The sequence below is a fragment of the Schistocerca americana genome, chromosome 2 (assembly GCF_021461395.2).
Source record: "Schistocerca americana isolate TAMUIC-IGC-003095 chromosome 2, iqSchAmer2.1, whole genome shotgun sequence".
Taxonomy (NCBI): Eukaryota; Metazoa; Arthropoda; class Insecta; order Orthoptera; family Acrididae; genus Schistocerca; species Schistocerca americana.
The window spans coordinates 570,341,223-570,485,401 of NC_060120.1; the positions used below are offsets into that span (position 1 = coordinate 570,341,223).

The window sequence follows — 144,179 nt, forward strand, 5'->3', positions numbered from 1 at the left end:
TAAGGAGCTCACTTCAACCCAGCAATGAATTTGCCACACATTTATTTATATAGAATACTAAATTTTCCTCTCATGTGGGAATCATTATTCGTTTTTAATTTTTTTCATAGTTCTTTCTGTTCTGAGATAATTTACTTTTATTCCTCTCTAGATTGCAAGCCTTGTCCAGCCAAATGACACTCATAAGTAACATCAACGTCAAACATCGTGGCGCGCTCTTCGCCAGTGGCAAAGTTGTGTTGTGTTAGTGCGGGTTGTCGCAGGTCCAGGGACAGCAGAGGCGGGAGGGACAAGTCGTAGAATTTTTTAATTAAAAATGAAGTACATTCTGGTCACTGGTGGTGTAATTAGCGGTGTTGGCAAAGGTGTAATAGCTAGTTCATTTGGTACAATTCTGAAATGTTGCAACATTCCAGTTACTTCGATTAAAATTGATCCATATATTAATATCGATGCGGGTACATTTTCTCCATACGAACACGGTAAGAAATAATTTACGTAGTATTTCTTTTCCGTAAAATAACGATTGAAACATGCACAAAGCCTGAACCGCAAAACAGAATTTTTAGTTATATGTTATCAGTAAATCATATTTGGAAGCTACTCGTACAGTAAATTGACAAAGCGCCATAATCCACGTGGTTTTTTTAACGACGATAGGAATATAGTTTGTGATGACTATGATTAAGTACATTTGCGTTACACAAATGCAGCTGATTCGTGATATAACTTGAGCGACGCCATCCGCAGAATTTCTTTCCGCCAAAATTTTATTTCATCATTGAAAGTTCACATCCTTCAAACGCCGGAAGGAGGACTAATTTGTATGCGAAAATCGCGGAGGAAATCGTGTAAAATAAAATTTCGTGTTGCATTTTCGCAGTCTTACATGATGTCCTTGACAGTCTTTCCCCCCGGATTAATATCCAGTTTTCACAATGACTTACCAATCGAGCCTCATAGATTGTAACTATCATACTTGTTATATAGGTCCATTTTTCTTATAAGAAGAATCCTCAGTTGGAATATAAAATTTTAATTGGGAGGGATTCTAGTTAAGCGTTGTCTGTAGTGGATATTTATTTTATCACTAGGAATTGCCTGTATTTGAAGTAGATGTCAAGGTAGATACTTTATATGATAATATCCAACTGTGATACTGGCGTTTGTTGCCTAAAATTGTCTTTTTCTTAGTCAGGCTTCCATATGAAGTGCAGGTGTAAAATTTAGTTCCATGATTCTGTTTATCAGAGTGATTCAGTGAGATCATAAATTTGGAATAGATGTTAAGTATTTATTACTAAACCAAGAAAGATATGGTTAGTATGCTAGAAATGCTTCAGCTTTGCAACACTGTGATTCTCTTCTCTTCAGGTGAAGTTTATGTTTTGGACGACGGTGGAGAAGTTGACCTAGACTTGGGAAACTACGAGAGGTTTCTGGATGTTACACTTCACAGAGACAATAACATTACCACAGGAAAAATATATCAGCATGTGATTAACAAGGAGCGGCGGGGAGATTATCTAGGGAAAACTGTACAAGGTATTTAAAATAGTGAAACTATAGATGACATTTAGTACTTTATCTTGTTCTGTAATGTAATCTTTTTGTTCTTGGATATGTGTGATGTGGGTATTTTTATATTCTGATTTGTTTTCATATATTTCTCACTAGCACATGGAAATTTCACAAGTAAAACTTCATGATTGAATAAACAAATTAAAAATTTTCAATTGTTAAGTATTCCATTTTGATTATGACAGAACAGAAAATTGAAAGCGTATGTGAAGAGATAGTAAAGGGAAGGAAAACTGGGTCAAGTGAAGTTCCCTGTACTAGATGCTGACTTTGAACACGAAATGTAATTATAATGCAATGTGTGCTGTCATATATGTGCAAGCGGAAGAATAGGACACTGGAAATATTTCTTTTGCATCTGTTTAGGTTTTTGGAATGTAGGTTTTCGTGGCAGACTGATCTGTAGTGTAGCCTGGTTTCTTAGTAAGACAGGAAGGTGACAGTTTGGTTGTTAGTGAAGCCAACAAATGTGAATACAATATGTTAGGTGCAGTGATGTACTTACCTATAGCATAGCCAGATGTCTTAGTAGGTGGAAAGGTGACAGTTTGGTTGGGAGATGATGATGTGATATCGAATGCTTCTACTAATCTGAAAAATTTATTCTAAGTCATATATCAGAAAATTAAATACAGGTACTGATTTTGACACATCTAGTCTATTGGTACTTCTAAATCATATCCCGTACCTACCTGTCTGTATTGCTCCAGGGCTTTGTGTAATTATTTTCTTCCCTTCATCACACATACTGTTCGTAAACTTTTCCTCGAGCCTTGAACTCCCTGAGTCTGAATTGTTTTGGAAACATTGTAAGCCACTAGTTTTTTCCAACTTTAGTTATCAAACTGTCCATTCATTTTTACAAGTATCTCTTTTTAATTTATGTTATTGAGAGCTGAATTCATACAGTAAATATTGTTGTTAGACAAGTTAGTCAAGTACTTTAAATTTGAAAATTTTGAAACCTTAAAAATGTGTTTAGGCCTACTTCTACATCTGTAGAAGTAAAAAAAAAAAAAAACAATGAACAGTACGATGAAGAGGGGAAGTTAGAGCCTGGCCCATCTACATCTGTCACAGCTGCATTCTGTTTACTTAGTGGCTCATATTTATTGTGATGAAGGAATTTTGAAAAAGTGTGAAAAATATATCATACATTGTTATTAGGTTTGTTTTGTCTTGGTGCTTCAGTAGTTGTGAATCCTTGAGTAGGCCTAGTTGATAAGAATCACTTGATGAGCCACAGCTAACTTTCATAGGATCTCAATTTTATTATAGCCATTCTTCTGGTCCTTCCAACTTTTTACCATTTGTCTGTCTGTTTGGTGTATTTTTATAAAAGAAAGTACTTAGGTAAGCTCCCGGAGTCAGTGGCTCTTTCTTCTATGAGAAAGACTGAAGTGGAAGGAAGAGGGCTAAAGGGAAAGGACTGGAGAGGTTTAGGGGAAGGGGTAGGTTTTAGGAAAGTTGCCCAGAATTGCAGGTCAGGGGAGACTTCCTGGGTGGGATGAGAAGGAAAGACTGATTGTTGGGGATTGCACTGATTGAGATTGGAAACCTGAGGCCTTAAAGGTGGAAGACACGGTAATATGCACAACGGATATTACTGCAAAAACATTGTGTGCAAGTTAATAAGAGTGAAAAAGCTAAGTGTGTTGTATGTAACAGAGGTGGTAGGAGACAGTGAAAAATAGACAGATCAGAAAAGGAAAGATGTATAAAACTAAAACACAGGGAAGAAAGGAGTAGTACGTGTGAAGAAGTGGTGCCCACCTGCGGAGTTCAGAGAAACTGGTGTCTGGAGGAAGAATCCAGACGGTGCTTCTAGTGAAACAGGCTCTGCGGTCACAACTGTCATGTTGTAGAGCATGCTCTGCAACAGTTACGGGGCTGACAAGTGATGTACTCCAAATTTGTTTTTTGGAGGTATCAGCAGTACCAGGATTGGATGTGATAGCCTGGGAAACCTGTGTTTGAAAGAGGCTGGTGGGGTAATTAAGTCCAGAGAAGGAGGAGGTGAGAATGCGGGTGTATTGCTATAAGGAGTCTGTATCTGACTAAATGTGTTTGCCTTGAATGCCAAGGTTGTATGGGAGGGAATATCTCGCATAGAAAGGATGGAAACTGTCAAAATGTAAGTACTGGTGTTAGTAGGTTTAATGTGGACAGAATTGTATAGCTGGCCTTAGGTGAGGACGAGGTCAGTATCAAGGAAAATGACATGGGACTCATAATAGGACCATGTGAAATTTAATTGTGAGAAGGTATTTAAAGATTCTAGGAATTTAACAGACCAGCATCACCATTAGTCCATTTGGCAAAGATGTCATCAGTGTGAGTGTTCCCGCTGCAGGACTTGCCCTACACGTTGTCCTACCACCACCTATACCAGCCCTGTAACTGGCAAAACATAGACTATCAAAGGGAAAGCCACGTTTGAAATTTCACATCATATACCAGCGGTTATGCAAACACTGTTTGGCCTTTTACATTGGCATGACTACCGACAAGTTATCATTTAGGGTGAATGGGCATAGGCAGAGGGTGTATACTAGCAACACGCACAATTCTGTTGCAGAACTTGCTCTGCAACATGACAGTAATGACCTCGGTGCCTGTTTTACCATATGCGCCATCTAGATTCTTCCCCCAGATAATAGTTTCTCTGAACCCTACAGGTGGGAACTAGCACTACAACATGTCATTGGTTCTCTCCAGCCACCTGACCTTAATGTATGTTAATTTCTTCTGTCTCAGCATTTCTTCACAGTAACTACTCCTTTCTTCACTCGGTTTTAGTTTCCTACATCTTTCATTACCTGTCTATCGTGCATGATGTGTTTGCAGTAATATCTGTTTTGCACATTACCCTGTCTTCCACTTTTAAGCTCTCAGATTTTCAAATCAGGTCCAATGGAGTCCCCAACAGTCAGTCATTCCATTTCACACTGTCTGGTAAGCCTCCCTGACTTATTGTTCCAGGCGACTTTTTCGAAATATACCTCTTTTCCTACACTTCTTCAGCATATTCTAAGATAAGCTGATAACTGTCTGGGTTGTAGATGCTTGGTTCATGTGGTCGCGACACGGCGGTGGTGGTATGCTGAAACTTGTTACATAAGTAACATCAAACAAGTTGTAAGTGTGATTTAGCAGGAATTTGTAATGAAGAAAACTTCCACGTGTAAGTCTGGGATTTTTTTGTGATTTTTCCTTATTGCTCAGTTAGTTTTTAAACACGTCTTAACAGCTTTTGCTCTTGCAGTCCCATCTATCTAAGATAATTTAGATAGAAAGTTCTAGTGGCACTACTCGCATATTTGGATAACCATGCTTCCCACAACAGATTCTTCGTCCATGTGTTGCAAGCCTATATAGGGTATGAAGTTTTTGATATTGGATGGAGAGCTATTGTAAAAATGGAGATGATAGTATATGCAGCACTGGGCTCCTGCATATTTGGCCACCACACTCGTGGCAATGATTCGTGGACCAGGTATGACCTCACTGTACCTCAGGAGATCGTTTATCAGCGGAAGAGTCTCTGAGCTGTTTACTGCTAAGTGTCCTGCAACCACCACAGCACGTTGGAGGTGCAAGCCATGCCAGTAAATGGTGTTCAGATTGCTGTAAACAGTGCTGCAGTTGCAGCCACTTATTCACATCTGTGAGGTTGCATGTCCATGTGATATTGTGCCTGTATACCTCCGTTGATGGGTACTTACGTCGTTGCTCTGCCACTTGATGAAAAATTCAGCCTACCAGCTGCCCTCGAGCCCAACAGTCTACCAGCTGCTGCCAAGCCTAATGGCCTACCAGCTGCCTCAGATCTAAGTTTAGGACTAAAACTTCTGCCACTGCCGCTACCGCTACTCATCATACAGTGCCATCTCAGGCCTTTGCCAGGATGACGTCCACTGAACACGTCAGTTGCTCCGGTAGGCCCCACCTTTCCTTCACCTGGAGTGCAGACACTGTACTCCCAACAGCTGGTCTGGAAGGCCCCTCACCACTGGACCTGCTCTTTAGACTGCACAAGATCTCGCAACTTCATGGGATCATGTTGCCATGCATCCACAGCAGCTCCATACTCATCACCACTACAGTTGTGATTCCAGTTGGAATCCAGTGCACGAGATTCCAGGAGAGAACACTTGATTTCTTTGTCACTGAGCCAGATTGTGGTAGAAAGGTGCTGTGCATCTACTTGTGGAAGTTTCACGAATTTGCTGTAGATTTTGCATTAAAATGGATGAGAATGTAGTTAGTCAAGCAGATTTGGGCGGAGGTGGTGGATCTGGTGCTAGGGTAGCCATGGGAACAGTTGTGCTCCAAGACAGCTTTCAGTTTGAGTCAGGAATGTTGTGGATTGTCACTGCTCATATAAGATGGATCTGTGATGGGGTCCCATCAGATGCGCCTCTGTTTCATCTTGTGGTGTAAGTGCTGCAGGATCACAAAGTATATCTTGCAGGTGATTCTAAACAAGTTCATGTACATTAAAGCACATCTATATTTCAGCTTCATAAGCATTTCTGGTAAAACTTTACAAAGGGCTGTCGGTGCTCTTACCTAGAAGTGTATGGTGGTAATGGCTGCTGCGACTGGTGATACACCTTAAAATGGCGGGAAAGCTGATTTGTATAGCCAATAAGAACGAGGTTTTGGTTTCAGTCTTGGACGAAACAAATATTGCATTTTAACATAGTATCCTTCAGTGTAAAATATATCTTGGTATGATGGAACAAAAATGTATCAGAAAAACATGGACGTACAGGAACACCTAATAAACATTTTAACGCAAATGTTAGCGTCAGTATATTCTTGCAGATGTGGTCTGTTTATGCAACAAAATAAGACTTTATTTTTGTGGTACACAGGTTGTGGTTCTTTGTATTTATGGGATACTATGGATTACAAGACACTAATGATGCTTTGTAAATAAAAGGAAGCAAAACATGGGTGACGTAAAAAGAAATGCCCTTTTATTTATTTTCATAGGAGACTACCTTCAAGAAAATAATGATGTAGAAATAGTTAATAAATTCCAGAAGACATAAAAATGACACCAGGATTTTATTGGAATGAAAATCACACTATGGCTTTACGCTGTTGCTGTGGTGATTATGAAGTGCTTTAAATCCTCCTTTTCATGATGTGCACCACACATATTCAAACAGATAACTATCAAGTAGTTTTTTGGACTGTATTGTCATATTAAGAGATCTCATTATGGTTGATCAGGTGCGTTCAGTTCTATTTGTGTCCATCTGTTTCAGGTTCCTTAAATGTCACTTTACGGTTAAGGAGGGGTAGGACATCAAACAGGCAGACTTCGAGCAGGAGAGGCACTACAGAACATTTTAATTTCCACTGTCTGTACTTTTACAAATCTAGATTTATTTAATTTATAAAAAATGAATGAGCTGTTACATTTTAAAATTCACGTTTAGGAAAAACTTAAATTTTATAGTTAGTTATCTCAATTTTTACCACAGTTTTTAATAGATTTGGAAAATTCTAAAGTTTCATATACCTGTAAGTATGTTTTTTATGCTGTACAAAATTCATCAAAGAATCTCTTTTACTTATGAAGAAAAGTGTACGTAAAGAAACTAATGCAGCCAATAGTAAGTGAAAAAATGATGAAATTTCACATTTAAAAAAATTTATTTTGTTATATTTTTGAACTTCTACTGCTATCAGTGTAAATCCTGAATCCTTCCTGGTCATGCTGACAGTTTTATGAATTTATTAGTAAAAGTATAGACAGTGGAAATTAAAATGTCCTATGGTGCCTCTACTGCGCCAAGTTGGCACGTTTGATGTCCTACCCCCCTTAACTGTAAAGTACTTGAACCTTTCATAATTCAAACATTTGTATGGCCTAAAGCAGTCAGAAATTATGGTTGTTCTTGAAAAAGTGTACTGTTTGATGATACTGTGCAGCACCTTCTTTGTATAACAACTTTGAAAAAAAAGCAGTTTTTGGCTCTTTTTGGATTCCTCCAAAAACCAACATTCCTGTTGTTTTGTTCCCACTGCCAAATTTTCTTCTTCTGAACATAGCCATATTGATTTCCCGTGACTCCATCGCAACCAAGTTTCTCACATTCTTTGTAATGCATTTCAGTACACACTTTTCTGTAGGAACTTTTCCAATCTGCTACTTCTCGGGTGACTGCAGTTCGTTGGTAATGAAAAAAAATTTTCACTTTCCCACCCAGAGACAAGTTAGATGTAGAATTTTTGCAGTACTTAACTTGCTTCCCTCAAATCAAGATTATTTTGAATGCTGCAACTAACTCAGTGATTGCTCTTTTTGCTGCTCCACTGCACCCCATCTGTATCTTTTGAACAAGAAATAAGGCCCATATCTCCACCACACTTAGGACACTTTCTGCAACTGGCTATGAAACAGTGTGACACACATCAGTTAACTACATTGCCTTTGTGTTCCATAAAGACAAGGTCCCTGTAGCATTGAAATACCATACCTTTATATGTGTGCTCTCCTGGTGCCACTTGAGAAGATTTTTTTTATCTAACCAATTACATTTTATTTTCAGTAAAATTTTTGTTTGGCTTGGGGTGATGTAACACCCATTACACAGCCCCACTCCTTTTTGATATGGCCTAATCAGGAAAATCTGTGCAGCATATAAGAAGGATGTTACTAAAACTTGTGTTACAACCTATTTATCACTGCCAATATCTCTTTCATAGACCTCGGGCTATGCTCCCAGTCAGTTTTGTCACCACAAACTTTTTCGCTTTCATAGTCATTGGCTACCCAAACTCTCAACCAAACTGTTGCCTTCTGAACTAACCAAGGCTTTGAGCTACCCTAGAGATCAGGGTGTCTTCGCAACTAGGTTCTTTGCTTTCACATTCATTACCTTGGCCTTCTTGCAACTCAAGTGTCGCCTTTCCCCTTAATCTAGACATTACTAGGCCACATCCATAATAGAAATAATAGGATGTGGTAACAGCAGAAAGTAAAGATAACGCTGCCTACACAATGCGTGTAATTTCTCTCTTATTGGGACAAAAAATCACCATTGTTTACAAGTTACTTCTGATCAGACTATCACAAAACAAAAGTTTCCATAATTATACAGATCCCATAATAACTGTTCCAATATTTAAAAAATGCCAAATTGCCTATAGCAATTGATAACAGAAATACTGAGTTGCAGCAAAAGTAGAAAATTAATAAAGGGCCGTTCTTAAAACAAGAATAATTCATAGCTGTCTGTTGCCAACACAACATTCCAAATTTCAGAATAAATTGTTAATAATATTTCACCATCATAGAGCAGACATTAACAAATACAAAATGCAAAGTGAAATTCATGGGAAAACTTTCAAAATCATTTGAGATAAAAACTGGGGTTAGACAAGGTGATGGATTATCACCTCTGTTATTTAACTTAGTTCTGGATAGAGTCATGGCAGAATGGGAAAAAGAACTCAAAAAAGAAAAGTACTGGAAACCAATATCACTGGGAACCAAAAAAGATGACCTACAAATCCCCTACTTAGCCTACGCAGACGATCTTGCAATAATGGCAGATTCTAGTGAAATGGCAGTCAAACAGATAGAAACCTTAAAAGAGTGTGCAGGAAAAGTTGGCCTACAAATATCTTTTGAGAAAACGGTGTTTACAACAACAAATCTAGAAATTTCTAAGTTACAAACCAAATATGGAGAAATTAAGAGGGTACCATACTTTAAATATTTAGGAGAGAGAATTTCTGAAAAATACTCACAACAAGAAAGAATATTAAAAGCTCGTAGGGGTCTAGGGCTGGTCCAAAACATTTACAATAAAAAAATGTCTATCTATAAATACAAAAATTAAACATTATAAGTCGGTAATTAAACCAATAATGCTATATGCCAGCGAAACCTTGACACTTAAAAGGAAAACAGATATGGAAAACCTGAAGAAAGAGGAAAGGAAAATCATTAGGAAAATTCTGGGACCAAGAGGACCAAAGAGGGGTATAGATTACAGAAAAATTCTAAAATTGAAGAATATTCTAACATAGAGATAGACATGAGGAAGAGGCATCTAAAATTCTATGGCCACATGATGAGACTTCCCTATCACAGACTTACAAAAAAAAAATAGTAAGATACGTAGCATCCCTTGTTAATGGAGGAGAATGGATCAAAAATGTAAAGAAAGATCTGGAATTAGCCAACATTACTACTGAAGACATGAACAAAAGAAACAATTTCAAACTTAAAGTTGACAAATGGGAGGTCAAACCAGAGATAAAAGCGCCGAGAACTGGAACAAAATGGAGCGAAGAAAGAAAAGCTGAATTCTCGCAAAGAATGAAGACCTGGTGGGCAAACAAGAAGAATAAGAAGCCCCAGAAGTGAACCATCTTTACTTAGCGTCTTCCGTGTTGGGAGCTTTACGACTAATAATAATAATAATAATAATAATAATAATATTTCACCATACAAATTGCCAGAGATATCAACAATAGCAACGGGAATGTACTGCAATAGTAAAATCTGAAGGAAGGGCCATCTACCCAACATGAGTAATTTGTGTGAGCCCATCACTGCAAGTAAAATCATGTATTTTGATCCTTATTTACATTGTAAATGTCAATATCTGACCAAAAATATATTTGCAGAAATAATGTGAGTAATTCGTATTTTCTCATTTCCCAGCTAACAGCTTGTCATTTTATCTACGAATGCACCACCAATTGGTTGCCACCAGCCATACAAGTGCAAGCGTTGCCAACATTTGTGCTGTACTGTGAAAAAAACCAGAATGTGGATAGCCCATAGCAAAGTTTAGCAGCTTTTTCTCTTGAAACTTCCTGGCAGATTAAAACTGTGTGCCCGACCGAGACTCGAACTCGGGACCTTTGCCTTTCGCGGGCAAGTGCTCTACCAACTGAGCTACCGAAGCACGACTCATGCCCGGTACTCACAGCTTTACTTCTGCCAGTACCTCGTCACCTACCTTCCAAACTTTACAGAAGCTCTCCTGCGAAACTTGCAGAACTAGCACTCCTGAAAGAAAGGATATTGCGGAGACATGGCTTAGCCACAGCCTGGGGGATGTTTCCAGAATGAGATTTTCACTCTGCAGCGGAGTGTGCGCTGATATGAAACTTCCTGGCAGATTAAAACTGTGTGCCCGACCGAGACTCGAACTCGGGACCTTTGCCTTTCGCGGGCAAGTGCTCTACCAACTGAGCTACCGAAGCACGACTCACGCCCGGTACTCACAGCTTTACTTCTGCCAGTACCTCGTCTCCTACCTTCCAAACTTTACAGAAGCTCTCCTGCGAAACTTGCAGAACTAGCACTCCTGAAAGAAAGGATATTGCGGAGACATGGCTTAGCCACAGCCTGGGGGATGTTTCTCAGTTGGTAGAGCACTTGCCCGCGAAAGGCAAAGGTCGCGAGTTCGAGTCTCGGTCTGCCAGGAAGTTTCATATCAGCGCACACTCCGCTGCAGAGTGAAAATCTCATTCTGGAAACATCCCCCAGGCTGTGGCTAAGCCATGTCTCCGCAATATCCTTTCTTTCAGGAGTGCTAGTTCTGCAAGTTTCGCAGGAGAGCTTCTGTAAAGTTTGGAAGGTAGGAGACGAGGTACTGGCAGAAGTAAAGCTGTGAGTACCGGGCGTGAGTCGTGCTTCGGTAGCTCAGTTGGTAGAGCACTTGCCCGCGAAAGGCAAAGGTCCCGAGTTCGAGTCTCGGTCGGGCACACAGTTTTAATCTGCCAGGAAGTTTCATATCAGCGCACACTCCGCTGCAGAGTGAAAATCTCATTCTGGAAACATCCCCCAGGCTGTGGCTAAGCCATGTCTCCGCAATATCCTTTCTTTCAGGAGTGCTAGTTCTGCAAGTTTCGCAGGAGAGCTTCTGTAAAGTTTGGAAGGTAGGAGACGAGGTACTGGCAGAAGTAAAGCTGTGAGTACCGGGCGTGAGTCGTGCTTCGGTAGCTCAGTTGGTAGAGCACTTGCCCGCGAAAGGCAAAGGTCCCGAGTTCGAGTCTCGGTCGGGCACACAGTTTTAATCTGCCAGGAAGTTTCATATCAGCGCACACTCCGCTGCAGAGTGAAAATCTCATTCTAGCTTTTTCTCTTGCTTTCTTAGCCATCCATGACTCAGCTGCCCTCTTGTGGCAATGGGCAATGTTGAAGCATGATCTAAGTCTCAACACAGTTTGCACTTCTGTTACTGTCTTTAAAAATTCATATAGAAGGAAACCAGAGCATTTGAGATGGTTTGCTGTAGAAGGCTGTTGAGAATTATGAGGACTGATGATGAAAGATGTGAGATTCTCTGCAGAATTTTGCTGCGTGCGAGACAAATTAAGTTTCCTCAGTAGACTCACTGAGACGTCTTAGTGTTATGTTCTGACTTTTAAGAGTAATTGATTAACTAGAACATCTCATAAACTAGCAGCTGATGGTAATTTCCTGGGGACAGTAGATATGTGACATCAGGCATCTGCTGGTGGTAATTGAGAAATGTCTATAATTTATGTCAGGTGTACCAACTACTGTTGGGACAAGATGTAGTTACTGTGACGGTGCACTCTCTTGCAGTTCAGAAATAGTTTTTACCTTGTGACACTGCGTTTGATAAAAATTTTGAAGCTTTCCGTGTGGCAGTGACAGTAAATTACAGGACAATGAACATTGTGTTATGTTGCCTTGTTGAAACTGAAACTTAATCTTTATGGTGCATGTGTACAATTAATTGTTTCCCTCTTTTTGTGAGTCTAGGTGTTGCATATCAACTGCTAATGAACTGAGGAGTGTGTATTTACATTTGCAACTCTGTTTGAATACTAATGTCCTTTCTTCTAGTTGTGCCACACATCACAGATGCAATTCAAGAATGGGTTGAAAGAGTTGCACACCAGTCAGTCAGTGATGATGGAACTGTACCACAGGCAAGTGAAACTCTTTAGAGACTAGAAAATGGAAATTTACATCCATGGAAATGCCAGAAATAATATAATATTTATAGCCTATAATGCTAGATCACATATGGACTTGTTCAAAATTTAAGCAGTTTACTGTTGTTTCTAAGTGTCGCAGATACATCAGATGTACTCAAATACTTAAAAAAAAAAGCCTACATAATAAATGTTCCAATGTAAATGAACTCATCATAACTTACCATCTGTTGTTGTGCAAACATACACTTTACATCTTTTTCATAGTTCTGGATAACCACGTAAATCATCTTGGTCATAGTCTGTTCTTTTGCGATGAATTGGTGTTAAGGGAGATGTGTTGTCAGGACAAAAAACCACCATTATTACTTACCTCTTTCATTTTTGTCCGTGTTGATTATAAATTTTAATTTTTAAAAATATTTAATATGTTCCTGCCATGCTTTTTATTTTTATAAGTGTTCTGTAGGGGCATTTTCATTCAAAGTCACAGTGGTTTCCAGAAAGTTATCTCCCAATGCGGTGAGATTTCTTGTCATTGAAATCACCGTGTTCTACTTTGAAGTAAATATTTTCATCTCAAAGTGTAAACAAATTCAGTAATGTCGTAGCAACATGCAGAATGTTGTGTTTAGTTGTGTGTGATACTCACTTGCAGTGCAATGTCATTTCCCATTATGTCAGCTTGATTGTTTGATGAATGCACTTATTTTCAATGTTGGAGTCACATTTCCCATAGGGGTTTTCTTGAGTGATTGTGTGTCCTTCGTGAAGCAGTTCCTGCAACTGAGATACTTGAAGATTTTCAACTGTTTATTGCCTTTTGTCAACATCTTTTTGGACTCGGGCAACAGTATCTCTAACCATTTAAGTGTTTCTAAAAACAAAGATGATGTGACTTACCAAACGAAAGTGCTGGCAGGTCGATAGACACACAAACAAACACAAACATACACACAAAATTCAAGCTTTCACAACCAACGGTTGCTTCGTCAGGAAAGAGGGAAGGAGAGGGAAAGACGAAAGGATGTGGGTTTTAAGGGAGAGGGTAAGGAGTCATTCCAATCCCGGGAGCGGAAAGACTTACCTTAGGGGGGAAAAAAGGACAGGTATACACGCGCGCGCGCATGTATCCATCTGCACATACACAGACACAAGCAGACATTTGTAAAGGCAAAGAGTTTGGGCAGAGATGTCAGTCGAGGCGGAAGTACAGAGGCAATGATGATGATGAATGACAGGTGAGGTATGAGCGGTGGCAACTTGAAATTAGAAATTAGCGGAGGTTGAGGCCTGGTGGGTAACGAGAAGAGGGGATATACTGAAGGGCAAGTTCCCATCCACCAACCTGTCAGAACTCCGGAGATGGGAACTTGCCCTTCAGTATATCCTCTCTTCTCATTACCCACCAGGCCTCAACCTCCGCTAATTTCTAATTTCAAGTTGCCGCCGCTCATACCTTACCTGTCATTCAACATTATCATTGCCTCTGTACTTCCGCCTCGACTGACATCTCTGCCCGAACTCTTTGCCTTTACAAATGTCTGCTTGTGTCTGTGTATATGCGGATGGATATATGTGTGTGTGTGTGCGCGCGCGCGCGAGTGTATACCTGTCCTTTTTTCCCCCTAAGGTAAGTCTTTCCGCTCCCGGGATTGGAATGACTCCTTACCCTCTCCCTTAAAACCCACATCCTTTCGTCTTTCCCACTCCTTCTCTCTTTCTTGACGTAGCAACCCTTGGTTGCGAAAGCTTGAATTTTGTGTGTGTGTTTGTGTGTGTTTGTGTTTGTTTGTGTGTCTATCGACCTGCCAGCATTTTCGTTTGGTAAGTCACATCATCTTTGTTTTTAGATATATTTTTCCTACGTGGAATGTTTCTCTCTATTATATTCATTTAAGTGTTTCCGCGCAGTTCAGTCGGTAACAGTTTGAAATTTGAACATGAGCAGTCACACAGGCATCTTTAAAAGACTACCAAACACGTAAGCTTTTGACCAGAAGGCCTTCTTCCGAAATATACACACGCACGCACGCACACAGTCTGTGGCTGCTGGGGTCAGGCTCAGTGTGGCTGCGGCAGCGAGTGACAGTGGTTGTGTGTGTGTGTGTGTGTGTGTGTGTGTGTGTGTGTGTGTGTGTGTGTGTGTGTGTGAGCTGATTTTGTGTGTGCGTGTGGCGTTTATTTTGGAAGAAGCCCTTCTGGCCGAAAGCGTGTGTTAAGTAGTGTTGTTGTGCCTGCCTGTGACTCAACGTCTCTGCGACATGGAAGTAGTAATATCCTTTTAATAATACTGTCATCACTCCACAAGGTTTTTAAGTGGTTCCATTTTGATTATGGGTGCATATTTATGGGTCAGCAAGGTCTTCAGGCTTCAGCATGGACATTGTTTAGCATGAGGAGACCAAGCTGGCAACTGGGGTGTTTCTGACCACTTGTGTGCCTAGCTTTAGGTGAGCCACCACTTCACCATTTGACAGCAGCTCCTGGTAGCGTGAAAAAAAAATGTAATACTGTCCCGTGCCTTACTGTGGGATACATCTGCTCATAAGCAATGAGATCATGTGTCATCCATGTGAAGCATTACTTTGTGCTGTCCAAAATTTCTCTCTCCAAACTCATTGTGAAGAAAACAATTGCTTGTCTACACAAAAAAAAAAACAGTTAATTTTTAGCACTAAGAGTAGCCTGAGCACTTCTTATTCTAACAGAAATTTCTTGAGTTTCTTGCAGGTATGTTTTCAGAAAAAGGTTAATACTTTAGCCAGTTGTCAAAGATTTTGTCTTTAGCCTTCTACTGTTGGTACAGATAAAAAATGAAGTGCATGCTCCAGGGTCAAAAAAGTTACTTCTGTTGGAAAGAAAGTATTGATCAGTCTCTACTGTGGCCATTCACAATGTTGGTGCTGTTTCGTGTGTGTGTGTGTGTGTGTGTGTGTGTGTGTGTGTGTGTGTGTGTGTGTTTTGTGGAGGTGTTCGTAGCGACAAGCAATTCGCTGTGGAAACGGCTTACGAAGTCACCGCCACACTTTTAATAGCGGGCTGACCGGTCTGCTGGAACAGTGAACAGAAAGATGAAAACCCAAACACTCTGATTAATAAAAGTCGGTACTTATCTTTATTAACGAAGATACAGTAACACAGTAGGGAACTCCGTGTCTACAGAAATCTGTCTAGTTCGAGTCGGAGCGGCTAGGTCAGTGTCGGCTGATGACAAACAACAACTCTGCTGCGATGAACACACAACTGACTAGCAAGTACACAATTCGGTGGCGAGTATACAACTGAGCGGCGAATACAGAACTGTCCTAGCGCTCGCGACTCCAGCGCTTAAGAAGCCAGAAGCCAGCGGTGGCGCGCGCAGACTTGCGGCGATTTCCTGTATCGCTGGTGCTGCTTATGCGGACGGCGTCCGGACTTTGATGCTGCCAACCTTTTGGCAGTGGGCTCGGGTGGCATTACTGGCTAGGATATAACACTGTGTGTGTGTGTGTGTGTGTGTGTGTGTGTGTGTGTGTGTTAGATGCACTCAGGACATTTTGTAGCGAGTATGAGATTTCATGCAGAACTCTAGTATCATGGCTGCCAATAATTTTGATTCTGATGCTGTATCTATCACACTACTCTGGAAACTTCTGAGTGCAGTATGCTTGTCATCTTACAAGTGAGCAAATACCCTTCAGTTGTATTATGCAATAAATAATTTCCAGAGTGAATTTTTGACTCTGGAATGGAGTATGTGCTGATGAGAAACTTCCTGGCAGATTAAAACTCTGCCAGGCCGGGATTTGAACTTTTGCAGGAGCAAGCTATGTCTCCGCAACAGCCTTTTTTCCAGGAGTGTTGGTCCTGCAAGTTATGCAAGAGATCTATGTGAAGTCTGCAAGGCAGGAGATGAGGTACTGGCAGAGAGAAAGCAGTGATGACAGACTGAGTTGTGTTTGGGCAGCTCAGTGGTGAGTCCGATTCGAGTCCCTGTCTGTCAGGAAGTTTCAGTTTAAGTGGTTTGTCCTTGTACAGAAGATAAGACTCCCTGTTGTTCACCCATTGTATTGAAGCCCGCTCTCTCATTGAATGCTATGAACAGCAGGTACACTTTTCTGCAGCATCCTTTGTTTAGAATTGATGCGAACTTGAAACAGTCCCTTTGGGCTTAGAAATTGTAAATTTAAGTGTACAAATAATAGTTTGGAGTGCACTGTTTGCTTATATCAGTTTGTATTTTCTCTGCTGATTTTTGTTTCCATGGTTGGGATTGACATATTCTTTCTAAAATTTTGTGTTGTTGGTTTCTATTGGGTGCATGGTGCCGAGACAATAACCATGTGAGAGTTTCTGTGCAGGGAATATTTCAGTTTACTGGTCTTTGTTCAGTAGAAGAGGACTTGATGAAAGACATGCATTGCTCATCTGCAACCTCCAAATCATTCTGAGAACAATGGGAAAACAGCACTGTCGAACATTCAGAATGTTTTGGTTGTATGTAACATTATGAATCCAAATATGACAGAAGCCGACGAAATCATCTTACATGATGAAAGATGTTGCAGAATGTGGCAGAAAAGGATTGGACGAAATTAGTATGATCAATTCCAGAATGTGGTCCCTATGGCACTTGTCGAAGACCACCATTACCTTGCCCCTGTGATATGCCAGATAGTGAAAGGAACTGTCAAAGTAAGCAAGAAATGGCATCCACAGATGTTGATTCCATACATCAGGACTTAATAGGGAATGTTGAAGGAGAGGTGTATCGATATTTAGCACCAATCTGCCACACCAAACATGCCATGAAGAATGGATTTGACCAACTTGGAGTTAAACTACAGTTGTCAAATGACAACCCAGCACCTGATCAACGTGGATACAACCAACTCCTCTACCATGTGTAATGCACCACAGAACAACAGACATTTGAAGAACAGAGGGCAACACACTGGTGTGTTTCCAGTGTGGATTCACTGAACACGTACTTAGCTGTCCTCCTCTACTTTTCATCAAGAAGAGAAAAGTGCAGAGACAATGTCCATGTCCTCCATCTGAAGCTTTACTACAGTCAGAGGCACAAATCAATGTCGGGACTTTCCGTTCAAGGAAACTGAAGACCTGCTTGACAATCACAGAACTTCAGCGGGAGATGTCGCCTCCAATCTGTATCATGGTGAAAAGGAAGTAACAACTTGATCAGAATGAGAGAACCTGCAAGTGCAGCCATGCAGAGGATGTTTGATAAGGCCAGGGTCCAGGTACTGTAGTAGGCTCCAGTGGAACTTCCGAATCATCTGGTTGCTGTCTTGGATAGGGGGCAATGCAGTGAGCTGTGGTGCACGCAGTGTGGTTTAGTGGTTAGCATGCTATGGATCACCAGCTCAAATCTCACCACCAGCCATTATTGGTATTTGCTATCAATCATTCTTGGAAGGTTCTTGAAATTTCTTGTGTTTGTAATATTTGTACGTTGGTATCTTCGATGTTTGTATAAATGGCAGCACTCTCTGTCCAGGAATTCAGTTCTGTTCTGTCTGTATACTGGTGTTAGTAACAAATGTACTTTCAGTGCTAAGTGTTGTATTTTTTTTAAGACTGTGCTTTCGGATGTAGACTTAGATGTGGTTACAATTTGGCAATAACACCTACAAAATATTTAATATGTCCGGGTGGAGTGTTGAGTACATGTTTATCCACGTGTCTTCCACCTTCTCTGAGAGTACTGTTTGTTTGTTTAGAGTGCCAGTGTCTACAAGTCCTGTTTTGATTTGACTGTGGTATAAACCCTTCACCCTTGTCACCTTCCAATACATACATTACTTCTATTTTTTGTGTGGGTATATCCATATCAGTTACTGTGATGTATGTGTGACACACCTCTTGTAATGTTATAGGTGTGTATTGTTGAGCTTGGTGGCACAATTGGTGATATTGAGGGTATGCCGTTTGTTGAAGCTTTCCGCCAGTTCCAATTCAGAGTCAAAAAAGAGAACTTCTGCTGTGCACACGTGTCCCTGGTGCCTCAAGTAAGTATAGCATTCCCACTTTGTGAAATGGCATGATTTAGACAGATTTTTTTTCATCAAGTCATAAAATATTGTAAGAGTACAATGAGAGAGATCTTTAGATAACTAAAATGTGTCATGAATCTATCAGCCCCGCTCAACTGGAGAACCGAAGACAAAGCCAACGCAGTCAAGTGTCAGAGAACTTAGAGGACTTGGGTTGTCGCCTGACCTGATTGTCTGCCGCAGTGAGAATCCCATAGGGCAGGCTGTCAAAGAGAAGATATCAAACTTCTGCCATGTGGCACCTGAACAGGTATTCTTCGTTTCGTTTTTTGTTTTGAAAGTTGTCATGTATTTTGTGTGGTGTGTACTGTTATATGTAGAAAAAGTCTCTTTCTCACCATTAGAATTCTTCTTAAAAGTCTGCTATCATGAAGAGGTAGCCAGTACTGAGTAGCAGTTGTTGGAAGATAAGGTTACCTTTAATGCTTGACCTACCTTCATCGCAGCCCACTCGCCTCAGTGACCACCTTTAGTATTCTTGCTCTCATCTTGATAACCATTCCACATTCCAGACCGTTGCTAATCAAATTCACATTTTTGGGGGAAGAGGTGTGTGAAGTGCCTTTCAGCAAACTTAGAAAAATAAAATTCTTTGAATTACCTGCTACAGTCAAGCCGCTGAAAGGTGGTCTGTGACAGCTGGTGGCTACCTTGCCAATGCTACTGCAACATTCATTGTTATGCTGTGTCACCCATCTGCAAATGTCACAATTGAAAATTTTGTGGCTGCTGCTGCTGTACTACTGAAGTGTTAGAAAACACTGATAATGCTGGGGGATTGAAAACACACTCTTCATAATTAAAGAGAAAATGTTTGGAAATAAAAGTCAAAATAATATAAAGATTATGATGTTTCAGTATTTTATTGGATAGAAGCATTTCTTACCTGCATTTTAAGGAAGAGGTAGGCTTCACGGCTGTCATCCCCTGATCTTATTATTAACTCTTCCACCCTCTTGTCCAGTTCACCTTCTCGCTTCCACGCCTCTTCCAAGGTGTGCCATGTGTATTGGTCAGTATTTTTCTGCTTTGTGGGAGTAATACTGCTCAGTGCATCCTGCACTCATAATTCAACATCTTTTAATTTAAAACTTTTATTTCTGTTTGAGCCCACACAAGCTCCATTGCATTAAAATGGCAATAATATGGTGGAAGGCACAACACTATATGACCATTTCCCTTATAAATTTTATCAGTGTCGTAAATGATCTTATGTTATTTGTGCTCTTTTGTGATATCCAGCAGTTCTACCTTTTTTATTTCCCTATCAAATGTATCTATGCTGTTCTTTTCTAGCCAGTTCACTATGCCAGTCTTCCTGCTGCTGCTTGTAGGGATTTTCTTCAAGTGAACAGAGTAACATGTTCCATTATCCAATGTTATAGTGGAGTTCTTTTCTCTCTTTGGACGCAAAGAGGGTACAAACAATAATTTAAATTTCAATGCTATCACTTCCTTGTGATAGTCACCAGAATTATTTGATGTAAACAGCAACAGAGCTTTTGGTACAACCATACAGATTGTTCCAACATGCAACAGAATAATGGAAAGACTGGTTTTCACTGGAAAATAACTTGCAGTGAGAGAAGCACCTTCTTCTGGGTTGGATATTCGTTCCATCCGTTAAGTCATGTATATGCCGCTGAATTGCGTCCTCTTGAAAATTATCCAGTTCTGTCATTTTAGCACAACACTATCTGATATTCCCTGGAGTTGGAAGAGCAGCAGTTGACTCTTGTGAGTCTTCAGCACATTTCTCCCTGTTTTGTAGCAGTTGTTAGAATTTTCAGAACAGCAGTTACTTGTTAAACGACTTTTGAAAATGGTATAAGACGCCACCTGCTATCCCTTTGTTCCTCAAAATAGTGTCATACATTATATACAAGCTCATGAGATTGACTCATTAAGGTAATGTCCCTGCCTACTTTTCTGTGATAGAGGAAAAGGTCATATCATGTACATTTGAAATTGTCACTTTGCACCGCACTGTTAACATGAATGGACTTGGTCACTCACAATCTGTGACAAACAATGAACACACAACTGATGCTTTGCAGCCACTAAGAAAGCATGGCACCACATGTGACGTGGGGTGGTGAGTGGTAGGGGCGCAACCCAGCACCATCACCGTGGCAACATCTGCGGATTCCAAAACTCGGATTGGCACTAGATTATCTCCTCCATACGATGTGGTCCACATGCGTGAAGTGTCAGGGACTTTCTTTTAGCAGCCTAACTAGCCATTACATTGATATTCTAACATGTGCTGCTCCCTCTCTGGAGGAAAGAGAAAGAAAGAGAGAGTTTATATCGATACTAGTGATGCAGAATCGGAACATTAACAGAAGATGTCAAGAATTTTTGCACATTATGTGAGTCGTGAGAATGACTTTCATGACAGTACTTAACTGAGTTTCATAAACATTGATGAAGCTTAGTAAATGAAAACATGGTTGTTAAAGATCCTTATTTTGAATTATTGTGTGGAAATTTGTGGCATAAGTAACTTGAAGGTTTGTCTTATTGCTGGCACCACTACTTTCATGGTGTCGGCAAACAATATATTTAGATATTCTATGCAGTGATATTTGCCAACTTATCTTCTTCAGGTGAAGCAATGCCTGCTATTTGTGACCTTTGTGGAGGCTTATGTACACAGATTGCTTATCTTTTAATGAGACTTTCTTTACTCCATTCATAAATCTAGCCTAAGAACAACTGGGAGTCAGTATTAAATACCATATTTCATATGCCAAAAGTGATATTGTTGGTCACCTCCTATCTAATGAAAGTATGCCTCGCTGTAACAAAACGGAAGTACTGGTGCAGATGTTTGATTTCAGGTGTCTTCTGCTCAGTTTACTTCAACACATCTGGTGATGTGTTGGTAACAAACCTGTGAGAATCCAATTAGTGTGTCTCATTTCTTTGAAAGTCTGTTCAAAATTTGTCACTTCAAATTATTAGGATATTTGCAAATTACTGTACCAATAGGATAGGTAAGTTTTGCTTTGGTCTAAGTTGCCTGTTCATGAACTTAACGACTTCCCCTCCATGTATATCTCACCTAACAGGTGTCTTTACGTAAGACTGTTTTCTTCACAATATAGTAATTCAGGCACATTTTTACATCTACATCCATACTCCACAAGCCGCCTGACGTTGACATTGACCTGTCCACAAAAGTTATCACTCATATCTTAGCTGGACATAAGGAACAGAAAAATATCCTTTATGATCAAAGAGATTGAGCCATGTTACATAGCATTCACTTCAGTGCTGTGAACTACTATTGTCATGTTTTACTTAGCCATTCTGTAGCTGGTTTGAAAACAATAGTGTTCATATTTAAGTTTTGTAAACAACATTTTGATGAATGTTACATAATTTGTTTTTGAAATTGTGGCTGCTGTGTACTCACCATGTAATGACATGCACATAGGAGCAATGAATATTGATCGTTGCACCCCACAGATTTTTTGGGGTATTTCTGTGCTGGTGAGTTCGACAGTCTTTAAATGACTGTATAACCACTGTGAACTTGGTGGCAATTGGAAACATCTAATTATTAATGTAGGTCCACCAAGTCCATTTACTCTTGCCCATATTAATTTACAGTCAGATATATTTTTGACCTTGATAGACTAAAAGGTTCTTCTGCATGTTGCTTTAAGCACACCTGATAAATCTAATTTATATGTATTCTACATGTTGCCAAAAAGTTTCCCTACCTTCATGTGTAGGCTTAAAATGAGAATGTTCTGGTTGGCAAAAAGCTGAAAATGTTGATATAGATTTAAATATTGATACAATATTTAATGATTGTTCTTCAATTAATACTCTTGAAATAACTTTCGAAATGGTTCTTATAACCATGAACATTTATTGAATAACCGTGTACAGATATGCTTTATGAGTTGAGATATCACTCGCACTGAATTGATCTGCGGATTCATTACAAAATTGTTTACATGTCCATTATTGTATAACTTATTCATTGGCAACTGTTAATATCTACTCGGAGGCACCCATTAAGCAGTCTGTGTGGTATTGGGAGCTCCATAGCACACTTGCTATGATGAAAGGTATCTGCTGGCAAAGTCCAACCACTGTACAAGGCACAAGGAGTACTTCAAACGACCCAATACAAAACAAGTATTTGCACTGATACGGAATATCCTGTATATTAAATTGATGCTCCAGTTCATTATCTATGTGATGTCAAGGACACAGGAAACTTCGCACTTCTAATGCTTATAGGAATAGTCTCCAATTTAATTTTGCAGAAATTCTGTAGCCTCACAAAACCAACTCTTCATGTCTAATTTGATTATGAGAGTCACATGAATTGTGGGGCAAGTTCACAGTTAATATTTCAAGATTTTCGTTCTCCACCATTTCCTAACACTCAAGTGCTTAAACCTAACAGACTATTCTTTCTCCTGTGTGGCTGCCCAGACATTGACGGAAGCAAAACCTGTTAGCCCTGTCTCATTATTGGTGCAAGGCAATGTCTAAATCAATTTTGCTGGAAGTATGGGCCAAGTTTTTGTCAATTTGTCTCATAAAACCTTCCTTGTGAAACAGCTCCGTATGTGGGCAAGTCTCATCAGCCACCTTCAGGTGCTAATGTGATATTAGTGAACCATGTTGGCAACAGGAGTAGCATTTACAAAAAGGACATTCCACAACAGGCACAATTCACAGTGACCCTACAAACTCAGTTGACAGCTGCCAGTGCAGCTTCCATCTGTTTATGAACAGCAACCAATTCCTCCTTCATGATCCTGGAATGGTCCCAGTCCTTAGCTGTATCTGATGGTGAATGTAACTTTTACAGGAACAAAAAGAAGTAGAGATCTTTAGTAAAAAGCAAAGATAGTGCTTTATTCCCAAGCAGAAACATGAAAAAAAATTGACTAACTACAATGTAGTATGACAAAGTTTGCCAAAACTGTTATCATTATATGAAGAGCAAACTTCCTCCATCATTTCATGGTTGGATACTGCAGCACTGCATGAGACAACTATTGATCATATTGTTGTGATCCACAAACAGGCAGGCTTTTATTTCACCACAAACAGGCTGGTCTTTATTTCACTGTTTCTCCTGCAAGTAAAGGTGACCATCTCATTATCGTGCTGTGCGCCTGTCATATGTATGTTCACTTGTTCTTCAAACAGCGGTAAGACATTATCTATGCACAGCAAAAGTACACTCTATTGAAGTTCGGTATCTTTTATTGCATAAGGTAATCCCAGTTAAGATTTGCCTACAGTGTTCGCAATAGCAGTTTTTGCTGCTTTATAGTCTGTAGCCGGAGTCAGAATCACGTAAAATCTATCTGTGAAACAGTGTAACCCTTTATAGATAGATCTCTGAGCAGTCACTGTGCCATTCCTCTCACCTGTGTAAGAAGTGAAATTCCATACATGACCTTTGACTCTGATGAAACAGTTTTATGCCATACTTATTTGTCTTTTATGGCAAACAACCACGAAATTTACGCATGCCTTTAATTCATGAAATAATGTATATTCACACTTGAAATATGCGTACACCATTACAAAGAATATTCTTACCTTCTGCAGTTGGTCATGATCAGTTTCACATTTGTTCTTGATTAGTGAAATGTCATTTACTTGAACACTTATTAGAAGGGACTGAAGTCTGTCAAACCTCACAACATTTGAACGGAAATTGCATTGTACAACAGGATTCTGGCACCAAAAGGTCATGCAAATCAGTTTTCTGTCCCCTCTTTCATCATAGAATCTGTAATAAAATAATTTTGTGTGTGTGTGTGTGTGTGGGGGGGGGGGGGGGGGGCGGCGTGTGGCCGTGTGGAAGAGAGGGAGCGAGGGGGTCTAGAGATGTGCGGTTCTCATCTAAACAGAGCATATTTCCCAGAAAGTACATCAGTTTCTGGCATGTGATCAAACTTCACTCTGTGTGAAGATCTTGCCCTTAGCCTCAAACTTCTGCACTCTTTGTGCATAATTTCTGAAGGAATAACAATACTGTTAGCCTCTGAAGTGAAGTGAAGTGGCTGGATGCCTACTCCCACTGTCTGCTTCAAGCACCAAAGGTTGTAGATTCAGTTTAAATCATTTAAGGATTTTCTACTCACAGGATTTTAAATTGGAAACTGAATAAAATTTGAGACTATTTATTTCAAATGTTCTTCATTATAATTCCAAAATTTCTTCTTGAACTTAATATATGTCATCCCCACATTCATCCACTACATAATCTCCCATAAAAAGTCTTTATTTCCTCCAAATATCAAGTGAACCTGTGAGTAAATTTACTATCAGTTGAATATTGATTGATTAAAAAATTTATCAGTCATTAAAATGTGAGAGGTTTTTCTGCCGCAGGGTCATTCTTTATTTAATCAACCTTATTTTAGTCAAATTCTGGATCTTGATTTTTCTGGATACCTATTACCATGCTGTTTATAAACACTGCAATTTGTAACAGTTTTCGACTGTATTTTTTGTTTATGGACTTTAAAATATAAGAGCTTCAGATTTTCCAAACCTTTTGAGGAATGAATTTGAGTATAATTCCAAAATTATTGAAGCCATAGAGTTGGCTCTATAGTCATTTTATAGAACTTCACATTTGCGTTAATGTGGTATGCAATACAGCGTTATTGTAAAAATACTTTAATCTTGTAAAATTCTACAAATTTTGGTTTTCCAAAATCTCAAACCCCCTTCTATTTATTATCATAAAATGTATTTCTTTCAAATTTCTGTTTGCATTTTATATAATTTTAAGGTGGGAAAAGGGTGAGATGGAGGGGAAATTTATTTTAAAATACAGTACTGCAATTCACTGACTTTTCTTAGCACTTCATATCACAAAGAATGGTGGCTTTAAATTTACTCTTGAATGACAGTTTTTACAGTGTAGTGTTTACAGGGAATAGTGCATATGCCAAGTTTGAAAAAGACTGTTAACCTCTTAAGTGTGTGTTGGTTTTGGTACTGGGTGATATTAACATCACTGAAGCTGATTTTGAAGATAATTACACTCGTTTCTGTTGTTAGTTCATATTTGGTATAGTGATGCAACCCAGTCTTCCAGCTAAACTAAACAATTCTCATAACCTATGATTTTTCAGAAAATAACATATTAATGCCTCAAGATGAAGTTCATTCCTAATGCTGGACCATAACCCACACTGCATCTTTTGTTGTTTACTATCAAGAGGATAGTACTGATCTCTCAAACATCTGATTTATATCTTCATTTGTGACTGCTTACTGCATGACGCAGTGTTTTCTATCAAAGCTAATGAAAAAAGGATGCCCTATGGGCTGCCCTTTTTCTTCATGCTTTTAGTATTTGGTCTGCGAGGGGACATAAACTTCCTAAAGCGGTACACCACACTGAATAAAAAAGTTCATTATTTTAAATTACTAATTGCATGAAAATGCAGGTATGTATGATTAATTAAAATTTGGCACAAAAATGAGAAACACCAAATAGAAAATAAAGTGTTTTTTGTTTCTAGAAATTGAGAGTGTGATAAAATTTTATAGTTTAATGAGGTATTTTCACATTTCTTTATGTGCAGGCACAGGCATTCTAATTCTATAAGTATGAAGAAAATCAAAGAGGGCCAGTTCACACAGTTTCCTTGCTAGTAACAAAGGAAAAAAATTGCCTAATATTAGAAAAATATTTTATTTTTCCGGTGGCAGTGCTGCATAATGTAAAAACATTCTCAACACGTCTTCACAAGGCATAACAATATTGATAAAGACTGGACTGTTTTTACCACAGCACATAGTAAAGAAGGGCTTATGAACAGTCTCAAAAGAATTGCTCCTGAAACAAATTTGCAAAAGGCATTTGAAAATAAAGCCATGACACTTGAGCAACTGTAGAAGTATAAAAGCCATAACAGATAAGACGTTATAATTGTCTAACAACTTTTAGCATTGTACTTGATAATAACATAAAAGCTGAAATCTAGATAATACAGAATATAAATGTAATAATACACAGTGAAATGACAGTTTACTGTTTTAAACAGTATTGGATGACTGTAGTTAAAAAAAACCATCAAAAACTTTTTATCTATAGAAGTTTTACTCAAGAAACCATTCCTGGCACAGGTTTTGAATTATGTACAACAGAGGAATACTAGCAGAATGAAATAAAGTTGTCGTCCTGATCAAGTAAGTCAGAAATAGTCAAAGGAATTTGTACACTACATTCTCTTATTCAGAGTGCCTGAATATCAGGTTGCAATTAAGTCATACTACTTGAATAGTAAATCAATCGTACACATTCATAAGATGTGCATGCATTGAAATTCTGCTACTTAAAATTGCCTTAACCAGTATTACCAGTGCTCAAAGTGGGTGAAATTGGCCATTAGTCTAATAAGTTTGAAGTTATTGGGTTTTGTGCTTGGATGGAATTCAAGGGGCTTGTTGCTTTATTTTTTTAATTATTCTGATAGGTATTATGTAAGTAAATAATGCGTTGTTTGGCCAGCTTTTTCACTATTATCCTTTGTGCCAAAAAAGAAGTTGAGAACTCTTCTAACATAAAGAAAGCAGATGGACTGTTTCATGTAAATTTTACAATTTAAATGTCATGTCAGGTGTGCTATAGGATTAATAAAAATGTTATTTAGGTCTTATGAATATAATAGAGGGAAACATTCCACGTGGGAAAAATATATCTAAAAACACAGATGATGTGACTTACCAAACGAAAGTGCTGGCAGGTCGACAGACACACAAACAAACACATACACACGAAATTCAAGCTTTCGCAACAAACTGTTGCCTCATCAGGAAAGAGGGAAGGAGAGGGAAAGACGAAAGGATGTGGGTTTTAAGGGAGAGGGTAAGGAGTCATTCCAATCCCGGAAGCGGAAAGACTTACCTTAGGGGGAAAAAAGGACAGGTATACACTCGCTCGCACACACACGCATATCCATCCGCACATACACAGACACAAGCAGACATTTGTAAAGGCAAAGAGTTTGGGTAGAGATGTCTGTCGAGGCGGAAGTACAGAGGCAAAGATGTTGTTGAAAGCCAGGTGAGGTATGAGCGGCGGCAAATTGAAATTAGCGTAGGTTGAGGCCTGGCGGGTAACGAGAAGATAGGATATACTGAAAGGCAAGTTCCCATCTCCGGAGTTCTGACAGGTTGGTGTTAGTGGCAAGTATCCAGATAACCCGGACTGTGTAACACTGTGCCAAGATGTGCTGGCCGTGCACCAAGGCATGTTTAGCCACAGGGTGACCCTCATTACCAACAAAAACTGTCTGCCTGTGTCCATTCATGCGAATGGACAGTTTGTTGCTGGTTTTGAACACATTGGTATATAGAGCAAAAACTGTTTCTGACAAGGACCACTTAAGGTCCGAGATTAACCATCTGAAGTACGTGTTCTGAGAGAATGGCTATGGTGCACACGATATAAAGGCAGCCTTATCAAAAAAAAAAGGAAACGTAAAAATGCTGCACACTCACAGGTTGAAACACCGATTGCGGTTCTTCCTTTTTGTGGCATGATTTTCAGCAAATAGGAAGAGTCCTGCGTAGACAAGTTATAAGACCGATTTTTCGTCCTCCTAAGAAAATTAAGGAGATTATGTGCCCTGTTAAGGACAATCTCGGCCTCAGGATCCCTGGAGTATATATAATATACCCTGTGAGTGTGGAAGTAATTATATAGGTCAGACGATTCGTACCATTTCCGACCGCTGCGCAGAGCACCAACGCCATATTAAAAATAGAGAACTGGAGAAATCGGCAATTGCGGAGCACAGCCTCACGAACAAACATAAAATTTTGTTCGATGAAACAAAAATTCTGTCTCATGCCTCCATGTACTGGGATTAGGTTATTAAGGAGGCTGTTGAAATAAGAATGAGTCAAAACAACTTTAACCGCGATAGCGGATACCATCTGAGCTGTGCATGGAAACAATCGCTCGATGCAGAGAAGCAGCAGAGATGTCCCTTCCAAGGTTTACGTTCCAACAGAAGCGATTGCGCCACCGGCGCCCACAGTGACATTGTCTGCGACCGCAGTACGTAATCGCCGACCAATCAGAAGCCTTCCATGGGCTATAAATAAGGCTACCACAGCAGCAGTGAAGACAGTCAGCTCCTGACTATGATGATAGAGGTAATCGTTGAAAGCTCGAGATTTTATCCAGAACTGATGCGGCAAGAATACCTAGAATGTTTTACATATAAGTGCCGTCGCGAAAACTTCGTTCCCATCACATCTCTTTACTGCTGTCTCTTTCTGTGCATTTAGTTTTCTTAAAAGTTCAGTCTTGTCCCTCAGTTCCTTAATTTCTAAATCCTTACACTGCACTGAGTTCATAAACAGAATCATTAGCTGTGGTCTGGTTGACTTACTTTCTTTTCGGTGACATAGTTTTTAAAGTCACCAAAGCTCGTTTTTGCAAACTTCTTGCTTCACAGCATTCTGCGTGACTTCCAGATCTCTGAGAAACGAGTTAACTTTTATTATTCTTGGAATTATTTACTTACTACTATACAACTACACTAATTTCTCATTATTAATCAATTAAATGCTAGGTAGAAGTGATATTTTATCATTGACATTGGTGCCACAATAGCATACTTCAGCAAAATTTAAAGATAAAAATTCACTAACTCACAACCTTCAACCTGTCGGAGACCTTATCAGTTTAGTTATGCAGACATTGCAACTTATATTGTTGCTATTAAGTCCTTAGATCAGCATGCAAAAAGCAAGTATGCGAGTTCAGTTGCAAGTTGTACTGTATTCTTACATTGAATTAGTTAACAAATCTTGTACAAAAAAGACGATTTTCCTAAGAAATAAAACTTTAGTATCCACGAGCAAAACTAATAAATCTGAGCAATACAACTTATTTATTTCCTACACAATATACTGAATCATTCACTGTCATAGAGTAGGCCAGTACCACATGAAAAAGCATTAAATTTATGTGAATTAATTTATTTTAAGGCAATTTTCTAGTTAGAACTATTTTCAGTGTTATTTATGTACTGACTTCTTATCTTTCCACTCACATACTTGAATTCTGTAATTTATTTCCCATTCCAGTTTGGAATGTTTACGCTGGGTATTACTGTGGGTAGTAGTTTCTTTATTGAAGGTAACACTAAAGTTTGTTTCTCAAATCTCATTGAAACTCTTTCGACCGAAAATCAGTTGAACACACATGCAGTTTTCATATTCACTTTGTCTGTACATTTGTATTGAACTATCCATTCACGTTGCAAGTGCTAGTCTTTTGGAAAACCATAACAACTAATGTTTGTGGTTTTTTGAGCAATATTAATGAATTGTAAAGAAAAAAAAAGGTTCAAATGGCTCTGAGCACTATGGGACTCAACTTCTAAGGTCATCAGTCCCCTAGAATTTTGAACTACTTAAACCTAACTAACCTAAGGATATCACACCCATCCATGCCTGAGGCAGCATTCGAACCTGCGACCGTACCGGTCGCGCGGTTCCAGACTGTAGCGCCTAGAACTGCGCGGCACACTGGCCGGCCAGTGAATTGTACCACAGTGTCATTATAGTGGCTTTATTCATGATTGACACACAGTAAGTTACTTGCTTTGGATGCCCACCATGGCTTCAAAGTGAAGTCAAGCCACGCAACCACATCTGGGAATTTTTTACTCACCAAGAGCCAATTGGTCTTTCATTTATGATAGAAACATTGAGTTAAATATTCTCAGTATTCAATTTATAAAGACTTTGCCTGTAGTTCGAATTAAAGTAATACACAAAAGTGGAGATGAAATTCTGAAAGTGTAAAATTAAAGGTGATTCTTCAGCAGCTGGAAGTCCTGAAAGTGGGAGATTGTGGTTCAGAGTTAAGTGACTGTTCTTGTAGTGTACTGTAGATAAATGGAGTTTAAGATATGGTAAAGACTCACACTTCATTTGTTTGAAGCTCTTGTCTTTTGCATTTCCTTTTCGGGTGTTTTTTATTTAGGCGAGTTACTTCATGTTACCATTACTTATATGAACATTGAAGATCATATTGCTTCTACTGAAACATTAGTAGGTTGTTTTTACTGGCATATCAGTTTTTGTCTTCTTGTTCCTCTGTTTCCATTCTTGACCTAGACAGTATGTAATTGTTCCCCAAATTACTCTCCATACTGAATGTTTGTGGTCAGCCCAATTCTTAAGAGCCAGGTAAAATATTCAAAGGACCAGTATTAGATCCTTGTTGATTGAAGAAGTTTTTCTGTCACTTCACGCTACTTTCACCTCTGGCAATGTTTGTTGTTGTGAAAAATGACAATTTGTACCACAATTTGAAGTCCATTTTAAACTGTGGTTTTTATGCAACTCTCTGGGTATGTTAACTTTAAAGGTGGGCGTAAGGTAAGGGCATACCAACGTTACTATGATGATCAAACCAACCCTTCAGGTTGATCGTATCTGTAGCTTTTTTTTACTTAAAGTTTAAGTATTGTAACAGAATCCAACAATGGAAAATCCAGGAAGGAATTTAACAGTATTATGAAAAGGATAGTTGCTACTCACCTTATAGCAAAGATGCTGAGTCGCAGTTAGGCACAACAAAAAGACTGTCAGAAAGTGAGCTTTCTTCCAGCAAGACCTTCATCGAAAATCCCCCCCCCCCCCCCCCCCCACACACACACACACACACACACACAATGACCGCAGTCTCTGGCTGCTGTGGCCTGGGTTGGGCCTCAGCAGCCAGAGACTGTGGTCATGTGTCAGAGTTAGTTAGTTAGTTTTTGTGTGTGTGTGTGTGTGTGTGTGTGTGTGTGTGTGTGTGTGTGTGTGTGTGTGTGTGTGTGTGTGTGTGTCTTCAACGAAGACCTTGTTAGAAGAGGTTCACTTTCTGACAGTGCTGCTTGTAATATATTTCTCTTCATTTTTATTAGTTTATTTATTTATTTATAACATTTTCTGTGAACTATCTCTTTACAGACAGAAGAATGAAAAATAAACAAAATATGCTGTAAAATTAATTAAAAATTGTGGAAAGTAGGATATGTAACATTGGCTTTACCCAAGAATTATTACAAAACAGTAGTCTTCCATGAAAATATGGGATGCATTCTGCTACTCTTTAGTGGATCGTTCTGTGAACATGTGCAGTAAATATTCTGTGCCATATCTTGACCATTAAGTTTCCTTAAACCCTTTTAACTGTGTCAATGGCTATGATGTTAGATCAATTTGGCGAGCTGCTCAGCCAAAATTTCCAAATTGCTAAAGTGACTGGGTAATAAACTCTTGCATCCAGAGTACACTTGCAAAACAATTGTGCTGTGGAAATGGATGACTGCATAAAACAATGGGGCCAGTGGAATACTCTGCAGTTGCACATAGGGTGCCTCAGGCAGGCAACATTCTGCTATAACTATGCATTTAAATTGTTAAATTCATCATAAGTCAATGTGAGTACACTTCCATTTGCTATCAAACTGATTTTTATTCCTTGTTTCTTTTAGGTTATATGCATCCATGATTTGAGTTCCATCTATCGTGTACCGTTGTTAATGGAATCACAGGGCATTGTAGAATTCTTCAGCGACAGGCTTCAGTTGAATATACCAGTACCAAGGCCCCGACGCTTTATGCAGAAGTGGAAGAATCTTGCCGAAAGGTATTGTGCCATACATTTATAAATACAACATGTAAATAATGTAGGATTAAAGAAGACCACTCACCGAAAAGCAGAAGCATTGAATTGTCGATAAACACAAACAAATGAAAGAAATGTACTATCTTTCGAAGTTGTCCTTGAATGAACTGCAAGTGCGCGTGCACGTATGCCACTACGTGACGCAGGCTAGATTAACTGTCTTTCCTTCGAAAACAAGAGTGAAAATTGGTTGAAAGCTGTTACTTTGTTTACACACTTTGCACTCTTTGTTGAGCATCATGAGGGGGAGGGGAGATGGAGACCACTTCCATGTTGCCAAGCCTAGAGCCTGCTGCATACAACAGGCGTATCTGTTCAGGTATGCAGTGTCAGTTTCATGCAAGGTGCCAAAATGTAACTGCTTCAATTTTGGTTTAATAGAATGTGCATTGGGATTTCAGTTTTTGGAACAGTTAATTTGTGTAGCAGTTAGTTATGCTTATGGGTTCAGTTAATTCATTGAGCTGCATGCCAGTCTGGTTACTTAAAGCCAATTAAAACACGCAACAACGTGAATAAACACCTGAAAGAGTGTGTAGAGTTGTGTGAAACATAAATTTCATTTTGTCTCATCTTTGGAGCATCTGTGGTCTCTCACAAAGTCCCATTCGTGACCTGTGCACTCTTAGCGGTATGTAGTGCACAATAAAAATTGTGCGTCATATTGCTTGGCAGATTACTCTTGTTGGTGGACCAGAGTTAATCACCTGCACTGTTAAACTACTAAATCAATCTAAGAAAGATTTACCAGGCTCACTTACGCATAGGGACACAAGTTAAAAATTGTAACTTCTTAGATACCACTAAGAAATATAACTGCTTTCAGAAAGACTCCCAGATCAGTCCCCTAGGTTGTAAATATACATCACAAACAGTCTCTATTCCACTTCTAGCCAGTTTCTAGTAGCTCTTGCTGACAATCTCCTTCAAAACAAAACAACATAACATTTAAAAGTCAAAAAGGGAAAACAACTCTCACAAACACCACACTTCAAATTTCTGTGGCAACAAATGAAATTTATTGGCTTCAATTAGATATTGCCCAACCTATGCTACTGTCCTGCTAACTGATGGCCCTGTACACTGCTATGAGACATCTGCTTACTGAGCATGTGTACAGTCACTCAGCTACTGAAGTGCCACACTGCAGGGTTTGAGGCCTCCCAACCCTTTCTGCCAGCTGTCTTTTAATGAAAAGTTTCCTCTTGACCTAGCGATATGCCATCCTTCCCTATTAACTGCTGTTGCTGAACTGAGTTGTATGGAATGCTTGCACTGTTGGTTGGTATCAAATCACATGCAAATTGAATCGCCCACATGTTATATCACTTCACTCCAATGATTGGTGCTACAAAAGCAAGCACCACAGAATAGCTATATGTACAGGGTGAACATTAATAAAACAGACAAATTGTGGGGACAGATTCTTGACTGGAAATGGAGGAAAAAAGCTCTTATGATCATATGTCAGAAATTGACAGTGTATGTTAAATGACAACAAATCACCCCAGAGCACAGTACAGAGCTGCATCACATCCATGTCACAACAGATGTTCAAAGTGGCCTCCATGGGATGCAGTGTGCACAAAGTACATGTAATTGTACTTTGGCTTTCACAATGATGGCAGGTCACTTGCCTGGAGCTTGCTTTAGGATTTGTATCAATATCCTGTAAAATCTGGTTTTCCAAATGTGGTGTACACACAGTCCGCCACCTCCATGTCCACACCCAAAAAGGGCTTGAAATGTTGTGTGTCGTGGTTGGTGTCTGTGAGGATACTTGTTTTGGTATAGCCGTGCTGCCTCTCAACCATTTCCATCTGCTTGGCTGTACACAATTATCATCACGTCTTGTTCCTGACGTGAATACCGGACAATTCTTCTACTTGCAGTACAGTGCATCAACCACACAGCCTGTAACACAAAAGGTACACGTGGCACATGGTCAGAGGAACTTTCATTTGTCAGTGCCATCAACCATAGCAAAGATATATTTCGGGACAGATGTTCATGGTACTTTTTTCCCTCCATTTTCAGCCAGGAATCAGTCCCTGGTTTTCATCAGTTTATCATCAATCATCTGCTTAAGAAAAATCACATTTAACATCTTCACAATGCTTTGTCAGTTGCTTCTTGGCTATAGAGACAGACTGCGACTGACAATAAATGCAGCACACTTGGTGCAATGTCGTGAAGCTATGAAATATGGTCTTTCTTTCTTAGATGGTTGCCTGATGATTTGGTTGTTGAAAAAGGATACAAAATTTGTCACTTTAGCGATTCAGATTGTATTGTAAGTAAAATAGTAATACGCAAGTGCTGTTCCTTCGTGAACAATGTGCCCAAAATTACTGAAATGTCACTCGTAATAAGTATATTTTTACGAACTTCTTAGGGTACAGATTCCTTCTATAAAGGCTAACAAGTTTTCATGTACCATTTATGCAGATCATGTTTTGACAAACTGCAACATAAAATGTTTGATTTAAGAAATTTTAAGAACCATGAACTACTATCATCTTAGTTTGTACTTCAGTTTATATCATAATTCCATCATGATATTTGAGTCTGTCTCAACCACGTGCCTACAAATTTATGATTTTTTTTTGTTAACACTTTGTGTTCTGAGCTGTAACGCTTAAGCATAGTCTAAGTAAAAAGACTGTTTTACCCCTATTTACATCTATAGTAATTATCAGAAAGTTAGTATAACAACAAAAAACATTAGCGTGAATGAAAAATTTATAAATTTTCATTTTAAGTGGTGCATAATACCTTTTTCTCACGTTAACATGTATTTCCATAAAGCAATGTTTATAACATTGTTTTGAAAAGAGGAAAACTTGAGCAAGTACACATGCAAAGAATTTTTCAAAGTAGTGTTTAGCAATAGAGCATAAAGCATTTTTATGCACAGTAAATACAATTGAGAACCTTTCATTAAACAATACTCTTCCTTTTATGACAAAATTTGAAGTACAGTAATTTATAAAGCATGACTCTGCAGTCATTATACTGTTAGCATGTATCTTAGCATCACACTTTTTCCATCTGTTTCTTACCTCTCTGAGAGCATAGTACTCATTTCTGTGAACAAAACTATCTTCCATTTTGATAGTGTGCAGGCGAAAGATGATAATTTGTGCTCTGTAACTTCCTCACACTGTTGGGGTTACACATTAGTTTAATAATAAATTTTTTTAGGAAGAAAGAAGCCTCCGCAGATGTGCTGCTCTCATCTAAACTTGTATTGCGCTGTTAAGATTGTCCTGAAAATACAGCATTGTGTAAAATACCAATTTTGCTCATAATAAGCCCTCACCCTTGGTTTTACGGGCTCTTAAAGAGTTTTAGGCAGGGGAATAATGCCAGTACTTACCTTTGGGTAACTTAGTCAGCCATACACTTCTAATTCACTGCAGAAAGTTATTTAAAAATAAAACCATGTTGGATTAATGAGTGGAAGAAAATTCAAAGTATTTTGTTTCGAATATTCTCTACCTGAACTCTCTGAAATGTATTGTAGAAAAAAAAAGGGGGTATAACATTTGGCATTTCCATCACTGATAAAACTGCGCCTTGTCATTTTGGCACAAGTAAAAGTGTGCACTGGCCATAAGAAAGACACTTCTTCAGAATGACCCCACACCATCTAAAGAACAATAATCTAGTTAAGGTTTCTATTGAGGTTCCCGGTTGCTTGGAAAGCATAATGATGTGCACAGGACTGAAAGATAACATTGAGGAAATGTGCCTTCCAAACTGTGTGTGGCACACTTTCAGGCAGGCCCAATCAGTTTTGTTCTGGTTGACCAAAGTTACATCGAGGTAATAAATTGTTGAAGTGCCTTTGTGTGTAATTTGTGAATCTTCCTCTGGAATCTGGATCTTGCTACAGCTATATCTATCTCTTTGTTCCATTACAGATTTTCTTCCATCATTACTTTTAAAGTATTTACGATCAGTGTCTTTTAAAATTCTTTGCATTGGTAAAGCACTTTCTTTGATGCCAATTTTCTCATGATTACATGATGTCGGATACTCATCATTTGTATACATTTCAAATAGGATATGCATTAAAAGTAGGTTGTTCCAGCTCGTGTGCGCACACGTGTTCAGTCAGGTGCTCCCAGGCACAGGTGTGCAAACAGCTGACTGTGGGCTGTCAGGCGGCTGGGCTGCAGTGCACATGATGTTACTGGTCTGCTCTGGAAGTTGTGAGCTGGGGTAGCCAGGTGGCTAGCATATACACAGAATACATGCATTAGAGCTGCATGGTGGTTAGCCTACCCAGCCTGCAACTGCCTTCGTGTGAGTTGATGGGTGCCCCGCAGTGCCCAGGCCTATGCATCGGTGTTGAAACAGCCTTCCTTAAACCCTCTTTGCTTTCAATCATCCAGTAGTGTTAAAGTTTTTCTTGTGATTCGAGCTACTCATGCAAAATGAAAGTGAAGTACAGATTACAACTCAACACGCAGAGAAATCGTTGAGACGCAGATAGGCTAAACTTTGAAGCTATCAGATAAAAAAAAGGCCTTCTTCCGAAACAGTTTATCTTATTGACACTACATGTGTCTGCTGTCAGTTATTGTGCTTTCAAAATATCAACTGATTCATGTTTAAAAAAGTTATAAGCTTTTGACCTCCTCAGTTGCTTGATAAGTGCTTCACTTTGTCTCATATTCACCTGTATCATGTCACCTACAAAGCAGTGTTACCATGATTTACGGTACAGCCTTTGTTAATAATACATTATGTTTTTGGACACATGACATTTTCATTGAGGCTTACAGGGTGTCCAGAGGCCTAAATCGCATTAAATCTTTAGCATCCTGTTGCATACTCTTATGTCTGCTTTAATTTGTGCCAGGTATTGACTAACAGAAGAGGAGAAATAAAACTATTAAAGCACTTCTGGATACAGCACAGAGCCATGTCTGCTTAGTCTCCCAAAAGAGAATACTCAGGGTCTCAATTCTTCTGGAAAATGTGGAATTCTTGGAAATTAAGTTTTACCTGGAAAAATCAGGGAAATCACAAGGAACTTAAGGAATTTCAAAAAATCTCAGGGAATTGCGCATTTTAACCTAGTATTGAAATTTAATTTTATGTTGAGTTTTATAAATCACAAACTTTAAAATACTTAATATTTTAAAGTGTGTTAATTATATGAATAATTTGCAGTGTAAGTTATTGGTTGAAGTAAATTGGTTAATCCCTTAATTACCATATCTCTCTCTCTCTCTCTCTCTCTCTCTCTCTCTCTCTCTCTCTCTCTCTCTCTCTCTCTCTTCAAATTGTGTTCCAAAAATAAAGAAATAATACTTTTTTATTATTGGAAAATCCTATAATGAACGACAACATAACATATAAACATATAAAACTGCTTATAAAGCTCAAAATAATGAGCTACAACAATTCTGAAAATCACTAATAATAAAATCCCGAGTGTACTTGACTAAAATATCGTGAAACTTGAAGTCATTTTTTAGTTTGTGTGTAGCTGTGAAGTCTAACAATCCATTTCACAAGTTTCCTGTGAACATAAATCTTGAAGGAGCTGGCTGAAGCACAATGGATGTATTTATCTCGTGCCATTGGTGATAATTTGTCACTCATCTGACAGTCAGTCATCACTTTCTCTCTAATGAAGTAACATCACACTCTTCTTCATTTTCTGAGCTGCTAATTTCAGTGTCAAACTCAGGATCATTATAATAATCCTCTTTACAAAGCACTGCCTAAACAGCAATACAGGAGAGAGTCAGAAAGTGTGTGTTTTTTGTTTAGTTACAAAGATGCACACAGTAAATATGATATCTGTTGGGAACCACCTCAACCAAAACACGACAGCCAAACCACAAATCTCGTACCAGATATTATCTAGTGGTCGAACAGGTAACTATCAGTGATGAAATGGATATAAGTGGGATACTGTTTTTTAAGTTTCCCGAGTATACTAAGGATTTTAAACTTGAGTCAAAATAATAAAAACAGGATAACACAGGGTATTATATTAAATGTTGAAACTACTGCTTGTGGCTAGTGTGAGTCAACTGAGAGGAAAGAAAAGTCAATATTGCTGTATACCGCCCACACCTGCTCACCATTAATTTGTCAGTATCTTCTGACACCATCTTCCTCCCCCACACCTGGAATTCTTAGGGATTTTTCTTTTTTTTCTGGTTTGAGTAGCCACACTGATACTTGTTAACACAGACTTTCAGTTCATGGCAACTAATTTAAGTTGCAAGGGAGGTGATCAATACTAGAATGATAAAGAACACCTTGAAAGATCAAAGCTGTTGGTAGCCTTATCAGGATATATACAAAAAATAATACATTTTGTGGGCAGAAAATTTCGTGTATAAAATCTTTAGCTTTTGATAGGTATCTTATCCCAGGATGATACAGTATCTTCTTAAAGACTTATAATCAGACAATAAATCTTATTAACTTACAGGGTAGACACACTCCGTAAAGATGTAACTATTGCTCTTGTTGGCAAATACACGAAGTTGGAGGACTCTTATGCATCAGTAACTAAGGCCCTACAGCATGCAGCTGTTTGTGCTGGATATCATCTCAGAGTGAAAGTAAGTAAATTTTTGAAAATGAAATTTGTATGTAAGACTGATGTGAGAAAGCAACATTAAAATTTTGAATTCGATGGGAGAAAAATTAATATTCCACAGTTGCCTGAGTGAAGTTAGTCTGTAAGGGCAAATGAATCTGCTGAGAAAGGAATGAGTTAAAACCGTATTTATCTTGAAGATTTTGCCCTTTGGAAGCTAAATTTACTGGGGAAACAAAGAAACTTGTTAGAAAATTTATGGAATCAAACGCTAAATGCTTAGTCATGTATAGAATATGTAATATATAGTTACAGTAAAAAGTCGAATTACAGAGATGTTATTTAAACACTTACGGGAGAGTGGTGACTTGTTATTTTGTAATATCCTGAAGTGAGGGGTCAAAAATATTTTTGAGGCTGGGCTTAAAAAAAAAGGGGGTTGGGTGGTGTAACAAGAAGATAAATGAAATGTATGTGCTAGTAATAGATGAGTTTGAAGAAACCAGTTAGAACAAGACAGTGGCAGCAAGAAAATTGGCAGAAAGCATAGAATTAACTAAGAACGATCAGTAATTAGCATAGGAAATAAATGAACCGCTGTGGAAAGAGAATGACCTGAGGACAGAGAATCATTGCCGAGTACATTGCCTATATCTAAGGAGAAATTAAAAAAAAAAAAAATTTCTCTGATACTATTTATGTACTGTTAAAAAGTAAACACACAGTTTAGTTCCATTACATAATGCATTTAATTGAGGATATAGTTTCACAATAGTTATTCTGTTGTTACTCATGTGTAATAGTTTCTAAGCTTCATCAAATTCCTGTCAAACATTGTTATTTTAAGGAGATGGGGATGTACATCTTTTACATGTGTTTGAATAATCACAATTTGACTATATATCTGTACATGTCACTTTCTTGAAACTACAAATTTCATTCAAACAGCACCCCATTGTCAGGTATCTGTATGCTATGAAAAAGACTGTAATTCGGCACAGTGAGCATGTATAACATCAATAGCATAACCTGTACTTACAGAATAGGCTTGACACTTTTTGTGATACAAGAGACTCATCTTTATGCTACATCCTGTTAACAATTTGCATGATACAGAGTACTTTACTGCTGTGCACAATTTTGATATGGATAATATTCTTATTAACATTGAGGAAGATGCAAACGGTCATAAGTGGATGCATGTGACGAATGTTTTGTGGGTAATGATTATAGTTTTAGGTTTGTGATCATTGTGCATAATTATGGTCTTTTTGTGGCTTACAGATGCCAGAGGATGGTCTGTCGTTTGACTAAAAATGGTATTTTTGGTGATGTGCCATAATGCCAAATAATGATTTTTCAAAAACAATATTAAACTTCTCCGCCCCATAAGAGTTTGTGTCACATGACGTCAGAATTTACTATCATCTACCTGAGCTTTACTGAAACGGTGGATAAAAAGAAGAGTACAATAGAGGATCATATCACTAAGATTTTGTTGGCTGTAAGCCGTATTAAACTTTTGAAAATGTGACTCAATACATATATTGTTCATAATGGCCAAGAGCTTATTTGCGTGTAACATAATCCAGTTTTGTAAGTGGTGTTTTGGTTAATTTTGGACTTAATTAACATTGTAAATAAATATTACCCTTCATTTACCATTCATGCATTTTAATGAACTACTGAAGGAAGGAAATGAATGAAAATGAAGTTGAATGCTTGTACCTGTGCTTTCGTAAATTTGTCGTCATTGTAATCATCATCATCATCATCATCATCATCATATCATCATCAGTTATTGGCATCAAACATGACAATATAAAAATATTAGAAAATTGTAATTGCGTTAATTTCTCTTTAAAGCATGAGAATCATATTTTTGCAACTTCTTTTTCAGTACATTGAAGCAGCAAATTTAGAAGAAGCTACTAAAGCCAGTGAGCCAGCGAAGTATCATGAATCTTGGCACCAATTGTGTGAGAGCGAGTAAGTCCTTGCCTTAAAGAACAGTACGGAACAGCATTAAGTATATAGTAAAATTACTGGAATGTGCCGTTTATTGGTCCTTTTGTGGTCTGTTAATTGAAACAGTATTATTTAATTTTAAAAGATTGTTTTACATTGAATAATTGTTCTAATAAACAGAGTATATATTATTGCAAACAATATTTGGGAGGATGGGGCAGGGGATACTGAACTTCGTACTTACCTCAGATTACCTTTATCAGGAGCATGTTAAGTGTTTCCTTGTAACCACCCAGGCATAAGGAAAAGTGCACTTTAATTTTCAGCATAGGATGGCGTAATGGCATTTTCGAGGTGGTCCCACAGATTCCCAATTGGGTTTAAATGTGGGGAGTATGGTAAACTCATGCTGGTACTCTTCAAACCACGTGCATACGCCGTGAGATATGTGACATTTTGCATTGTCCTGCTGGTAGATGCCATTGTGTTGAGGAAGCACAAACTGCATGTGGAGGTGGACATGATTCCCAAAGATAGGTTCATTCGTGTGTTGATCCATTGTGCCTTCGAGAATGATGAGATCACTCATATAATGCCACGAAAACATTTCCCAGATCATAACACTCTCTCCTCTGACCTGGACCCTTCTGACAATTGTTGCAGAGTGTTTGCTTCCAGATGTTACATGCCAACTGCCATCTCTCTGATGGGGCTTAAAGTGTGATCAATCTGAAAAGGCCACCTACCAACCATCAGTGGATGTCAATTTACAGCTTTGACATGCAAATTCTAGGCTTTTTGCTGATGAACAGCAGTCAGCTAGGGTGCGTGAACCAGGTGCCTGCTGCAGAGGCCAATATGCATCAACTGTTGTTGGATGTTTGTTGAAAAGACATTGTTGGTGGCCTCTTGGTTAATATGGGTGGTCAGTTGCTCAACTGGTGCACGTCTATTTGTCCATACACATTTTCGCATCTATTGTTCACTCGTCATCTATTGCCTGTGATGCACAATAGTTGCCATGGTAACAGTTTTTGGTAGTGCCATTTTGCCATGCACGGTATACTTTAATGACAGCGGCATGCAAACAGATTACAAACTTGGCTGTTTCAGGAATATTTCCAACCGTGGCCTGAAAACCAGTGGTCATGCCCTTCTGGACATCAGATAGATTGCTCCAGTTCTGCATTGTGACAATGACTGCAGTGTTCACCCCACCCTCACCTCCCTCTCCCTCCTACCTCATCCCAGACACACTTTATATACTCTCCAATGCTGCTGCTGCTGCCACCTACCATCCGCGAGTAGTTGTTGAATGTTTACGTCCAACATAGGTGATGGTTTCATTAATGTAACTGGACTGTTGGAGTATAAGTTTAGCATATCTTGTTATTTAATGTTTGTATGGATCGTTGCTAGTTGGCCAGAAAAAGGTCTGATTTTATTTTTCAGTTTTTATGTTTATTCTGTAAAAAGTACATACATATGCATAAAAATAGTGAGGCAACTATAGTCTGATTAAAATTACTTGTTAGTTGACACTTCACACATTGAAGCTGGTTTACTCCAATCAGACTGCTCATCGTCATACTCGAACTGTTCAACATAGCCAGACTGTGACAACAAATTGTCAGTTCACTTTCAGGTGGCCTATTTCATCAGACATGGTAACCACGCCAGAAACAACATAGGTACAATGGCTGTACCATTTCATACACAGCCTAGTCAAACTGCTGGATCCTTCCGCACAGTATGTGATTTGGTGTTCATATATTCAATTATCATCATTACAGAGATCGGCCTACAGTAGATCGGCTCCACACACCATTGTGTGTGGCCAAATATTTTGAAGGTACCTAATTGTCATTGCAACTGGTTTTTCTTCCTCTCATTCTTTTTTTCATTTGGAATATGTTTGTCGCCTGTAACTTGTAACAAAGGCCAATCAGGGTGCTTAGCAGTTGGTAGCGCATGTAGCGAGTGGAGGATAACTAATGAAAGCTAGAAACTACAGTTCCCTCTTAGTGCTGAAACTGACATTTTTGTGGCTCGAGTTTGCTGGTAGAGAACATCTTTAATCACTGTGAATGAAATTAGTGTGAATAATGGTTCTGCAACAGGTTGTTGACTGTCAATTCCTGGATGCACTGCACATCAGGAGGTTGTGGTTAGGCTAGGACACAAGTGTAAATTCAGGGCTACAAGATACGCCTGCCTCAATTCCCTCATGTGTCACTAAAAATCAGCTGTGAACAGAGCACCTAGCTTTACCCTCATAGCTGATCACAGTGGCTTCAAACATTATTCCATATTGTATGTAACGGCACTTCAGCACTGACCCCGCTGTGTTTGAATATCACCTTTAACCAGGCAGCAGCTGATGTGGCAACATTGTAGCGGCAAGTGACAGATGTCAACTACCAAGTAATGTTAATCAGATTACAGTAACTGTGTTAATGAATGGGTCTTATATTGATTGTTCCCATTGTTGTTACCAATAATTCTATCGCTGATTTCTCTAAGGCAAGAGGAAGTGCTGCCAAATGTGAATGGTAGGAAGTAGGCTGTGTGCTTGCCCACCTATGTTTTCAGTGCACATACATTAAAAGTTGAATTATTTCATATATTTCCACAGAACAGAATTTATTGCAGTTGCCTGATTGGAAGTGTATCCAAGAAGCTTTACAAAAATAATCTATCTGTTTGTGAAAGTATTTGGAGATGCCAACTACTATAAAAACTACATAAAAGACTGCTTAATTTATTTGATATTTCATGTCAGTAAAATAATTTAAGTGCTATGCCATTTTTGCTGAGCTGGGTTGGCACAGATTTTTAATTAAATTCAAATATACATCAGTATTACTGTCAAAAAGTGGTAAATTTAGAATTTCATAGAGCTTAAAAAGGCAGACATTTCATAATGATGAAAAACAGTATTGAAGACTAAACCATCCATAATTTCGTAATAAGGTTTCTGAAAGAACCAACTTTGAAAAAAAATTTTTTCAGTCCAGTATTGGAAATTAATAATGGAAGGAGCTAAGGTACGAACTCACTGTAATGCTGAGGGTTTGAGTGATTGATTGGTACACAAACAAGACCAAAACTGTGTCTAAGCTTCCAGATACTTCCTTTCTGCCCCCCTCTCCCCACACAACCCGCACAACAATAAGATGGGAGGGAGAGACAGAAAACGTGTGGAATAAGAGTGTGGGCTTAGCTACCGAACTATAGCATCTCAGTGAACGGCCAACTCCATCACTAGATGGGCAAGCATCATGCTCTTCAGCACAGTTTGAACACACGGTGAACACAACATATTTCACTTGAGTGGCTGCTTCACAACTCATATCATTTGCATCCTTGCCACAAACATCAGCTGTTCTGAATTACAGAGATGGGAAATATACTTGCAACCAAAAGGTATTGTTGCCTTATGGTGACATCTTTTCCCTCGTGCAGTCTTTGAGTAGCAGCATCAAATAGTGGCTAGCACGCCGAATGATTGTTGCAGCTGGAGTGCCAGATACAATAAAACGGTCTGGAAGTATACGAATAGTCAGAATGTTGAAGTGTTTGTATTTATATTGTGATAAAGAGCAAGTTATATTATTATAAATAGTGGTTTGTTGCAAGTGCTGCACGTGAAGAATTATTTAATTCCTTCTAATGATTGGTATTTTTTCTGACTTTGTGTTTATTATACTGGTGTTTATTGTTCCCTCAACAATTAGAGCCTTAAAAGTGCTTGCCATGACTGGGCAAGTCTCGGTGAGGAACAAAACTGGGAGGATAAACTGAGAGAGCCGTTAAAATTGGCATCATAAAAGTGCTGGAGGCATGTGCCTACAACAGGCGAGCTGATCCCCATTATCATGTGGAGGGGAAGGTGTTGCAGGCCACATAGCTGGAATGGGGCGGTGTTTAACAAATGGTGAACTGAATAAATGAATTGTTTTCACATGATTTAAATGATGGAAGAAACATGAGATTGTGATTGAGCAGCCTTCAGCATCAAAGAGGAGGAAACAGCAGCAGCAGCAGCAGCAGCAGTTAAAGACTACAAGAAGTAAGTTCATAGGAAACAAAATTGCAGTTTTGCTTAGAAGTATTGGAATAAAACGTTTGATTGAAACTGTATTATTTTTGGATTGTGAAATACAGGTGACGATCCAAAGTGAACTTTGTTCAGCTCTATTGGAACTGTACTTTAGGTGTTTATTCAAATTGTTGAGGGTGAACTATTATGAAACTACTCATTGCGGCTGAAACAAGCAAGAAGTGCAGTGAACTCAGTTTTGAAGAATGGTGGCAGAAATTTTGGCAAGAATGGGAATACAAAGTGAAGAAAGAGAAGGAAAGGCAATGGATAAGAAAAGATTTATAAAATGAAAAGGATCGTAGGTAAGAAAAGAGGAAGAAACTATAGAACAACAATGGAGAAAATTTAAAAAAGAGTGTAGATCATTTTTTATGGCCATCATCTCACGAATTGGGAAAAGACAGTCAGACAAGAGGATTTAGAAGCTGATGATTAAGTAGGAACTCCGAAAATGGACCCAGGCTTATGAAAAAAAGACTAAACTGAAGCAACTACAGGTACGAGTGAAAAAATCGGAGTGAATACCGACCTAGGCAAAGTAAAGGGCCAAAAGAAAAGAGCAATGTACAGCCAGTGGATAAAAGTGTAGCTAAAATACAAGGATAAAGGTATATTATGGAGAGTTTAGTAGCACCATGTTTGTATGTATTGCATATTAGAAGCAGATGGAATGACTGAACACCAAGTGGAGGTTAACTATAGGGAAGATGCCATGAAGATGTGGATGCCATGAAGACGTGGAAGGGTGAAAGGGAGCAGATGATTACATCTAAAAAGAAAATGATAGAGAATACGGAAGCATTTATATGAAGGGCAGCAGGCAGATTCCATGTTTTTAGATATCTAGAAAACGTTTGACATGGTGCTCCACTGCAGACTGTTAATGAAGGTACAAGCATGTGGAATAGGTTCCCAGATATGTGAATGGCTCGAAAATTTCTTAAGTAATAGAACCTAGTATGTTGTTCTCGGCGGTGAGTGTTCTGTTCTCGGCTGCGAGTGTTCATCAGATGAGATTGTCTGGAGTGCTCCAAGGAAATATGATAAGACCACTTATTCTCTATGCACATAAGGACTGATCTTGTTCTCTATATACATAAATGAGCTGACATATAGGGTGAGCAGCAATCTGCCACTCTTGGCTGACGGTGCTGTTGTGTGTGGGAATTGAGTGACTGCAGGAAGATTCTAGATAACTGCCATTATTTCTAATTGTTGTGAAGAACGGCAACTTTCTTTAAGTGTAGAAAAATGTAAGTTTGTGCAGATGAGTAAGAAAAACATTCTTATATGTATGATGTTCAGTTGCAGCATTGGTAGTGTGCTGCTTAATATTGTCACATCAGTGAAGTGTGTAGTGTAATGTTACAAAACTATATGAAGTGGAAAGAGCAGGTAAGGCAGTAGTAGGGAAGATCGTCAACTTTGGTTGGGAGAAATGATGGGCAAATGTACCAGTAACAAATCCAGCAGTGAACCGCTTTGACATCTTCCTATAGCCTGACGTAGTGGAGGTCTTAAACACTTGAACAGTACTCATGAATGTTTCTTATGTAGGAGACTGAGTGTAGAACACTAGTGCAACCCATTCTTGAGTATTGCTCAAGTGTTTAGGACACCCACTAGGTCAGATTACACGAAGACATCAAAGCATTTCACTGGCGGGCTGCTAGATTTGTTACCAGTAGGTTTGCTCATAATGCAACTGTTATGAAGATGCTTCACGAACTCAAATCGAAATCCATGGAGAGAAAACCAACCTTCTTTTCGAAATACAGTATCAAGAAAATTTAAAGAACCAGCATTAGAAGCTGAGTGCAGAATGTTTCTACTGCAGCTAGTGTACATTTTGCGCAAGGACCATGAACATAAGAGAAATTGGGGCTTCTGTGGAGGCATATAGAGTAATTTTTTTCTTGCTCCAGTTCCACATGGAATAAGAAAGTAAATGCTAATAATAGTGCAAGGTACCCTCTACCAAGCACCATACGGTGGCTTGAAATAGATGTACTTCTGCATGGTAGAAGAAGACTGTGGGGAGCAGGCACAAATAGATAATGCAACATACTGCAGTTTGATACAGCATCTTCAAGAGGAAGATAACCTTATTAAAGAAGAGGAAACTGCCCAGAATATCACAGGAAAGTTACCAAAACTGAAGCAAAATGACCAAAATACCATTAAAGGAAAGTGCACAGAGAAAGGGTACGGCGAAGAATGGAGGAGAAATCATGGATGAGACAGGAAAACCAAATGAGACAGAGGACTCAAAACTGTTTTTAAAACATGTATGCCTTGAAAAAAGAGAGGAACATATTTTACAGAGATTAATGGATTGGCAGAAAGGACAGACTGCGAGCCTCATTATGTTGTAGCAACAGCTAGAATACTGAATACAGATGTGTTAATAAAGACTTTAAAAGTGTGCATGACTGTGTTACGAGAGGTCACTTAGGCCCAGTTTGTTTCACTTCAAGTTGACAACACATCAAAACCAACAGAAGATCCAGAGGGCACTGCAGAGGCACTCCCTTCCACTCAGCAGCGAGCTCAGCCAAGTCCACAAGGCAACACTGTGCAGGTGAAGGGCCAGGTCTCCTGACTGACTGCAGAAGCCACAGGTGGGGTCAGCTGGGCACGTCTCGGCACATGTGGGGAATGCCGCTACCAACAGCTCTCAGGTCAAGCACAACGAGAGGTAACGGCAACCTCCAACACTCGTGTCATGCCAACAGCTGCTATTTGTCAAGACTACATGGGCTACCTCATGAGAGTCCTGTGACCTGCCCATATTGGTATCTTAACTGAAAAAGCCAAAATTATAAAGACATAAAATAAGAAGAACCAAAATCAAACAACTAAGGAAATGAGAGAGTATTAGCAAAATCGTAAACCCTAAACAGGGTCGTGTTAGTACTATGCAATTAGAGCTGTCTGTGACCATGCTAGTGTAAAGTGCTTGTGAAATAAGTTAATTTATAATACTTGTTTCTGATTCTAATTTTATCTGCAGGAGGTAACCTTGCATTATGGTATATTATCTTTGCTTTGTTGTAATCTTGGAGTAGTAATCGAGTAGTGGCTAGCTTGTTGAATGATTATTGTGATTGGAGTGCAAACATATAATGGAATAATTTGCAAGTACACAGACAGCCAGAGTGCTAAAGGATTTGTATTTATGTTGTAAAAAAAAGGACAAGGTACAGTGTAATAAATAGTGTTTTGATACAGTTTCTGTGTGTGAAGAATTGTTTAATTCCTCCTGAAGATCTGTCTGTTTGTCTTTGTGCTTATCTGATATTCACTCTTTCCCACTCTGATTACAGCCTTGTACAACACATCCTTTGGCCCTCCAAACCTCTTGGCCTTAAGCTAGCTCCGTCCATGTTGCCAAGGTTCTTGCTTGATTCGTTCTACACTTAAATCATCCTTCCGACAGTATCCCTCATCCTCTACCTCAGCACTCTCTTCATCATTGTGTGTGGTGTGCAATCTCCCCCCCCCCCCCCCCCCCCCCCCTCTCTGCCCCTGTGTCACAGGGAGTTTACTGGGGCTGCATTCCTTTCCTGTGCATGAGCTGCCTCACTCTCCACTGTCAGCCATCCCTAACTTCAACCTTCCCCCTGTCCTTCCTGTCTCCTTCCCCTCATTCCTGTCTCCTTCCCCTCGTTGCCCACTCCACATGAAACCACCTCTCATCATTTTCAGTCTTGTTTATATGCCTGACAGTCACTCCACATCTCAGTTATAGAGTGAGGTTTTACCTTAGCTTCTTCCATTGCATATATACATATAAGGACTTGCCATTACAATCTTTGGAATTAAAAAACTGTTCACTCTCATATTGACAGGTACGTAAACTCAGTGCATTTTGTTTCTGACATGTATCTTCCAATTTACAGTAATGATGTTAAAATTATAAGTTTGAAAACTATCTGTGCATCATTTTCAGTGGTGTGATAGTGCCTGGAGGTTTTGGCAAACGTGGAATGGAAGGCAAGATTGCAGCGTGTAAATGGTGTCGTGAAAGTGCAAAACCTTTCCTTGGCATCTGCTTGGGCCTGCAGGCAGCAGTCATTGAATTTGCAAGGTACCATGTTTTTTTTTCTTTGTTGTAGTCTTTATTTATCTGTTTAGCATTCTCTTTTTAAGTATTCTCTTTGTGTTATGGAACATATACTTCTTCCAATTTCGTGGAGAAGTACCAAAGACCTTTAGTATGCATTTAGTATCTTTTTCTTTTTGTCTACTGTTTAGGTTGGTATCCTACCAATGTTCAAAGTACAGGGTGTCTGTAATTAAAGTTCCAGTTTCAAAACACCGTAGACAGAGAATCAATCCTCGCAATGAGGTCAAATTTTAATTACTAGCATGTTATTGATGTAGATGGAAATGTGGTGAAACAAAAAAAACTAAATAAAAAATTTACTAGTAGATGACGTTGCTAGTGTGTATTTTTCAGTGCGCCTGATATTACAATTTCTGCAGTCGGCAGCTGTGGCACTGTTGGTTTGGTAAGCCCATCCCATGTGGTTGTACCACGTCGGTTGGGAAAAATTGGTTTTTAATTGTCCTGAGGCCAAAAACTGCCTAAAAAGTAAAGTGATATAGGTCTTTAATTGTCCTGCTAGCAAAAACTGCATAAAAGCAAAATGACATAGCTTTCTGATTGTTGTGAGGCGGATGCAAGACATTCTCAACATGCTGTGCACCGTTTTCTGCCAGAAGTTGAAATCGAGAAACAACATGTTCTACAACAGATCGGAGGGTCTCGGGGATCACATTCAGAATGCATTGCACAGAGCGCATCTTCAGTTCAGCTATGTTCGTAAGTGGTGGCATGAACACACATTTCAGACAGCCCCATAGCCAGAAGCCACGCAGATTAAGATCAGGTTAACTGGATGACTAGGCTGTAGAGAAATGATGGCTGATATTCTAACATTTTTGAAATGCCACTTCACTGGCTGTGCAATGTGTGGAGTAGTGCCATCTTGCATATAAATGATCCCACCCAGACATTGGCACTGTTGAAGAGTAGGAATGATGTTGGTGTGAATAAGACTCTCATAGTGTTAACTGGTTGTGGTACAAGTAACAGGACCCGTAGAACTGATCTATTCGAAACAGTACATCCCTATGAAAATCAATGCCGTCAACTTGCACCACACAGTCACCTTCGCAGAAGAAGTGGTGCCAGTTGATAAGCATGTGGATTTTCCATTGCCCATGTTCAATTCTGCATGTTGACATGTTGTTGGAGATGGAAATGGACTTTGTTTGTCCACAGAATATTCCATGGCCAGTCATTGTCCATTTCCAAGTGAGCAAGAAATTCCAAAGTGAATGTTTTTCTTGCTGCCCGGTCAACAGAAAGCAATGTCTGAACATGGCTAATTTTGTGTGGATAGCAATGCAGGACATTCCATGCACAGTGCTCACCGGCATGTCCTATGTTCAGGCAATTCCGCATGCACTACATGTTTCCAAACTGCCACTCAAGCCCACTTGCAATGCTGTGGCCACATCTTCCACAGACGTCAGATCAACTGCTTTAGTCCCTCTGCCACATTGCACTTCAAAAGAAGCTGTCTTTACAAATTTTGTTATTTTCTACAGACTATAACACATCAGACGAATGCCTTTTTTCATAGACTTGATGTCTGGAACTTCTACTGGGCCACTAGTGCACAGTCACTTCTCTTCTTAAATAGCTTTAGAGTGTGTGTTGAATAATGTGCTCGGCAGATGCAAAATCGGCAGGGCATGTGTGCAGAGGGTGGTAACAGTGAGATGGCAGGCAGGTGGTTTACGGGAAATGCTGAACACTGGAGGGAAAGTACCATTTTAAACTGAAGCCTACATTCACATTTTTTGTAAATATTAAGTGGAGCCCGTACACACCTATATTTGCTTGATGACCATTCAAACGGATCCACAGTCACCTCTGCTTTGGCTCGTATCTAAAATGAGTTCTGCTGAAAATATAACAACAGTAGCTATTTATTTTCGCGTGCCTTGATAACCATTTATAACTTTCAGAGAAGTGTCGTGAGTCATGAATTTTGAGTAAAACCTAGATTTCTCTTGTTGGCATGTTAGAATTTGCTACTTCCACCAAAACACAGTGGAGTTTACACAGTGTCACTTCACTAATTTGTTGATCAGAACACAATTGCAAGAGAATTCTGAAACAGTGATGTATTAAGCTTATTAAGTGAGGACCTGAGGTCAAGTAAAGTCAACAGCCGATGAAAAAGTGCATCCTCGGTACAAAAATAAATGTGTAATTCCTTCACGTTTCAAAACCCACAGCATTTCTCATTTCCCAAGCTATTGATGGCTCTTAAAACTACATTCTTTCATCAAAAAAGTTTGTAGTTGGTGGAATAACAGAGTAGATAATGACGCTCCGCATAATAACCATATGATGAAATACTCTTCTCTTTGCTTGCTATCATTTGCCAAAATCGTGTTTCAGTATCTTATTTCATTCATGAAATATGAGGAATGTTATGGATATTTCATTCTGGCTTTATTGCTGTTGCACATGATCGCAAATGAGTGTGCTACACAAAACCAATTTTCTCGAGATTTGGGATAGAGACCTCCACCTAAATCTAAAGAAAAATTCAGTATGTTAGCTAAATTTCATACACAGCAACATATTTTGTAATATGCACCAAATACAAAATCATAATGACTATGACCGAAGTGGTGGGCACATCATTAAGAAGCGGACATATAAAGGTGCAAGTAATGCATATAGTTTCTGCTAAATCATTTGAGAAATATTACAGCGCGAGCACCTCGATTCTGTTGTCTCAGACTGGCCAAAAGTCTGCAAACTATATCAGCCTCCCCTTCTGAGCAAAAGAATTAACTCTCAAAGTGCTTTGGATGAAAATTGTTTACAGTGCATCGGCCACTGTATCCTGCACGGATTCTATCAACTTCATGTGATCCTTCATGGAGACAGTCACATTGGGCACCTCGGATGCTAACTGAGGAACACTCATGCACTGGGCATCTGTTGGTGAGCATATTTTGAGGCATCATCTGTTGGTCAAATTTTCATTAAATTTGTTTTGTTACGTGACATTTCCCCCTCTGTCAATAATATGTTCATATTTGATGTCGTTCTGAGCTGTGGTTCTCTTTCTACAGTGTTTTGAAACTGGAACTCTAATTATGGACACCCTGTACCTTTTGGGTACGAACAGTAATAAAGTTACTTTTTAGAGTATTGATGAAATCACCATTTTCGTTTTAGAAAATGTAATGGAAAGATAAATTGGTGTATAGCTCATATAACTAAAATTAATTTCTCCACTGAGATCACTGTTTTAACTGCAAATATTTCTTTAGAATCAGAGGTACAGACTGTTGGATTGTTTTATGCATTTGATATGCTGTGTTTAGTTCAGCAAAACCAATAATACAAATTTATTTTTGAAGTTATAGACACGTTTGCTTCATGAACACTCCTTTACCCAGCAGCAAACTCAAACAATGAAATCCAGTAGAAAAGGCACAATGTAGATGTGCTGCTAAGGACTGTATGTAAATCCCTTCATGGAAAGATAAATGTGTTGCTTAATTTTCATGATTCACAGAATAGAAATAAAGAATTTTATGGTGGGTAGCTTTATGTGAGAGTAACAAATTTGAGATAGTTTAAACATATTTGCACCTATGAATTCATAGAAAAGTATGGAAGTAACTTGACAAACAGGCTCCATCACTCTAGACTCTTTTACACCATTTCATTGGCTGATGCCATTGCTAGGCTACAAATCCAAAGCTCATATGTTCAATATTCAGTCATTCCTTGAATTTTAATCTGTCATTGATCACTTCTTTCTCTTCTGACGGTATTCGTCAAAGTGAATAATACCAAGAATCATCATCGGCGTCCACATTAAACTGTAGCTCCCCAAGTGACTGACTGTGTAAGTAAGATGAAACGTCAAGAGTAAGGCAGTGGTGTACCACCTCCGAGAGGACCTTGCCCATTAAAGCACTGTAGTGTTCAAACCAGTCTTCTGTTTGACGACAGCTTTACCTTTTTTTACAGCTCTGCAATGTTGTGGAATGGAGGTTTGTACTCTTGGATTGTCATCAGAGAAGTCTTTTTACAGTTTCTAAAGCAGTGCTTCACTCAGTTCCAACCAGAATGAGGAGAGTCTGTACTGGATCATATGCTTTCATTTATTTATTTATTTATTTTAGTGGAAGGTTTCATTCGTTTCTACTTCAGAAGAGCTGCTACAAAAAATGTGTTGTATTTTTTTCCTTTTTTATTATGATGATTTCTCCAAAATTTTCAAGAAATAGTACACGAGGATGAATTTAAGAACACTACAGAAAGCATAGCATCCTACTCACCTTGTAGAGAAGACGTTGAGTCAGTGAAAGGCACAATGAAAAAGAATACTAATTTGTATAAGCTTTCGGACAAAATAGGAAAACAAAAACAAACACGAACACGCACACGCGCACAATTCAAATACACAAGGTCAGCGTCTTGGGCACTGTGGGTCGTCTGCAACTGACATGAACAGCAAGGATACAATACGGCTTGCTGTAGTTGTTTCAGTAACTTTCATGATACTTCTAATTTTTGCACGGGTGTAAAAATCCATATCAAGTCTGTCTGTATTTCACTTGCCGCTCGGCATTATAGCACTCTGTTTTTCTCCTGGGCATCCAGGGACTATGTGAAAGTCCGTTCAGATGTGGGTGGTAAGCAGTTAACATCCTGTGAGATGTCAACAAAGATTACTGCTGATGCTAGTGTCAACTGGAAAACTTTTTTACAATTAGATCATCACACAAGGTGCTCCTTGCTTCGAAATGACAATGAAACATTGCCATTTCCATAGCTTAAGCAGTTTACACAGATTTGGTGACAGTGTAGCAGGAGTAGTCAGCACAGATTATTGTCCTAGATTCTGATTTGCCAATTTTGGAAACTTTTCCAAGCAGTCAGTTCCAGTCTGCTGGAATGGCATTGCTTCAGGTGAAATTGATATCAAATGTACTGGAGGCAATCGTGGCACTTCTGTCACTGGCATTCCTTACAGTGGCTCACGTGGCCAGTGATACTTGCTTCTGATTCTTTCTAGAGCCTTCACCAATCCCAAGTAATCAGATGTGGGAGCACCATGGATATATTTCAGGATAGCTGGCCATAGATGAGCTAGGATGGTGAGCAACCATTTCTGCCCCTCTGAATCATAATTTCTCATGTTCTGTGTTGTTTCTCCTTTGCTTCTTTCTTCCTCCCTTCTTCAAGGCTTCTATGGTTTTGCAGCAGTGCTCGATCTTCCCTCTGTTAAGCAGCAGTGTCATTAAATGCAGCGATGAGATTTCATCCGTGCTGCTGTGTTCCAACAAAGCATTCCTCGAAAGGCAGTTGACTTCTTGCAGTGACATGCGCTTTTGTATACTATCGCGATTTTGTATTCCTTAAGTCTCAGTGCCCTTCTTCCAAGTTGATCTGACCGATCCTTGATGCTAGAGAGCTAGCCTAGAGAATTGTAATCCATCATAATGATGAACTGTATGCCAAATGAATACAGCCAAGACTTGTTGGTGGCCTTGGACAACTGCAAGGCACTCTTTCTCGATTGTAGAACAGTTCATCTTGGCGTTGGAGAGTATTCTGAAGGCAGAAGCTGTCACCTTTCTGGGACCATCCTGAATCTGTACTACAATAGTGCATATCCCATAACTGCTAGCCTTCATGTGAAGTTCTTTTTCATCATTCTTGTCATACAGCATGGCTGAAGTTGGTGATACACATCTTTAAAGGCAAGGAAAGATCTTCCTCGAATGAATCCCTGCAGTAGTTATTGGAAGGGACATGCCGTGATATAGAAGTCCTTTATGAATAGCCAGTGGTACAAGTACACTCTGAGAAGACTTCTCATATCACAGATATGCTGAGGAGTCAGAGTGTGTGTGTGTGTGATGCCCTTATTTTCTTTTTATCAGGGTGTATTCCATCACCATTAACTTGGTGCCCAAAGGTTTTTATTTTTTGGTTGACAAAGAGGCATTTTTTGGATTGAGGCAGAAGCCTGCACTTTGAACACACTTAAAAAAGGTTGTCAGGCAACTTAAATGTTCTTCAAACGTCTGCAAACGCGCTTCTATCATTTAAGGTGTTGAATCAGTGTCACATCCCAGCTCAGATTCTATCACCAGCTTTGGGTGAAGGTGTGGCCTGCATGGCACAATCAGAACATTGGCAACAATGCAGGCTGAAGTCTTAGCACAGGTGATTTAGGAACGGAGAGGAGAAACTGTTGGCTTTGTCGGAAGTGAATAAAGGTGTAAACAATTGAAAGATTCAGCGTAACAACAGTCTGTTTTCCAATTTCGAGGTGTGTCTTACAGTGGATGTGAATTTTTCCGCATCAACAATTACACTGTAACACTATATGTTAGTTCTTTCCAGCAACTCCCGGCTCCTGAAGTCTACGTTTTGCTATCGTAGATAATTTTGTGGCGGTGTACGTAGCGACAAACTATTCGCTGTAGAAACGGCTTACGAAGCCACCGCCACACTTTTAATAGCGGGCCGACCGGTCCGCTCGAACAGTGAACAGAAAGATGAAAAACCCAAACACTCTGATTAATAAAAGTCGGTACTTATCTTTATTAACGAAGATACAGAAACACAGTAGTGAACTCCGTGTCTACAGAAATCTGTCTAGTTCGAGTCGGAGCGGCTAGGTCAGCGTCGGCTGACGACAAACAACAACTCTGCTGCGATGAACACACAACTGACTAGCAAGTACACAATTCGGTGGCGAGTATACAACTGAGCGGCGAATACAGAACTGTCCTAGCGCTCGCGACTCCAGCGCTTAAGAAACCAGAAGCCAGCGGTGGCGCGCGCAGACTTGCGGCGATTTCCTGTCTCACTGGCGCTGCTTATGCGGACGGCGTCCGGACTTTGATGCTGCCAACCTTTTGGCAGCGGGCTCGGGTGGCATTACTGGCTAGGATATAACACTCCTCCCCCCCAAATCGCCGCACCGTCGTTGAATAATGACGTGGCGAGCGTCGACGGCGGGGGAGGAGTCTGGCCGCAGGCGTAGCGGACGAGACCAGGGCGGAGACTGTTGTCGGTGGCAGTCCCCGGTCCGCACCCCAGCATTGGCTGCGCGGGGCCTCGGGAAACACCGACTGAAAACCGAGGTCAGGGTGCACGCCTGTGACCACGGGCGCAGCTTCTGGTACTGGACGCGACGGGGCGTCGGGACCCACAAAGAGAGGCAGCGTCTCCTGACGCTGCGTCGACGTCTGCTGAGTGGGCGCCGGACAAGGCGCTGCGGTGTCAGACTCCTTGGGAGTGCCCAAGGAAAGCGGCTGCAGGACAGGCTGCACAGCCACTGCTTGGGAAGGCGGCCCGGCTGAGGGGTCGACGTCCATCAGCTCCGAAGGCGGTGGCGGCTGAAGAGGGACCGCAGGCGCCGGAGCGACCACCTGGGGCGCTCCCGGATGAAGCTGCGCAGGAGGCATCAACGGGACGGGCTGTCGGCGTGGTAGCGGCGACGGTTGCTGCTGCTGCCCTGGGGGCGGCAGTGAAGTCGGAAGGCGCGGCTGGAACCCGCCGCGGACCAAATCTGTGGACAAAGAACGAGCGGCAGAATCCGGGCGGCCAGCGCGGCGCAACTGGTTCTCATGCCTCCTGTGCACCCCAGTAGCACCTTGAACAGCTTAAAAACCGCGACCCTGGACACTTATCACGGTACCACGTTCCCGACGACGGCGACCGTGATAAACTCTGAAAAAAACGGCGTTGTTGCGCTGAAAACGCGTGCGATGCTCAGAAGCGGCGGGTCGATCCGGGGGGTGCAACAACGGTAGTAGGGTGCGATGACGACGGCCGTGGAGAAGCTCCGCAGGCGAAGGGCCGTCGCGTGGCGTGGTCCGGTACGACAGGAACGTGATGAGGGCCTGCTGACGAGAGTGCGTAGCACGAAGGCGGTCCATATGATCCTTGAATGTGCGTACAAAACGTTCCGCTGCACCATTCGATTGAGGGTGGAACGGTGGAGTAAGAACATGGCGAATGCCATTGGCAGAACAAAAACTTTCAAATTCAGCAGAGGTAAATTGTGGACCATTGTCAGACACTAAAACTTCTGGAAGACCCTCAATACAAAAAATTGAAGTCAACGCCTGTATAGTTTGTGCAGACGTTGTAGACTGCATGGGCACAACAAACGGAAAATTACTAAATGCATCTATCACGATGAGCCAACGAGAATTCCAATATGGACCAGCGAAATCAATATGTACTCGCTGCCAGGGACCAGCAGGGCGTGCCCACTCAAAAGAGCGTTGAGGCGGAGCAGCTTGGTGTTCGGCACACGTCGAACAATCTGTAGACATCTGCGTAATCTGCTTATCAATGCCGATCCATGTACAATGACGGCGGGCAAGCTGCTTGGTGCGGACCATTCCCCAATGACCTTGATGCAACAAGTCGAGGACCTTGGATTGGAGCACTTGGGGAACCACTACACGAAGCTGGTCATTCTCGGTGCGTAACAGCAAAACTCCGTGCGAAACAGACAACAGATGACGTTGCGGATAATAGCGACGAACCACAGGATCCGATATGTCCTTTGCCTTGGACGGCCAACCACGTTGAACAAAACGTAATAGTAAACTCAGATGAGGATCCGTAGCTGTCTCACGTGCCACCTGACGATAATCAGTCGGAAAATCCCGGAGGGATTGATGCTCATCGGCGTCAATCTGATGGCAAGAGTCGTCAGAGGAATCGAAGACATCATCCGCAGCAATCGGCAATCTAGAAAGCGCGTCAGCGTTTGCATGCTGAGCTGTAGGGCGATACAGTATCTCATACTGGTATTGTGATAACAAAAGAGCCCAACGTTGTAGTCTCTGAGCTGTCTGCTGAGGAACTGGTATAGACGGATGAAACAGTGACGTCAGGGGCTTGTGATCTGTTACTAAATAGAATGGTCTACCATAGAGGTAGTGATGGAATTTTGTGACACCGAACACAATAGCCAACGCTTCCTTGTCCAATTGGCTATGATTACACTGAGCTTTGTTTAGCAATTTAGATGCGAACGCAATAGGACGTTCGGTGTTACCGACTCGGTGAGACAACACAGCACCGAGGCCGAAAGAAGAGGCATCACAAGCTAACACCAGAGGCTTGTTAGGGTCGTAATGGACCAGACAACGATCATTCAATAAAGGCTCTTTAAGCTGCTGAAAGGCTGATTGGCAATCAGCTGACCACACAAACGGAACATTCTTACGGCGGAGACGATGCAACGGTGCAGCAATCTGTGATGCATTAGGTATAAACCTAATATAATATGTCAATTTGCCAAGAACTGCTTGCAATTCATGCAGATTGCGAGGGGCGGGCAAATCACGAATAGCTGCTAAATGTGACTGGGAGGGATGAATGCCTTGAGCATTAATAACATGTCCCAGATACTCCATCTCCGTAAGGAAAAATGAACATTTATCGATGTTGCAACGTAGGCCTGCCCGAGACAACACTTTAAACAAACACTCCAAATTACGGAAATGTTCAGCAGGCGTCCGACCGGACACAACAATATCGTCTAAATAGTTGCAACACGATGGCACATTAGCCAGAAGTTGTGACAAAAAACGCTGAAAAACAGCTGGAGCTGACGCACAACCAAAAGGCAAATGCAGAAAACGGAACAACCCCAACGACGTGTTTATGACAAAATACTGTTGTGATTGCTCGTCGAGGGGCAATTGCAAATATGCTTCACGGAGATCAATTTTGGAAAAAAAACGAGCTTCCCCTAACTTATCCATCAGCTCGTCCGGTCTAGGCAAAGGAAAAGAATCAATGACAGTCTGAGGATTAACTGTCGACTTAAAATCAGCACACAAACGTAACTTGCCAGACGGTTTCTTTATAATAACTAAGGGAGAAGCCCACTGGCTCGCTGAAACGGGTTGAATAACACCGTTGTTTTGCCAACGACGAAGTTCATCTTCTACAGGTGCCCGGAGGGCGTGAGGCACTGGACGAGCACGACAAAATCGAGGCTGAGCATTATCTTTTAACGTAATATGAGCGGCAAAGTTCGCAGCACAACCTAGTTCGTCTTTAAATATGTCACTGTATCGTTTACACAAATCGGTTATGCTGTCTTGAGGAACAACAACAGAATTAATATGCAACACATTGTCTTGTATAGACAGGCCAAACAAGTCAAAACAGTCTAATCCGAAAATGTTTACACTGTCTGTAGCGCGGAGCACTGTGAATGAAACTGTTTTTGTATTGCCACGGAATGTGGCTGGCACGCTACATACACCTAACACAGGAATTTGTTCTCCACTATAAGTAGCCAAAGAATGTTTTGCCGCTGAAAGTTTAGGGCGGCCGATAGCCGCATACGTAGCACTATTTATGAGAGTCACAGATGCACCAGTGTCTAATTGAAAATTGAAGGTCTTATCCTGGATGCGTAGCTTCACAAATAGTTTATTACACCGTCTCTGGATCGGTGCAGTGGAGGCGGAAGACACAAAATCAGCGCGTTTAGCGCGTGTTCGCTGCTTACGACAACTCGTGGGTTGGGCGGGTGGAACAACAACTCCCGCTTCACTTGCAGTCTGTACATTACTTTTTACAGTGTTTGAATTACGCTTGGGTCGCATAGCAGAGGGCTGGGTGGGTGGCCTATTGCGAACAAGTTTATTACCCACACGAACCGTGGAAGAGTCTTTAAACGCGACCTTCTGGGCGGGCTGGCTTTGAAGAACATGAATATCCATGGGCTGGGAAGCACTAGAATTGTTCTTGCGTTTACGCAAACAAACAGTCTGGATGTGTCCTTTCCTTTGACAAAAGTGACAAACCGCGTTTCTCAACGGGCAACGTTCACGAGGATGAGCAAGAACACACTTAGGGCAAGACTTAACTCGTATCATTTTGCACACGCGGCTGACGAATGTGTTTAACATGATGCGGCCGGCTAGTGTTTACAGTCTGACTCTACCGGTGGGGCCGCGGGCATGACATAACTTGCTTAGCACAGGCAATTTGAGAAATACATGGCTGATCTAACTCACACTCAGCATAGTCAAAAGTATCTTGGGCTTCAATGATGTTCATCACAGTCTCTAATGACGGGTCAGGCAACTTTAAGATAGCAGCACGAATACGAGAATCTGCAATGTTTTGAGTAATAGCGTCTCGTAACATGACATCACTGTAGGAAGCTCCACGCACACAATTAAATCGGCACTGACGGGTGAGGCCCCGTAAATCTGTTAACCACTGTTTATTAGATTGATGTGGCAGTTTCTTCAATCTGAAGAACTTGAATCTGGCTGCTGCCACATGAACTCGCGACTCGAAATACTCAGCAAGCTTGTTAACAACAACGTCATAGTCTAAAGCTTCTGGCTGGGATTCCGGGAACAACTTACAAAGTAGTCGATAGACTTCCACACCTGCAGTAGAAATTAAATAAAGCTGCCGCTCAGTACCTGTGATTTTGTAGACTGTCATGTGCGCCTGCAACTGCGCGAAATATTCTCGCCATTCTTCTCGTGATGCATCAAAAGCACGGAAAGGTGGTGCTGCCTGTGCTTGTTCCTTTTGTGTTGGAGGATTAGCCGCTTGTTTGGCGATTGCTTCCACCAGACTTTGATTTTGCTGACTCTGTAACAAGATCAACTGTTGTAAGTCGGCAGACATAGTGAACACAAATGAAACCAGCCTCCAAAATTTTATCGCTATAATTAGTATAACCAGAAACAAGTTGAACCAGCCCTGCACACGAGTTCGGAAGTCCTCGTCACCAGTTTTGTGGCGGTGTTCGTAGTGACAAACTATTCGCTGTAGAAACGGCTTACGAAGTCACCGCCACACTTTTAATAGCGGGCCGACCGGTCCGCTGGAACAGTGAACAGAAAGATGAAAAACCCAAACACTCTGATTAATAAAAGTCGGTACTTATCTTTATTAACGAAGATACAGAAACAGTAGTGAACTCGGTGTCTACAGAAATCTGTCTAGTTCGAGTCGGAGCGGCTAGGTCAGCGTCGGCTGACGACAAACAACTACTCTGCTGCGATGAACACACAACTGACTAGCAAGTACACAATTCGGTGGCGAGTATACAACTGAGCGGCGAATACAGAACTGTCCTAGCGCTCGCGACTCCAGCGCTTAAGAAACCAGAAGCCAGCGGTGGCGCGCGCAGACTTGCTGGCGCTGCTTATGCGGACAGCGTCCGGACTTTGATGCTGCCAACCTTTTGGCAGCGGGCTCGGGGGGCATTACTGGCTAGGATATAACAGATAAGTGCTCTGCTTGCAACTTTTTCTGACAATACACTATCAGATACTCTAACTACAGTAGGAGGCAAGTGTAAGATAGTGCTTGTTTCTGTCTTTATTCTGATACACAGAAAAGAATAATTATCTGTTGTTGCAACTCACGCAGTTAGATTTACTATTTACACTAGGAGATAAGTGCAGGCACTTGTTCCTCTGTGTGTTCTGAAATACAGAAAATGCTATTAGTTTTTGCGACACACACAATTGTACACGATAGGTGACAAGTGTGAGTCAGTCTTTGTACCTTCCAATATTTTGACACACAAGAATATCAACTATTACTCATTGCTGCTACTAGACGCACACTGTGGAGCTTGTTCTTCAACAGGCAGAAAAGTCGAGATCACTGGCTAGGTGCCTATTGGAAACAATTGTCCTCCCTCAGCTATGTACAGAGTTCTCATAGTTCTTACTGCATCAGCATTGAAATGTCACTCTATAGTAATTAGTTGCAAAGACTTACATTTTGTACTAGTTGCTTCCTGGTAATCATTGCTTCATGGTACGGACTCCAAGTGCGAGTAACTTGGTCCATTGCACTAATTGCCTATACACTGATTTTTCAGAGGCTTCTGAATGAGTTTCTCTAGCAGTGTTATTTTCTCCTAATGCTACCAAAGGTATTTGTAATTTCTGGAAACGTCCACTGAGAATGATTCTCAAACATGGCAGCCTTGCAACCTTTTCCACCATGTGGCTGCATTTACTGGAATTGCATACAGATATGTTATCAGCCTGGCTGTGACCATGGCTAAGATGCACCAGTTTCATCTCTGTTTGTTGACAGTTTCGTTTGCTCTACTTTCCACCAATTGTATGCCACACGTGTTGTGCATCTCCTTACATTAGAGTTTGACAATCAAGATAGTTCTTACATTAATAAATTTTGACAGCCCTGACCTCTTCATACAATTGAATGTGATTGGGACATTTCATAGTCCAAATGGCTTGACTTTGAACTCTTAACAGGCCATCAGGTGCTACGAAGGCAATCTTTTCTACCGTTAGTCTTGTCACCCTTGATTTGCTAGCTTGTCTGCATGTCCATAGCAGAGAAAAATCTTGCGCCTTTCAAGCAGTCAAGGATGTCACCAATGTGTGGCAAAGGATAGACATCTTTTTTATCCATCAGATAATAAAGAATGTCTATGGGGCAGCTTGTTTGTCGAAAACCATCATTGTGGAATGGTGTGACAAGGGGTGCTGCTGCTTTGTGATAAGAGATGTTCCCATGCTGCAAATGTCGTAATGCAGAAGTTACACCAAATCAAGTTGGAAACATTTGAACCCCAGCCCTACGCAGTTATCGTACCTTCGGTTTATTAAAAAAGGCCTGAAGTGTCGTCAGTTCCTGTTGGATGAAGATATGCAACAGGCAGTTTTGGATTTCTTCATGCAGCAGGACACAATTGTTTTACCAGATGTTATCTTCAACTTGGTACGTCGGTGGGTTGATTGCATCAATGCTTCTGGCAATTTTGCCTGATTGGCGTACTGATTCTAGACTGTTTGGCCTTCAGACGGAACCTTTTTGATCATCCTTATACAAACACAAAACATTCCAGAATATGCAGTCATAACAAAAATAACAAGTTTCAAGAACCTTCTACAAATGATAAATATTAAATGATAAATATATTTGGTTATGGGGTTTTAAATGGTGACTGGTAGCTGGCCAGCCTCTGTAAATGCTACTCCACATTGCGTGTAGAACAGCTTATGTAGAAATTTTTAAGTGGTTACGTGATTATTATTATTATTATTATTATTATTATTATTTCGTCATCATCATTATTACTTGCTTTATAAATTTTAAGTTAAACAGAGCAAAAATGAAATTTAGAAAATAGTGTGTGCAAATTGTGAGATTCTGCTACCTTTATACATATTCTTTATTAAAATGTATTTTAAATTGGCCAGTTGCTGTTCCATAATATTCGAATTCCAGCTTCACTTACATATTACTATTATCTTCCTAAGTTTAGATTTAGCAAAATTGCAGTGATTATTTTAGAATCATAACCAGCCTATTCTTGTGAAATATTAAATGAATCATTTGTAAAATTGTATTTTACTTCTTTATGTCTAAATGGTTATCAGAATACAGTTCTTGTCACTGACGAGTAACTCGTCTGTGCTGGATGTCCTGATTAATTCGTGTAACTGCAGATTCATCTCTCATATGGTTATAATACTAAAAGATATGTACATTTGTTCACCATCTCTTAGGCACAATCTCCAACTTCAGGAAGCTAATTCCACCGAAATCGATCCAGAGACTCCACATCCTGTTGTGATTGATATGCCAGAACACAATACTGGACAAATGGGAGGAACAATGAGGCTTGGGAAACGTATTACTGTCCTTGCACAAACCAATTCAGTTATCAGTGAGTATAAGATTTTCGCAGCTATTTTCCCTGGCTTAATGCAAGGCAAACTACCTTCCAGTTCCTGAGGTTTCATTACTGTTCTTACTTTTCTCTGCTTGATGAAAATTTTTGGAAGCAACATGTGCAGTTTCTAAATTTAAGTGACAATAACTTCTACAGAGCTATCGTTTCCAAATTTTGCTCTGAACTAGTAGTTAATTATTATTTTATGTTGAGTTCTACATACAAATATAGTAGTTACATCTTCAAATTATTAGTTATATGTATCGAAGAATCTACACATCTTAATTAAATGTCATACGCCCAGACTTTAATAATATGAAAAAGTTTATGGAAAAAAAGAAAAGGTCAGGAATACATATGATGCATCGTATGTTACGTTGTATTCCATTGCTTGCAAATGCGCGAAGAAAGGTGAAAAAGCAATGACGTATTTGGCGTGCCCCATTTTGTAGACAAAAAAATTCACAAATTATAAGAAAGTTAATAAATCTGTATGAAAGGTCAATAGAGAAAAGTTGGGTCAAAAGTCACCAAGTGCATTCAAAAGGAAAAGGAGGGGAGAAAGTAATTTTAACATAGAACGAGGACTTGCAAGGGACAATTTTCATAATGAATAGGATTATTACATAAAAAAACCTGTGAAAATTTGAAAATCGTACACCATATCTGAAAAGTCACTCAGACTATCAAGTCAGTAATGAGATATTGTTAAGAGGTGGAAAGAATAATTGGTGGGCAACCTCTGGGACGTACACCTCACCCCAGTTGCACAGAGATTCCTCAAAGAAGCGTGGGTCTGACTTGAGTTAAATGTTTTTCCGCATTGTTTTGGGAATGTTTTGAGTTCATCTAATTTGTGCTGAAGCCTTTGTCAGGCTGTTCCAGCTCGTCGGCTCCGTTGTGAGCTGCGGAGCGCTCCCTGCTCCAGGGAGCCGTGTCGCTCGCTGTAACCAGTCAAGTGGGCCGGCACGTGGCACGGCTGGCTGAGGCAGGCGGCAAGGCAAGCGTTTTTATGTGCCAGCTGCGTCTTACAAGATCGACAACCCCATACTCTTAGCTGCTGAGATGTGGTGACATGCTACATCAGGAAATACGATGTTCAGGAAATAAATATGAAACAACTGTTTTACAAGAAATTACATACTAACTTTATTGGGTCTCTGTAGCTTGACATTTTCTTTTCATTACAAGATCGGAAATATCAGGCGTCAAAGTGTTCGCAGAGTTAATGCGGAGGATGGCCTTCATTGTTGCATCCTGAAGAAACGATCGTTCCTTACATTTTACTCTTTTCATTACTGAGAAAAGCTGCTCACAACAATACGTAGATCCAAACATGCACATGATCTGAGCGGCATTGTTGTGAAGCTTGGGAAATGTTTTTTGCTGTAATGAATGATACCATCGTGACAAATCCAATGTGTTGTAGTACCTCTCTTTCAACAAAGTTGAATTTTGCAAATCAATTATCTCCAATTGAAGTGACGGTGACAAGTCATCGGGGGAAACTATAAAAGGAGTGCTGAACACCTTAAGTTCCATTTCCAAACTAGTGAGGTCTCGGAATCGTGTTTCAAACGACGCGATGAGCTGCTTTAACTTTGCTAGGTAATCGCCGAAAGTAGTACCTTCAGGTATTTCTAAAGAAGCAAGACGACTGAAGAACGTTAAATGTCCATTACTCATCTGCCTCTCAAATAAACGTAACTTTTCCATGAACGCTTTGATCTGGTCGTGCATGTCAACGATTAGCTGCCCTTTGCCCTGCAGTGACATTTAAATTATTCAGATGCATAGTTATATCAGCTAGGAACGCCAGGTCTGATATCCATTTTATATCTTTCAGACAACACATTTCTTCCCCTTTCATTTCGAGAAAAGAGAAAAAGGGATATTTCCTCACGAATGGCAAAGAAAACATCAAGAACTTTTCCCCGACTCAGCCAACGAACTGTACTGTGGTAAGGTATATCCCCATACTCCGCTTCGATATCTTTCAGGAATCCTTTGAATTGGCGGTGATTCATACCGTGACGCCGCACAAAATTCACACACTTAACGACATCTTTCATTATGCCACCTAGCTCTACTGTTTCAGCACACAGTGCCTCTTGGTGAATAAAACAAATGTCTTTCCTGAATTCTTCACTGAGTTTATTTTTCAAACGAGAAGCAAAACCTTGGTGACGCCCAATCATTTGTGGTGCACCGTCTGTCGCTACAGAATGGAGCTTATCCCATGGCAAATTCATATTGTCCACTGATTCACAAACAGCTTCAAAAATGTCATGTCCTGTTGTGGTGTAATCGAGTGGTACCACATCCAAGAGTTCTTCAGTTACTTGCAGGTCCATGTCGACACCACGCACAAAGACTGCAAGTTGAGCACAGTCCGATATGTCGGTGCTTTCGTCAAGCGCTAGCGAAAATGCAACAAAGCTCTCCGCCTTTTTCCTGAGCTGTGTCTCTAAATCCGCTGCCATGTCCAGGATTCGACGAGACACTGTTTGCTTAGACAGGCAAACCCCTTCAATTGCCTGCACCTCCATTGGAAACAAACATTCTGCAACAGCTACCATGCACGATTTTATGAGTGGTCCCACCGAAAATGGCTTGCCACTTGTCGCAATGATGTGAGCGACCCTGTAGATTGCTCGAAGTGCAGATTCAGTAGTGTTTTCTCTGCTCTCATTCACCTGAAAATTATAAACGCATTACAGAACACGAACTATGTTGCATGTTTTGATACCCTCCGTATTACTAAACTGTTTTTGAACTTACGTCTCCTGCTATGTCATTCTTAAGCCTGGCTACCAGTTCTCTGCGTGCAACGCCTTCTACCTGATCGTAGTGCGCAGCGTGAAGACATGTATAATGTCGTTGTATATTGTACCTCTTCGCAGAATTGAATACTTTATGACATAAAAGACATTGCGGATGACCATCCCTCTCAATGAATAAAAAGGTATCCTCCAACAGAGGTACAGGGCTCCCGCGGCTAGTCATAGCTGTCATTGAACAAGGATCATTGCGTCAGTTGCGGCTGTATGCGGCCAGGGGGCAGTGAGTTCGCTTTCCCTCTTCACGCGGGCTCTGATCTGCCGCAGTGAGCGCTCCGGCTCCCTGGAGCTCGGTTGGAACAGCCTGCTTTAAGTAGTTCTAAAGTTCACCAAAGAAGATAAGGTCCACTACTACTGAACACTCACTTGCTCAAATAAGACAAGTAACGACAGAGCATGGATCACTCACACGAAAGTCTCTCTTTTTGTAAAGAGAGATGGTGATGCTGAGTAAAAGACTTGATCTCTGAATCTCCAAAACGTGTAGTATGGAACTGAAGAAACTCTTGAGTGGGTGAGATGACTCAGCAGTTGGACAGTGCTAATTTTGACTGTTTCGTCAACACTACCCTGATTCAGAATGCCAAGCTTCTGGATGAGTTACCAAATGTGACAGAGCTACACAAAAGTGCACGAGACATGAAAATAAGTAATGAATATAGATACTACCGTGTGAAAGGAGAATGGGGTGGCTGATGGTGTGCTTGTTAAATGAGTCATCAGGGGGAAAATGTTAATGGTAAATTGCAGCAGATGGCAGCATTGTCTGTTTTCAGTGTATCACTTCCTGAATGTATAAGTTTAGACAGTATCTGCTCTAAAAGTACAGTCCTGCGTTCCTAGTCCTTCAAGAGTTTGAAGTCAGAATTTCAAACACATTAAGCCAGGATGTAAAAACAAAGCTCTATGTGTGAATATTGTATCAAAGTTTAGCTGAATGTCATTTGATTATTTGCATTGTAACCAATTGAACATTTATTTTTAAAAGAGTTGATAACAGTGATAACTTTTTTGGAATGGTTTTCTTAGAAATTATGTTATGGCAATGTTAAAAAAAATGAAGTCCTTATGACAGAAGAAAGTAGTTAAGAGCTTAAAGTTTTGGTATTTTGTCAGTTCATTATGTACTTACTAAGAAATATCCCATTCCCCTGTCTCATGTTTTTCAGTGTCCCATATAGGTCTTATCTTGTTCCTAGAGGAAATTGTGTATATCATATGTACACCTTAATACTAAACAAAGTCCTCTATTGGTTTTGCTGCACTGTAATCAAAATATATTTCAATATATTTTAATGAAGGTAGACGCATAACCAGCAATGACCACTGTTTAATCATTTATCGTGGCTGTGGACTTGGGGTCCAGGGAAAAACAGAAGGAAAAGGGTAGTTAATTGGCTTTTTGCTTTCTTGTTGACTGTAAGTCTGTTCAGGATGCTTATTGAGGATCATCGGGCACCTTTGTCTGTTTTACAAGAAGCAAAATTTATACTCTCTGGTGATTGTATGCTAATCTTCATAAATAGGAATATAGCAGACAAAGAAGCCTCCAAGGAACACAGCTTGATACAATGCCATTTGAGAGCAGGTTGTCTTTTTACTTTCTTAAGTAGTATCTGTACTTCATTGGGGGGGAGCAGTAGTGGTTGGAAGTGCTGGAAATAAGATCTAGTTGATTACACAAATTGCCACTGACTTACCTCCTCCTGCCCTTGTAACAGGATAGTGTCATCCTGACCCATTTACACGCAGGTCATTATTTACTTACTTGTGGTTTGTTGCTCTCGCAACACAACTGCCACATTTGTAGTGAGTGTAGTGCACAAGTCGCTATACCATATTTTTAACACAGTGCTTTTTGTATTCTAGTCATGAAGATAACTATTATTTTAAATTTTGCCTGCCCCTTTATTTTGTCTTACAATGAGACAGCTGTACTAAAAGTTGAAAAATTTCACATTTTGTATTGCTTCCAATCACCATGTGATTACGTTACAAATGAGCTACTATGTTAAATATTTGGCATTAAGCATGTGAGAGTTTAGAAAAGGTTTGAAATCGTGTTCAAAGTTTGTTTGGAGTCTCCGAGTGCTCTCATTCTCAAATACTGGCTGAATAAGGTCAGGGTATTTATGTACACTCACTTATAGTGTCTCAAGGTACACACAATTTCTAATTGTAATACTCTTCACTAGTAGATTATGACAGCATTATATTTTTTTAAAATTTGGGCAGTACTTATGTGAAATGTTGAGAACCAAATTTTTGTAGTTCACAGAAGCGGTTATACAGGCAACTTGCAACCTCTTCTGGGATAGCTACATAGGAATACAGATAACTGAGATACATAAATATTGGTACTTGTAAATCTTTATTTTTAGAATAGGTCTATGTAATGCATTTGCATAAAAGTCATTGAAACATAATAATGCAAACTTTGTTTGCTGTTTAACTGTTTCTTTTTTTGTGTGTAGCAGCTTTATTGAGAACTTAGCAAAATTAGTGTTATGAAGTTATGGGGTGTGTTTATTGGCAAATCATATTAAAGTGGTATTTGAAAATCAAATTTATTAAAATAAACAGCAGAGAGAGAGAGAGAGAGAGAGAGAGAGAGAACATATACAATATATGTAGTCTCATCAAGAACAATTGTGTATAGAAAGGAGTAAGTAGGTTTTTTAGTGAAGTTCTTCACTAACCCATTTTGTCTCACACATTTTAAGCAGGAAACACGTCTATGGGTCTACAAATGAACAGTGAACTACTACTTATTGTTTCTTGAAGTGATTCATTTCTTCAGATTCCAGAGTTTGATATATGCTGCACGGTAGTTGAATGTGACATTTCAATATGTGAAATGAATTGTGATTACATGTACATGACAACATACTAGCACATTCAGAGGTGTTGATGAGCCTTCGTGATGTTTGACTTAATTCCTTATGTACTTTACCTTTTTCCTTAAACTCATTCTTTTTGTGACAGTTTCAGTATTCATCAGGCAGTAGTTGGAAGATGGAATTAATTGACTTTGTGCATTTCAAAGAAATGAGACTGTTAATTTTTACTTCAAATGTTATTGCAGGGCAACTGTATGGCAAGAAAGATCACATTCAAGAAAGGCACAGGCATCGATATGAAGTAAACCCTAAGTATGTTGCTGACTTAGAGTCTGCTGGAATGAAGTTTGTGGGTGAGTCAGTAAAATATTTCACGTTGTTTTTGATGATTTCTCAAATACTCTCATATTGTGAAACAATAACAGATTAAAGTTCTTCTTAGGGACATATCAAGTGAATCTCAGGTTGTCAGTCTGATACTGTCATTATTTTACCGAGTGAACGTAGTATTAAGCAATTTGTTGTTTAGAAATGATCAAATAGGAAGATGACACGTGTGTGCAGCACTAATAATTGCCCAAGTGTCAGGTGCTCAGTGCATCTCAAGAGCACCATTGAGAGACCACTTGCATTAGATGTTGCTGTTTGCAGTCTTGGCATTACTGCAGTAGGATAACTTCACTGTGATTATAGAAACATTGTTGATTTCATTATTCAGTGCTTGTGTGCTCTGCACTTAGGTTGGGGCTTTGGGGTTGCATGCTTTGGACTGTGTGGCTTTTGCTGCTAGTTTGTATCATTGAAATGAAGTGATTCTTGTTGCATTATGAATATGCAAAAGAGGAAGTTATGGAACTGGAAATGTATCACAGAGAAACATCGACAGTCCCAACTACATCTGTATCTGTACCCCACAGGCAATCTGATGGTGTGGGGCAAAGGACACTTGTGGTACTAACATATAGTGTCTCTCTCCCCTGTTCGAATCACAGATAGTAGCAGTTGAGTCGAGTTTGAGTTGTAGATTTTCCCACTTCTGGCTACAGGAATGTGGCTGTTGGCTGTGCAAGCAGTCGCAGCAAGCAGCTAGATCTACCGGGGAAAGGGGGCGCCAAATTCATATTCTTCAGGTAAAGAACTTGTTTCACAGAGCGCCTAGCATCCAGCGCACGTTTGTCTATCGATTATTCATATGATTTTGAAACGCCTCCCAGTTGGTTTTTGAACATTTTTGAACATATTTTAAGTTGATTTCTGAATGAATCATAAGTTGATTTTTGAATGCGTGACGTCTGTCAGGAGAATACTCGTCACATTTAGAAATAAACTTTCCGCAGACAAAAGGGGATGGGGCTATACGAGCTGAGCGGAGTAAAGCCAAAAAGATGAATGCCAATCGCTATCTGATTATGTGTTGATTGGGTTTGCGAATGATGAGCTTTGTTATAATTACTAGCGAAATCTATAGATTCCGACTATCAGAATGGAAATAAACCACTGACAGGAATAACAGGTGAGAAAAATTACGTATTATCTTCTTGGTGTACCCAAGAAAATGAAATTTTGACAGAAAACTTATGGCCAGATCGCTATACTAGTAAGCCGCTTAAGTTCTATTTTTGGAAGTAATGCAGAAAACGTGTTGTATGAACACGTAATAGCGCCTAACCGGAATATAATCGCAGGATAACTAAACAGGTGATTCTGGCAGGGTCAGTGAAGTTAATCGGCGAACAGTTTTTGACAATGGCAGGAATAGCTACAGAATTGTTGATGACAAGATTGTTTTTTAGAATGAGGAAGGAGAAGAAAAGGGGCATCACACAAATTGTGGAAGAATAAGACAATTCCAAATTTATATAAAAATTTCGTAGTACTTCTTTTCAATCTCATGCTTGAGAAACTGATGTGTATGAATGAAATGTGAAACTATTTCCCAACGTATAGCTTTTTGCTTGTTGTAGGCCTAATAGGCATTTGATATTGGTACTTCATGAATTATATTCTGTCTTGTTATAAAAATGGCCATTTGTGCCAAAACAGTCTCGTTTATTTGGTGTGTGTTACAAAACTGCTGCAATATTAGAAAGGCCTATTTTGTTTTATCTAGCAGACAATAACAAAATAGATGTAATCAGATCGAGAAACCACACCAGTCTTGGGTATTATTTGTGTTAACAGTTTTTTCAGTATAACGATATTTCGATTTTTCTGGTAGCAAAACATTTGACAAATTTTGATAAGGTAATAGATTCTTTCGCAGAAAGGAAAGTGCTCCATGTAAAGCTGTAGCAAGATTAGAGAGGAAAAAAAAAATGCTGGGGGCTAAGGGTTGAAGAAATATGTAACTTTTTGCTTATCTCTTGTCTTTATTGGTTTTATGTATCCTATATTTAATTTTATATCACACAAAACAGCAAGTTATTAGCTAATAGGCAATGAAGAGTGCAAATTTTCTGAAGAGTTCTTGTTCTCCCGATTACAAATACTCCCATCTGCTATTAATTGCGAGATTTTTTTAAAGAGGGGCAGGCTGTCAAACCGGCCGACTGGGAGCAGGGGAGGCACCACAGGACATTTCAATTTCCACTGTCGTGAATATAGTTTGATGGCATCCATTGCAAAATATACACGTTTCAATTCCACAGAGCGAAATACAGCGATGTGCGATAGAAGAATGCTTTATGAAGAGGTGTGGCACTGCACTTTGGCACACTTCAGACCAAATAATAAGTCTTAACATTTCCTCGAACACATGTGTTTTATGTTTCAGACTTTTCATAAAGATATTTTTGAAAATTCGTTTTTTTTAGTATTGACTCCGTTCGCAAATATCGTAGATTTGGGGCTGATGTGTGGAGCAGTATGAGTTATTGTGGGTAGTCTCCACGTGACCCGTGTTTACATTTAGTGATTTTGCTGTTTCCCCTCGTTTACTCTCATGTCAAATGAAAACAATGGGTATCTGTGGCCGGGAGCTATCAAGTGAATTAAAATGCATTCACATAATTATGCAAGACTAAAATTTGTCATTAGTTTCAGATTTTATTTTATTTCCACTTTTCTGACAGTCAAGCATTAATCGCCTTGCAGAACAATGAAGTTATTTTTGGCTGAAGTTATTTTTGGCTGTTTGCTAAAGAAATGTGACTTTTATAAACTTTTTCCACAGAGGCAGTCAGTGTATTTGAAACAAAATGTTTAATTCCACAGTACTGGCTTGTTTCAACTGTTCGCTGCATTTCAAGTGCACGTTTTCATCTTCTAGCACATATGGCATTTTGCCATAATAAAAAACCAAACATGATATAATACAGTACTGGTGCTCCAAGAAAATTTACATCCCGAAAAACACACTGAAAAGCTTAATATCAGGTCAAGGTCTACTTCATTGGTAATCTGGACATACAAATGTGCACTTTAAGTATGCACATTTTAGTATGGTTAACAAAATTCCAATGCTCTTGGAGTATCCTCTAATGTCATGATAGCGCGGTGTCACCTGTTATCTGCACACTCTGACAAGTGCTGAAACGAACCTATTTCTAACAGGTTGCAGGAAAATATTGCAAATGGTAGTTTGAAAAGTGTTACTTTCAAAGTAAATATTCTTTTACATAAGTTGAACTATTTGCGAGAATGTACTGTGAATTTATTAAATCACAGAGTGTTTGACTCTCATTTAAAAATCAAGTCTTTGATGACGGAGTCATTTAGAAGAATTTCGAACCCTGAAGATCACACATTTATATCATTATTAAAAATTTTACTGGCACATTTGTGTGATATATCTTAAGTGTAACACGTGCAAAAAAGATCAACATTATATGCGAAAGCTTAGCTTCTCTTGCAGCTTATTGACCTTAGAGACCAATATTATATGCGAAAGCTTTGTTTTTATTGTAGCAACACTGTGTATATTAATTTAAACTATTAACTTTCCCTGTTTGTGTGTCCATGCTACTTACCAGTGATGTTGCTGTTGGCTGACTACATCACGTGTCCTAGGCTCTGAATATCCGCTGCCATCGGCTGGTGAGATCACGTGACATGAGCTACGACTGGCTTACAAACGCTCATCGCAATCTCGATTTCAATGATTCGGAAAGTAACATGCAGTGTTTGGTGGAATTCCAATGTATACTTTCGTAATACGAAAATACACACCGTACATGTTGCTGCACATCAAAGATATTTCCAAAACGTGTCTTTTTCCCTGTGTTTCGTTTCCTTAAGTGCCGGGAAATTCTACGCCCATGTATAAAACCATAATCATTCAAAAGATTGATAAGGGAAAATATACTGTCACTTAACACGGAAAACGCATGTTTTCACCCGGGAGAAAGTGTATTTTTAACCGGGAAATCCAGGAATTTATTTTTCCTTGTCCGCATATACACCCTGTTAAGTGTCCACACATTGTGTTCTTATAAACAAGCTTCACTGTCAGATTTGGTATTCTGCTTGAAAAACTAATTATGCATATATCTAGGGCAGTAATGTTACATGTGATAAAATTTCTATAGATTGTATAATGCTTTGTACATGGAAACTGATGATTCATGTCCACCTTTGAGCTCATAATTTCTTGTGTGAAAATAAAATACTTATGTAATTGCTCCTGAAAGTACGGGATACTTGAAGGAGGTTAACTTGTTCTAGTACATTCCTTCTGACTCATGACTCATTTCAAAATAGTATTTTCAGATACAAAGATATAATTGAATAACATCACTTATTAGCTTATATGGTATTTGGAATTGTTCTCAAGTTTTTAAAAACCCTGACATTTTGAACACACAAAAGTATAAAAAAAAAAGAAAGTGTCACCACTGTAACGTATTTTACGTCCATGATACTTAAGTGCGTGTACGCACGAGGGTGTGCATGCGCATGAAGACCAGTGATCCCTTTAATGCAGATGCACTTCAGGCTCACACTCTTACGGGAATGGGCGAAATGCTGTGAGTAGTGAGGATAACGGGCAAAGGGCATTGTGTTAGTAGTGTGTGGATAAGTTGGAAATTTGGGTCTGACGGGAGGCGTGCTAGGGTAGTCTGTGCAGTTGCAATGACCACTGTGTCCGGATGGCTTAGTGGTCAAATCTGTTCCTAATAAGTAAGAGACCCAGGTTCGAATCCTGGTTTGGCACAGATTTTCAACTTTTCTTATTGATTTCAGTCTATACCCACTCACAGCCAATGTCTGTAATTTCTGTTTGTCTTAAATAGAATGTCAGTCTGCATGTGCTTTTCAGTTTATTACGTTTAAAATTTATTATTTTGTGGACTGTTAAATCATTTTGTCTCATATTTTTATTAAGGTAATTCTACAAACTGGACTCTTGAGTCTAGTGTGCTTTTTTGTCAATACTTATCTTGGTCAGAAACATTCAACAAAATAATACTGAATGCAAATGCAGTTTGTAAACAAACTGACTCTTCTTGACCATTGTTCAAGGCACTGGGACAGATGACATCTCATCAAATCAGAAACATTCTCATCTGCTCTGAGTTCCTGTGTACCCTACAAGCATTATAGAAAATGTACCAAGCAAAGAAAGTGATACAATACAGGAAAAAGTGTCCCTTCTTCAAAACCAAGGAAGCATGTATGATTCTTCAGGGTATTAGGGCATGTAGCGGTTTGGGGAAATGAGCAAGCAAGACAAAACAGCTGTGGAGGCCTGCAGGGAACACAGTGACACAGTATGCTATTTGCCTTCAGGCTGTCATCTCATAGAGTCTGAGAACCATGCAGCTATGGGAGGAAGAGCAGCTGTCAGTGAGAGACAATAAGCTGCAGTTAATGAAGCCAACAATCCAGTTGTGTACTTACATACATTCTCTTCAAGCTTTCCCACCTCCCAGTAGGTCACAGTCCAGTGGTTCATGGCTTCATGTTCCAGTGAGGTACTCCCAGTCTCGGGATGCCTGTGACTTACAAATCACCAGGCACTACATTTTAAATGAGTGCATTTCATACTTTGGTGAAAGGATAGAACCAGATGTAAGTTGGGACCAACCCTCAGTTTTAACTAATGTCACGATGAAAGTACTACTAAAATTTAATGTCCTTGCAAAAGGCTTTACAGGTACGTTATAGCGAGTGAGTTAAATTATTGATGTGTGTCTGTCTACTACAGTTCAATGCAGTGTTTAACCATGCATATGTTCTATAATGATGAACTGATGCTTTACAGATGTTTGTGATGATTTTTGTCACCTCACAACTGATAATTATATTTTTTGTTTATTATGCTTAACCAGGTGCATACATCAGATTAGCAATTTTCATTTCTGTGGACAGGTCACGATGAGGAGAAAGTTCGAATGGAAGTTTTGGAGTTGGAAGGGCACCCATATTACATTGCAACACAATATCACCCTGAATATATCTCCCGGCCACTTACACCTTCACCACCATTCCTTGGTCTTATATTGGCATCCGTCAGCCGCCTCCAAGCTTACTTAGCTCGTGGGTGTCGCCTCTCTCCGCAGCAGCTATCTGATGAATCAGGTAATTTGTGGCAGGCTATTTGCTTTATCTACACTTTTTTCTGAAACCTTATCTTATATGTTTAGACATGTATAATATCATAAAACATAAATTAAACTCTGCAGGAAAAGAAGTAGACTCAGTGAAGTAGCAGTATCAGTAAAAGTATTAAATTTAGAATACACACTGTTTTCCAGAGTTTTTTGCGAAGTACTCATGTTATTGGACATATGTGGAGAAATATGTACCTAGCCAACTTTCCCAGTTCAGTGTCCTGATATATTCAGCATTTTACAGCAGAGGCAACTGTTGGACAGTTTTGTTTAAAAGTTATACAGGGTGTTACAAAAAGGTATGGTCAAACTTTCAGGAAACATTCCTCACACAGAACGAAAGAAAATGTGTTATGTGGACATGTGTCCGGAAACGCTTGCTTTCCATGTTAGAGCTCATTTTACTACTTCTCTTCAAATCACATTAATCATGGAATGGAAACACACACCAACAGAACGTACCAGCGTGACTTCAAACACTTTGTTACAGGAAATGTTCAAAATCTCCTCCGTTAGCGAGGATACATGCATCCACCTTCCGTCGCATGGAATCCCTGATGCGCTGATGCAGCCCTGGAGAATGGCGTATTGTATCACAGCCGTGCACAATATGAGCACGAAGAGTCTCTACAATTGGTACCAGGGTTGCGTAGACAAGAGCTTTCAAATGCTCCCATAAATGAAAGTCAAGAGGGTTGAGGTCAGGAGAGCATGGAGGCCATGGAATTGGTCCGCCTCTACCAATCCATCGGTCACCGAATCTGTTTGTGAGAAGCGTACGAACACTTCGACTGAAATGTGCAGGAGCTCCATCGTGCATGAACCACATGTTGTGTCGTACTTGTAAAGGCACATGTTCTAGCAGCACAGGTAGAGTATCCCGTATGAAACCATGATAACGTGCTCCATTGAGCGTAGGTGGAAGAACATGGGGCCCAATCAAGACATCACCAACAATGCCTGCCCAAACGTTCACAGATAATCTGTGTTGATGACGTGATTGCACAATTGCGTGCGGATTCTCGTCAGCCCACACATGTTGATTGTGAAAATTTACAATTTGATCACGTTGGAATGAAGCCTCATCCGTAAAGAGAACATTTGCACTGAAATGAGGATTGACACATTGTTGGATGAACCATTCGCAGAAGTGTACCCGTCGAGGCCATTCAGCTGCTGCTAGTGCCTGCACACGCTGTGCATGGTACGGAAACAACTGGTTCTCTCGTAGCACTCTCCATACAGTGACGTGGTCAATGTTACCTTGTACAGCAGCAACTTCTCTGATGCTGATATTAGGGTTACCATCAACTGCACGAAGAATTGCCTCGTCCATTGCCGGTGTCCTCATCGTTCTAGGCCTTCCCCAGTCGCGAGTCATAGGCTGGAATGTTCCGTGCTCCCTAAGACTCCAATCAATTGCTTTGAACATCTTCCTGTCGGGACACCTTCGTTCTGGAAATTTGTCTCGATACAAACGTACCACGCCACGGCTATTGCCCCGTGATAATCCATACTTCAAATGGGCATCTGCCAACTCCGCATTTGTAAACATTGGACTGACTGCAAAACCATGTTCGTGATGAACACTAACCTGTTGATGCTACGTACTGATGTGCCTGATGCTAGTACTGTAGAGCAACGAGTCACATGTCAACACAAGCACCGAAGTCAACATTACCTTACTTCAATTGGGCCAACTGCCGGTGAATCGAGGAAGTACAGTACATACTGACGAAACTAAAATGAGCTCTAACATGGAAATTAAGCGTTTCAGGACACATGTCCACACAACATCTGTTCTTTATTTGTGTGTGAGGAATGTTTCCTGAAAGTTTGGCCATACCTGTTTGTAACACCCTGTATATTTGGTTCAAATTATTCTTACTTGAAGACATTAAAACCACACTCACTCACATATTTCTGTAATAATAAATAAATATTGTTCACATAAATGCACAATGCGAGACCTCCCTCAGAAGGTGCGATTCGTAAATTGAAAAGTGAAGAGTCTGAAGGTGGAGAATAAGAAAGGTAATGGAGGAAGAATTTATGGATCTTAAAAAAAAATGGTTTCTCAAATAGTTAGAATTAATTCTGATTTCATAAGTTTAGTAAACACTTCCCTCTGTGTGCGCGCGCGCGCCTGTGTGTGTGTGTGTGTGTGTGTGTGTGTGTGTGTGTGTGTGTGTGTAGGGGGGGGGGGGGGGAGATAACTTTCGATTTGTCCGCGAGATGTCTAGTTGAGATCTAGTGAGGAACTGTGTAACATCAGCTAAAGAAAACTGCACTGATGCTTTGAATTTCAGCATGTTTGACAAATATTGGTCATTTGTTTAAAGATTGAATGGCTGCCAGTATGTAAAACTGCCTTTTTTTGTCTTATTCAATAATGTTTCATGATCTTTGCCTCCCCCCCCCCCCCTCCTCCCACTCTACCTCTACTACATGTGTGTGTGTGTGTGTGTGTGTGTGTGTGTGTGTGTGTGTGACTTATCTCTTATCTTTATGGCCACTCTTCCCAAATTTCAAATGCATATTCTGTTTCATCTTATGTTTTTCTCTTTTTCTTTTATTTCAGATGAGGAAACTGAAATATTATTAGAAGAAAGCCTTGTCCTTAATGGCCCAGTGGAAAACAATGTACCACCAAGTAGTTAGTGGAATTTGATTAGTTTTTTATATTTTATTTGTCTAGAAATGTACTGTCTAAGACAAAGGAAATATTTCTTTGAAGATCTGTAATTTCAACATAGAGCAGTATTATTTTTCGTATTTCATATTTTGAAATATTTTTCAGATAAAGGTAATTTGAAAGTGAAGGTACTTAGGACAAGGAAACTGAAAAAAATTGTAAGCAGTAAGGAATTTGTAAAAATTCTGTTCCCATCAGTAACTGTATCAGTTAGTGAATTGAAGCAATTCTTTGTATTTCTTGCATTCTCAGAAGCAAAGTTCTCTTCTGAATGTAGCAGAGGGAGGGTGGTGACAGTGAGAATGTTAATTGAAGGTCAGTGGTTAGAGTTCTCACCAACATTATTTATCAATCATTCATAATAATTTTTATGTCACTGTGATATAGTTGCAGGATAGTTTTCCCAAATATTAAATCATTCTCTTACTGACCCTCCCCAACATACGCACTCCTTTTCTGCGCTTCTTATCGTTCCAGCTTTTTATGGAACAACATTTTCTCACTTTTTATGGTAAGTGATACTCTTCAGTGGGAGTTGTGCTTATTGAAAGTCTTAGTGACATTATTATCTTTTGCATTGATGCATACTTAGGTTTCTTATAAAATGAAGTATTTAATTGAAAATATAGTCTTGGTGCAGTAGTGGAGCATTAACTCTGAAATATTTCTCATTTTATTAGCAAAATCAAACAATGGAAACTCCAGGTTGAAATATCAAAAATATTAGAAAAATGATTGATTGCTACTCACTGTAAAGAAGATACATTGAGTTGCAGACATGCAAAATGAAAATACTGTGACACATTTAACTTTTGGCCAACACCTTCTTCAGAAATGAAAACTTGCACACATTCACACAAGCAAACACACAACACACACACAACTGCTATCTCCAGCAGCTTCGGAATGTCTGTCTGCAACTCAACATGTCATCTTTACGATGATTAGCAATCTATCCTTTTCCTACTAGTGTTGTCCGCAGATCGTGGTCTAGTGGCTAGCATTGCCGCCTCTGGATCACAGGGTCCTGGGTTCGATTCCCAGCTGGGTTGAGGATTTTCTCCACCCGGGCACTTGGTGTTTGTGTTGTCATCATTATTTCATCCTCATCATCATTTGTGACAGTAGCTTGATTGGATTGTGTAAAAAAAGTGGACTGTGTTAAAATTGGTACTTCGTATGGGCGCTGATAACCGCGCAGTTTATGGGACTTGGTTCGGGCGCTGATGACCGTGCAGTTTAGTGCCCCCCTCCCTCCCTCCCCCCCTCCCTCCCCCCCTCCGAACCCATCATCATCATCGTACTAGTGTTCATTTTATTATTGCTTTGTCAAGATTTAGTGCCACTTGTCGGAGGTAATATTCTACTAGCTGGGCAATTGTTTGAAGTACCATACACATTATCTTATGAAATATGTGTAAGAAGGCTGCATAGGTACACAAAACATAGAACCAAGTGGGAGTGATATCATATGCAAGTATAGCACAAACTGGGAATTAGCTTGAACTTCTTGTTGGGAAACAGAACTAATACCCAACTTTTTTGTTTTTTGCCTGCATTATTTGGTTTTCATCTCTTCGTAATAATTGTTCTTGCCCACTTGGAAAGTTCATGTATACCTTTATCTGTTTTGACTATGTGCCATTTATGTTATTTTAAATAAATGATAATGAAATATTTGTTAGAAATTATAACTTAGTTGGAGTAGAAGGGAAGCGATGTGATAAATGTATATTTTCTGCTGTGAAACAAGTTGTTGTGTATGTTAATGTGAATGTAAAATTATGTGGTCTGTGTAAAGTAACAAAAATGCACAAAAGTTCATACTGAAATCCTCCTCTTAGTGATCTTATTTTGTACAATGCCTGTATTTACTTTATAATAATAATTAGAAATGACAGTTGCTTGTGAGAGTCAAGTTGTGTGTCACATGAGCTGTAGAAAGAGAAAAATAATGGCCAGCTGATAATACAGATGATGAAAGTTATGTGGCAGAAGACATGGATAAGTATGCAGCTACTCATTGCTCTCAATTTTAAGCAAGTAATTGGGTTGGAGCTGTGCACTGTGTTGCTAAAAATTCTTAGACGACTGGAATTCCACGTTATCTGTGTCTAGATATGTATTGTATAGTCTTCTAGAATTTCATTTGTCTGAACTTTGTATATTTGTTTGCCATAATTTTCATAACTTTTTATGGTTGTTTTGAGACAGTACAGGGTTTGTAAACACAAATTTTAGCATGGTAGGTGGTATGTAGATATCATGGATCATTGTTACAATTATCATTGTTACAAATACAACATAAAATTATTCTTTTGTGTACCAATTAGGATATCATGTAAAAAATTTTAGTGGCATGAAACTGTTTGATTCTCTGTACCATGAAGTATAGAATGAATCATGGTCTTCAGTGAGAGCCCAAATTGCTGCAAATTTATTTTGATGGAATTTTTCCTCATGTGCACTATGCATTGTCATACCACTTGGTGTTACTGGTGTTAATGTAGATTTGCCATCAATGAAGACCCTGTTTTCTTCTTTCATCACCCTCCATTTGTAATTTCTTGCAGTCACCACTTTTTCTTTTTTTCCCTCAGATGCACATCCACACTGCACCCCTTCGCTGCAAATTTGGTTTGATACATTCATTACACATGGTCAGTTTTTTTCTGTTAAGTTTCTTTTGAATAAGGTCACAATTTTTCTCCTAAATATCTAAGAAGACATTCTTCAGAAGACATTCTCGTTGTGGTCGAAATAGACCTTACATAATTTTCAGCAGTTTGCTTTTACTCATTGTCTTTGTACCACACTGCATAGGTTGTGTGTATGGTACCTACTTATTTGTGCAATTAATAGTAAAAATTTGGATCATATTTAATCCATAAAGCAAGATTTTCTGTGTTTTTAAACAAATTATAAGAAAATTCCATGTCAGAAAGTAAAGTTCTGCATCTTTTGGTTTGCAGATACTGTTCCTGAAAGTGAATTATGTAGTAAAACATACACATTGTGAATTCTGTGATTGTAAGTCACTGGCATTACAATAATCCACTCCTTTAATCATATGGATATACCTCAGCACAAAATATTTTGCTGTGGATAAAACAGCAAAAGAGAGAGCGTGAAATTAAATTCTGATAAAATAATTAATCTGTGACAAAATGTGTACATGTTCCAGTGCACAAACTTCAATACATTACCAAAGGATTTAGCCGGATCCTTGTATGTCCACAATGTGTCTATGTTTTAGTGTGAGTGATTATTAAACAAAGGACTGTATTGAATAAAGAATATTTATTGAATAAAATATACTTCCTACATTTAAGATGTCTGGACTATTGTGTTAAAATATGAAATAGCCATTTGTGCATGAAATGTTACTACTTTTCCATTTGTGGGTCAGTTCTTTCCATTCCATGTACAGAAGCAACTTGAAATAAAACAATTTTATTATAAATCTTATTGGGTATATGTCAGTCTCATAAACTGAATTATTTTTTCCTCTTGTCCGGTTGTGAAAGAGCCTTGCTCCTGTTGCCACTGTTTTTGTAACATGCTGTTCAGAAGGATGGTGTTGCTGATAAACATTCCTGATGTAAGGTGAAATTGAAGTCAATTCTGGCAGAATTTGCACCGTATATTTGTTCTGAATCTGTATGCGTGTGATACTGTGTGCTGCCTAATATTTTCCAAAAAAGTGGATTTTTCTGGGCTTTTACCCCAGGTTCTATTGGTGATAGAAAGACAGCCTGTGGGCTGGGGACCATTTGTATACCCAACAGAGGGATTGTTTTATTGTAACTGTCATGCAGTACAAGGTCAAAGTTTGAATATTACACACTTCCTCCTGTTTAGGCAAATGGTACAATTCGATTGGTTTCTTCGCATTACATGTGGTATATGACTTGCCTTAAGGGGCTTACGGAGGCACCATTTAGTTCAAACCTGAAATACAAGGCTTTCAGGTACCAAAACTGAGCTACGAATTCCAAGATGGCTAGGCACAGCCAATGGCTAAAATTTTTAGAGTACGTTCCTAAGATCCCGATCTTGAAAAGCTATGAAAATTTTCTAGCTGTTTTTATCCATTTCTGAGGTAAAGAGGTTGTGTTACCATACTTGATCACATAAAAGACACCCATAATATCCAATCTGAGGTGAAAACGAAGTTTATAAGTCACGTAGCATGGAGAAATATGCTGTAAAGTGTCTCCCTTATCATTGGAAGGGTTCCGAGACCCCCGTGTTGTATTACTGTAACACAAGCAAAATTTTTGTATGTGTAAAATCTGTTGAGAGGTATAAAATTAGTTTTGCTTTATTTCAACTTTCTGTAAAAAAAACTGTCAGAATCTTACTGTCCCATAAAGTTTGTTTCATATGAGCGACATGCCCTGCTGTAGCAAGGAAAAGAAGGGAACCAGCAGAAAAATGCTCTTATCAGAGCACAAAAAAGACTAATATGCTCCTGTTTTAAAAGACTCTTGACTGAAAAGTCTGGTATCAGCTGCCCCAGTCTACCTTCCTCAGCACATTTAAAATTTTTCCCAAAAATTTTGGCTTAACAGTGCTAGGAAAAGAATGGGGACAGTGCCAGTGGGAGAGGAATAAAGAGAAGGAGAAAGTGAAAATGGGTGAGAGCTGGTGATAATGAGAGACAGTCTATGACATCAATAGTGAGGAAGAGAGAGATAGTGACAGTGAGAAGAGACGAGAGTAGTAGTAGTAGTAGTAGTAGTAGTAGTAGTAGTAGTACATAATGGAGACTGTGGTTGTTAGTAATGAAACAGTGACAGTTAAGAGGCACAAAGAGGTAATAACTATGAGTGAGGCTGAATGAATGAGTGGATGAAAGTGGGCAACTGGGAGTGGATGGGTTGGAGCAGACTTGCAGTGAGGAATTAGTGGGTGTGTTAGTGGATTACAGTTGTAGCAGCTTGGCGATTGAGATGTGAGTTGCATGTTAAAAAGGATGTGAATATGTTCACATGACAAAAATTCTTGGGAAAATTTTTAAGTGTTGATAAAAGTTGAATGAGGCAGCTGCCATCTGTCTTAAGTCTTGTTTATGCTCCAGTAGAAGCATTTTTCCTCTTGTCTGTGTCCCACTTTATTGTTTTCGTCCTTTCATTACTGAGATTTAGTTATTTTTTTCCAATCTAAGTGAGGAACTGGCAGTGCTTGAATAAGATGGGTATCTTAAGGAATTCGCTGGTGAACTCTTGTGTGTGCACATGCACACCCGCACACGCACGTGATTATGATAGCCTGCTGTAAAACACTGAAAATAAATCTCACCTCGGTGGCCACAAATTGCAACATAGTCGCAGCAATTCTTTCGAATGATCCAAAAAGATATTTATGTATTTATTTCAGTTACAGTTCACAGAAGCTTTAATACATTACCAAGGTGGTGGTTCTTCTAGAATACCTGGAATTCTCAGGGAGTTACATTTTACATGGAAAAATCTCCAGGAATTTCAGGAACGTCTTAAAATCGCATACTCTGTGCTTTAACCTACAATCGGACTTTAATTTGAGTCTTATAAACCACAAATTTTAAAACACTTAATATATCAAAGTGTATTAATTACATGAATATTTTCACATATAAATTTACCAACAAACACTTTCTGCCTGTGCCCATTTATGCAAATGGACAGTTTGTTGCTGGTCATTCCCACATAGAAAGTATAGCCACATGTGAAAGCACCCACGTGATTTACCAACTGACCTGCCTACACTGTGAAGCTTTCTATGTGGGAATGACCAGCAACAAACTGTCCATTCGCATGAATGGACACAGGCAGACAGTGTTTGTTGGTAATTAAGATCACCCTGTGGCTAAACATGCCTTGGTGAACGGCCAGCCCATCTTGGCACAGTGTTACACCGTCCGGGTTATCTGGATACTTCCCACTAACACCAACCTGTCAGAACTCCGGAGAGGGGAACTTGCCTTTCAGTATATCATCTCTTCTCATTACCCGCCAGGCCTCAACCTCCGCTAATTTCAAGTTGCCGCCACTCATTCCTCCCCTGTCATTCAACAACAACTTTGCCTTTGTACTTCCACATCGACTGACATCTCTGCCCAAACTCTTTGCCTTTACAAATGTCTGTGTGTGTGTGTGTGTGTGTGTGTGTGCGTGCGTGCGTGCGTGCGTGCGTGCGCGCGCGCGAGTGTATACCTGTCCTTTTTTCCCCCTAAGGTAAGTCTTTCTGCTCCCGGGATTGGAATGACTCCTTACCCCTCCCTTAAAACCCACATCCTTTCATCTTTCCCTCTCCTTCCCTCTTTCCTGATGAAGCAACCGTTGGTTGCGAAAGCTTGAATTTTGTGTGTATGTTTGTGTTTGTTTGTGTGTCTATCAACCTGCCAGCGCTTTCGTTTGGTAAGTCACCTCATCTTTGTTTCTAGATATATTCTTATTTAATTGGATAGATAAAAAATCTTCTCACCAAGCGATGGAGGCAGAACGCACACAGAAAAGACGGTTGTAATTGGCAAGCTTTTGGAGCCATTGGCTCCTCCTTCAGGCAGAAGAGTTGAAGGGGAAGGAAGAGGGGTGAAGGAAAAGGGGTAGATTTCAGGAAAGTCACCCAGAACTGCGTTTCAGGGAAGACTTACCGTACAGGATGAGAAGGAAAGACTGACTGTTGGGGACTGCATCGGGTGAGATTTGAAAACCTTGCTTGCCAGTTATGGGTGTAGTCTGCCGCCGCTTGGTGTGTAGATTTTTTTGTCTAGCCAATTAAATAATTTTGTCAATAATTGATTACTTTCGTCGTTATATTAGCCCATGTGGCCATCATTCCTTGTTGTGTAACCCTCTTGTCAGTGTGTGTCATCGGTCTTGTTCAAACTGTCATCTGTTTTCTACCTTATGTCGCAATCCATTTGTTTATTTACCTCTATCACAAAGATTAATCACCACTTTACACCTTTTATTACCATCTCTTACGTCACTTTGATTGCCAAGCTAAGTAGTTTACATTTTTTCTTATGACTTTTGCTCTCTGTTTACCCAGTTAATACAATTTCATCTGTTTTCCAGACTTTCATAATCAATTTTTTACTTTTTTTCTTTTCCAGTCATTTTTTTGTATCATGTAGAAGAGGACGACCTATGACCACCTGGCTCCAAAATGTACACCACACAATGACGAGAATGGACGCAGAAGAAGAGGACACACAAGATCAAAACACCTGGAGGAATATTTTGAAAATATAGTTTAAGGATGTTTATTGTTTGTATTGTAATTTCCAAGTAAATTATTATGTTGGAGATAAGACTCTGTAATGAGGAAAAGCTCAAAATAATAATAATAATAATAATAATAATAAAAGATTGCCCACTCATTACCTCTTGCTAACAATTTTTGTACAAATTTTTCTGAGTTTTTTCCTTGCTTTTTTTCCATTTTTCTATCTCTTCCGCCCTGTATTTATTTATTTATTTTTTTTTACCACTCTCATGATTTCTAACTCTCCAAACTGTCTTCTCTTGCCATGATGAATCCCATCTCATATTACATCCATTCTTTTCGAAAACATGCCTTTTGCACTATCAAAACTAAGGTCCCACATTCTGTTTCTTGAAACCTACTTGTCTCTTGGAGTTACTCCAAAAGGCCCATTTGAAAGTCCCTGTTTCTGGATGGAATCCTACCGTACATCAGGCTCTTTTACAGTTCCAAATACAGCACTCTCTTGCACTTACCCCGCTAATCTGTGATCTATATGCCCCATCAGCCAAGTTCCACTCTACAAGACTTCTCTCCTTATACAAAATCCTGCAGTTGTTTGCCCCTCATATGTCCTTGAATGATATCATCCACGAAGCCAACTTCAAACTGCAACAACATGCCAGACTTCACCTCAAAAAGCTATCCCACCTTCTCCTAAACTACGTGCACACTGGTGTTTCCCTTCCTGTCCCTCTACAGCTCCCTGAACAGCCACACCATCAACCACCACTCCTCTCCTACAAATCAAGCTTGGCCAACCTTCTTAACATCCCACAGGCTTAACCACTACCTCCCAGACCAAGAATAACCCATAATTGCAAGAACCAGTCACAACAGTACAGTGTCATTAATCTCTCATCTCAGGCACTCACCCCTCCTGAATTATCCATTTTGTCTAAGGGCCCCACTTTCAGCCCTAAACCTGTGTTTGATCATGCTGCTTTGGTGAGGGACCCACTTTCCTTCACATGTAATATCCATTGGAAATATCAATTTGCAATCCAATCCCCAAAACCTGTCCAACAGCAAACCTGGCATTGAACCCTGCCTTGAACAGCTCAGACCATGACTCCAACTTTGATCCACCACCACTACTTCAGAATCATCCTTTCAAGCCTTCCAAGAATTTCTCACATCCAGCATTGCTTCACAACCCTTCCTCACGTCCCGACAACAGGACCCGAACCTGTCCTCTGCAGAACTCCAGGCTCTATGATCCTTAAAAGCTGATGACACCATCATTATCTTTCCAGCAGACAAAGGATCTATCAGTATACTACCTGACCGAAAGGAGTATGATAGTGAAAGTCTACGCCAGCTGTCTGATACCTCTACCTACAGCATCTGCCATCAAGATCCCATCCCTGTGATTCAAACTGACCTGCAGTCCCTCCTTAAAACCTCAGGCCCCTCTCAAGGACTAACACCTAAATCCATAGAACTTCTCACCCCACCCAAACCATGCACCCCCACCTTTTACCTTCTTTTTTAGATCCTTAGATCCACAAACACAATCATCCAGGCCATCCTATAGATGCTGGCTTCAAAGCACCCACTGAACGTATATCTGCCTTAGTTGATCAACACCTGCAATCCGTAGTATGAAGACTCCGGTACTACATCAAAGATATCAACCATTTCCTAGACCGTCTGAAATTTGTGCCTGTCCCACTCCCACCACACACATTGTTTGTCACCATTGATGCCACCTCCCTCTGCCGACCGGTGTGGCCGAGCGGTTCTAGGTGCTACAGTCTGGAACCGTGCAACTGCTACGGTCGCAGGTTCGAATCCTGCCTTGGGTATGGATGTGTGTGGTGTCTTTAGGTTAGTTAGGTTTAAGTAGTTCTAAGTTCTAGGGGACTGATGACCTCAGAAGTTAAGTCCCATAGTGCTCAGAGCCATTTTGAACCACCTCCCTCTATATCATCATCCCCCACGTACATGGTCTGTCTGCTGCTAAACATTTTCGCAGTCAGTGCCCACCTGATTCCAAACCTACGGCATCCTTCCTACTCACCTTAATCGACTTTATACTTACCAACAACTATTTCACCTTTGAGGGGCAGACATACAAACAGATCAGGGGTATGCCAACCTTTTCATGGGTCACTTGGAGGGGCATTTCTGGGGTACGTAAGTCTTCAGCTCTGGGTTTGGTTTAGATACATTGATGACATCTTCACCATATGGGCTCAGGGTGAGGCTGATGTAGTAAAATTCCTGGAATCTCTGAATACCTTCTCCCAATTAAATTTCACATGGTCCTATTCCGAATCCAATGCCACTTGATGCTGATCTCATCCTCACCGAAGGCCAGCTACACACTTCCGCCCACATTAAACCTACCAACAAACAACAGTATTTACATTTTATCTGTTGCCATCCTTTCCATGTCAAACATTCCCTCCCATACAGCCTTGGCATCCGAGGCAGACGTATTTGTTCAGATGCAGACTCTTTATGGTAATATGCCACCATTCTCACCTCAGCCTTCAATGCATGTAATTACCCCACCAGCCTAGTTAAAAAAGCAGATTTCGTGGGCCATCACATCCAATCCTAGTACTGCTGATTCCTCCAATAAACAACTTTGGGGCACACCACTTGTCACTCGGTGTTATCTTAGTCTGGAACATGTTAATCGGCTACTTCAACAGGGCCGCGACTTTCGAAAATCATGTTCTGTATGACGGTACTGGGCACTACCTACTGTAATTGAACAGTTTGGCTTGAGCCTCCACGTGATATGACATGAAAATATTTATATTTGTTACACTCAGCTTAATTGAGTGGCCCAGAAATGTGGCTGGTCTCAATGTTTGGTTACTTTTTTCGTCATAGGGTGCCAACTCTTACGTTGTAAACTCAGGTTTTAAGCTGAAATAAAATATAACAGAACAATGCAGGAAGGTATCATGGTGAAATTTAAAATATTGAGTGACTCTGTAATTTGTACAAGTAGTTTATTTTTCTTCAATATATTCACTAAACACTTAAAATGCAGAATAACTGATGCTATAACACTTCACTATAAAATTCAGATGTTGTGATCACGGCACTCGACAGTCTGTTTACAAAATACACTCTTGTCTGCTGTCCTAAACTACTATATTGTGCTCCACTTGATCGATTTTAAACATCGCTACGTACATACTTCTCCCTGAACGTGGCTACGAAACCCAATACTACACCAGACGGGCGGCACGTCTAGCTCTTAGCCTCTCTCAAACTCAACTCCCCCGTCATTAAAGATGGCCAAGCTATGCACCCTTGAAACAACTGCCTAACTCAAAACAATGTTCGACAAAAAGAATTACGAATATTCTAAAACTAAACACAAAAAAACATTGGAAAATTTCCGGGCAATAACAGTTTAAGGTCCAGTTTTCTGTATCTGCCACCTTTTTTTCACAAATAATGTTCTTGTGGCGTGCTATTGCTTTTCCCGGATTTTTGATACTTAACATAAACAAACAAACAAAAATACATACTTAATTACTCATCTACCTCTTTAAACTTTAGAATGCTTCTGCTAGTGTCGTCTCTCTAAATTTATTTGTGACCAAAAACACAGTTTCTCTCTGTCGAATCCCATATTCCAACATCTTATTCAAAAATGGTACATATTCAGCTAAATCTTCTATGTTTGCTTGATGCAGCTCTACTAGCTGCATCCGTAAACACTTTGTTCGTATTAATCGGCCAAAGCATTGCCGAGATATTATCTTTTGAATTTTCATAAATTTACAGTTTTTAAGATGACAATAACTTTTAAACTATTATGTATTTTTGTGGTACTTATAGACAGTTTAGTTTTACATATTTTTCTGTCCAGAATGCCAGCTTGCACCTCCGTGTCACACTCAGTTCTATTTTTATCAATTTTTCTATGGAATATAAATTCCTCCAAACGTGAAAACACGGCCATATGTGCTCAGGTTTTTCCAAGGCCACATAAACGCTAGCCGCACGCCATGGCCCCGTAGCAACCGTCAGCCACGTACTCTGCTGTGGGAAACTGCCGTTCTAATCTCCTGTCACAGCTTGTATGCTCAAAGCTGAAATGAGATCCAGTTTTCACCCCCGTCACTTAGCTTTTCACTCTTAACTCACGCATGGTGTTTAAGCAGTAATCTCTCTCTGCATATAATCCTGTCCTCCACCTTTAAGCTCTCAGGTTTTCAAATCTCATCCGATGCAGTCCCCAACAGTCAGTCTTTCCTTCTCATCCTGTACGGTAAGTCTCCCCTGACCCGCAGTTCTGTGTTACTTTACCAAAATCTACCCCTTTTCCTAGACCTCTCCAGTCCTTTTCTTTCACCCCTCTTCCTTCCCCTTCACCTCTTCTGCCTGAAGAAGGAGCGACTGGCTCCGAAAGCTTGGCAATTACAACCGTCTTTTATGTGTGTGTTCTGCTGCCGTTTGATCAGTAGATTTTTTATCTATCCAATTAAATAATTTTTTCAAGTACACTTTCTGTTAATCTATAGTCAGGTTATGTGAAATTGGTTCGCTCAGTGATGAGCCAAATAAGCTGTGTCAAATTTAAGTATCATATGCACAGTTGTGATAGACATGAAGATAGACTATGAAGAAACACATCAGAGTGCTGTGCAGCAATGACTGACATCTCTGTGGTATGGCATGCTAGGTGTTGCTATTGCACAGCAGTTCACATGACTTTTATATTAACAGTTTGTTTGATAAACAAATGAACGAAATAGTTGTAGTTGGAGTTAACTTAATATAGGTGTCCTCTTCAGAGTGCTAGGATACTATATTATAATTATAAAGAGAAGGGAAGCTGTATTTAATGCTGGCAAACCCAACCCTGCTTCGCAATTGCTAAATACGTATTAGAATTGGATGTACATTGTAATCTCCTTCTCCCCCTCTTTCTTTCCATCTCCTCCTATTCCGCCTCTCTGCCCATCTTGTCCTTCCTCCTCTCTCTCTGATCTCCAGCTTCTTGTATTGTTATTGCATACAAACCCTCGATTGAGAATTGAAGTCCACTTTTTTAAGTGAGTAAATTGGTTGGGATCACTGGTATAGATGATGTAAGAAACACTTCTCCAGCTACTGGATGTATGAGGATAGTAGCTTCAATGACGGTATTTCACATTGTCTTAATCTGTGAAAGAGTAGTATTACAAGGTTTCGGACAATTCAGATTCTGTAGTAGTATTCTAATGATAAGCCAATAATTCATCAATACAGCTTTTCTGTTTTTTGTTAAAACCAACTGCAAGGAAGAAAACAAAAAACAAAACATGGTTGTGTATCACATTTCTGATTACTCCTTGGCCATTGGCAAGTGTTACGACAGCCAGTGGGCCACTGGTTACACCCCTTATAAACTGCACCGAAACGTATTGGCACAGGTACATTTTGTGGTTGTAGGTTAAACGAAACATATATTTCAGAACAGAACGCAGACACGTGCCACCTTACATTACATAGGTTACTAATATGTCGAAATCACCTGTCCGTAAAGTAACATACAGTGTTATGAAAATAAACATCGCTCTTGTGCATACAAAAAAGTCTCGGCACACGCGTATGAATCGGACAGTGTGTTCATTTTCTTAATTGATGTTCACCTCCTAATAGCTATTGTGCATCCCTTTAGCATCTATAACAGTACGTAAACACCTAGGAATGCTTTGTATTAAATTCCGGGTGATATCAGGGGTAATTTTCAACCATTCCTCTAGGAGCACTTTCTCCAGGTTGTTTTTACCGGATGGACTCCTTTTTCTGACTTGCATGTCAAGATGAGCCCACAGGTTCTCAATGGGGTTCAAATCAGGGCTCCGAGGTTGTGTTAGACCCCTTCTGGGGGCATTGTACAGTAACCACTCCCGGGTTTTCATGGCGGTATGTTTTGGGTCGTTGTCTAGCTGGAAATGAAACACCCCAGTAAGACCCAATGTCTGTGCACTAGCATGTAAATTACCTTGCAACACATCGATGTATCTTGTATGATCCATTGTACTGTGGATTACAGCTAGATTTCCAACACCGGACGCTGCCATACAGCCCCAGACCATGCTATTGCCCCCACTGTGTTTGACTGTGGGATGCATGTGTTTGATGTTGAGGTGCGTATTCGGTTTGCGCCAAACAAATTGAACTTTGACTCGTTGCTAAATATCACAGTGTTCCAAAAATCCATCAGCTTGCTGATGTAGTCCTTGGCAAACAGCAGGCATTTCTGCCAGTTAATTTCCAATATGTATGGCTTTTTCCTGGGAGAACTTCCATGCATGTCAGCCTCATTCAACACATTTTGTATAGTTTGAACACTGTCTTGTTGAACATTGTCTGAGCAACCTCAGCAATAGTTGCTGCACTTGTAGCAGGTTCCTTCCGAGCAAATGCGATGATACGGCGACGCTCTTGGGTTGTAAGCACTTTTGGACGTCCAGGACGACACTTATTTACTGTTGTTCCAGTCTCTCTATATTTATGAATGATGGCTCGTGCCGAGGTGTAGCTAACAGACACCTCTGCTCCTATTTGTCAATAGCTTCTCCCTTGTAAATGGAGCAATACCACTCTCTCACGCAACGCCACTGAATGTTCCTTCTACTTCGGCCCCATTCTGACCACTAACGCGCAACACAGCAACATACTAGCGACTAGGCCATCAACAACATGCGGTGTCTATTGCGTCAGCAGATGGCGTTCCGGTACCTGAAAACCCATCAATATACTGAGAAGCCACACTCTGTGCCAACACTTGTTGTGTGCAGAGGAGATACATGTTTGCCCTTAACACTGCATTTCTTTGTTAATGGTAGGCACTGTGGGCAGAATTGTAATGTCTGGTATGTGAGTAGCCTGTACATGTGCGGTATACCGAAAGGTGCGGCGTTTGTAACCAGCAACGATAAATAGGCACGTGTGCCAATACTTTTTGGTGCGATTGTATATACTACCTGTCGGCTGTGTCATCACTGGTGCGCGCAGCATCGCAGTATATGGGCATACGTTGACTCATTGTTCAATGCTCCTGGTTCCACTGTACAATCGCTGCATCCCATGCCTTGCTGAGCTGCAGGCCACAGTTTCCATTTGGGGTGTTATCGGTGATTTTTATTTTAATGGCTTCAAGAACACCTCAGCGGCATTAACAGTAACATCTATTTTACAGTGGAGGTAGAAAAAGACCATGCATTGCCCTTCCTCGACGTCCTTGTCCACCACAAATGAAATGGATGACTTGGCATCAGTTTCTATACAGAACCCACCCACAATGACCTGTCATTGCACACCATCAGTCATCATCACCCAGCACAGAAGGGCACTGTTTTACAAACATTGGTGCATTGTGCAAGAATGATATCAGACATTTATAATCTGCCCCATGAGCTGAGCCACCTATGCGATGTCTTCAGGAACAATGGCCATAACATCAATCAAATAAATGGGAGTGATTTCAAGCAAGGTTCACAATAAGATCACCAATGGGGAGCAGGGATAAAAAAGTACTTTTTTGCTATTCTGTGGCCCCATTCTGGGCAAAATAAGCTGCCTGCTGAAATGACACAAGATCAAATTAATCTTCAGGCTTCCGACAAAGATCCGTCAATTACTGAGACCAGTTAAAGACCCAGCAGGTCTCAGAACACCTGGGGACTGTAAGATACCTTGCAAGTGTAGCCAGTCATCGTTGGACAATCAATACGCACTGTGGAACAATGTAGGAAGGAACATGCGAGGTTTTATGGTCTAGACTACCCTGATAAATCTGCTTTAGCTGACCATGCTTTAGAAAACAGACACTGGATAAAATATTCATTGTGGTTCACGGATTGTGTAATTAAAGAAGCCATTGAAGTAAGAATCACGTTTAACACCCTAAATAACTCAGCATGGTATGAAATCCAGCAGTCACGTGGTTGAAGTGTGTACATTAAATGGTGAGTCAACATATGCCCACATGCAGCGATGTCGCAGACACCAGTGATGTGATAGCCGGCAGGTAGTTTATATAAGGGGTGTACCAGCAGCCTAGTGGCAGTCATACCACTTGACAATAACCAAGGAGTGCTTGGCTGAAAGCTCGTGTAATTTTAGTCACTTGACACAGATGGAAACCCAAGAAATTTTTATTCAATGTTACTGCTGCAAGACTCTGCATTAATACAATTTATCTGATCATTTAAATGTCCTAATAATCACTGTCCAAACTGACTGTCGCTAAGGAAAATAAACTGCACATTTTCACTGTACAGCACAGTATTTTCTTTCTCACCATTGGTTTTAACAGAAAACCTGTACATTGGTGTTTAAAAAAATTATATTCTACAGCTATCTGAATGTGTGTTAGAGTATAATGTAAAACTGTGAGGTATGAGATGATACTCAAAAGTTCCCGTAATATATGTTTAGCTGGTGAAATGTAGTTAGTACGATGAAACACCGCCAGGTGATACTTCATACATTTTTTGTGAGGTAGTGCCTGAAGCAGCTTTGTGCTAGGTGCTCACATTTAGTTTTTATGTACATTTCCCCAGTGTTGCCTGTTGCATGTTTTGCAAAATTGAGTATGGCGGGTGTGTGCGTAAACTTCCATTTCAGACTTTGAAAAACCATTACAGAAACACATGTCATACTGAAGCAGGCATTTGGGGAAGATGCCTTAGATCACAGTCAAAAGTACAGTTGTTTTAAACATTTGCAAGGTAACAGAACACTGTTTGAAGGTGATAACCATTCAGGAAGGCAGCCAACTGGCATTACTCCTGAAAATGACACTGCTGTTGGGGGTACGGTGCAGGAAGTTCATAGGCAAGCCATCTGGGACATATGCAGTATTGTGGGCTGTCTTATGGGATGTGTTGGAGGGTTCTGTCAGACAAAAGTGGCGCATGAGCAATTGGTTCTTCCGTCATGAGAGTGCGAGGTTGCAAACTGCATTGGTTGCCAAGGAGTTCCTGGTGAAAAACAAAATGACAGTTGTTCCTAATCCGCAATATCATGCAACCTGGCACTGAGTGACTTTTTCTTTATTCTCTAGAATGAAATCCTAGTTAAAAGGCAGAAGAGTTCACACAACTGAGGAGATTCAAACAGAATCACAAGTGTTACCAAACAAGCTGATAAAAAATGCATTTCAATGTTCGTTGAATAGTCGTTGAGGAGATGCTGTTGGTAGCCCTTGCTTCATGTGGGTGGTCAGTTGCTCAGCAGTGCACATCTATTTGCCCTTAAACATCTCTGCAGCCATCGTTTATCCCTGTCATCTGTTGTTTTTGGTGCAGCACAGTTGCCTCAGGGCTGGTTTTGTGTAGTGTCATTTTTCATGTACGGTGTACGAGGGTGGTTTGAAAAGTTCTCAGAAGCACCATGAGAGGTCAGCACTAGCACAATGAGTTGTTTATGTGGTATTCATTGGACTGTTGCCTGTAAACATGTGTCACGTCAGTGCTCTTGGAAGAGAGCTGTGGCGGTGACATGGTTCTGTTATTGTTCTTACAAAGTGATCTGCGAAGACGGAAAGAAATCGAGATTCGAGCAGTGATTAAGTACTCCCAAAGGAAAGGTATGAAAGCAAAGGACGTTCATGCCGAATCCCAGACTACAGTGGGGGACTCTGCTCCTCCATATTCAACTGTTACCAAATGGACAAATGAATTTAAATTTGGTCGGGAGAGCTTACATGATGATCCGCACAGTGGTCGGCCAAGAAGTATCACTACTCCAGAAATCATTGCAAAATACACAAAATGGTCATGGAGGATTGCCAATTGAAAGTGCGTGAAATTGCTCACACTTGCCAAATGTCATCTGAAATGGTATATCACATTTTAACTGAAGAATTAGAAATGAAAAAATTATCAGCAAGATGAGTGCCATGACTTGTGAGGCTGTGTCAAAATTGCATGAGAATGGACATATCGGGACAATGTTTGGTCCATTTTAGGAGACACAAAGAAGATTTTTTTGTGTCGGTTTGTGACCACAGACGAAACGTGGGTGCACTAATATACCCCAGAGACAAAACAACAATCAAAGCAGTGGAAAAATGCTGATTCTCCGCCACCAAAGAATGCAAAGACAATTCCTTCGGCGGGAAAGGTCATGATATCAGTGTTGTGGGATGCGAAGGGGAGTCTGTTTGTAGATTATCTCCACACTGGGCAAACAATTACTGGAGAATACTATGCTAACCTCCTGGACAAATTGCAACAAAAGATACGTGAAAAAAGGCCAGATTTACCAAGGAAGAAAGTCGTCTTCCATCAAAACAATGCGCACCCACACACGTGCCATCGCCATGGCAAAATTACGTGAACTATGGTATGAACTGTTGACACACCCTCCTTATTCACCTGATATGTCTCTGCCGGACTTCCATCTCTTCTCAAAACTGAAAATTTTTTTTGGTGGATGGATTCACTTCAAATGCAGAATTGATAGCCGGAGTTGACAACTATTTTGCAGGCCTGGAGGAAACTCATTTTTGGGATGGGATGAAGGCACTGGAACATTGTTGGACCAAGTGCATTAATCTACAAGGAGACTACATTGAAAAATAAAATAAAGTTTCAGTGATGTAAGTACCTTTTTTCTATTCTGTTATGAGAACTTTACAAGCCACCCTCGTATTTTAACCGTGGCATCATGGGAACGCTTCCACCCTTGGCCTGAAAACCAATGGTCATACCCCTCTGGACATCGAATAAATCACATTATGCCGACGACTGCACTGGTCTCTGTGTCTTTTTTTTTTTTTCCTTTTATTGTCATTTTATTCCCCTCGGCTCACATGGCCCGGGGTGCGGGCTGTTGGCGGTTACAAGTCATCGTTCTTCAGCGATGTGAGAGTAAAAATTTTAAAAATCTTATAAAATTGGACACGGCAATTGGCAAAATAAGTGTTTGGCATAATAAAAAGACAGGTGATCAGTTGCGTAATTTCAATTATAAAAAGCAGATTTTTTGATTAATTAAAATGACACACTTGGTGTGGCAAATCAATGTTTCACAAAATGTAAAAGACAGAGGGACAGTTCCATAAGTTAAAAAGGTAAAAAGCCAGTGTGTTGACTTATTAAGATAGAGACATAGCTGAGTGAAGTGATGAGTGGGGCTAGACTGCCAGGGAGAGGGGTAGTGTGTAAGAGAGTGTTTGAGTGGGCAGATGTTTGGAGGAGGGATCTGGGAGTGTGAAGAGTGACGCTGTTCTGGGCCAAACCTTAGGACGTAGGTGGAGAGAAGAGGAAAGGAAGGAAGCCCTGGCTGGGGGAGGTGGTGTGGGTTCTGTCAGATTTGGCAGGATGGGTATACCGTATATCAGGGTAGATTTCATGGTTGTGTAAAGGAAGGTGATTAAAGTTTTGCTGGGAGGGGATGTGGACAGTGTGGAGGTGTAACAATGGGGAAATGTGGTGTTATGGTTGCAGCAGAGTACCAGTAGTGAGCAGGGGGGAAACTAGAAGGTGGGTAGTGTTGAATTTTCACGTAACGTAGAATATTCAGAGGTGTTCAAAATGGAGGATTAGGGAGGGAAATTTTATAACTTGGTAGTGGGTGCATTTGGGGAATGGTGAGCAGATCCAAAAGGCTAGGCAGAGTGCATGGCATCTGAGGATCTGTAGGGCATGATAGAAGAATGGAGGAGCAGAAGTCCATGTCATATTTGTGTAGCAGAGGATGGGTTGGATCAAGTGTGGAGAACAGTGAAAGGATCCAGCCTCCATGATTGGCCAGTTAGTTGTTTTAGTAATTTTAGAGTATTGTGAGCTTTCTGTTGAATGGTTAGTACATGGGGTTCCATGTTAGTTGGCAATTGGGTTTTAGTCTGAGGTATTTTAGTGCGTTAGTTAACTGGATAGGAGAGCTGTAAATGATAAGGTGAAAGTCGTGCATATGGAAGTTGCTGGTGGTTCAGCCTATCATTATTATTAGTAGAGTTGATTTTGAGGAGTCAAAAATCTTAGCAATAATCCACGCGCTTTCAAATTGAAACTGAAGAGTTTCCTCATGGGTCACTCCTCCTATTCTGTCGAGGAGTTCCTTGAAAAATTAAGCTGATTCTTATTGTATTGTTGATTGCGTTTACTTAAACTTATGGAGGGACTTTTTTCAGCTTAATAAACATTTATTTTTATCTGCTATTACTTTTATTATGTAATTTCATGTACTGACACGTTCCATGACCTCAAAGATTTGCTCCTCAGTTTGGTCCTACGTAAATTGACGTGTAAATAAATAATAATAAAGTTGCACCAGGAGGGCAACCGATTGAGATGAAGCTGGAGGGATCGGTGGGATTCCTGGGTGTTAGGGTAGAGAACAAGCAGCAGGGTGTCATCGGGATACTTTTTCCGTGTTCTCCTGTCAAGTTTTATACATCCTTCACTGATAGTGCCTGTGAGTGCTGTCTGTGAGTGGTTATTGTAAGTTGATGTTTAACATAGGTGATGGTCACATTAATGTGACTGGGCCCTGCATATCATTGGAGGACCAGAAATTCAGGACTGCATAATATTTCAGATCCTTTGGGACTGTAATGAATGATTATTATTTTTAATCTTACTTGAAGCTACAAAATTCTGTGAATTGTATTATTTTGACATGTCTCATAACATTTTGACATCGGTAGACCCTACTAAAGCCCTTGCTGTCCAGCGCTCACACCACCATATCATCATAATGATGTAATGAATGACAACAGGTGTTGATGTTGGTGAATCACTTATTATTAATGACTGAATGACACTTATAAATCAAAATATGCATGTTTGCCATTCAGCGACAAGATTCATGTGCCAGAAGCTTACCCGTCAATTCTTTATGAAGTGCTGTTATCTCTCGGGGATGAGCGTGCCATTAGGCACTCTTTGATGGGCAGCTTGCTGTCTTTTGTTCCACAAGCACAAAATAATAACTCCAAAAGGGCAGCACTCTCCAATGACTTGCTTGAATGTAGTGGCCGAGCATACTAGCTGCTGAAGTAATATTAATTCTTTTCAAGTAACAAAGGCACTGATACAGTATAACAGGCAACACAAGTAAAATGCTCATGTCATTGCATCTTTCAACCAGCTATTCTATCCAAAAACAGAGCTTGTAAGTGTGTGCCTGAAAATCACAATCATATAAACTGTAAATGCATTGGAAAAAAAGGACAAAATATACTGTGTCTGCTGACGCAAGGAACAAGCAGAACAAATAAAAGAAAATATTCTAGGTAAAAAAACATGAATACACTGTTTGCCACTCAGTAAAGAATAGGGTTGCCGACTTTTTTACAGAGAAAATAAAAGACAGAGGAGGAAGCCTACAAAATAAACACTATGCGTTTTCTACAAAAAACAGTAGGAATATATTTAAAATATGCATACATGTTTTATTTGATATTATTGCTTGTATTTATTTACATACTTCACTTCTTTTTGCAAAGAGTCATTCAATTTTTCAAATGTAAAGAATTCTTTACAATTAAAATTGAAATTCACTGCTACCTTCAGTTCTGCCTTTATGCGATCAGTGGTACATTCATTGCACACCTCTGTCCATTTACTGTTCAGTAGAGAAAAAATTCTTTCTGCTTCAGCATTTGAACCAGGAAGTCTAACATATCCAACTACTTTTAACAAATTGGGAACCTGAAATTTTTGGCTCTCAGTATACAGAAAACATCAACAAACCTTCTGTTTGCATTGCCTTCCATGGATAATCATTACTTCAATATATCCTTTTCTTACAACATTCTTCATACAATCTTCATCTACGACATCCAACTGAACTGAGTCAGTTATTTCTTGAAAGTGCTTAAATTTTAGATCGAAATGTAGACAAAGAGGCACGCCTAGCATTGGTAACTGGTCTTCAAATGTGGGATTCTTGACCAAATGCTCACTTCTCCAACTTAGCATAATGTCGTCCTTCCTTCTTCTTGTTTTGGGGTTGGCCAGCAGAGCACAGTACTAGCATAAGTGCTGTTGGCAGTATACTTGTTCACAACAGGACCAGAGATTATAGGGAAAAACCATGGCATATCAGGTGAGATAAATTATTTTAACTACCATCACAGAAGGTAGAAAAATATGGGATGAATTCGAAATAACAAGGGACACAGTATCTGACAATAAATAAATAAATAAATGGGGTTTCCAGAGTAAAACGAGCAACCCCAGTAATGGACGTGTTTTACAGATTAGTTACTTAAAAATCCACTGTGGTGTGCAAATAGTGTACTCCTTCAATGATTGCCAGCTTCCAGCATAAGGATGACAGGTGTCTTCTCTTACCATGACCAGTGCACCAGAGTGCCCATTCTTGACCTGTGCTGCAGATGATGTTGGTAGTCAGATGACCAGTGCCACCAAAATATCTGGAGCCCTTGCTACAGCAGTTCCCACTTTTTGAGCAAGCTCTGTGTGACTGAAGAATATTTCTGATTGCGGTTCCCAGCGCCGGCTTTAGGGTGGGGCGACTCGGGCGGTCGCCCAGGGCGCCGGGGCCCAAGGGGCGCCACGTACTAAACGCATGTAAAAAAAAAAATTACAATTTACAATCACTCATTTCGCGAAACTAAAATATTATTCAGTCTCATTCAACATACGTCGCTAATCTCACGAATGCGCGATGAATTCGGGGTAGCAGAAGAGAAATCATACTGAATGCAATCTTCGTATTGTCTGCAACCATCCATGTTTGACGCGGGCTAGCACGGGCTCTACCAAAGCGCCTCTCTTATTTGTTTCAAGAACTGCAACAAGTTTGATTTAATTAATACGAATGTATTTATATCGAATATTTGTGACTTAATGACTCATGTACATTAATTAATAGATCTTGCAATGCGTGCACTGCATTCATAGAGAATTCTCCCCTAACTTACTGAAATAATACAGCGGCACACAATGTTTGTTAGACTGCATATGTTGGCAGCGCTACGATTTGCACCCGCACGTCAGTAATTGTCAGTAAGAGCCGGAGGCAGCGGTCATGTTTTCGTGGCTGAATAATTGTGAGTGAAACGAGTGTCGTGACTGTGTCAACATTTTAATTTTCTGGTAGGTGCGAAAAACATTTTTATCTTTCAGTTCAGGTTTTTTCTAGTTACGTCTACTGATAGGTGAATTTCTTTATTTGTTATAGATCGAATATTGTGGTCGCGAAATAGAGCAGTGTCCAAGCAATAATTTGTCAAATTATTAAATCATGCCAGAAGAGAAGGAAATGATTAAAAAAAAGCTTTCTGGTTCAGAAAATCGGAAAAGAAAAGCTGAAAAAGAAAAAGTTCTTGAAGAAACTAAAAAGCACATGAATATTTATAAGTACCTTAAAGGAAATTCTAAGGCAAATACTTCAGATATTGAATCAAAAGTCCATGTATCAGTAAATATTTCTTCAGACTGTGAACAATTATACACAAAAAATATACAATCACCTATTGAAGGTGATCAAATTGACCAGCGCAGTACATCTTTGCATGAATCCTCTGATATTTCTCCAAGTCAAAATCAACGCATGACATCTGTGGTCGATGGAAGTATCAACGTTCTTGCAATAAAAGAATACAATGTTTCTGATGTAGGTACGTGGCCAAAAGTACTTAATACTAGAGATATAGATCGCATTATAATATGTGGACCCTCACAAGTATGTCTAAATAACTTTCCAAAAGATGAAAATGGGCGTCATTTCTCTTCAACTCATTACACAAGAAAACTATCAAACGAAGAAACTATCAGACGACGGTGGCTAGTTTATTCTGTATCAAACGACAGTGTCTTTTGCTTTTGTTGTCGACTGTTTGATTTAAAGTCAACTACTAATTTGACTACCACTGTGGGTTTCAGAAATTGGAAACATTTAAGTAAAGCTCTGAAACTGCGTGAAAATAGGTCCTAACCACAAAAAAGCATTTACTCAATGGACTGAAGCTTAAATCAGGTTTAAAGCTGGATTAACTATTGACAAGGAAGAACAAAAGCTAATTCTAAAGAAAGTTTACGATGGAGCAATGTGCTTCAAAGATTGATGCACATTACTTTGTATTTGGCTGAAAATAATATGGCATTCAGAGGGTTATCAGATAAATTATTTACCACAAATAATGGAAAATTCTTAGGTCTTGTACAGTTATTGGCAAAGTTTGATCCAATCATGGAAGAGCACGTCAGACTGGCATTGAATGGTGATTTGGCTGACCATTATTGTGGCAAAAATGTACAAAATGAATTAATAGAACTCATGGCATCACACGTTATGTCTACAATCGTATCCCGCATAAAGGGTTCAAAGTATTATGCAATCATAGCTGACTGTACTCCAGATATAAGCCACAAAGAACAACTTTCGATAACTTTAAGATGCGCCGACATAACAGAGGATGGCGTAAGTGTAAAAGAACATTTCATCTCATTTCTGCAAATAGATGATACAACCGGTGAAGGCCTCACAGGAAGCATTTTAAAAACATTGAGTGATCTTGACCTTAACATTAATGACTGCAGAGGACAGGGCTACGACAACGGCGCGAACATGAAGGGGGAAAATAAAGGCGTCCAGAACAGAATTAAGAGGTTAAATCCACTAGCTTTTTTTGTGCCATGTGGATGCCATAGTTATAATTTGGTATTGTGTGATGCGGCAAAATCATCAGTAAAATCCGTGACACTGTTCGGAATGTTACAAAAAATGTTTACTCTATTTGCTGGATCGGTAAATAGATGGAAAATTTTGACCGACCATTTGAAGATATACACCCTGAAAAATGTAAGTGACACACGCTGGGAAGCTCGAATTGATAGCGTCAAAGCGGTTCGTTATCAATTATGCGAAATGCATGACGCTTTGGTTTCCTTGGCCGATGCTACTGAACAAAGCGATGCTGCGGTGTCACACGAAGCGACAACACTAGGACGACAATTAAAAGACTTCAGCTTCATTGTTTCTCTCGTGACATGGTATGATGTTCTGTTTCAAATTAACGTTGTGAGTAAAGCAAGTCAGTCACGCACAATCAACTTTGTCGAGTTTATGGGAATCCTTGACAAATGTTGCTCTTATTTGGAAACATATAGACAAACAGGTTTCGAACAAGCTATTGTAACAGCAACTGAACTGGCTTCGGATCTTGATACGCAGCCATTATTTAAACCACAAATGCGATTAAGACGTATTAAACGCAGGCTGGGTGAAGAGGCTGTTGATGATCAAATAACTGACCCAAAAAAGAAGTTTAAAGTAGAGTTTTTCAATGCACTGTTGGACACCGTGCACATATCCATGAAAGAAAGATTTGAACAGATGCAAGACTTTTCTGCGACGTGGAGTTTCTTGTTTGACATTAAAAAAAATCAAAATAAAGAAGAACTAATACAATGCTGTTCTAAATTACAAGAAAAGTTAACTGTCAACATGAAGTCAGATATTGATGGAAGTTTGCTGTGCGACGAAATTTTAGGCCTGCAACACTATCTCGAAGACAGCCAGGCAACGCCTATTGAAGCCTTAAACTTCATAAAAAAGCATAATCTTCAAGAGTTATATCCCAACATCTGGATAACGTTACGTATTTTGCTAACAATACCAGTGACTGTCGCAAGCGGCGAACGCAGTTTTTCCAAACTGAAGTTGATAAAAACGTACTTGCGGTCTACAATGTCTCAAACAAGACTAACCAGTTTGGCCTCACTGTCCATTGAAAATGAAGTTGCAGAAATCCTGGACTTTGCTAATCTGATCAGAGACTTTGCCGACTGAAAAGCGAGAAAAGTAAAATTTTAGTCGTTTATAATTGTTTTTCATTAGGCGTAATATGTTTTGTGTTCAGATGACTGACAGAAAATATAGGTTTATGGCTTACAGTTATATTAAATTCAATAAAAATATGGTACCCAATTCAAAATTAGTGTTTTTTCGTTATACATATTACCTCCTATATATAAAAGTTAATTGTTGTGTGTTAGTCTCACCAAAACAAAGAAATGGCTTGACCAATTTGAATAATTTTTGTTTTGTTTTGTTCGCTTTAGTACAGGGGTGCTTCAGAAAAGAAAAGAAATATTTGGGATATACGAGCCTGTTTCAACCACATTTTACGCATCTTTTCTTTGTTTGGAACACGCAAAAACAATTTTCTGGAGTTGTTGTTGATGTACAGTGCAGTACTACGCAATATTTTTAGACAATTTCCCAAAACGTGGATGCCCAAACAATATATCACTGCTATACTGACTGTTACGGCAGCGACAGCAGCATGCTGGACTGACGTCACAGGCTACACAAGACTAGAGATGGGTCGAGCTCGTTCATTCCCGTGAACTACTTCATTCATTTCACTCTTTGCCGTGAAGCGTTCAAATGAAGTAGTTCATTCATGAAGTACGGAAGGCTGGCGAAGTTGCCCAGTTCGCCGCTCAGCCGCGGCTACGCTCGCTTCGCCTCGCTCGTACAGTAAAGCTTCGTAATACTTCATAATTTTACCAACAGATGGCCGAACTATGCAGTAACGTGATCGCAACGTTCTACGTTCTTACAGTGTCTGAGAGTTAAATAGAGCGTGGTCGAAGGGGACAAAGGAAAGATAAACAGAGAAACCTGTCACATATAAAGAAGGTATTACATTTAATCTTGCTCGACATTTTCTCATGATGCGCCCAAAAAAGTCTTTATCTGCCAAGTGAAACCTTATTTGTTGTATCCATGGACTGAAAACTAGGGCTACCAACGAAATGCAGGCCAATATTGTTCCTTTTAAAATTTAATCCAAAATAGAATGAGTATGTTTACCACTGTTACAAAGTCTATATACCTACATTAAGTAATTATTCAGAAGTTTTCCTGTAGATTTTATTTTTGTTGAGAATAATAACCCTCCAAATTCAAAACGTAAACTGTCACCTGTAGTCATTGGTACGATTTCAGGTAAAATCCCTCTTTATTTTCTTTGGAAAGCAGTTTTTGTGTCTGTTCGCTCTTATACAATGGCTAGCAACTCGCGGTCGCGTAAAAGTAGTGAGCTTTGGGGTTTCTTCGCCGATTTAGGTGATGGGAAGCAAAGTGCAATTATTGTTCTAAGTGTATTTCGTATAAAGGAGGAAATACATTTAATCTAGCGCGTCATGTTCGAGTGCTGCATCCAACAGTGTCATTGTCAGTCAGGCGCTTAGCGCCCCCTGCTCCTGCATCTTCCGAAAATGCCAGAAGCGAACAGCAGTTGGTGCCAGAAAATAACAGTATCACTTCAGTATCAGAAAGCAGACCTCAATATCACGGAACATTACCCATGTATTTTCCGAAACCTCTTTCTAACAAAAGAAATCAGGAGATAGATTTCGCACTTCTGCAGACTGTTGTAAAGGATTATTTGCCCTTCAACATAGTGGAAAGCAAACATTTCCAAAGTTTTGTAGGCAAACTGAATGGTGCTTACAGAATGCCATCTCGGAAGACCATTTCCAATACGCTGCTACAACAACAGTACGCCATGATGAAAGAAATGGTGAGAGCCAAAATTAATTCTGCGGAAGCGGTTGTGCTGACAATGGATGGGTGGACCTCAACTACAAATGAGAGTTATTTGTCGGTGACAGAACACTACGTTAAAGACCTGGAGCTGGCGTCTTCCCTCCTAGAGTGCTTTATATACGACGAAAGGCACACGTCAGAAAAACTCTCGGAAGAACTGCTACGTGTCACAAGGGAATGGGGCATACAAGAAAAAGTCGTGTGTGTTGTCAGCGACAATGCTGCTAATATTGTGGCAGCTATAAGACTCACAGCCAGGAAACACATCCCCTGCTTTGCGCACACACTCAATTTAATTGTTCAGAATGGGCTTCCGCACATTCAACCCATTCTGAATAAAGTAAAAAAAATTGTTGAATTTTTTAAAAGAAGTTCGCAGGCCTGCACGAAACTGAAAAAGATGCAGGAACAGTTAAAAGAGCCAGTTCTGACACTAAAATAGGACACTGTTACAAGATGAAATTCAACCTATGATATGCTGCGAAGAATAATCGAGGTTAAGAATTCCCTAATGACAGTTATCACTCTGAATTATCCGGATCTTCCAAATCTGACTGCAGAGGACATTGCAAGTGTAACACAAGCCTTTGACCTGTTGAAAGTTTTCAAAGACTGCACTGAGGAAATGTCAAGTGAAAATGTTGTCACTGCTTCTAAAGTTATACTCCTTAGTCGCTCGTTGAAAAAATGGTGTTGCAGGTTTGTTAATAACACTGAAATTCATGTAGACGTGCAACAGATGGCTGAAAAGTTAGCTGAAGACCTAAAACGACGATTTAGAAATATAGAGGAAAATTCCATTTTCGCGGAAGCAACTGCATTGGATCCTCGGTTCAAATTACATGGTTTTTCTGATAAAAATTCAGCTGAGAAGGTGAAATTAAATCTGATCAGGCACTGTGAGAAATTTGTGACGAACACATCCACTGCTACTGCAACAATCTCAGTTCCAACCACTGAATCAACTTCCAGTCTCTGGCTCGAATTTGATGAAGTGTTTTCCAGGCTGCAGAGTAATCCACACCCGAGAGCTGCTGCAATAGTGGAAGTGGACAAATACTTACAAGAGCCCCTGCTACAGAGACAAGACAATCCACTTCAGTGGTGGTCTGAACGGCTGTCAGTATACCCCTCGCTCTTTGAACTTGCAAAAATACGACTGTGTATTGTCGCAACGTCCACGCCGTGTGAAAGAGTGTTCTCGAAGGCAGGACACCTTATAACTGACAGAAGAAATAGCCTGACAGGGAAAAAAGTGGAACAAATCATGTTTTTAAACGGAAATCTCTGAAGATTCACCAAATCCGTTGATGTTTATTCATAAATATATATGTGTATTTTTTAAAATTTAATTAGGACAATCCTCAAATTCACATTTAGTGTAACTATTTCAATTATGTGTACGAGATAAACATTCCTACATGAACGATTATCTTTCAAGCGTGGATTCCACGCATGCTTCAGTCCCAGACTCACAAGGTAAGCATTTTATTTTCATGTTGGCTGTGCGTGCTCACACAGCCACCCTCTTCGTTTGTATTTTAATATTCATTTGTCTGCAAGCGCTGCCAACGGTAGCTTACCCGTAGACGCGAAGTATAACTGCACAAATAGTCGCTGGTAATGATGTCAGCACTGCAGGAAGCAGCTGACGCTACCTTCCCCTCGCCCCTCAGCAGCAATACCCCTACTAACCCTATCGTTCTCCACAAACACCGCGCGATTCGTCGACTGGCAGTAGAGGGAGGACTGAAGTGAAGGGGGAATGAGTGACGTAGCGCCGATGTACTGGTGGAGGGAGAGGGGAAGAGAGTGAGTGAACTAGAAAAAAGTGTGGAGTGTGCTATCTGTGAAGAGTTTGAAGTACCAGTTCTTTGAAATTGAGTGGTTAGTTCACACTTCACTGGAGTGAAGCGTTCATTTGAACGACTCATTCACGAGCTCCCCATCACTACACAAGACTCACATGGAGCGTCTTAGCGGGCTTTCAGATTATTTGGATTTCATTTCCAGTTAAAAAAATAAAATACTCAAATTTACGATGGAAAAAACCATGTTATGATCATAAGATGACGCCATTAACCACTTAAGACGATTTCTAGAAAACAGTCAAATACCGTGTTGCAAAGCACTGTCAGGTTCGCTATTTATACAATAAAGGGCGCCAACTGGACGACTCGCCCGGGGCGCCTGAATGGCTAAGGCCGGCCCTGGTGGTTCCAATCAGGAAATGACATGGGGTGAGAACTAGAGTAAAACAGAACATTATTTTGGCAAGTCAGGGTTGTCAACTCTTCGAACGTTGGGCATATGGTTCACATCATTCACCTAAAGTGGTACTTGAAGAAGAACTTCACTTCTGCTTCCGATCTTCCGCCGAGGTGTGGTGATGCTGAAGGAACTAAGTGTCAGTCGACACCTTCATCAACTAGAATTGTTCCGCTGATATGACAGACCACTGTGTCTCTTTTTTTCTGGCACCTACTGAGTTGTAGAAACGTTAGAGGTGTCTAATACCGACCCTGAAGTGATTCCTACTTAAGCCACAGTGGTCCATCCCACATCAGATCATTGCTGGTCTGCAGAAGACACTACTTGCGATGCCATGTAAGCTAGGTTTCCCATTGTAGGTACCCAGTTTCATAATGTGGCTGCTGTGATTTCTTGTATCTCTGTCACACAATTCCCACGAATGTTTTCATATTCCGTCATGAACTCAGTGTAGGTTTCTTAAGTTTCAGTTGTCTCGCTTGTCTCTGTTCGGTCTGAGAGAAGTATTTTACTGCATTGCAGAAAGAATCACCTAATTGATCTACATCTTCGCAAATGGAAAACAGACAACGAATCTGCCTGTGGAATTTTTCGACGTGTGTACCACAAAGTGTGCTTTATACTGTCCCTCTTCTTTCGTCGTTGTAACTATTCTTCTAATTCTTCTGTCACCTAGAATTTCTTCAAATGTTCGAACATGCTTTTTACAAAGCATGACACAACCGGCTACCATGACGAACTGGTATCCACTGCCATCTGATACTGGTCTTATAAAATCCGTCCTAGCTGTCTCCTGTAGCGCAGGGTAATCAGATCCTCTGAAGAGAGCCCTGACTCGTGAAGTGAGAACAAAACTGTGCTCAGAGCAATAAGTCGTTTTTTCCAGGTGGCCAAAACTCTGGATCAGCAAGTTGTATATTCGGAAATTCCGCGTTCCGTACTGGGTAAATTGTTCCATCAAGGGGTCACTTATCTTTGGCAAAACTAAACATTGGCAGACACAATGAAGTTGCCTATGTAGGAGCCCACTTGTACAGAGAGGATGCACCTACTAAGTCTGAGGCGTTGTGCTCTTACTTCCAGTATGAAGCACAACTGCGACCCAGGATCTAACAGACCTAAAATTCAACATAAAAATAGAAAATTTTCAGTCAGACACCAAACACGCAGGAAAATGCTATTTTTTACATGGGCATCAGACCTACGAAAATTTGGCTGCCTTTAAAAAACTTCAGATAACGTGAAATTTTAAATAATTAAAACAATTCGAAAAATTAATTACTTAATCAAATTTGTCAGGCACCAGAGATAACATACCCACTAAATAAATTTTGAAAGAAAGAAATTTGTTTAAAAAAGACGGAGAAAGCGTTAGACTGATTAAGAGAGTGATTGATGTCGGCTCCATTTCTGGCCTTCTGTCCAGGGAAGTAATGTGAGCAGGCAACAGATGCCTCGCAATAGCGCACAGAAACTCCACATGGAGACACCAGTGATAAGTGTACAGTACCTCTGAAGAGAGCCCTGACTCGTGAAGTGAGAACAAAACTGTGCTCAGAGCCATAAGTCGTTTTTTCCAGGTGGCCTAAACTCTAATATAAACTAATAAACTTCCCTGGGAAGTAATTTCCGGCGTTCCCCAAGGAAGTGTTATACGCCCTCTATTGTTCCTGATCTACATTAACGACATAGCAGACTATCTGAGTAGTCATCTTAGATTGTTTGCAGATGATGCTGTCATTTACCGTCTTGTAAAGTCATCAGATGACCAAAACGATTTGCAAAATGATTTAGATAAGGTATCTACACTACTGGCTATGAAAATTGCTACACCAAGAAGAAATGCAGATAATAAACGGGTATTCATTGGACAAATATATTATACTAGAACTGATGCGATAACATTTTTATTCAATTCGGGTGCATAGATCCTGAGTAATCAGTACCCAGAATAACCACCTCTGGCCGTAATAATGGCCTTGATACGCCTGGGCATTGAGTCAGACAGAGCTTGGATGGCGTGTACAGGTACAGCTGCCCACGCAAATTCAACACGATACCACAGTTCATCAAGAGTAGTGACTGGCGTATTGTGACGAGCCAGTTGCTCGGCCACCATTGACCAGATGTTTTCAGTTAGCGAGAGATCTGGAGAGCGTGCTGGCCAGGCCAGCAGTCGAACATTTTCTGTATCCAGGAAGACCCGTACAGGACCTGCAACATGCGGTCGTGCATTATCCTGCTGAAATGTAGGGTTTCGCAGGGATCGAATGAAGGGTAGAGCCACGGGTCGTAACACATCTGAAATGTAGCGTCCACTGTTCAAAGTGCCGTTATGCGAACAAGAGGTGACCGAGACGTGTAACCAATGGCACCCCATACCATCACGCCGGGTGATACGTCAGTATGGCGAGGACGAACACACGCTTCCAATGTGCGTTCACCGCGATGTCGCCAAACACGGATGCGACCATCATGATGCTGTAAACAGAACCTGGATTCATCCGAAAAAATTACGTTTCGTCATTCGTACACCCAGGTTCGTCGTTGAGTACAGCATCGCAAGTGCTCCTGTCTGGGATAAGATGCCTGTCATCTCGATTGCTAGTGATACGAGGCCGTTGGGATCCAGCACGGCATTCCATATTACCCTCCTGAACTCACCGATTCCATATTCTGCTAACAGTCATTGGATCTCGACCAAAGCGAGCAGCAATGGCGCGATACGATAAACTGCAATCGCGATCGGCTACAATCCGACTTTATCAAAGTCGGAAACGTTATGGTACGCATTTCTCCTCCTTACACGAGGCATCACAACAACGTTTCACCAGGCAACGCCGGTCAACTGCGGTTTGTGTAGGAGAAATCGGTTGGAAACTTTGCTCATGTCAGCACGTTGTAGGTGCCGCCACCGGCGCCAACCTTGGGTGAATGCTCTGAGAAGCTAATCATTTGCATCTTCTTCCTGTCGGTTAAATTTCGCGTCTGTAGCACGTCATCTTCGTGGTGTAGCAATTTTAATGGCCAGTAGTGTATATGGTGCGAAAAGTGGCACTTGACCCTCAATGAGGAAAAGTGTGAAGTTATTCATATGAGTACTAAAAGAAATCCGCTAAATTTAGATTATGCGATAAGTCACACAAATCTGAAGGCTGTAAATTCAACTAAATACTTAGGGATTACAATTACAAATAAACTAAACTGGAACGATCACATAGATAATGTTGTGGGTAGAGCAAACCAAAGACTGCGATTCATTGGAGGAACACTTAGAAGGTGCAATAGGTCTACTAAAGAGACTGCTTACGCCACGTTTGTCCGCCCTATTCTGGCGTATTACTGTGTGATGTGGGATCCGCGTCAGGTGGGACTGACACCTGACGTCGAGAAAGTAAAAAGAAGGGCAGTTCGTTTTGTATTATCGCTGAATAGGGGAGACAGTGCCACAGACATGATACGTGAATTGCAGTGACACTCATTAAAACAATGGTGTTTTTCGCTGCGACAGGATCTTGCATGAAATTTCAATCACCAGTTTTCTCCTCCGATTGCGAAAACATTCTGTTGGCACCCACCTACATAGGGAGAAATTATCATCACGATAAAATAAGAGAATTCTGGGCTCGCATAGAAAAGTTTAAGTGCTCGTTTTTCCAGCGCGCCGCTCGAGAATGGAACGGTAGGTTCATTGAACCCTCTGCCAGGCACTTTGTTGTGAATAGCGGAGTTATCACTTAGATGTAGATATCCCTTTAAATTTAGCATTTTCTTAAGCCCAATAGTTGGATCACACTATAACCGCAAAAGAAAACCACCTCCACCGTACTTCAATGTTGATATTACACATGATGAAAGGTACCATTTTCTAGGCATATGCCAAATCCAAACCCTTCCATCGTATTTCTGCAGAGTATAACGTGATTCAGTACCCCAAATCACTCGTTTCCAGCCATCGTCAGTGGCGTTGCTCTTTATACCACCTCAAACATTGCTAAGTACTACCGAGCGAGGTGGCGCAGTGGTTAGCACACTGGACTCGCATTCGGGAGGACGACGGTTCAATCTCGTGTCCGGTCATCCTGATTTAGGTTTTCCGTGATTTCCCTAAATCGCTTCAGACAAATTCTGGGATGGTTCATTTGAAGGGGCGCGCCCGACTTCCTTCCACATTATTCCTGAATCCGATGAGATGGACGACCTCGCTGCTTGGTCTCTTCCACCAAAATCAACCTCAATCAACCTCATTGCTTAGCATTAACTAGAGAAATGTCTGATTTATGAGGAGCTGCTGGACAATTGAATCCATTCTTTTCAACTCTCTAGGCATTGTAATTGTGGTAGCTGGACTGCCGGTAGCACTTTGGAAGTCACGAGTAATTCCATCCGCAGATTTCATGCGACGTTTTAGAACCACCCTTCGCAAATCTCTAAGGTCCCTGTTCGTTAGTGCATGAAATCTGCCAGGTGTAGGTAGACACTATGTGATCAAAAGTATCCGGACACCTGGCTGAAAATGACTTACAAGTTCGTGGCGCCCTCTGTCGGTAATGCTGGAATTCAACAGGGTGTTGGCCTGCCCTTATCTTTGATGACACCTTCCGCTCTCGCAGGCATACGTTCAATCACGCACTGGAAGGTTTCTTGGGGAATGGCAGCCATTCTTCACGGAGTGCTGCACTGAGGAGAGGTACCGATGTCGGTCAGTGAGGCCTGGCACGAAGTCAGCGTTCCGAAGCATCCCAAAGGTGTTCTATAGGACTCAGGTCAGGACTCTGTGCAGACCAGTCCATTACAGGGATGTTATTGTCGCGTAACCACTCTACCTCAGGCCGTGCATTATGAACTGGTTCTCGATCGTGTTAAAAGCTGCAATCGCTATCCCCGAATTGCTCTTCAACAGTGGGAAGCAAGAAGGTTTTTAAAACATCAATGTAAGCCTGTGCTTTGATAGTGCCACGCAAAACAACAAGGTGCAAGCCCTCTCCATGAAAAACAAGACCACATCATTACACCACCACCTCCGAATTTTACCGTTGGCACTACACACGCTGGCAGACGACGATCACCGGGCATTCGCCATACCCTCGCCCTGTCATCGGATCGCCACGTTGTGTACCGTGATTCGCCACTCCAAACGACGTTTTTCCACTGTTCAATCATCCAATGTTATATGCTCCTTACACCAAGCGAGGCGTCGTTTGGCATTTACTGGCGTGACATGTGGCTTATGAGCAGTCACTCGACCATGAAATTCAAGTTTTCTCACTTCTCACCTTACTGTCATAGCACTTGCAGTGGATCCTGATGTAGTTTGGAATTCCTTTGTGATGGTCTGGATAGATGTCTGCCTATTACACATTACGACCCTCTTCAACTGTCGGCGGTCTCTGTCAGTCAACAGACGAAGTCGGCCTGTGCGCTTTTGTGCTGTACGTGTCCCTTCACGTTTCCACTTCACTATCACATCGGAAACAGTGGACTTAAGGATGTTTAGAGGAGTGTGGAAATCTCGTGTACAGACGAATTACGCAAGTGACAATCAATCACCTGACCACGTTCGAAGTCCGTGAGTTATGCGGAGCGCCCCATTCTGCTCTCTCACGATCTCTAATGACTACTGAGATCGCTGATATGGAGTAGGTGCCAGTAGGTGGCAGCACAATGCACCTAATATGTTTCTGGAGGTGTCCGGATACTTCAGATCACGCAGTTCCTCCGCGTTACTACTTCACAATCACATCAGCGACTTGGGCAGTCGCTGATAGATTTGTTACTCAAGTGACATCCATTGAGGTCACTGAGCTCTGCTGACACTCCTACTGCGTTGTTACTGCTTCTCTACTGAAAAAGTTCTCCCCACTTCCCTTTATAATGGCTGCTCCGTCTCTTGTGATATCTGTTGGTCAATTATACATTACATACTTGTGTCTAGATATTTTGATCAGATAGTGCACATGCAGACTGTACGTGGAACAACAGGTGGCTCTCCCGCAAACGTTTATTCCATCTTTCGTCCTGTGACAGCCTTAATTTCTTCTCAGACTTATAAAATATTTAAACACTAAACATATTTCATGGAGAACTTATGTTCTGGAATCAGAGATAGAGCATAAATAAAATGTATGCATTTATCTTGGCGCTTAATAAGTCTACGAAAATGAGTTGATCATTATTTTAGGAGACCTTTAACAGTATTCATCAAAAAGATGATAGATTATCAGTATCTTAAAGGTATCATAAAATATTTTCGTTACCTTTCTCTGTGCCTAATTTTGGAGACCATAGGCTTTACGATCAGGGGCAAAAAAGAAACAAAAACCAAAAAGGAAACGAATCGTTGGAAGACTAAGGAAATGGTGGGGACAATAACAAGCATTAACAGGAAGAGAAAAAGAAGAATAAAAATGGATAGTGTTATGAAGTACTACATCGTGCAGTACACACTTCCAACTTTGAGAACACTGCCATGTAAAGAAAGATGGAAACGGGTAGTTGCATGACGAGTACCTGTAACAGAACCATATCTGCGCGATAAGAGAAATAGAAATGACCACGTTTAAGAAAAGGTGATAGAAGGAGATTCCGAATCGGCAGTAGAAGTAAATAAATATATTAAACTTTCGCAACAAAACCCCCAAATTTGAGAGTATTGACATACCAGTCGGTTGCCTCATAAAAGTGATTTTTCCTGGCGTAGCGTTAGAAGTTTATACATTTATATTATTCTTGTGACATCAAATGATCAAGAGGAGGAAAATGGCTAGGCGTATTTTATTGGCAAATTACTTGTGCCAACGACTTCATACTACACATTTCGTAATATTAAGTGCAGTACAAATTCAAACAAACTTCTTATTAACACAGAATGTCTGAAGTTGTTTATGCAGTAAAACAATTCTGTAATATTTCAGTTGAAGAAACCATCGACAGTACACGTAAGAGTCAAGTGAAAAATGCCTGACTAAATTTAAGGCATGAAAGTCAATTGCAAGGTATGGCATACATTTTCCGCAACAGATGAACTATGAGAAACACACTCTGAGCATATTCTGTGGACTGAATGTGTAACAGAAGATACAGGCTACTTACATACATTGCGTATTTTGTATTGTGTGTATTAAACTAGTGACGTAGAAACGACAGAGAGGCTTCGTCCCGCCTTAGCCCTCGGTTGTTCTCAACCCCACAACAGGCCACAGCACTCCACAGACCCCACCGCCGACCCTTACCGAACCCAGGGTTATTGTGCAGTTTGGCCCCAGCGGAAGTCCTCCCCCCCCTCCCCTCAGTAGAAGTAAGGTGGGGTTTGTAGCACATTATTGATATCAAATTAATATGCAAATTAATTAAATTGATCAATTAAACTCCCCACCCCCACCCCCGACCAAGCCCACCCCTGGCCACCAGATGACGTAACGTATTTTCCCAGCAGCACATGTGCCCCGCCCCCTCCTCCCTCCCTCACCCACGCCTCCCTGCCCACAACCTACCCTATTGGCAGATATTTTGGATTTTGGCGGGAATTGCGAATTTTGGCGGAAATTTCTTTGTCCCAGGGCTGTGCTGACATCCCACCACACCCACCTCCACACCTCCGCCTGGGAATTGACGGGAAAAAGACTCAGCCTGTCTTGGATATGATGAATGTATGTCTTTATTTAAACAGTCTGTATTTAAACAATTTGAGGCAGTGCCTACATACGGGTTGTTCACCGTAGGGTCTGGAGTCCAACTGACCTAGTACACAGCACAGCCACCAGAGGGCGCCGTCGTCCCTCCTGTGACGTAATCCAAGATGATGGTCTGGAGGTGAAAATGGCGGGAAAAGGACTCAGCCTGTTCTGGTCTGCTGGAGAAAGGACGGAGTGTACCTTATTTATTTTTGGAACAATTTATTTAGGGATGGATTTCACATAGTTTATTTATTACGCTGACACAAAACACTCACCCTGACGTGCTTGAGGTCGCAGTAAATAGTCTACAGACCTGCAAAATACTCGTAAATAAAGTAGTACACTGATGTGCAGAAACGCAAACAACACGTAAATTACCGAAATAATGCAGTACTCACCATACAGACGTGCAAAATACTCTTATATCAACGAAATAATGCATGTGTAACGCTATGCAAACTCGCTCACAACGCTTAAACACCCGAAAATAATGGAGTGCACAAACACTCAGTGCACGTAAAAAACGCAACGTATCAGCGACTCGAAGCCTGATTCTAATGGGCGGAAAGCCCAAGTGTACCCACCTAATGCAATCAAATCACCAGAGGCACTTGGAACTGACGGGAAATAAAAAATGGCGGTGCCCTTTCCGGGACTCGAACCCTGATTTTTCTGGATGGAAATCCAAGTGCACCCCATAACACATGGAAACTGTCCAGATGCGGGAGAGGATGGTTAGGTTAGAGTTCTTTATTTTTTTTGGTCGGAAAACTGATGCAAATATCGATCTTAATTTCGTAATTAATCACAAAGATTGGTCCTAATTACACAACTATATGCATAGCGCTGTACAAATATGACATGAAATGGCAATACAGCGTAAAGACTGACGATACCATACAACTGATGATATCCAGCTGGGACAATGTTTCTCAATACCACTCGAAACTGACGCAAAAAATGGTTCAAATGGCTCTGAGCACTATGGGACTTAACTTCTGAGGTCATCAGTCCCTTAGAACTTAGAACTAATTAAACCTAACTAACCTAAGGACATCACACACATCCATGCCCTAGGCAGGATTCGAACTTGCGACCGTAGCGGTCGCTCAGCTCCAGACTGTAGCGCCTAGAACCGCTCGGCCACCCAAGCCGGCAAAACTGACACACATATCGATCCTAACTATGTAATTAATCACAAAGATTGGGCCTAATTACACAACTATATGCATAGTGCTGCACAAGGACGCCATAAAATTGCAATACCGCGCATAAACTGACGATATCATTCAATACAACTCGAAACCAGCAACAGAAACTCTCAGACTCTACCCTACACCTACAAGCCGGCGGGAAAAAGGCTGGGGGGGAATTACGTTCAACTGACGAGATGCTGGTGTTGGACAGAGAGGAGTTTAAAAAGTGTATTACCTGCAAGCATACAGTATCTATCGTTGTCTGACGTCAGAGTTCGCTACAGACACCTATTAAAAATCAACCTACAGCCCAGCTAACCAAAGCCAATACATGCTATCACAGCTGATGGAAACAACGCGTCACAGTTCTAATTACACTTCGAAATTGTCATGAAAAACCCAGCACTCGTATTGAACAGATCATAATGCAGCACATGTACTGGGGAAAATCGTCATCCTAAAAGACTACAGAGGAGGTGGTAGTTGAACGTGCATTCTCCTTGATGTATAATCACAAGCTGCCTAAAATAGAGGCCCTCTCCCCACCCTCCCTCCAACCACCTACAGGGTGGATGGACGGAGGGAGGGAGTTACTCCGCCAGCAGCCTCGCAGCATATGTTGGCCACTGCCACCTCGAGACGATAGTCCTACACGAACACAAAAGCAGGTATAGTTAATTAAACAATAGGAGATAAAAGAACAGCAGTCCCGAATGCATCTTGGTCGTCTAAAGTTTAGTGACACAGCCGCCCTAATGGTTAGGAGGCGCACCTGCGGCGACGAGCTGTCACAGGCTAGACAGGTCCTCAACGCCTCCAGTAGGGCTCTCGTTCTGGAATGCAAAACATTTTTGTTTAATGTCATGAGGACGCTCCAGCAGGGACCGGAGGAGAGCCACTGTCTCGTAGGGAAGTCACCTGTTGTTCTGCGCTGGACTATGTAACATCAACTCGACTCCCATAATAAAGCAACTATTAAAAATAGCAAACAAATCACATTCGCGATGATAATAAATCTCCTCTTTGCATGAAAATAGACAAAGTCCATTTTCATTTAGTTTATGAGCAAAATCGGTATAATTTCTTACGTTCGACTGCACTCACACATCATTATTTTGTGACGTCCAGCGAAGTGTACCGCCACCGATCACAAATGATGAGCAGAGACAAACCCACCCTGCGTAAAATCAGGAAAAAAAACCCATCCGACTATTCTGATGCGAAAACTATCGATCACGCATAATGTCCTCGTTATTTCGAAACTAAATTGATCATGAGAGTCACTTTGCATCGTGGTTTCTTTTTCTGTCGTCGGATTACACTCATCAGGTAGGTCAAATGGGAATCTGTATAGGGAACACAATGTTCTTTTCGAGGAACACAATTGAGAAATGACATGTGAAGCTGACTACAGAGAGATTCTACAGCCCACAACATACATTCTGCGTAAGGACCATGCTATTATAAACACAAACTTCGCGTCCACGTTACCGTTACCCTGCATAAAAAGCAGTCTTGAGTCTACAGGTACACACACGAGCCACTGATAGTGTACCGCTTTCTGGTAGAAATGCTGTCAGCGATTTTGAATCAAGTCTATCCATTCAACCACTTACTTGCGTTGGATCCTGTAGAGACATCTTTTAATGATTACAGCCTCTGGTGAATAATATTCGTGGCACTTTCATGTCTCGAAATGAGTCACCTTTTCGAACCTATCTGCTAAGGATCCCATATGACAGAAACTCCAGCCCCGTTCTTGTGTTTTACCATCACTGGAAGGTGCTGTTCACAACAAGCGTGAGGTAGCACAAATAAAAAGTGGTACTGTCATCTTATTGGTGAAAAAAAATAAAAATAAAAATAATAACACGTGGAGGGTATCGCAGCATATGGAAATAGGACGAGTCTGTAGAAACGAGGAACGCTTCCAAACAACTGTATTAAGGTGATGACCTCTACATTTAATGCCATGTTCCACAGCGACAAGCAGCAGATATCCAGTGTTCCATCATGGTTCCCTCCATCTCAACGGAGTGGTGTCAGTCAATCATTATGTGGCAATCAACAACGTACCCAGTGGATCGTCGGCATTGGAAAGACGTCATTGATATGGAGCGATGTACTGTAATACACACTGTAGTTGATAGCGAGATCAGTTTTAGTAATTTTACCCAGAAGTCGGAGAGAGCAGTGTCCACCACATTCTGCAACCTGTTTAGAAACAGAGTGAGCTGGGTTAATGCTATAGGAGCGTGTTTTGACCACTCGGTGGAAGTGGGAACATGTTCTCATAGCTCGACCACCCATGTGCGATGTGTAAGGTCAGCGTCAAATGGAGCCTGCTCCTGCAACAGGACGACAGTATGAACAGTTATGGTGGTGTTTCTTGCTGGGAAAATTAGGAAGACTCAACATCGAAGTAGATCCGCATCCCCCAAGATCCATTCATGTCTATTACCCTAACATTCTATCATCGTTATTCTGTTCCATCCAACAGAGAGAAATTAGGAACTATCTGTGTGCCGGCATCGAGCACATGTAACGATCCTATTAAATATACAGGTATTGATCCATTGCACAGACCAGTGTAAAGTTGCATCGTTTGTACTGTAGGAGGATGACCGTATCCCACAATCTATACAATAAGTGGCAATAGACGCTCCCTGTGACCTCGTGTCGTAGTTTGAAACATTCATTTTTCTGCTGTAACACGCTTTGTACACTGCCATACATTTTGTTTCATCTGCCATGAATTCGAGGTCTTTGTCAGGGTCTAAACTGACATTAACACATTCTGGTCCATTCCTTCTCGCAGAAAACTAGACGTCAGTCAGTACAAATTATGTTGCTACTGCTGCTACCATAACACACCACACACACACTAGATGATTTTACATAAAATACAGTTACAACATAACGAAACTGGAAAGGTTTGGTGGCGTTGAGGAGAAGGTGATTGACGACCTCCACATTTAAACTCATCTGTGACAGTGACAGAATAGCTGATGGCTCTGCATTCCGTTTCGACTAATTCCTCATATTGCAATCATGTACACGATCAGTGTTTCGGTGCTTGCCATCCCCAGAAGATGTTTCTCCTCCATAAAAACTCTTTTTCCATCTCAGACAAGCGATGTCAATCATCATGTGGTAACCAACAGCATACCAGTGGACGGATGTGGTGGAAAAGACACCATCGATGTACAATAATAATAAGAATCCCAGTTATAGCGTGAACAATTTTAGCAATTTTACAGTAATTTCAACACAGACCAGTGATGGGACAGCATGTCACCCAATTTCTATATAATCGCTAAACCATCCCTTCTCTATTTTGCGTGTATCTTTGCAGATGTAGTTAGATGACTGTGCAGTACGTCCATTCATTATTAATTCTCGAACATATACATCATCAAACTATAGCAGACAGCGCTCCCGACATATTTCTGGCACCTCAAGCATGGTGCTTAATTTACGATCTATCTCTATGCGGATGGGAGTCAAAGAGCAATCTCACAGTCTTAGGATAAAATTAGAGACTGAAAGTCCCTCTCGCTCTTTCTTTGATCAACCTACCCTGCAAGCTGGCAGAACCGTTACCGATTGAATCTGCAGCTGACCAGAAGTAGACCGCTACATTCCGTCTCTCGTGAATGAATGGAGCTTGCCGAATCCTCGCCCATCCAAGTGCACAAGATTTCCCCAGATGCGCCCATGTTGAGAAGGCTACCATCCCTTATCGGTGTATAGTAGTAGTTTTGAAAGTGGTGTGATTTAATAGCAGACAGTTAAGAAGAACAAGAAATGGATGTTTTTTATGCATGATGGAGCTCCAAACGAATGGAGTTCAAAGCATTTTACGTAAATCAACTACGCTATCAATTTGAAAGTATTGTTATAGTTCTGGGATCAGTACAGGGAGGGTATTGGTAAGAGGGAACATAAACACACGCACTCCTAAGGCTACATGGTTCCGCGCTTAAAGCAAGCTACAATGTTAGATCGCTTTAATTTCCGATTCCAATGTAAGAAATATATTTCCAGCGTATGACATACATCCTTCCTGCAGGTCTCTCTACGATAAACTATGGTAAGAAACTGTAAAATGAAAAAATCCACTTCCTTAAATTATCGATTCTGTGTGATATGTGCACAATGTAGCTTTCCAGAGATGTATAGCGTCCACTGTTCACATCCAATCACGGTTCACAAATTATACTATGCTCGCATCAGTCCTATATAAAATGATCGTTAGTCACGGAGAATACCTATTACAAGGAAACATATAAACGCATAGCACCGGCGTCTGACATGTGAAATTACAAGTCATGCCGCCACTAACTCTGTAAACAGGACATCTGTCAAGCAGATGTATACATGGGGATGCAGCGTCTCACAAACACTTGTCATTAACTCTGGATCATCTTAGTTTTGAAACTGAAGAATCGATTTTGTACCCAAGATACGACAAGGGAAAGAGTTCATTGCATAAATCTTCGTTCGTTTAGTGGAATGTGTCGAAACAGGATGCTCACGTTTCATCACACATGAGATAGAAGTCCTCTGATGACGGAGGGGTTTGCTGTTAACGATCGCAAGTATACAGTGCTCTAAGTCAATTACAGAACACGTGGTTGTATACGAGCCCAATGCAGGTTATGTCACCTGACTGATGCCTCCTGACAGAACAGCGGAAAAAATGGTCAAATGACCTGCGCCAACATCTCCCTCCCTCTCTAGAATGCATCATCAGTCTGCCATTAAATCGTACCTCATTACAGATCCATCGCAATCCATCACCCGTCCACTCTCTAGTATCTTTTAACACAGATGCATGTAAGTTTAGAGGCAGATGGTTCTCTGTTTTCCTGAAAAGCGTCAAATACAGGTCGCGTGTATCACTGTTATCTCAATAGACATACAGTAGAATGTTGCCTCAATGGAAAAAAAGAATGCACGTTCAACTACCGCCTCCTCTGCAGTCTTTTAGGATGACGATTATCCCCAGTACATGTGCTGCATTATGATCCATTCAATACGAGTGCTGATTTTTTAATAATAATCTCGAAGTGTAATTAGAGCTGTGACGCATTTTTTTCATCAGCTGTGATAGGTGGTTTCGGTTAGCTGGGCTGTAGGGTGATTTTTAATAGGCGTGTGTAGCGAACTCTGACGTGAAACAACGATAGATATTGAATGCTTGCAGGTAATAAGCTTTTTAAACTCCTCTCTGTCCAACACCAGCATCTAGTCAGTTGAACGTATCCCCCCCCCCCTCCCGCAGCCTTTTTCCCGCCAGTTTGTAAGTGTGGGGTAGAGTTTCAGTGTTTCTGTCGCTAGCATCGGGTGGTATTGTCAAATTTTTTGCCAGCGGGATAACACCAGTTGTATGGTATCGTCAGTTTTCTCGGCGAATTGCACTTTTTTGCCATCCTTGTGTAGCGCTATGCATATAGTTGTGTAATTACGACCGATATTTGTGGTTAATTATGTAATTAGGATCGATATTAGCATCAGTTTCGAGCGGAATTGTGGAATTTTTTCCCATCAGGATAACACCAATTGTATGGTATCGTCGTCTTTGTGCTGTATTGCGATTTTATGCCGTCCTTGTGCAGCGCTATGCATATTGTTGTGTAATTAGGACTGATCTTTGTGATTGATTACGTAATTAGGATCGACATTTGCATCAGTTTCCCAACAAAAATAAATAAAGTTGACTGTTTCCATGTGTGAGGGAGTGCACTTGGGCTTTCCATCCAGTAGACTCAGGTTTAGAGTCCCGGGAAGGGAACCGCCATTTTTAATTTCCCGTCAATTCCAAGTGTCTCTGATGATTTAATTGCGTTAGGTGGGTATACTTGGGCTTTCTGCCTAGTAGAATCAGGGTTCGAGTCGCTGATACGTTGTGTTTTTTACGGGCACTGAGTGTTTTTGCACTGCATTATTTTGGGTATTTAAGTGTTGTGAACATGTTTGCATAGCGTTACACATGCGTTATTTCGGTGATCTACGAGTAGTTTGCACGTCTGTATGGTGAGTACTGCATTATTTTGGTAATTTACGTGTTGTTTGCGTTTCTGCACATCAGTGTGCTACTTTATTTACGAGTAGTTCGCAGTCTGTAGAATATTTACTTCGATCTCAAGCACGTCAGGTTGAATATTTTGTGTCAGCATAATAAATAAACAATGTGAAACCCATCCTTAAATAAATTGTTCCAAAAATAAATAAAGTACACTCCTTCCTCTCTCCAGCAGCCCAGAACAGGCTGAGTCCTTTTCTCACCAGTTTCCCCTCCAGACCATCATCTTGGATTAAGGCGCCCTCTGGTGGCTGTGCTGTGTACTAGGTAAGTTGGAGTCCAGACCCCATGGTGAACACATCGTATGGAGGCACTGCCCTAAATTGTTTAAATAAAGACTGTTTAAATAAAGACATACAAGCATAACTTATCCAGGACAGGCTGAATCTTTTTCCCGCCAATTCCCAGGTGGGGGTGTGGGGGTGGGGGTGATATTTTAGCACAGCCCTGGGACAAAGGAATTACTGCCAAAATTCGAAAATCCCGCCAAAATTAAAAAAATCCGCCAATAGAGTAGGTTGTTGGCGGGTGGGGGGGGGTGGGGGAGGGGATGATGGTGGTATGAGGGGGCTGGAACACATGTGCAGCTGGGAAAACACTTGACATCCCGGGGCGGGGGTGGTGTGGGCGACGGTGGGGGTGGGGGGGATTAATTGATCAATTTAATTAAATTGCTTATCCATTTGATATATAAAGTGTGTTACAGCCCCCACTATACTACTAATCCCCCCCCCCCACCCCCGTTTCCCTCGGGAATGTCTCATACCAGACGACAAGACGAGTGTAAACCCATGCGTCTGTGTGGTAGAGTAATTGTTGTGTACGCTTACTTGGAGACAATGTTTCCGCAGCAATCGCCGACACAGTGTAACTGAGGGGGAATAAGGGGAACCAGTCCGCATTCGCCGAGGTAGATGGAAAACCGCCTTAAAAATCATCCACAGGCTGGCCGGCATACTGGACCTCGACGTTAGTCCGTAGGGGTCCGCTCGGGGAGCAGCGTATTAGACCGCACGGCTAGCTGGGCGTGCTGCATACATTAGTTCTTGTATAATGTAATACTGTGTATTCATTTGGTAGAAAAACAAGTTTTTTTGATTAATTAATAATGAAAGTTTCATATGTATGAATAATTACATCTTCCAATACTTTCCTCACCAAGCATATTTAACCATTTTGACAAACTTTCCTTCGAGAACAAACTGACTAGGGCCTCCAAGTAGTTCTTTGGCACCTGCCGCGTAGGCAACTGCACCAACACAAGAGCACGCGTGGTTGCCTTGCTTTCACTGCGTAATGTGACGCATCGCGCCTGGACATAACTTTTTCGTTTTTACTTTTCACGTCTAGTATCCTTTATTACGTATTAGCGCTCATCTGAGCAAATTTTATATCTTCTGTCGTCTCATTTGAGTCGTCTTGAAATAAAAGGAAAGAGTGAGAGGCAGATGTTACTGGTTTCCTCCTGGAGTTGTGAAGTCTAGTGGACGCAAAGAGAGGCGCGCTCAAATTTTTGTAACAGATTTACTGAAATAAACGGCGAGTCTCAAAATACGTTGGCTTGTAGGCCTACTATTATATTCAATAATTAGTTAAAAATTTTATATTTATGTTTATTCAAGAAGAAGACAGACAGTACACTGAAACAAAGCAACCACAAAAGCCAGTCTCAGTCTCAGCCGCAGCAGAAAAATGTATCGAAAGGCCCAGATATTGACGTCTGTTATTATACGATTGCCTTTTTGTCATAGGAAGCATTCCATGCTATGCACCCACAATAAAATGTGGCCTAAGAAAATTCTTGCAACGACATGAATCTCACAACCATCGTGGCTAGGGAAAGCAGCCCCGTGTAGCTGGGTCCTATAGCCAACTGCGTAGATTAGATTAGATTAGTACCTGTTCCATAGATCATGAATACGACACTTCGTAATGATGTGGAACGTGTCAGGTTAATAAAATGTGTCTATACAAGATATTACATTACACAAAATATTACATGACACTTAATATTTTTAATTTTTTTGTGGGGGTTGAGGAAATTACCCACTTACTATATCCAAAAATTCATCTAATGAGTAGAAGGAGCTGCCATTAAGCAATTCTTTTAATTTCCTTTTAAATGCTATGTATTAACTGCCAGACTTTTGATGCTATTAGGTAAGTGACCATAGACTTTTGTGGCAGCATAATTTACCCCTTCTGAGCTAAATTTAGATTTAACCTTGAATAGTGAAGAGCATCCTTTCTCCTAGTGTTGTAACCATGTACACTGCTATTACTTTTGAATTCGTTCGGTTTTTTAATAACAAATTTCATAAGTGAATATATATATTGTGAGGCTACAGTGAAGATCTCTAGCTCTTTAAATAAGTGTCTGCAGGATGATCTTGGATGAGCTCCAGCAATTATTCTGATTACACGCTTTTGTGCAATGAACACTCTTTTACTCAATGATGAGTTACCCAAGAATATGATGCCATATGAAAGCAGAGAATGAAAATAGGCGTGGTAAACTAATTTACTGAGATGTATATGGCCAAAATTTGCAATGACCCTAATAGCGTAAGTAGCTGAACTCAAACGTTTCCGCAGATCCTCAGTATGTTTTTTCCAGTTCAACCCCTCATCAATAAATACACCTAGAAATTTTGAATATTCTACCTTAGCTACCGATTTCTGATCGAAGTATATATTTATTAATGGTGTCATTCCATTCACTGTGTGGAACTGTATATACTGTGTTTTGCCAAAGTTTAATGAGAGCCCATTTGCAGAAAACCACTTAATGATTTTCTGAAAAACATCGTTTACAATTTCACCAGTTAATTCTTGTCTGTTGGGTGTGATTGCTACACTTGTGCCATCGGCAAAAAGTACCAGCTTTACATCTTCGTAAATATAGAATGGCAAGTCATTAATATATATTAAGAACAGCAGAGGACCCAAGACCGAACCTTGCGGCATTCCATTCTTGATTGTTCCCAGTTTGAGAAATCACCAGTTTTTTGCATATTATGTGAACTGCTTATTTCAACTTTCTTCACTCTTCCAGGTAGGTATGATTTAAACCATTTGAGCACTGTCCCATTCATACCACAGTACTTGAGCTTATCTAGAAGCATAAGTTCCTGTATCAACATTACTCCGGAATGAATTGTTAAAACGTGATTGAAACAGTGGACGAGACACACCTTCCTCCTACCCAGCAGCCAAAATGGCTTCAGGAAAGAATCACGTAGTATTAACAGCTGGTAACTTGGCCGTGTTCATGTCTCACAGCTTCTACACTGACATTTTCTTTGATGCCTCAGTTTCGTATGTAGTGCACAAATGGGGCTTTGAAAGGATTGCTGTATTGTATATCATTTACCAGGCAGGGCTCTGCAGTGAATTCACGTTGTGTAACTTGAGACGCTTCTTTTCGTGTTTTCATTAAGTAATGTCCAATGGAACAACTTTCGGGGAAATTTTGTTCTGACAGACTAAGTATTCATATGCCAAAAAAGTTAGATAATGTATCTGAAGCACAATGTCTAGAGACTTTAAGATACACTACCTGATCAAAAGTGTCCAGACACTCTTTGTTATGCAGAATTGACCAATAGATGTCACGAGAAGCAGAGTTGCCTGTATAAAAGGGGGCGGAGAGTATGGATTGTCAGCAGAGAAGCAGTCGGTCAGCAGAGGTCAGGGACTTCGAACGTCACTGGATGTCACCTGAGTAGTAATATTTCAGCCCTTATGACGTTGTCCAAGTCAACTGTTGGTGGAAACGCGAAGGAACGACTACATCTAAACCAAGACCAGGAAACCTCATGTACTGACTGACAGAGACTATTATCCATTGTTGAGGGTGGCTGTGAGAAATCGCATGAAATGAGCGAAAGGAATCGCTTTTTATTTCCAATGTGTTACCGGCAGTACAATGACTGTGCGTCAGGAGTAAAAAAGAAAGAGGTCCAAATGTCGAGCAGTACCTCACAGGCCACACATTCTGTAGTCAGTGCTAAGAACGCTTGAAGTGGTTTAAAGAGCGGCGCCACTGGACATGGATGGCTGGAAACAAGTGAGTTGGAGTAACAAATCACGCTGTATTCTTTGACAGTCCGATGGAAGGATTTGGGTTTGGCAAATGCCTGCAGAATTGTACCGGCCATCATGTGTGGTGCCAACAGTGATGTGCGATGGAGCTGATGTTGCGTTATGGGGGTTGTTTTCCATGATTAGGATGTGGTCCCCTTATTGCGCTTCAAAAAACGTTAAATGTAGAAGGATATGAATACTTTTGCAGCAATGTGTTTTGCTTGTAATAGACAAACAATTCGCAGACGATGACTGTTTGTATTAGCATGACAATGTACCCCGTTATAAAGATGCATTTGTGAGGCCAGGTTTGTGGACAACTTTTCTGAAATAGACTGACCTACCCAGGGTCCCAACATGAACGCAATGGAACACCTTTGAGATTAGTTAGGACGTCGACTACGCTCCAGACCTCAACGTCCAACTACATTCTCTGGTTTCGACTCTTGAGAAAGATTGGGTTGTTATTCCTCTACAGGCATTGAGACACCACACTGAAAGCGTCCTTAACAGAGTTCACGCCGTCGTAAAGGCGAAGGGTGGACACACTGGGTATTAATGTTCACTAATATGTTTTCGGATACTCTTATCACATAGTGTAATTGTTTATGTAACTAGGGTAGCCGGCCGCTGTGGCCGAGTAGTTCTTCGCGCTTCAGTCCAGAACCGCGCTGCTGCTACAGTCGCAGGTTCCAGTCCTGCCTCAGGCATGGATGTGTGTGATGTCCTTAGGTTAGGTAGGTTTAAGTAGTTCTAAGTTCTAGGGGACTGATGACCTCAGTTGCTAAATCCCGTAGCGCTCAGAGCCATTTGAACCATTTGAATACGAACAAAAATCCCCAGTTTCGCTCTTGGAAATCATGAAGGATCTGTCCATAGTACGGACTTAGTTTACAAATTGATCAGTCTTCTCAATATGGCGGGCTTTAACAACCAGTCCCTCGATAGCAAAATTACATTTCCATCATCTACTCGAATAAGCACTAGATATTAACACAATTATATTTCCGCACTGAAGACTTTTACAAAAAAGAATCATATTGTTCTTTCTTAGAATGCCTAGCCCTCGCAAGCCTATTACAATGCATCGAATATAACATCAGGCGCACATTCCAAGGTGATAGGTATTGCTGCTTTCGTCTATACGGTGAAGGGAAGTAATCTACGACTCTTACGGGTAATTCAGCTCGAGGCCTCGGGCCTCAGGCTATGGTAAGTCAGATAAATCAGAAGAGTGCCTTTAGATTATGTGCTCATATCGAACAGTTATTAGATTCACCATCATTTAGCTTACTCCTTTCTGAAGAACATTAGAGAGAACGCATTTTAGTATTCCATGTTAGATGACTGGAGGGTAGAGTTCGGGAGAGTCTCCGCTAGTCCGGTTCATATAAACCGACAGCTCTCAGTGCAACAACAGGTGCCTCTTGCATCCACCACACTCCCACAGCGCATTCAAACATCTAAACTTCCAGATTAAATATTGGAATCTTGAGCCACAGAAAATAATGTTCCTCCAGGAACACATTTTATTAATGTATTTTCATTACGATGATGCTTAAACTTTGTACTTCTTTTAGGAAAATTCCTTCGATGTGCCTAAAGGAGGTTCATTAATATGCTCTCGTTATGGAACTACGTAAATAGTTTAGTGATGACTCGAGTTCCCATGATTTTCATTTCCAGAGGAACAAAAGGGGATCATAACAATATAAATAGTGTTTCACCTACTCGACCGCACTATTCTCTCATTTTCTCAAACTATGAGAGAAACCTAGATTCCAGAAATAAACAGAACTTTAGTGGTAGTACTGTTTTGTAGAAGAGTCATGTCCGTAAGTTCAGGGAGATCCGCGAAACAACAACACGAGGCACGGAGATTTTGTGTGCACCGTAAGGTACTGTGTCAACATTGAGACACCTGATGTAATTACATGGATGTAAGCTAATACCGGAGCATGGATGGCACTTAACATCTGCGATGTAATTTCCCTGCTACCATACAGAATGTCATCCTCACGTATGAGGCTCTCGCATGGCAATACAAGATGCAATCTGTGGATCAGACTACAAAGCAGGATTTGCGGTAATGTCTCTGATTGATGGAAAGCTGCCCTTAGAGATCAGCAAAGGTCAGTGGCGATGTTATGATTGCTTTCTTCCTACGTTCAATCTTACATAGTTTCAATTGGACTTAAAACCAGAGAAAGATCTGGCCATTCTAAGCGCATGACCTCCTTGTTTTGCAGGTATGAGCTCTTCATGTTAGCCTGTGGAGATCCACCAAATTAAACCCCTGTCCATAAGCGTCACAGAGAGATCGTACCTATCGTTGCAGAATGTATTCCTTATAGACCACCGCCTAGGAGTACCACTGGTAAATAGAAAATGCTCCTAATGTAGTGCTGCCCCAGACGAGGACACAGAAACTGGTCGTCCACTGCACTGCTAGTGTAGTTGTGTGGCCGATCTCAGTGTTAGCAGTATTGTGGAAGAGCGTCCGTTACAATGGACTATTCGACGCGACTATGGGCAACATTGGGCGTCTGATAACCAATCACCCTGGAACAGGGTCAGTTGCTTGTAGTCGTTCTTTGCTAATACACACGTTGTCACAATCGCAGACGTTATGGATGTAAAAAAAAAAAAAATTCAACAAAAACTGTGTGTGAAAGCAGCAAAATAAGTACAGTGGAAACTCGATTAACCGTCATCTTCGGGACCGTGATCGTGACGGTTGAGCGAACAGACGGATAACAGAAACACTGTATTCCTCCAAAACATAACCTCAATCAATTATTTTATGTATAGACACATATCACTCTCACAGTAATATAATAATATTTCGGATCGAAAACAAATTAAACACGATTGTAATAGCAAATAAAACTATTTATTACATGATAAAAACATCCGTACAGTAGCTACAAAAGTTGCAAAACACGTGATGTACAGTACTGTACTGTACTATAAACTTACAGGTGAAATAGTTTATCTAGCTCGGAAATAGTCAATTTCTTCTGCCTTTTGATGTTCGAGCTTTCACCGCGGCAATATTTCGTATTTTTCGGAGCAGTAGTGCCTGCGTTGCATTAGCCTCTTCTTGACTTTCAAACCATTCTGTACTCTTGGACAGCATTGTTTCGGCCACTGAATGGCTAATAGTTTGTTTTTCTTCATGGTTTGAACACTCGTCTTTATCAGCCCCTTCTTCTTCTTCTTCTTCTTTGGTGGCACTTACGCTGGCAACAATTTCGTCATCACTCAAAATTTGAAAACCCCCGTCCACTTTGTCACACTCTAACCACTCTGATACTTCTTTCGACGTCAAATTTGTGCTGATTTGTAAATTATTGCACAAATTGACCATCTCGTCAACGGTCACACACTCAGGTTCCTCCGATTCTTCACCTCTATGTTGAGGCCAAAGTTTATTCCAGCCGTTCTTGAGATTTGACACTGACAAATCACTCCATGCACTGGCAACATTGAAAATGGCATCTTTAATACTGTAAGACCTCCAAAACTGTTTTACAGATGTTGATTCACCAGATGAGAGCAAACTTTCGATAAATATTTTTCTATAACGACGTTTCATGTTTTCGATGATTCCCTGATCCATGGGCTGTATAAGTGAAGTTGTGTTTGCTGGAAGGAAGAGACATGTTATTTTGCCGTCATCACTTTTCATTTCACAAGTAGGGTGCGTTGGGGCATTGTCTAATAGCAATAGCGCTTTCTGTGGCAACTTTTTTTCAGCCAAATGTGCTCTAACTTGAGGTACAAATTGTTTGTGAAACCAGTCAGAAAAAATTGATTGATACATCCAAGCACTGTTCTGGGCGTAGTATTGTGCAGGGAGAGCATTCAAATTCAAATTCTTGAATGCACGAGGTTTTCTTGATTTCCCAGTCACAAGTAGGGGTAGCCTATGATTGCCGGTCGCATTTGCGCAAACCATAGCAGTGACGTGATCTTTTTGTACTTTGAAACCTGGAGCAGCTTTTTCAGAGAGTGATGCTGATGTCTTTTGTGGTAAAGCCTTCCAATGAAGCCCAATTTCATCACAATTGTAAACTTGCTCCCTAACAAGATTCAATTCAGCCATTTTGTCTTTAAATTGTTCCAGGAACTCAGCAATTGCAGAGCTATCCGCGCTGAGTTTTTCTGCAGTGATATCAAGTTGGCGAATGCCATGACGAAATTTAAACTTGTCGAGCCATCCGATACTTGCTTTAAAAGACGAGTCACCATCAACTTTGTTGTTCATTTCAACAGCCTGGGCCATTATTATAGGCCCTGAAAGTGGAATCCCCTGACTTTTTGCTTGTATAAACCATCGGTACATTGCAGTGTCCAATTAATCGTATTTTGCAGGTTTCATTGTCTTTCTTGTTCGCACATCTCCATCCATGCTCTGCATTGTTGACACATGTTGTTCTATTTTATCAGCATCACGTTTTATATCGTTAACTGTTGTTCTTCCAGTACCATAAATCAGCGCTACACTTGTCGCAATTTCGCCCTTTCTTAAGCGTTTTATAATTTCAAGTTTTTGATTAAGTCCTAAAACAACACGTTTACGTTTTTCAGACATTTTATCAAGTCACTGTATCACACACGCCTGCACTAAATGTGGTAGTGTAAAATATTAGTCAATAAAGCTTATTCAAGTGGAAAACACGTAACACGGCACAGCCAGCTAGATACACTGCGACAATTACAGTCTTCTCGCCACAACTGGAAACCGATCCACTGGTGATTGTTGACTAACAAGTGAGACAAAGACAAGAAAGGGGGAGATGTGTTAGCACGTCAACTGAAGGTCATATTTTATGTACCATTCTACGGCGGGCGGGTACATTCACTTCCCACTAAAATAGAGTAAATAAACAAAGCGAACGCGTCACTGCACCTTAGAGCATTCTGTTATTACAGTATTATTATGCTGTTACAGCAGTGACGGTTAACAGAAACTGCCGGTTTAAAGAGTGACGGTTAATCGAGTTTTTACTGTAGATATCAGGAATGGTAAGTACACTATCTGATCATAAGTATTCGGACACCTATTGATAAACATTAACGTGATGTGTGTTCAGTATTTACCTTTGTGACAGCTTGAATTTTGCTGGGAAGGCTTTCAATGAGATGTCTGAAAGTCTGTGGAGGAGTGAAAGCCCATTTGTCCTCCGGGGCTGAGGTACTGGTCTTGCGGTTTAATTTGAAAGACTACAGGCGACTGCAAGTTCACATGGTGACAGCAATCGCTATAACTTATAACCCTTCCATTTGGCTATCTGGCCACGCAAATGCTATAAATTAACTCTGCCCTCTGACAATGTGATCTCTATTGATAGTCTGCATTAAAAGTTATTACTCTTATCAGAATCTTACATAAAAACACGGGTTTAATCTTTTATAACAATGGCAAGAGCTTATTAATCGTAAAATAGGACAAACAACACAAGTTAAGCGAGATGACAAATAAATCATGAACTTTTGGCAACACAAATAGAGGCAACAAATAATCGTGCACTCTGGTCGATGGCGTTTGGTTGGAAAAGACTACGGTTTATCTTTGTGTTCTATTTACCATTGCTCAAACGAAGTACTATACCCCTTTATCGATGCGCAGGGCTGTCTCAGGTGACAGTCGTGGGGGAAGTGCTGGCAGAGTAGCGATGTGTGGCGTCTGTAATTCGTTATTGTGGCCACAAAATACGCAAAGTCGCGGGCAGGCGATCTGCCAGATGGACCTCAATTACTCTCTAATAGATCCCTGAAACCTTGGCAGATTCCAGCATGTGACACTCCCATCGCTGGTGATACGAATAAGGTTGTCCTCGGCACAGCGTGTTGTCCGAGATGATTCAGGTCCAGACTGTTTGTATAGCTAAAACTTTACCACAGACTACACAGTCAAGACCAGTGCCAGTGCGAAGTCACGCTCAGGATGAGTGTCTCAAGAACAACCCACTCACAACAAGAGTCAAGACCAGAATTTCCTCTCCAGACCGGAATCAAAAGTTCCTTTTTCTCCCCTCTTCACCTTTCCATCAAACCTCCGTAAAATCGAAAAGTGCACCAATGCAACTGCCCCCACATGGGGCTTCCGAAAAAACTCGGTAGGCAGAGGCAAGACACCGCCTGAGGGCTCCGTCTACAGTGTCCGGTCCTAGGCGAACATGGAAACTCGCGGATTTTTATGGATGCCAGCTCTACACACAATGGGGGTTGACAACACTGTTGAGACGCCTCAGCCAGGCGATGTTCTTTCTCTCCTGCGCCCCTGTCCCTGCCGTGGTCAGAAAAACCTAACAGGTAGCTCCAGGTAGGCTGTTTTTCGCCTCTTCGGCATTGTCTGCACACCACTGCAATAAATTCTTGGGACTGGGATTCTTTTCCAGACAAGTGCTTTGAGATGTTCGTCTCCCTAGCAGCTGCACGTGGCTTCCAAGTCCCGAATGTCTCTTGCGAGATTTACTGTTAAATAACCAAACCGCCTGATGGTTCTCAACTCCAGAAAATACTATTTGAAGGAGAGCGATCCCTCATCAAAGCCTCCCCATGTTGATAACTTCCTGTCGTCTCACAGAAAATAATGTTTGGGGTGTAATAACAACATTAAAGAACAACACTGAATATCAAAATAGCTGAGAGAGTGACTTTTCCTCTCTCAACCTATTTTCGTGACGCCTAGTGTAGTAATCTTCTCACACCCAGAGTCCACCTAGTGCTTCTGCGCATACACCACCTGCCTTCTGGCCCATCATAAGTTTCTGCATTAGTTATCTCCACCTCCCCTCTCCCCCTCACTTTTATGGACTGATATTTTATGGTAACCTCTCTTTTTAGGTTTCAAAAAGTTTTAACATTTTAATAGTTTTCCACAGTATGCCATTTAGGTCCTTCAATAGTATTCAGTTTATACTTTCTCTTTAGAGTGCACCTGATTCCTATAATAACCGTCACTAAAACTGTCAACTCTAGGTCACACTCACTGCATGAAGCGCTGTGATTTGTCCGCTTGACAGCTATGTTGCCACATACACACTGAAGCCGTGAATTTCAGCACTCCCGCGCTGTGTCGTGTGTTCACATGAGGTTTCAGTCTTCCTTGGGAAAGCGCACTGACTTGTATTTTGTAGTGAGCGTAAAGCAGGAGCAAGGGCTAACGTGTAATGTAATGCGTAAAGGGCGGAAAGAACCAGATAAAAGAACGAATCGGAGAAAACCGTACCATGTTTTAGTGGATCAAAAGGACGGAGTTCAGGGCAGGCGTCGAGTTGCCACCACCTATCACAAACTGTGGGCATCCTTCGAACGTTGGCGCACTGGGCACGTATTGTGTCTGATGTAGACAGCCTCGCAAAGGAGCTGGAACACCTGCAGTCTGTGTTCAAAGATAATGGATATTCTCCACATCTGATCTTCACAGCTTTAAGGAGGAAGAAACGTGACCACCCACAAGATGAAGAGAAGAAGGAGCGGTTCAGGTCCAGGGGTTCCTATCAAATGCCGGCAATTTTCGTAGAAATTAGGCAGAATCTTAAGGAAACATCATGTCAAAGTAATCCGGCGTGCAGGTCGCCCAATGTGGCGCCGACTGTAATAAGACCTGCGATATGGCGGCCGGACCTGCCCCGCGAGGGGCCTCCCGGCCAATGACGCCAAACGCTCATTTCCATTTCCATGTCAAAGTAATCTTCCGGCCACCTACAAAGACTTACGCTCTTGTCGATTCGGCTAAGGACGACATGGGGTTGCGGAGGGCTGGAATCTATAGAATACCTTGCCAGTGCGGCAAAGACTACGCTGCTCAGACAACACGCACAGTGCGTTCAAGGTACGTTAAACATGATCACTGTGGTGTCACCGCCAGACACCACACTTGCTAGGTGGTAGCCTTTAATCGGCCGCGGTCCATTAGTATACGCCGGACCCGCGTGTCGCCACTGTCAGTGATAGCAGACCGAGCGCCACCACACGGCAGGTCTAGAAAGACGTACTAGCACTCGCCCAGTTGTACAGCCGACTTTGCTAGCGAAACTACACTGACCAATACGCTCTCATTTGCCGAGACGATAGTTAGCATAGCCTTAAGCTAAGTCATTGGCTACGACCTAGCAAGGCGCCATTACCAATTTGTATTGCGATTGTTATTGATGTATCAACAAGAGCGATGTACACCACTTGTGGATTAAAGTTAAGTATTACATCAACTACGTACTTTATTTGCTACTATTAATTCATTTAACTGATCCAGACCTCACGCCAATCTGCGTGAGCTTAACGCGTGCCTTTCGGCTTCCTCTCATTGTGACTTGGCTGTCTTGCCAAGTCACAACAATCACCACACTCGCCTTTTGCAATCCAGCAAGTTAGATAAGGGCCGAGCGTTGTATCTCCACAGGACATTCCATGGATTATTTTGCTACGAACATCTCGGCCACGACGAGATCTTTTTGCGATTCCGTTATTAAGGAATCGATGGATATAGGTTTGGCACAATGTCTTATAAATCGTGATGGCGGCTTTCAGCTGAATAAGGCGTGGGACACGGTGATTTTTCTAATATCTTCAGAGAAGAAACAGTTTGGAACTAGTGTGACACGACCACCGACAATTTATTTTGTTAATCTGATATTTGAATTTCAACTTAGCAAGCCGAATTCCGACAAACAGCGCGCATATTGTTTAAAGTACACTATTCCGCCAACAACAACGACAAAAACATCCATAAACTAAAGGCAGAACCAAAACTATTGCCGATAGTTTAAAAATGCCGTGGGAAGAACAGTGTAATTTAACATATAAGGCGGATAAAATAATTCAGAAGAAGTTATCAATTGGGAGGGAGCGTAGAGAATCGAAGGTATTAAAACACGTAAATCGGAAGTTGGAAGAAAATGATACATTGGTGCTGAAAGGCGGCAAGGGGAACAAAGCCATTATTATGAAAAAATGATTATGGGGATGAAGTAAATAGTTTATTCGTAGAAAATGGAATAGTAGTAGCTAAATATGACTTTCCTAGTAGATTTCAAGCAGCTCTTAAGAAACTTTTTAAAAAAGTCGGGTTTTGTTTACCAGTAAAGAAATAGACAGCTTTATAGTAATGAACCCTGAGGCTCCATATTTGGACGATAGGACAAAGACCCATAAAGCTGGGGAGCTGGTACGGAAAGGGAGAAAAGGATCGGGAGAAAGATTAATGAAACAATCAACTGAGATGCTTCGGAAATGATATACTTATAATGAAACTTTTTCGGTTAAAAATAGTAAGGAGATGGCATAATTGATACAAGAAAGCGACTTGTGCGACGGTGCAAGGCTGGCCTCATTAGATGTAGCTAATTTGTATACATCTGTGCAAGGGGAGGAAACGATAGACATTATAGAAAACAACTTACGTGAACTTGGTAAAATATCTGATGTGGAAATTGATGAATTTATAATTTATTAGAGTTTGTTTTATAGTTCAACTACTTTAAATTTAATGGAAAGCTTTATGTGCGGAATAAGAGTTTAGCAATGGGATGTGCACTAGCAGCGCAAATGGCAGACATGTTCTTGAATAAGTACGAAATAAACTTTTTTAAAGGCAAATGTTAAGTACAGTGACAAAATACAGATGCACAGAAGATATGTTGATGATATTTTCATAGTATATCAGGGGCACGAGAAAGAAAAAAAATTAGTTAGCGAATGACGTCAGTAAAATGCGTAAGAACATAATTTTTACAGTAGAGCATAAGCAACATTGAGTGTTAAATTATCTGGACCTGAAAATTGAGAATAAGAATAAAAAACTCGAGGTAGAAATTTTTAGGAAAATCACGTTCAAATGGGCTATGCCACCTTCATAAACAAAAATTAGCAATTTTCAAAAATGCGATGGATAGGGCTAATTCCATACCTTTAAGTCCGGAAAAAAATAAGCAAATGAAAAACTCTTAGACAAGTAGCGATGGAAAGTGGTTTTCATGCGGGTTTTGTAGATCGGTTGGATGTAGCGGTTATGTATGATAGCCAGCATAATGATAAAAATCCATACAGATGTAGAGTTATGCCATATTGGGAGGAGCATCTCACATAAATTAGCGAGGCTGTTTAACAAGAAAGCGGTTAGAATTGTTTTCAAGACGAACAACAAATCAGGACAGACGCTGAGACATAAGATCGGCACAAATGAGAACTGGATGAGGAAACCGGGAGTGTATGAAATAAAATGTCAGGGACGGAATTTTAAAATTATATTTAAAGAGCATAATAGTAGAAGGAACGGCTCGTCAGCTGTAGCAAAACGTCTGAAGAATGAGTAGCATTTGTTTAGGCATATAATGGAAAGGATGAGGTGTTACACGTTGAAGAAAATGGGTGGTTGCTATCAAATTTAGAGGAGGTAGAGATTTATTTTGGCTTGATAGAGAAGTGCGTCGGCGATTTAAAAGAGAGGACGGATGTGTCTAAAGGGCATTTCTGCACACACTTTAGCGACAAGCTGCTTAAGAAGCAACCATCAACGTATTTTGCGTAGTGACACAGGACTTCCGCATGCTACTTCCGTTCAGATTGTAGTGTAGACGTAGTTTTAAGTTATAAGGGGCTAAGAAAAGACAGCCACTTTTCAATATTTTATGACAGAGATTAGCATCTTTGGTGCTGATGAGCATTAAGCTGTAAGTAAATATCATCGTTGGTAGGTGATGGCAGCGGCTTTCAATTTGCAACTATACCTCGGGAACTATAGATGAATCGGCTTGTGATGTTTTGTGTTTTATGGTTTGAGTTGACAATGCACGTGTACAGTTTGTTTTTAAGTTGTGACGAGTCCTAATGGCTTAAAATTTTTTTTTAAGGTAGGTTATAACTCAGAAAGTCTGTAATCCTTGCATGTCTGTCGGTATATGGAGGGTTGTTTAACTGGTTTCCTTATTTTGAGCACTTGGAAATGGGATAATGTTGTCCCGAAACATGTTGTGGCAATAATCACACGATTGACAACTGGGATGAATATCCTTAATATTATTTGAACATCAGTTATATGAGGCCTTCATATCAGTTATGCTGCTGCTACACAACAACGGCCACATCTTGCTGAGGTTCCTTCCTGTTTCCGTCGGTTGAACCGTGGGTGCAGCTCGTGGGGGTTCATCGAATTTGTGACCCCTTGTCGTCGTCCTTCCTGTACACTGTCCTCAGATGTTCAAATTTTTGGTTGAGACTTTAATAGTCAGACGTGGAACGAGCCCTATGTATCTATGTTTTGAGCAGCACCCCATTCCTCTGCGCCAGGTGATGTGCGTCTTCTTGCTGTACACGCTGTGTCCCAGCGTGCTCTTTTCTTTACCAGGACGATCAGAAAGAGGGGCACTCCATCCACTTCGACTTCCAGGGTAAATTCATTGCTCTATTTTATGGAACGGGTGTACCAGTAAGTAATTCACCTTGTCTCTTCCATGTGGTTATGTGACGAAGGTCGCGTCTACGCATTGAGCTGCCTTGAAATTTCCATTTACATGTTGGCAACAACCGCTGAGAGTGGACTCCCCATTGCTACTTATTGCGTTTCATCGTAGTAGCCACCGTCGAAAAGAAAGTATGTCGATGTCAAGACATTCGTACAAATGTACGTCGTCTCTGTGTCAAATTTCCGGGCAATTGGTTTAAGGATTCTAGTAAAGGCACTGCGATAAAAAGAGAGGCAACGTCGAAACTCACAACAAAATCCACGGAGTTGCGAATGTAAGGGGTAAGCACATGCTTCAGGTATTTGGCGAGTGAGTACGTCGGGGCACCAACAGCGAGTCGTAGAGGCACCCCACATCGTGAACCTTCGGCTGTGCACAAAGTTCCAGTGAAAGTGATGCTCTCTGCCGTAGCTTCTTAACAACCTCTTCTGGCAAGCAGAGTTCTTCGAGAGGCGGCATAGTCTTCGTCTCCTCCCTCTTGTTAGGATCAGTGTCGATGTTCTGATGTTTACTGCCTCAAAAAAAATGGTTCAAATGGCTCTGAGCACTATGGGACTCAAGTGCTGTGGTCATCAGTCCCCTAGAACTTAGAACTACTTAAACCTAACTAACCTAAGGACATCACACACACCCATGCCCGAGGCAGGATTTGAACCTGCGACCGTAGCAGCAACGCGGCTCCGGACTGGAGCGCCTAGAACCGCACGGCCACCGCGGCCGGCTTTACTGCCTCACTTAATGTCACTGTAATCCTGCGGAGATAGGACCAAAGTTGCTTCGCCTTTGTCGTCTGGTAAGACCACGATATCTCGATCTTCTCTTAGTACTCGTACGGCTGCCCTCTCCCTGCCGAGAAATTGGGTTCCATAGTTTTAGTTCGCGTGAGAGTACGACAGGTTTCGCGATGCATTTCTTCCGCTGCTTCAGGTGGAAGTCGTGCGGCTGTCTGCTCCACTGCGCTGATGATGTTGGTGATAGGTGCAGATTTAGGAGTGGGTGCAAAGCTGACTTCTTTCTAAAGAACAGAAACCGCGTCCTCATCCAGTTTCTTTACCTTGAGTTTGGTGATAGTCTTGCAGCGAGCATCAGAAGGTTGTCTCTCTGATAAATGTTGGATTTTTGTGTGTAAGAGTATTTGTCAACACAATTCTTCTTCCATGGTTAGGCGACCCTCATTAAGGAAATATAATCAGGAATACCCTAAGGTGACTTTTGAGTATGATAGCGCTTCTACTGCAAGCAGTGGTTAAAAAAAAAGGTATGTTCAATGGTTCGTAATATGCAAATGTTTCAAACTGTGGTAACGAGTGGCTAGCGCTCGCACGCATTGCGACTGAATTAAACATCAGATCTGTTGCTAATCCTAAATTAGTTTCAACCATTTATCGCTTCTTTCTCTCTGGGGAAGGCAATAGTATACCATAATGGAAGCATGCCTACTAAAGTACTGTAGTATTCAGATCAACTTTCGGATTGATCACCTTTTTTAATACTCATTAACTGTAGTCACTACAGATGATGTTTCTAGTTTGTGTATAAATAATTTTTACCTCGCTTTTGAAAAAAAGTTGGTCATCTGTGTGCCGTGTGCTCCTGCGATTTGATTGTTCCGGAGTAGTGTGTTCGATCTCTTTCGGTTCGCTTTGCGGTGCGCTGGTTGGTGTGCCCTCTGGGATTCCGTCGGGAAGCCGAAAGGGAGTCAAGGGGCAGTTGAGAGACGAGCGGGCCTGGGCGGAGCGACGCCGGAAGATCGCGTAAGTCGCGTCGGCAAGTGGTGTGAGTGTGGCAGTAGCACTGGGGCCGGCAGAGCAACGGAACTGGAGGTGCTGCAGTGACTCGCTGTCGTTCGTTCTGTTTACGAGTTCAACCTTCCTCACGCTGTGGCTACGGGCTGGTGTTATTCTGGCCATTACCTTATTAGCGGCATTTGGTTAATATTGTTAAAGGTGAGCTGTTAGTTATGTGCATCTTCATCTGGTGGAACTACAGCGAAACTTCTTTCTGTCGTATTCCGGCTTGCGCTGCTGAGCAGTGAGTGTTCCCACGTCGCGTGTCGAAATACTGACTTGTGCCATGGTTGATTTACGTATGAACTAGAGTGCCTTTGTGGGCGCGTTTGCTTAAATTGTTGATGAAGTGTTTCCCAATACCCTTACTTGAGTGTCTTTAAATTGCATTTCAGTTTGTTACTGAACTTATGTCAGTTAAGGGACGCCCAAATTGTCACGCTAGTCAAGTAAAGTTTAAGTCTACTGTGACACCACTGTTTACTTGTTGGATTGAAGTTAATTCAATCTTAACCACAGCTAGGAATAATTCAAGGCTAATAGTAAGTGCCGTGTGTGTGTGTGTGTGTGTGTGTGTGTGTGTGTGTGTGTGTTTTTGTCCTTACTCACTACTGTTGAGTGTTAAACTGTTTTGGAAACCCCATTGACGTCATTTCACGGTGTGGTTTTAGAAAGAGTTCTGTGGGTACTGTTGTTAACGGCTCCTGTTGCAACGGGGTTTCTGCCCCTCACATCTATCGCACGCCAGCGATTTAGTGCCAACCGCCAACAGTGCGGTAACTTGTTATCAATCCTTTTCGAATCACCGTCTGGCCTACGACTGTTGATGGATTTCTGTGGTAAAATTCAAATGGAGGCACTGTCTTGCTAACTTCTCTGAACTGAATGTGCTTGCCTTGAAAAACAGTTCATTACTGATTCTGAGTAGTTTAAGCAGTGGTAGGGCACTCGTTATTCTGGACCAGACGGTACTTGGCATTAATTGCATTGTGTTGGTAAATCGGTGTGCTACGTAAGATTATACAGCAAGCGCCATTGTGCGTAATATTTACAATTTAACTATATGAGTTCGTTCTGTATCATTGGGGCACACAAGGTCACGTAAGACAATGCTGTAGTGGGCAGATATTGCTATACGTCTGTGATATTATTTCCTGTAAGCCATTGTGCCCATTAGGTTATGTAAATACAGTGACCAGTTTGGTAATTTTCTGTGTTTCGTAATAACATTTTACAAGCATTAAAATTTTGGGGAAGGTTTAAATCTCATATTTGCAGATTGTTTGATGTTAGATAACTTGTTGATGATTCATGTTAAATCAGCTGATGTACATTTAAATTGAACAAGTTATATGTCAATATGTTGTTACCAGTACGTTGCATGAATTTTCTTGCATAATAAATTAAATTTTATATTCTATCCTCAGTTTGTTGCTCAGCCTTCCACTCCAGCAACCCCGTATCCTGCTCCTCATCACATCAATCTGTTTAATGTAATACCAAAAAAGACACCGCGCGGGATAGCCGCGCGGTCTATGCGTCTTGTCACGGTCCGCGCGGCTCCCCCCATCGGAGGTTCGAGTCTTCCTTGGGGCATGGGTTTGTGTGTGTGTGTGTGTGTGTGTGTGTGTGTGTTGTCCCTAGCGTAAGTTAGTTTAACTAGTGTGTAAGCTTAGGGACTGATGACCTCGGAAGTTTGGTACCATAAGATCTTACCACAAATTTCCAAATTTTTTCCAAAAATGACTGAACAGTTAAGTTGTTGAAAGCCAAAATAAATAAATAATTTGGCAGATTGAGTAGCATCCATAGCTACTTCTCAAAGCCGACTGTACACAGTTTGTCGGGAAGGGGCTGATACAGAGACCTCGAGAAGTATACTGGCCGAGGTGCTGTGCGGTGTTGGTCATCGGGTACTTCAGCCAAGATAATTATCCTAGAACTATGCTGATACCCCCTCCACAGTTTAAAAGTGCCAATACGGGCACTAATCGAATCGCGGCCCATTTCACACTGACTGAGCCCGGCCTCTAATTTGCTAAACGCCCGGCCACACGTTATGTCAGCCAAACGTCTTCCTAGTGTCGTTCTTCCTTACGCCACGTATATTGTGAGCTAAATTCACGCAAAACGCTGCCATGACCGGCATCCGCAAAACACCCGCTGACGTGGTCAGTTCCAGGCACATTAAGAAATTTCGTTCAATAGTTGTAGTTCTATGTTGTCCAGACGTACTTCAGTTCACCCACTGACGCCATAATCCGGGTTTATGTCACTTAAACTTATAGACATTAATGTACATCTAAGTTCATACATACCTCATTGAGTCTGACATCCTGCTGTGCTTTGCTTGACTGTTTGATACAGTTTCTATATATGATGTGAAATTTTGCAGTTATGAGCTCGGTGGCCCAGTGGTAAAGTGCAAGACTACAAATCCCCGGTCAGTCCTATGATTTTTATCTGTCACTCATCACTTCTTTCATCCTTGTCGTTTTTTTGGTGATCAATCTTCTGACTGGTTTGATGCGGCCCGCCACGAATTCCTCTCCTGTGCTAACCTTTTCATCTTAGAGTAGCACTGGCAACCTACGTCCTCAGTTATTCGCTGGACGTGCTCCAATCTCTGTCTTCCCCTCTACAGCTCCCTCTACTAACATGAAAGTTATTCCCTCATGTCTTAACAGATGTTCTGTCATCCTGTCCCTTCTCCTTATCAGTGTTTTCCACATATTCCTTTCTTCTCCGATTCTGCACAGGACCACCTCATTCCTTACGTTATAAATCCATCTAATTTTCAACATTCGTCTGTAGCTCCACATCTCAAAAGCTTCTATTCTCTGCTGTTCCGATTTTCCCACAGTCCATGTTTCACGACCACACAATGCTGTACTCCAGACGTACATTCTCAGAAATTTCTTCCTCAAATTAAGGCCAATATTTGATATTAGTAGACTTCTCTTGGCCAAGAAGCTAGTCTGCTTTTGCTGTCCTCCTTGCTCTGACCGTCATTGGTTATTTTACTGCCTAGGTAGCAGAATTCCTTAACTTCATCTACTTCTTGACCGTCAATCCTGATGTCAAATTTCTCGCTGTTCTCATCTCTACTACTTCTCATTACTTTCGTCTTTCTTCGATTTACTCTCAGTCCATACTCTCTACTCATTAGACTGTTCATTCTGTTCAGCAGATCATGTAATTCTTCTTCACTTTCACACAGGATAGCAATGTCATCAGCGAATCGTATCATTGATATCCTTTCACCTTGAATTTTAATTCCATCCCTGAACCTTTCTTTTATTTCCATCATTACTTCCCCGATGTATTGATTGAATAGTAGGGGCGAAAGGTCACAGCCTTGTCTTACACCCTTTTTAATATGAGCGCTTCGTTCTTGGACATCCACTTTTATTATTTCCTCTTGGCTGTTGTACATATTGTACATGACCCGTCTCTCCCTATAGCTTACCCCTACTTTTCTCAGAATTTCGGACATCTTGCACCATTTTACATTGTCGAACGCTTCTTCCAGGTCGACAAATCCTATGAACGTGCCTTGATTTTTCTTTAGTCTTGTTTCCATTATTAACCACAACGTCAGAATTGCCTCTCTCGTTCCTTTACCTTTCCTTAAGCCAAACCGATTGTCATTTAGCGCATCCTCAATTTCCTTTTCCATTCTTCTGTATATTATTCTTGTAAGCAACTTGGATGAATGTGCTGTTAAACTGATTGTGCGATAATTCTCGCACTTGTCAGCTCTTGCCGTCTTCAGAACTGTGCGGATGATGGTTTTCCGAAAATGAGATCGCATGTCGCCAGACTCATACATTCCACACACCAACGTGAAATAGTCGTTTTATTGCCACTTCTCCCAACGAATTTAGAAATTCTGAGGGAATGTTGTGTACCCCTTTTGCCTTATTTGATCTTAAGTCCTTCAAAGCTCTTTTAAATTCTGATTCTAATACTGGATCCCCAATCTCTTCTAAATGGACTCCTGTTTCTTCATCTATCTCATTAGACAAATCTTTCTCTTCATAGAGGCTCTCAAAGTATTCTTTCCACCTACCCTCTCGTTCCTCTGCATTTAGCAATGGAATACCCGTTGCACTCTTAATGTTATCACCCTTGCTTTTAATGTCATAGGAGGTATGCTGAGTCTGC

General features: G+C 40.7%; 2 protein-coding genes across 2 annotated transcripts; one reads left to right on the forward strand and one right to left on the reverse strand.

The window, feature by feature from the left end:
* The first annotated feature begins 241 nt into the window (after positions 1-241).
* Positions 242-85,826, forward strand: LOC124594812 (CTP synthase). Its single transcript, XM_047133253.1, has 14 exons — positions 242-482; positions 1,375-1,545; positions 12,440-12,525; positions 18,414-18,545; positions 18,676-18,840; positions 32,108-32,262; positions 38,765-38,897; positions 40,776-40,864; positions 48,901-49,038; positions 63,579-63,739; positions 69,671-69,778; positions 75,735-75,944; positions 78,558-78,632; positions 85,774-85,826. Exons 1-14 carry the CDS (start codon positions 317-319, stop codon positions 85,809-85,811), a joined length of 1,827 nt encoding a protein of 608 aa, XP_046989209.1. The 5' UTR covers positions 242-316; the 3' UTR covers positions 85,812-85,826.
* Positions 85,827-129,761: 43,935 nt separating this feature from the next.
* On the reverse strand, positions 129,762-130,349 carry LOC124594186 (jerky protein homolog-like). The gene has a single exon (XM_047132542.1). It carries the CDS (start codon positions 130,347-130,349, stop codon positions 129,762-129,764), a length of 588 nt encoding a protein of 195 aa, XP_046988498.1.
* Positions 130,350-144,179: the final 13,830 nt, after the last annotated feature.

What these genes read in the sequence shown, in the direction of transcription:
- LOC124594812 (XM_047133253.1), top strand. Translation starts at nt 317, where the DNA reads ATGAAGTACATTCTGGTCACTGGTGGTGTAATTAGCGGTGTTGGCAAA. An exon ending in ACGTGTCCCTGGTGCCTCAA is followed by an intron (nt 18,546 to 18,675) that starts GTAAGTATAGCA and finishes TGAATCTATCAG; the next exon opens with CCCCGCTCAACTGGAGAACC. An exon ending in GCCATGTGGCACCTGAACAG is followed by an intron (nt 18,841 to 32,107) that starts GTATTCTTCGTT and finishes TGTTTCTTTTAG; the next exon opens with GTTATATGCATCCATGATTT.
- LOC124594186 (XM_047132542.1), bottom strand. Translation starts at nt 130,349, where the DNA reads ATGAAACGTCGTTATAGAAAAATATTTATCGAAAGTTTGCTCTCATCT.